Raw genomic sequence first — 144,179 nt, 5'->3', positions numbered from 1 at the left:
TTTTCCGAGAGTAAAGGGATAAATACCAACGCATCGGCCCGCATCCAGAGATGGACGCTCATGTTGTCCGCATACAACTACACCGTCCGCCACAGGCCAGGCACAGAAAACTGTGCCGATGCTCTCAGTAGGCTGCCATTGCCCACCACGGGGGTGGAAATGGCGCAGCCCCCATATCTAGCCATGGTTATAGAAGCATTTGAGAGTGAGCAATCACCCATCACTGCCCAGCAGATCAAAACCTGGACAAGCCAGGACCCCTTATTATCTCTAGTCAAGCAACTGGTGGCAGTTTCCCGAAATCATTAGCTTGTTGCACTTCTGTGGGGCAATCGAGTAGTGGTCCCCAAGAAGGGCAGAGACACCTTCATCAATGACCTCCACAATACCCACCCAGGCATCGTAATGATGAAAGCGATAGCTAGATCCCACGTGTGGTGGCCCGGTATCGATGCGGACTTAGAGTCCTGCGTTCACAGATGTAATACATGCTCGCAGTTAAGCAATGTACCCAGGGAGGCGCCGCTAAGTTCATGATCTTGGCCCTCCAAACCGTGGTCTAGGGTGCACGGGCCCGTTCTTGGGTAAAATGTTCCTTGTGGTTGTAGACGCGTACTCCAAGTGGATTGAACGTGAGATAATGTCGGCTAGCACATGATATTGGGGGTAATGTATTGACATGGATAGTGAACTGGTTGGCAATTCACGCCTCATACCATCTACACAGAGCTTCGACACGGCAAGCGAGCCCTAGGTGGGCAGAAGAAATGCTTCAAGGACACCCTCAAAGCCTCCTTGACAAAGTGCAACATCCCCACCAACTCCTGGGAATCCCTGGCCCAAGACCGCACAAAGTGGAGGAAGAGCATTTGTGAGGGCGCTGAGCACATCGAGTCCCATCGCCGAGAACAAGCAGAAACCAAGCATAGACAGCGGAAGGAGCGTACGTCAACCCAGGCTCCCCGACCACCCCTTCCTTCAACCACTGTCTGCCCTACCTGTGAGAGAGATTGTCAGTCCCGCATTGGACTCCTCAGTCACCTGAGAAATCACTTTTAGAGTGGAAGCAAGTCATCCTCGACTCCGAGGGACTGCCAATGATGGTGATGGTGAATTACATTTATATATTTGATCTGAATTTTACAAATCAAAACTATCTGTACAGAGTTTTGCACACTGGGAAAGGATATAAAGAGGTTGGACACTGAGACCAGCAGGCCCTGCATAATGGCTGGAAAATCCTTTGAACTCCACTGAGCTCTGTACCTGAGTGTGCGATTTCTCTCTATGTGGGCACAGCTCTGCAACAATGAAAATGTGTAAAATCTTATTGTATCTATTATTTGTATAGAAGCATAAATTGGTGCAAAATCACCACAATGTAAGAGGTATCAAGGCACTTCCATTAATAGTTATATTGGTGGCATTTGCAAAATTTATGTATAGTTTAATATTATGTTGACAACAGGATACATGTCTTTTAAGGGAGATTCTCATTGGGAGTTAGCGCCGGTAACGCCCCAGGCCGCTGTGCCGGCAATGACGACGTCATCATGCGGGTCGACCCGTTTCCGCCCCAGGGCGGAAATTCAGTATCGCTTCGTAAGGCTACCGTGGGCAATGTCTACACCAGCTTAGCGGGTCGTGAACTTGGCTTCAGTCCACTCGCAGGCATAAACTTAAAGGGGAGGCGCGGCACTGACATTTGTTAAAATGGCTGACTTACTGGTCGTGGCCTTGCCCTCTTCAAATCGCAGGGTCAATGACATGATGATGCAGTCCAGCAGTCTGCTTTTGTGCTGGGCTGCTGCCACATGTAATGGTGGCCCCTTCTCCCCAATGCAGAGCCTGCAACGTGCCCTCCCCTTTAACGGAAGAGATGGGCCCTGCGCTCCAGCCAGCGCTACATGCCTCTCCGCGTAGCACTGGAAAATTCCCGATGTTACCGCCCCAATCGTGCACTGCACTTCCTCTCAGGGGCGGTAACCCCAATTTAGCTGCCGGGGCGAGACTTCTGTGTCTGGTGCAGTAAATCCCACCTTGTGGCTGTTAACTGGGGCAGTACGCAATTTCTCTCCACCCCCCCCCACCCCCGTATTCTTTTCTCAAGTAAGTCCAATGGGAGTTATTCCTCTATGATCATGTTGTACAGTAAGTAGCAGGGGTGCGCAATGTTCTTTCAATAACTAAACATGTAGCTTTAGGCATTTTATTGTCATTCAATTTATTTCAGGATTTTGTGAGCGATTAGCTGACTTAATTATATTTTCACAATCTCCCAATAGTTATCCATGTAGCCTGTTATCTCTCTCAGACATCCTGGGCTCAGTGAATTAAGACAGAAGAAATGAATCACACAGTATGTGTGTAATGATGCTCTGAACAGTACAGTTCATCTGCATATTCATGAATTGCAATTCTTTCTTATTCAGATACACGGAGGTATTGTCACTAGATGTTGAACCTCATTATATCTGCATTCAATGATGGCCGTGGAATTCTGGTCGAAGGTTTCTTTCGGACAAACACCTCCAACCGAGAATTTTTAATGAATTTACCTGGTGGTCCCGGAGGTGCTTGCGATTGTGGTGGGGAGGTCTTCATTTCCCATCATCAGAGTGTGCTCCTGTCCTTGACGTTCAGACGCAGAAGGTGCAGTGTGACTGCACAACTAATCAGGTACAGTATTCTCATTAATAGCAATGAGAACTCCATATCTATGAGATCTCATTGCTATTAATGAGAAAAAACACACTAAACACAACATAAAAAATAAAAAACACACTTCACATAAGTTAATAAATTTGTTAGAAAAAAAAAATATTTTTCTGATTTAAAAAAAAAAGTTTTGTGATTAGGGTTTAAAATAAACTTACCTTAGTGGGCAGGGTTTTTACATGTGCTTCTAAATTTTATTTTTACAATTTTTTCATATGTTTTAAAACTTTGACGTTGGTAAAAAAAAATAGGCTATGCGCCTGCTTTTATCCGGCGCAAGAGTTTTAAGGACATTCGTTGGGCAAGAGTTGTCAAATACCACAGTCTTGCCCGTGCGAATGTCCATGCTGCCGAGATGTGTTGGATCTGTCAAGCCAAAACCTGACAGATCGGAAAAGCTGGTTTTTGGCACATGCGCATTGCGCGCCGAAAAGCGGCTTTTGTGATGCCTCCCCGGATCCGTACACACTCTGTATGGATCCGGGGAGGCCGGAATTTCAGGCCCGATAAGTATATAGTGGAAACCTAGTTAATACATGAAAGTGCAGTTTCGTAGCTAACTACTGCTCCTCTGCTTTTGCTACAATATATATCATGACTTTACAATTAGAAATGCATCATTTATTACCTTCTAATAGAATCCAATGTCCTCTGGTTGCTGACCTTTCTGTCACTGGAAGCAGTTTCTTCTGAATCTATCAAAACCGTTCAGGATTTTGAACACTCTATCAAATCTTCTCCTAACCTTCTCTACTGTAAGGGGAACAACCCCAGTCTCTCCAGCCTCTCCACATAACTGAAGTCTCCCGTTCCTAGTACCATTCTGGTAAATCTCCCCTGCATCCTCTATAAGGCCTTGAGGTGCCCAGGATTTAATACAATACTCCAGCTGCAGTCTAACCAATGATTTCTAAAGGTTTAGCATAACTTCCTTGCATTTTTACTTTATGCCTCTAATAATAAAGCCAAGGATCCCACACGCTTTTTTAACGGCCTTCTGAACTTGTCCTGCCACCTTCAAACTTTTCTGTAAATGCACCCTCAGGTCTCTCTGTTCATGCACGCCCTTTAAAATTGTGCCAATTAGTTTATATTATCTCTCCTCATTCTTCCTACCTTAATATATCACTTCACACTTCTCTGTGTTAAATTTCATCTGCCATGTGTCTGCCCATTTCACCAGTCTGTCTATTTACTTTTGAAGTCGGTTTCTTGCCTCCTCATTGTTTACTACATTTCCAAATGTCATACCAACTGCAAACTTTGAAATTATGCCCTGTGTACCCAAGTCCAGGTCATCAATCTATATCAAAAAAAGCAATGGTCCTAATTCCGATCCCTGGGGAACACCCTTTCCTCCAGCCTGAGAAACGATTGTTCACCACTACTCTCTGCTTTCTGTCCATTAATCAATTTTGTATCCACGCTGCCACTGCCCTTTTCATCCCATGGGCTTCAATTTAATAAAGGGTATATATCTGAAACATTCGCCTTTCTTTTCTCTTTTCAGATGCTAATGGAGCTGCTGTGAACTGCCTGCAGTTTTTGATTTTATTTCAGAGTTTCTGCATCTGTGTTATGTTTTCAAAAGATCATCATTCATAATCTCCTGTTTTTTCTTCCATTTCAAGACAATATTTAACTCACCCCCTTGTCTTTCTTGTCTTTGTCATGTACGCAGCCCTGTATTAGATGAGCTTTATGCAGCACAGCAGAATTTCAAAATCAGATAACAGACGTTAGCTGTTGTTTTTTGAATGTAATCAGCAGATTTGATATCTGGATCTTAACTTGCTATTCATTCCTCCTCTCTTTGTTTCCTTGGACAAGTCCTAACTTCTGATTGTCCCTATAAAAGTGGCTTCTTACCCTGACTGTGCCAGAATGATTAAGGGTTTCCTGAGAAACAGTCCTTTTTTCCAGATGCTGACTGTCCTGCTCCATATTTCCAGCATTTTCTGTTTTTCATCATTGGCAGTTTATTTTTATTTTTTCCTATTCTATATATTCATTGAATGAAAATAAAACACAGAAAATTACTTCTTAATATCATTAGAGGCATAGTCATAACCTGGTGATGATCAATTCTATTGTCAGCCCTATGCCTAGCAGCTCCTTCCTCAGCCCGATCATCACCTTGAAGGTGAATTCCTGTTTCCATTCAAGGCTCATTGCTTTCTGGCACTGAAGTGGAATAGCTGGGCTTGATAGCCACTCGATAGTGTGAGGATTGCTGGTGTTCTGTTAGACCTCGGTTCTACAGCTCTTCTTTTCACAGGTTGTTGATTTGGATCTCATTCCAAATTTTAAAAGAACTGATCTGAGAGAGATAATGAGAGATATTTGGAAAGATTAAAGAAAATAAATTAACAGCATAAATCAAAATCATTGCAATAGCAATTACACGCCTGTTAGTTTGACAATTAAAGTGAGAAAAATATTAGTGCATTATAAATTAAAATCATTCAAGTGTAACTAGCAAGAGTATTATTAAATGTAAGCCAGTATAGGCTTGTGAAGAATAGGACATTCCTAACAAAATGATTTGAATTCTTTGAGAGTGTAAGGAAGTGGATATTATGTGCCTTGAATTTGTGGAAGCAACAGGCATTGTTCCCAACAGGCGACTTAAAGCCAATGTACAAACTCATGAGGTTGAAAGACAAAGTTATACAATTTTTGTTGTACATGATTAATTATCCAGATAATGAGGAGGAACAAAAGCTACTTATCAATGGTAAGATTTGTAATTGGATGCTATGAGCAGCAAAGTTCATCCAGGTTCAGTCCACTGGTAACTGCTATACAGTGACCTTGGATGAAGATCTTATTTGGAGAATTCTAATTTTACAGCTGACAACAACTTGAATGGAAAAATTAGATATTCAATTCACAATAATATTATTCTAAGAATTCTTCATTGAACAACTGGACAGATAAATGACAAATGTATATAATACATGTAAGATAATGTATAGCAATGCTAGAAATAAGAATTAAAAAACAAAAAAATGAAAATGTTGGAAATCTGAAACAAAGATCAAAATATACACATGAAACATAGGGCCGTAATTTGCTGTGGCAGGTCATCTAACAGTGGGCTGTTAGTTAGACTTACCCTTGCACATTTAGATTTATACATTTTTACGTGGCAAGTTGCTGAAAGTGTGAGCTGATAGCATCACTGAGAAAAACTGGACATCTGGGAACTTCGTGAACAAGTCAAGCAACAGTGTATCTCCTTAAACAATCAGATTGAAGAATTGTGAAATTAATAACACAGGGGGCGGGATTTTCGTTTTTTGGCAACAACAGTAGTTTTACGCCAAACTTACCGTTTTTGCTGCACTACCATTTTTTGTCCGAACATTTGGCCTTTACATTGGTAAAGGAGGCGTTGTACGATGATTTGCGGCACAAATCGCGAGTTTTGGCAACTTTATTCCGGGACCGGGAGCGCTGTGAGAAAGGCCTTGGGAGGGGAGAAAAACAAAGAAATAAAATTCCAGAAAACATTCCAAAAACACTCAAAAAACATTTACATGATCATAGTGTATCGAATCGCTGAAAAAATATTTTAAAATAAAACCTCTAACTTAGTTTTTTTGCAGGTTTTCACACTTACCGCTGCTGACAGGGCTGCACAGACACATTTGACCTGTCGGTATTCTGGGTGCAGCATACGAATCGGGAGAGTGCCGAAAGTATGATGGTAATGCAATCCACAGCGTTGCACATCGGTGCACCTCTCCCTGGCGGTACTTGAAAGCGCCGCTGCAAAGAGGTACACGAGGGTCCCGCCGATTGGGTTTTCGCCGCGAAGGGTCAAATTGTGGCGAAAATCCTGTCGCAAACCTGGCAAAATTCCAGCCCCTTAAGGACTGAGAAGGAAGTGTAAATTAGAGTGGGTGCATTCAATGTCAATTCACATACTGAACGATTGGATTAAGAAAGAGAAAAAAAACAAGACAGAAAGGAAAAATTAGAAAAAGTTTTAATTTTAAATTTCTTAAATCTTCAACAACGCTTAATACCTAAAAGAATGAGACTCCACACTTGTAATAGCTAATTTTCAGTGCCAGAGAGGTTGTTTGGCACTAAATAATACTTAGCCCGTTGTTAAAAGGGTACTTAGACTGGAATAGACAAAACTTAATATTCTGTGCATTTCAATCGTGAGGCAGACAGCAAGATGGCATTTACACAAAGTTACTGGCAGAGCGGCACAACTCAGACAGCAATTTTGGGATTTTTGAGTTTAGCCATGCATCTGCCCCTCTCCTCAAGTTGCTGTACCAATTGTGCATAAATAATGGCGAGTGCCATTAGCCTCACTGTTAATTTGACAGCATATTATGGCCCATTAACTTGTCTGTTCTTTTCACAAATGTTGACTGTTATTGTTGCTAGAAATAGAACATTTGATGACACTGTACATTTGTTGTACTGATAGTCTATCAAAGACTTGACAGATCATTTTTAGAATATGGGGCTGATAATACAGTCTTGGTGTTGATGCCCTGATTTCTGGACTCTGTGTGAATCTGTGGTGGTATAAAATGTTCTCATGCTTCAATGCAAGGCCAGCTCTTTCACATAATATGGCAACACACCGAGTGCACAGTGCATGAAGCAAAGGGTCTGTTTTTGGAATTTGATGAGATGCACTCCCTGCAAGTACCATTCCCTGCTGGGAGTATTTCATCGCAGAATCACCCCTTTTGTTTATGAATTGAATCTAAAGCAAATACAGAAAAAAGGCGCCTTGAAATTCCACCATGAAATACAAACACTTCACAAGTTCATCTGAAAGGTAGTAATCTCAGGTTTGCTACCTGTGCCACGTGCTAGTAAGAGTGGGAATCGCAGGATAGCTCAGATGAATACATGGCTTGAGGAGTGGTGCAGAAGGGAGGGATTCAAATTCCTGGGACATTGGAACCAGTTCTGGGGGAAGTGGGACCAGTACAAACCGGACGGTCTGCACCTGGGCAGGACCGGAACCAATGTCCTAAGGGGAGTGTTTGCTAGTGCTGTTGGGGAGGGGTTAAACTAATATAGCAGGGGGATGGGAACCTATGCAGGGAGACAGAGGGAATTAAAATAGGGGCAGAAGCAAAAGATAGAAAGAAGAAAAGTAAAGCTGGTGGGCAGAGAAACCCAAGGCAAAAAACAAAAAGCGCCACATTACAGCAAAATTCTAAAGGGGCAAAGTGTGTTAAAAAGACAAGCCTGAAGGCTCTGTGCCTCAATGCGAGGAATATTCGTAATAAGGTGGACAAATTAACTGCGCAGATCGCTGTTAACGGATATGATGTAATTGGCATCACGGAGACATGGCTCCAGGGTGACCAAGGCGGGGAACTCAACATCCAGGGGTATTCAACATTCAGGAAGGATAGACAGAAAGGAAAAGGAGGTGGGGTAGCGTTGCTGGTTAAAGAGGAAATTAATGCAATACTAAGGAAGGACGTTAGCTTGGATGATGTGGAATCGGTATGGGTGGAGCTACGGAATACCAAAGGGCAGAAAACGCTCATGGGAACTGTGTACAGACCACCAAACAGTAGTAGTGACGTTGGGATCAGCATCAAACAAGAAGTTAGGGATGCGTGCAATAAAGCTACAGCAGTTATCATGGGCGACTTTAATCTACATATAGATTGGGCTAACCAAACTGGTAGCAATGCGGTGGAGGAGCATTTCCTGGAGTGTATTAGGGATGGTTTTCTAGGCCAATATATCGAGGAACCAACTAGAGGGCTGGCCATCCTAGACTGGGTGATGTGTAATGAGAAAGGACTAATTAGCAATCTTGTTGTGCGAGCCCCCTTGGGAAAGAGTGACCATAATATGGTAGAATTCTTTATTAAGATGGAGAGTGACACAGTTAATTCAGAAACTAGGGCCCTGAACTTAAGGAAAGGTAACTTCGATGGTATGAGACGTGAATTGGCTAGAATAGACTTGGCGAATGATACCTAAAGGATTGATGGTGGATAGGCAATGGCAAACATTTAAAGATCACATGGATGAACTTCAACAATTGTACATCCCTGTCTGCAGTAAAAATAAAACGGGGAAGGTGGCTCAACCATGGTTAACAAGGGAATATAAGAATAGTGTTAAATCCAAGGAAGAGGCATATGCATTGACCAGAAAAAGCAGCAAACCTGAGGACTGGGAGAATTTTATAATTCAGCAGAGGAGGACAAAGGGTTTAATTAGGAGGGGAAAATAGAGTATGAGAGGAAGCTTGTTGGGAACATAAAAACTGACTGCAAAAGCTTCTATAGATATGTGAAGAGAAAAAGATTAGTGAAGACAAATGTAGGTCCCTTGCAGTCAGATTCAGGTGAATTTATAATGGGGAACAAAGAAGTGGCAGACCAGTTAAACAAATGCTTTGGTTCTGTCTTCACGAAGGAAGACACAAATAACCTTTCGGAAATACTAGTGGACCGAGGGTCTAGTGAGAAGGAGAAACTGAAGGAAATCCTTATTAGGCGGGAAATTGTGTTAGGGAAATTGATGGGATTGAAGGCTAATTAATCCCCGGGGCCTGATAGTCTGCATCCCAGAGTACTTAAGGAAGTTGCCCTAGAAATAGTGGATGTATTGGTAATCATGTTCCAGCAGTCTATCGACTCTGGATCAATTCCTATGGACTAAAGGGTAGCTAATGTAACACCATTTTTTCAGAAAGGCGGGAGAGAAAAAATGGGTAATTATAGACTGGTTAGTCTATCTTGCGTGAGAAATCTTCTAGAATTTTTCGAGGATGTAACTGGTAGGGTGGACAAGGGAGAACCAGTGGATGTGGTGTATTTGGACTTTCAAAAGGCTTTTGACAAGGTCCCACACAAGAGATTGGTGTGCAAAATTAAAGCACATGGTATTGGGGGTAATGTACTGATGTGGATAGAGAACTGGTTGGCAGACAGGAAGCAGAGAGTCGGGATAAACAAATCCTTTTCAGAATGGCAGACAGTGACTAGTGGGGTACCACAGGGCTCAGTGCTGGAACCCCAGCTATTTACAATATACATTAATGATTTAGATGAAGGAATTGAGTGTAATATCTCCAAGTTTGCAGATGACACTAAGCTGGGTGGTGGTGTGAGCTGTGAGGAGGACGCTAAGAGGCTGCAGGGTGACTTGGACAGCAGGTGGTGTAACTGGCAGGATTTCTGGTGAGTGATGTCGTCCACCACCCCGTCTGATGACAGCAAGATGGGCTCAGCTTCACTTCTATCAGAATTCTTTGATTATTTATAAAAGAGGCATAGACCCAGTGACCTCAGTGTCCATCTTATGTCACTAAAGCATCTTCCAAGGCCCAGGAATTTTGGGGCCACAGTAACAACATTTGCTTGAACCCCAAATTATCTCAATTTGGCAACATTTGTCCATTCAGAAATAAACTGTAAATCGGCTAACAATTTACAGTTTTATGATGTTTTTGTCTTGATGGTGGGAAGCAATGGAAAATTTTCCACTCCTACAATTTTCATGGATATTCTATGCTGTGTTTCAGCATTCATTTCATTCCTTATTTTCTTGTTTTGTCTCTTGCTTGTTAAAATAGCAAAAGGGGCAATTTCATAGAAACATACAAACATAGAAAATAGGTGCAGGAGTAGGCCATTCGGCCCTTCGAGCCTGCAACACCATTCAATAAGATCATGGCTGATCATTATATCTTATATCCCCGTTAGCACATCTGGCAGTTTGTTTCGTCCGGGGAGGGGGGGGCGCTACCGCCTCCAGGGAAATTGCTTGGGAGTTTGCAGAGATACTGCCACGGTTAGCACCCCGGGCCACCACACAACCGGCGATGACATCATCGCGTGCGCAGTGACCCCTCACCGCCCCACAGTCTACGAGGCTGGCACGAGTGGATGTCAATGCCATCTGCTCTCAGGGCAGTGCTTAAAGGGGAGTGCGTCAGCGCCCCAGGCCGACATCTTTTATTGCCGGCTGACTCTCGGGTCGGCTCGATGATGGTGGCCCTAGCATGGTCCGGGCCACCATCGAGCAGCCTGGCACTCTGTCTTGGGTGTCAGGCTGCTGGCCCGGTCGCATGCTGCTCTGGTGGCCCAGTGGAGGCCATCAGAGGTCGTTCAGAGTGCGCAGCGGCCCTCCCCTTTAATTGAAAGGGAGGGTGGTTGAAACATGTCAGCCCTACGCAGAGCATCCGCATAGCGCTTGACTCCCCACCCCAGTAGACTCCCGGTTACCGCACCCAAAGGAAGTGGAGCGCTGGAGATTGCGTCCGCTTCCTTTCCGGGGCGGTAAGGACAATCCTGCGGTGGGAGCGGGACTTCTACATGGGTATTAAAAGTCCAGGCCCCAGAAGGTTACCGCCCCCAATTGGGGCACAGGGCTATTTCGTCCCCACTATGAAGCCAATCAAAGATATCAGATGCCTGCCTGGTTTCTGCCATAAAAACAGAATAATTAATGGTAATAAAGAAAAAATAATGGCATAGAGGCATATTCTGTTCTTCTGTATATGTGTGCCACCAATTTTGAAGGGAAAGTCAATCATGAACAATTCATATTTATAGAGCACTTTTAATGTAATTCAAATCCCATGGTGCTTCACAGAGTGGCATAAGGAATATGTCACCAGGAAAGGAGAAATTCAGAGAAGTGACCAAAAGCTTAGTCATAGAGATAGATTTTGAAAAGGTTTTCATCGAAGGTGAAAGAAGTGAAGAGGTATAGGAATAGAGTTGCATGGAGTAGGGCCCAGGCAGCTGGAGGCTATGCCACCAATAGTAAAATGAAGTGAATCGAAAAGCAGCAAGGGCAAGAGTCAGAGGACTGGAGAAGTTTTGAGATTCAAAGGCTGAAAGAAACACTGTTGGTGGCATCGCCCCATGCCAACCTCACTCCCATGGGGCAATTCCCCCCGTGGGGTGTAAAAAATTCAGCGCAGGCCAGTAAGTGGTCGGTGTGCCGCCAATGACATCATCGTCATATGCGCCGCCGCCCGCTGCCGAAACTACGTGGCGCAAAGCTGTTTTAACCACCGCCATCCCAGGGGCAATTCCGGACGGGTCGCTTCTGCCACCAGCCCCCGGGCAAAAGGTCCTTATTGGACCATTAGTGCCTCCTGGAGGTGCTAACGGTCCTTTCGGAAAGGGGCAATTTCGGCGCCTTTGCATTCTTGGACAGGTTTGTGTGCACCTTTGGAAGTGGCTTGGTGAGTTGTAATAAATGATGATTCATAAGGGTACCCTGCACACTGGTGATGTGTTAAAGGAATAGCTTGGGTATTGCAGGGATGATTTATGGAGCTGGTGTGGGATGATGCCAACCTGGAGCAACCTGCGGCAGCCAGGGTGCACAGCATCAAGTGAAGTAATGTGAGGCCATCCCTGGCCTCCCAGGCAGCAATGTGGTCAGGTGCTGATGTCCTGTGTCCTGTGCAGCATCAGGTGATTGCGACGAAGGTTGGTATTGGTGGTGATGCTGGCGTGTTTAGTGATGTTGGTGTTGGGGTTAATCGTGCTGGGATTGTGAGGATGAAGGTGAGATTTTTTCAAGGGTACCGATGCTGCTGGAGTAGATGGCGGGTGAGGTTGAGATGACATATGCAATCTGTCAATGGTGAGAGAGGTTGCTCCAAGGAAGTGACAGTTCCAAACTGCATACAGGTCAAAATTTTTTTCCAAATCCTGAAGGCTTCATCTTCTGACATTGGAAGTGAACAGCTGTGAAATAGTAGCTTTTATACCACTTCTGCAGGTGTCAACTATCCAAAGCAATAGTCACTGAGAACTCCACAAACTGACCTGGCGTGAAACCCGAAGGATTGCAAACTCGTTCAAAACTTGGTAAAATTGGAAGTGCCTGGGTAAAATCCTTTTAAATACCTTTAAATGACCTCTTAACAATCTTACTTGACCGGCCCACCGCTTGGTGTCGGATTTGCAATCCACAGGCAGACCCAACAGTTAAGAAACTGACACGGGGGCTGGTTCAGTGTGGACTTCCTCCCCGCTGTCAATCAGGGCCATTTTGACAGTGGGCCCTCCAAACACGCAGTCGCAGGGTTGGGTAGATTTCGGTCTATTTGTGAGGCTCCCACCTGTTTTTGCCAAGCGCTCTGGCTACCTGGATTGTGAGCCCCCAAAAAACTGGTGCAGGTGGGAACACAGTGATAAGTAAATGGTTCTGTTGCATGTGCTATTTTCTGGCTTGGGCTGCTAAGTAGCAAGTATAGATGCAATGTCCCAAATCCGGAACTCTGAAAGCTGGAATTGTCCGAAAACTGGACTTTTTACACATAGCTGATGGAGTCGTCCGGAATCCGGAATTATTGTCTGGAAACCGGACATTTTTGAGGCAAAACCCAAAATCCAGCATTTGGTTAAGAATTCCAGATTTCAGACAAGAAAATCAAGTCCTAAATCTGGAATCCTCGACCGAATCCGTGCCAGATTTTGGGTTTCACCAGATTTCGGACCTCGCCACTTGAAACCCGGCATGGATTTGGTTGAGGATTCCAGATTATTGATTTTCTTGTCTGAAATCCGGAAAAACTCAAAAACTGGAACGGGCTCAGTCCCGAGGATTCCGGATTTCAGACGTTGTACCTGTAATATTCATGCCACACAAGTGCCAGGCAAGGACCATCTCCAACAAGAGAGAGTCTAGCCACCACCCCTTGACATTCAATGGCATTACCATCACCGAATCCCCCACCATCAACATCCTGGGGGTCACCATTGACCAGAAAACTAACTGGACCAGCCACATAAATACTGTGCCTACAAGAGCGGGTCAGAGGCTGGGTATTCTGCGGCGACTGACTCCCCAAAGCCTTTCCTCCATCTACAAGGCACAAATCAGGAGTGTGATGGAATATTCTCCACTTGCCTGGGTGAGTGCAACTCCAACAACACTCTAGACGCTCAACACCATTCAGGACAAAGCAGCCCGCTTGATTGTCACCCCTTTAAACATTCACTTCCTCCACCACCAGTGCACCATGGCTGCAGTGTGTACCATCTACAAAATGCACTGCAACAACAAGTCAAGGCTTCTTCGACAGCACCTCCCCGGCATGTAAGCTCTACCACCTAGAAGGATAAGGGCAGCAGTCGCATGGGAACACCATCACCTTTAAGTTCCCCTCCAAGTCACACACCTGACTTGGAAATAAGTCTTTGTTCCTTCATCGTCGCTGGGTCAAAATCCTGGAACTCCCTCCCTAACAGCACTGTGGGAGTACCTTCACCTCACGGACGGCAGCAGTTCAAGAAGGCAGCTCACTACCACCTTCTCAAGCACAATTGGGATGGGCAATAAATGCCGGCCTTTCCAACGATGCCCACATCCTATGAATGTATTAAAAAAATGGTCTATGCAAGGAATGCACTTAGTGGGCCTAATTGCCATTTCTTATTCCATCCATTCTTATATTCTAATCTGATGAGGGAAGATTGAGCAAAGTTTCTCTTGGCCTTCTGAAGGTAATTGTGTCAGACTAAAAATTCACTTTTAAATTACCAGCACCTGTCTGTTGCTGATACAGGTACAACGTTCCAAATCCAGAATTCCGAAAATCAGAATTGTCCGAAAACTGGACATATTTTTTAGAAAAGCGCATTGCAGATGGAGTCGTCCGACGTGTGATCGCCTTGCCAAGTGACCGTCGACCCTGACCCACATGTGACCCGAGCCAACCCGTCCTGACCCACATGCTCTCCTCGACCAGGCCCGACCCGACCTGACTCAAGTGCTGTGGTGTTTTTTGTGATTTACAGGTATTGTGAATTCATGTTGTTTGCCATTGCAACCATGTCAAAAAGGCCAACAGATACCCCAATAGGTAATACAGGCAGTGCAAAAAGGAAACATAATTCATTGTCAATTGCCAATAAAGTGGAGTTACTGCAGTGATTAGATAGAGAAGACTGAGTGAGGAGAATGGTGTTGGAATCTCACCATTTATGATATAAAAAACCAGAAAGAACAAATCATGAAGTTTTATGCAGAAAGTTATGTTCAGTAAAAAATGAATAAGAGAAAACTATGCATAAGCCTAAAAGTGATAAGTTGGATTGAGTAATGATGGAGTGGTGGCGACAGAGGAGAAGTGAAAAGGGTCCTTTGCCTGGCCTAATGGTGATACAACAAGCCAAGATATTCCATGCAGAACTGGAGATTGAAATTCCGTGCGACTACTCTTCAGGTTGGCTAACCAAATTTAAAAGGCGTTATGGCATTAGGCAATTGAAAGTGTGTGGTGAAAAAGCTTCAGCAGATAATGAGGCAGCTGAAAGTTATATACATGAGCTTGTTAAACCAATTGCTGATGAAAACCTTTCGGCTTAGCAAATCTATAATGCCGATGAGACATCACTGTTTTGGCGCTACGTACTGAGAAATACATTAGCAACAGCAGAAGAATCACAGCCAGCAGGTGTAAAAGATGCAAAAGATAGATTGACTGTGCTCGCTGCTGCAAATGCTTATGGTCATCGGGAACAGCCAGCATCCAAGATGTTTCAAGGGCATGAGAATATTCCCAGTGCAATATTATGCTAATAAGGGAGCATGGGTAACTAGGGTAATTTTTCTGAACTGGTTTGAGAAGCATTTTGTTCCTGAAGTTCGTGTTCATTGTAGGGCAGCTAACCTTGATGAAAACTGCAAAATATTCTTGCTGGAAGACAATTGTTCAGCACATCCTGATGCTGAACTTTTAGTATAGGATAATGTCTGTGGAATCTGTTTACCTCCCATTGTAACATCACTGGTACAGCAAACGGACCAAGGAATTTTGAGATCAATGAAGTGTCTCTACAAAATGAATTCATGAGGCGTTTGCTTAGTGCTGTGAACAGAGACATGGGAATAACAGCGTTCTCAAAAGATTTCTCTGTGAAGGACACCATATGGGCAGCTGCGGATGCATGGATTGAGGTAACTAAAAACACCTTGACTAATGCTTGGCATAACCTATTGCCAGCAACTATGTTTAATGAAGATAATGATGATGATGCTGATGATGACTTTGAAGGTTTTCATGTGTCCAAGGAGAAGAAAATGATTTCTGAACTTTTAGGAAAAGCTAAAGGGCTGACTTGTGAAGCTGCGCTGACATTGAATGAAGACGATGTTACAGAAGTTTTAGACATAGACAATGATGCTCCCGTTGTGTATACAGTGACAGATGATGAAACTGTGGGCATGGTTTTGCATCCAGAGGAAAAGGATGAAAGCAGTGAGGATGACAATGCTGATGTTGATAATCAAGTGGAAAAAGTGTCCATTGACAAAGCTATCAATCTTTTTCATTCATTAATTAACGTCCTAGAGCAACGAAATTTCATGTGAAGAGGAAATAATGCAGGTGTATAAAATTTGGGAAAAATTAATCAAAGAAAAGCCCAAATTACTTAAACAATTAAAATTAGTCGATATGTTTAAGAGGGTATCGCAGCAGGGTGCCCAGGACCTACAGCCAACAACTACACCAGCAATTTCCACACTTGAAAATCATATTGCTGACCCATCTTCAACCCCAGACATCATGGCTGAGCTCTCTACCCCAACCTCCAGCCAATTCTAACCTGTATCTATTTCTGTGCAGCTTTCTTAGGAAGTAGATCAGAGGAAGAATATTATTCTTTATACCTTATCTGTATTCTGTTTCTTACTTGTACTCTGTTTACCAAATAAAAACCTTTATTTATTCTATTTCATGCTTTATGAGTACATTCCTTTCCATATTTTAAGCTTGGCTTGTGCTAAGCCGTTTTAATGTCCGACCTGAAATCTGGAAAAATACGAAAACCGGCATGGCTTCGACCCTCAAGTTGCTGGATTTGGGACGTCAGATTTTCTTCTCCGATATCCGGAAAAACCCAAATATTCGGCCCCGAGGTTGCTGGATTCGGGATGTCGGATTTCTTCTTCGAAATCTGGAAAAACCCGAAAATCGGTCCCGAGGTTGCCAGATTTGGGACGTTGGATTTTCTTCTCTGAAATCCAGAAAAAAACATAAACTGGCACGGCCTCAGTCCCGAGGTTGCTGGATTCGGGACGTTGTACCTGTACAAATATTGGAATCTTGGTGGTAATGTGACTCAAATATGTTGTTGCAGGACTCGGCATCGTTCACTAAGCAAGATTATCATTTTGTGGCCATGTCTACCATTGGAGAAACAAGACACCACCTTTTTGATAACATCATGAATTAAATTGGAATAAATGCAGCAGAGGAGGAGGTCCTCTTCCTTGTATATGGTCACTGTATCTCACAGCGAGTTGATCAGGATGTCTGGCGTGAGTTCTAGCATGAGGTGGCATACTATGTCAGTGCTAACAACATTCATGGAATTATAGAATCATAGAAAATTATGACACAGAAGGAGGCCATTCTGCCCATCGTGACCGTGTCGGTCGAAAAAGAGTTACTAAGCCTAATCCCACCTTTCAGCACTAGGTGCACAGTGCCTGAAAAAGTTTTGTGATTTCACCAGGTGTGCCAATGTAGGAAATTCTACCCAAACTCCACATATAAAATAGGTGCAGGAGTAGGCCATTTGGCCCAACTGGATCAATTGTGTAGACATGACCATTATTCTTGCACCCACACATTATCTTGAGAGAGTCGCACGTTTTCCCATTATGTTGCAGGGAAGACTACTGCACGTCCCTTTTCTGACATCCTGTAATTTTCCTCTTGACAGCTCCTTACACATACAAGAACAACATTATGGGCTCAATTTTCTCCGGTCATTTGCGCCGTTTTTTTGGCACGAGCCGTTTTTTCCAAGATTCCCCCTACGATCTGCGCCGGCGTAACTGACTTAGTTACGATTTTTCCAGACAAGTTTTTTTTTACATTATGGGGAGGGCATTCCCTCATGTCTGCGTCGGTTTTTTCAATTCTTTGCAGTTTGGCCAACATTTTTTTCTCTTAGGTTGTCGTATCTGGCCACTCCCGAAAAACCTTTTGGTGATTTAAGAAAACCAGCGCACATTCACAAATCTGCGCTGAAAGACGCCATTGTTTTTAAATCAAAGACTTTGGAGGGAGTCAAGAGCACTGTCAAAATCAATAATAAAGTTCAACTTTTTTTTAATCTGTCAACGTAGAAGTGTAAATTTGTTGGATTTCAGAAGTTTTCTTATTTTTTTACCCACTCACACCCCACCAGCGAATGTCTTGAAGCAGGGCTGGAGGGTCATAGGTTTGGTCGGCAGAATCGGCCCCGTGCCCGGACACAGCAGCTCGGGGTTCGGCTACAAAACAAGCTGTGCGAGGGAGGGGAGGGGGAGGAGAGAGAGAAAGCGAGGTGCTGATCGGAAGACTTGGAGCCCAGGGAGGGGGAGGGAGAGAGAGAAGTCACAAGACTCAAGGGGTGGGGGTGGGGGGGAGAGAGAGAGGAGAAGTCACAAGACCTTTGGGTGTGGTCCATCCATACAGACCTGGAGAGATACAACTGCAAATCTGTGCTGCATATTTCCTGCTTCTTTGAACTTCTTTCAAAGGTTAAATTTAAGTATGGGGGCAATACTGACAATGCCATACCTTGTGCAAGCTTTCTGCATCATGGTGCTACGTAGGAGACAATTGATTCAACTTCGTCGCATCAGGAACATCAGAGCCTGTAGGGTGCTGGGCAGGAGGCCTTAGCCCCACCTTGGGTATATCGAGACAGGTGTTCATACCTCCACCTGAATAATGCAGACTGTGTCAGAAGGCTGCGTTTCCTCAAAGAAGTTGTAACTGAGATCTGTGAGTTGGTCAAAGCAGACCTGCAACCTAGAAGCATCAGGAGGACTGTTTTGTCAGTTGATGTAAAGGTTACAGCTGCACTTTCATTCTATGCCTCCGGATCGTTTAAAGCTACAACTGGGGATGTGTGCGCCATCTCTCAACATGCAACACATGTCTCCGTTTGCCAGATCACTGCTGCGCATAGGAATGACTTCATAAAATTCCCCATGACCGCTCAAGCAATCCATGACAGGGCTGTGGGCTTCTCCAGGATTGCTGGCTTCCCCAAGGTACAGGGCTGCATTGATTGTACCCACCTCGCCTTGCGAGCACCTTTGAAGGATTCCAAGATGTACAGGAACAGAAAAGGCTTCCACTCCATTTATATGCAGCTCGTGTGTGACAACATGCATCATATCATGTCAGTGGATGCAAGATACCCTGGGAGCACCCATGATGCGTTCATCCTATGTGACAGCATTATATCGTCCATGTTTCAGCAGCAGCCAGAAGGGCACAGCTGGCTACTGGGAGACAAAGGGTACGGCCTCGTCACCTGGCTCATGACGCCCCTACAAGTAACCTGTACGGAAGCTGACCGTCAACACAACATGTTGCACATTACGACGCGCAGCATAATTGAGAGGACCATTGGTATATTGAAACAGCGTTTCCGATGCCTGGACCATTCCGGAGGCTACTTGCTCTACTCCCCTGAGATTGTCGGTCAGTTCACTGTTGTGTGCTGCATGCTGCATAACTTAGCCAGCATGAGGTAGCAGTACCTGGTAGTGGAAGACCCACCTGCGGTGAGAGTGGCTGATGATAATGATGTGGAAGATGCAGGTGATGACAGGAGGAGAAGGAGGACGGCAAGGATGAGGAAGCCATGCAAGTGCCTGAGGCCGGAGCACGAGGGCGGAGGAGGGCGGGCCATCGTGCTCCTTTAACGATTGCTCGAGCCTTGTGCCAGCAGTTTATCCGTGAACGTTTTACTGATGCCTGAAGGCTCAGCGACAAGTATTCCACATGGACATATTTACTGTTTGGAGCTGTTCCGTAATGTGATATTGTGTTAATGGAACATGATTCAGTTTTAATGTAAAATATATTTTATTCAAAAGTTTACAATGTACTTAACTTTAATAAAATTATTCTTGTATCAACTTTATTTTAATATCACTCTTTAAGATCACTTAAAAACGATAAGATCACTTATAAACTTGTAAATTTACATAACTTACAAAAAATTTAAATTTGAGATCAGTTACAAAAGTAACAACAACAACAACAACAACAACAGCAGCAAAGAAAGGCTGCACCCATCTCTCCTCCCCCTTATTCTCAGACCGCCCGCTGCACTTGGTCTAGGACACGCCACCACCCCTGCCCACAGACGGTGGCGCAGTGTTTCTGGGCTTGATACCAAACTTATTCTTTCTAACATCTCGGGTACTGCGCACTTCTTGAGGGTGGGGTGGCGTCAGCATCACGTGGCAAGTTGGAGGGCCCAAGCAAGTTGGAGGACCTGGCTTTGGGCTCTTCAGAGGCTGGTGTGGGGATTGGAGTGGGAGTGACAGTTGATTCTGTCAATGGGCGCGGGGTCTGGGCATGTTCCCTTATTGCAGCAGCTAACTCCAAAATGCTGTCCCTCATGTGCCCTGACAGTGTCTCAACGACCTGCAACCTTCCCTCCCTCATGGTCAGTGACGTGGTTTGTACTATCTCTGACATTCCCTCACTCATGGCCACTATTCCCTCACTGATGGTCCTGGCTATCGTTCCCATTTCTCGTGTCATAAGAACATAAGAATTAGGAACATGAGTTGGCCATACGGCCCCTCGAGCCTGCTCCGCCATTCAATAAGATCATGGCTGATCCGATCATGGACTCAGCTCCACTTCCCCGCCCGCTCCCCATAACCCCTTATCCCCTTATCGTTTAAGAAACTGTCTATTTCTGTCTTAAATTTATTCAATGTCCCAGCTTCCACAGCTCTCTGAGGCAGCGAATTCCACAGATTTACAACCCTCTGAGAGAAGAAATTTCTCCTTATCTTTGTTTTAAATGGGCAGCCCCTTATTCTAAGATCATACCCTCTAGTTCTAGTCTCCCCCATCAGTGGAAACATCCTCTCTGCATCCACCTTGTCAAGCCCCCTCATAATCTTATACATTTCGATAAGATCACCTCTCATTCTTCTGAATTCCAATGAGTAGAGGCCCAACCTACTCAACCTTTCCTCATAAGTCAACCCCCTCATCCCTGGAATCAACCTAGTGAACCTTCTCTGAACTGCCTCCAAAGCAAGTATATTCTTTCGTAAATATGGAAACCAAAACTGCATGCAGGATTCCAGGTGTGGCCTCACCAATACCTTATATAGCTGTAGCAAGACTTCCTTGCTTTTATAATCCATCCCCTTTCCAATAAACGCCAAGATACCATTGGCCTTCCTGATCACTTGCTGTACCTGCATACTTAAACTTTTGTGTTTCATGCACGAGTACCCCCGGGTCCTGCTGTACTGCAGCAGTTTGCAATCTTTCTCCATTGTCAATACTGTTACTTCTCCCGACAGTCCTGCTACCACTGATGGCGTCCAGGAATGATCAGGTAAGGTCAATGCTCTCCGCACTCAATGACATCATCTAAACCACATCTGTTAGGCCCTGCACCTCAGGAGAGCACGGTCGAGCTCTCCTTCCCCGCCTTCCCATGCATGTGGCTCGCACGCCAACAATGGGACCCACAGCCTGGGACAGTGGGGCCCTGGGTGTGCCTCGCTGCACCACACCACTGGGGCCTGCAACCTCGCAAGGTGTGAAACCATGGAATGTCCCACCAACACTCAAACCACTAGTCACGGAAGGGGCTGTCACTTCCATGAGCGGCACCTCCTCCAAAGTCAGTACAACAGTGGGAGCTTCATCCAGTTCCATCCCCTCCCCCTCACCCCCATGGATGGATTGGAAGATATTCTCCTCTTCAGGCTCGTCCGCATCTGAATCTTCTTCTGCATTGTCAGGGTTGGCCTCAAGTTCTGAAAAATATAACAGAACAGTCAAATGGTTAGCAGCAGAGGAGGGGGCAGGATGGGTGGCATGAGTAGGCTCACACATCGCACACCAGCAGGATTTGAAGGACCACGATGAAGTTGCAGGACTTACTCTCTCCCTTGCGTGTGGGCCCGATTTGTGCAGTACTGATTGCTTTTTTCCAGGCAGGACCCATCAAAGAGCAGCCACCTTATCTTCCAAGGGTGTCAGTGGGTGCAGATTACCCAGACCTCCTCCTGTTCGAGTTCTTTCCCTTTTATTATGTGCCACCTTCCTCTGCAAAGATGAAAATGCAACTTTTTAGAGAGGATGTCTTTCTGCTGGATGGATCATATACAGCTGGTCACATTTACAATTATAATTGCAATTCCATTGGAATAAATGAAAATATTAGTTACACTAACTAATTGACCAAGGTCCTGCCATTTCTTTTTACACTGGCCTCCAGATCTCGTGGTGGTCACCACTGCGCAATAACCTTCTGCAACTTGGTTCCAGCATTTCTTCATTTCTTTGGGTGGAACTTTTATGTGACCTCTGCTGGTGTCCAGCTCCTGCCATCTGTTCTTAATCACAGTAACTAGTGCCTCCACTTCTTCCGGTAAGAAATTCTTGGTCCTTGCACTGCGTTGCATCTTGTATTGCTGCAGCTGCGATTTTCCTAATGTTCTCACACAACACTCCTTCTCACACACACAAATGGCGGATTGCCAAATCCGAGCTGTACTGAGCATGCGCGTCCATTGGAATGACGTCAAAAACATAACTTTTTTTCCCACGCATGCGCAGAAGGTGTGACTTTGTTTTTCTGCGCAGGCAGCAGGCTCCATCCCCCGAGGTGACTGGACACACTGCGTGGCGTCAAATTCAAATTATACATCGGGGAAACGTTGGCAAAATCTTTGCCGCATTTCTAGCCTAGAAAAACGGGCGTAACTCTGGCAATACGCCAGAAAACGGGCTTGGGGAAAATTGAACCCTATGTCTGTTCCTGTAACCATACACACTATTTATCAGCCGACTGTCGACAAGTATCAGTGTCCATGTACATCATCCTACCAATATCAATAATTCAATTTCTTCTGCTTTTTTTATAGGCGGGCACAGCACGTGACTACAAGGGGAGAATCCGCACCGGAGGAAGACTCCAGTCCTAGACCTCTTGCATCTTTCAAGGGGTATCCTAAGATATCCAGAGGAGAGAGATGGAGGTAGCAAGGGATTGAGCAGTGGGATGTCTGCTCATAACTTAGGATTTCTGGTGCTCCAAGCCTACAGGAAGCAGGACATGTTAAGTAGAGTGATATGTTTAAGGTGGAGCGGAACATTTATTTTTGAATCTAACAACTCAATTCCACCTGTGTCTAATATTTAACAGGAAAAATTAAGATTCGCCCATTTGCAATTCTTTAGTGTCTGTCTTGTGTGCCCATGCACATATCCTTGTGCTCCTACAAAATGGTTCCTCAATGGCTACAGCTTGGGAGGTGAGATCACTTGTGAACACAAGTTATGGCCGTACTGGGTGACCTCAAACAGCTCTGGGGCTTGAGGGCTGAGCTGCAGACTACAGTATCTCAGTTTAGACCGGGGGCAGTGTGGTCCAGCTTCCTGCATGGCACTAACAAGGGCACAGTGGAGTGGGTGGCGGGGAAGCTGGCATGCTGTCCTCCTGAGGGAGGACATCAGGTGCCACTCCCATGGGGCCAAAGCCACTTTCCTGAGACTGCTGTACAGAATGTACAGGGGGTTCAGCCTCTTCTGGTCGTAGCTTCATGCCGCATGTTTTGATGATCTTCTCCTGCAAAAAAGAAGGGAGTGTGTTAGTGGCATCCTTGTGAGCAAATTCCTTCTAAGCTGTGCCGCTATCTGCTTCAAAGAAGAGCAGGGGAGTTATCCCTGGTGTCCTAGCCAATATTTATCATTCAACTAGCATCTGAAAAAAAACGGATTGCCTATCATTATCACATTGCTGATTGTGGGAGCTCATTGTGTGCAAATTGGCTGCCACATTTCCGACATTACAACAGTGACTGTACTTCAAAAAAGATACTCCATTGGCTAAAAAGTGCTTTTGGACATCCGGTAGTCATGAAAGGTGTTATATAAATGTACAACTTTATTTTTCTTCTTTATGTTAAGGGAACAATTCGAGAAAACTATAACCCAGGACTATGCAAACCTGCTTCCATATAGATCAGTGGCGATGCTGAAGGAGCACCCAGCATGAGGGACATGACAGGAGTTGACACAGATGAGTCAGTTATCACATCCAACCTAGCCAGCCTTCTCACTCAAATTACAAACTGTTTGCCAAAAAGTGGGCAGGATCAACCAGCCACCACTGCAGCATCAGACATGATGAAACTAGTCATCTCATGTCCCAGCACAAAGAGGTATAGGACCACCTGAAATCCTAGGGGCTCCCACTCACACCCAGCAAGCAGCCATTTCACTTGCTGCTCCTACAGTGGAAACACCAAGTCGGGGCACTAGGATAGATTTTGAATGACACACACCACACTATCAGCAAGGGAAGGCACCAGAGTCATCATGTAAAAAGGAAGAGAGTAGCAACCGTAAGCGTTGGTCCCCGAGAAGCTGAGACAGAATAAATTATATTGGGGAACAAGGAAATGGCAGAGGCTTTAGACAATTATTTTTTGTCTGTCTTCACAGTAGAAAACACAAAAAGTATACCAAAAATAGTGGGGAACCAAGGGGCTAATGAAATAAATATCAGTGGAGAAAAAGTACTTGAAAAACTAATGGGACTAAAAGCCAACAAATCCCCTGGACCTGACAGCCTACATCATTGTAAAGAGAGCGTGGGGTTTGGGTTCGAATCCACACTCCCCTTGGGTTCTATACGTGCGATTTATGAGGATGGGTGAGTAATGAGGCACCAGACACAGTGGATAAGAGTACAAAATGGCTAATGTTGTTTATTTAGAATAGCAAACACAAAGATAGAGGGCATAGGGTCATAAAATAGCAGTAATGGCTGAATCTCATTCAATAACCCGAAAAATCTTGCAACAGGGAAGGGGAAAACAAGAGGTTAAAACATCCCACTCACACACAACCACACCTCCCACTCCCACCCTTCCTATCAATTTCTATCCTAAATTGAGTCTGTGAGGGGGTTTGGGCTGTACTCACAATCCTATCAACTCCAGGGTTCTGGGGCGCCTATTTCAGCTCGGGGTCCCTTAGGTTGTTCGGTTTTCCTCCTCAATGTTGTGTCGGTTTCTTCTATCTGCCTCTCGGTTATCCTCAGACTACAGCTGTGAATCCAAGTTATTGAACCAGGTGTACAGGTCTGCACAGCTCTGCGTGCCCCAGCCTGATGCTTCGGGTATCAGCCAGCCATGATCTTGTTGAATGGCGGAGCAGGCTCGAGGGGCTAGATGGCCTACTCCTGTTCCTAATTCTTATGTTCTTATGGTCTATTCTCATCCTGTCCAGTGTGTTCAGGGCTAACAGCAGCACCTGCTGCCACTTACTAACCAGGAGGTTAGATCGTGGGGTTTTAGTCTCAACCAAAATCAAAGTTTGCAAAACTCTCTCAGCTCCTTTGCCCCCAGCAGCCAGCAGCCCTTTCAAGAACTGACCCCAAACTGTTTTTCCTACTGCTCCAGCTGCATTCCCCCTCCAGCAGCCAGCAGCCTTTTCTCCACACACTTTTTCCTACCTCTGTTCTCCCAGTTCTTCTCCCCCCACTTCTGCAAGTCTTTTCACACAACTGTTTTTCTCCACCTTTCTGCAAGTTTCTCCTCTCCACATCTCTCCTCCCCTGTGAACTCTGCCCACCACCGTTTTTCTCCACAACTGTTTTTCTGGTGGTTCTGTGTCCTATATTTGTATTCAATTCAGTTCTGGTCTTTTCGTGCTCAAACCCAGTGGGTGGTCCATTGTGTAAGTTTGGGCGGGGAGATAGCTTTGAATATCTAGTCAGAAGATGTCACAGGTACATGCAGCTGTGAGGACCAGGGTATTGTTATGGGGCACATTGGTGCCTGAAAGTCTGAAGGTCCTTTGTTATAGTCCTGGGAGTCAGTGGGCCATTCCTGCAGTGATTCATAGTTTTGATTCAGGGCTATTGTCAATTGTCCATATTAATGAGGTAGATGATGGCTCACATTCATAGTTTGATTTGGGGGGGGAAGTCATTTTCAAACTGGGCCGGGAAGTCCTTATTGGTTGAAGATTTCCCCGCTTCAGGCCCGACTCGACCCCTGATTGGCCTGCCAGAATGCACTTTTCCCCCATTGGCCAGTGCCTCTGTCTCGCTTGTGAGCCAGACTCCTCAATGTCTGTATCCACCTACACGTTTTCCCAGCCTGCTTTTACTTGGCCAAAAATGTTCATTTAGTGCATGGAATGATCCCATGTTAGTTTTCTTGTCCTTAGGGTTTTTCAAATGCGGCCGTGGATTTTCGACGCTTACACTCCACCATTAAAACACTCTGTCTCAAGATGTTTTCAGAATGTGAAGCAAAACCTTTTCTCTCTCACAGAGCAAATCTTCCCCAAATCTTACCTAAACCCACGATAAACATTAAAATAAACCAATGGTATTCATACATTTGGAATCAATACAATACTGAAAATATAAAATCTCAACCAATACCCTTCACCAAAATCATAATAGCACGTAATATCACACATCATAGTATTACACTGTTTTTTTTGTTGTTGTAGGGTGAAGTAATGTTTCTGGGATTTTGTACTGCTTTGAACAGATCTGTCAGGTTCTCTGGTAAAAAAGTGGAATGTGGTATCCGAAATGTGCTACATGATTGTCCATGCTATTAATCATTGATGCCCCGGTGTTGAAACCGGTAAAAACATCATTCCAGATCCCTCTTCTGTGTCTTTTCAGTTTAATGTTGTCTCTGGGTTGTAGACGGTACAGCAAAGTCTTATTCAAATAGCCAAAATCGAGCTCGTAGAATGTCCTGAACATTTCTCGAAGGAGAGCCTGGTAGAGGCGTTCTGTCTCTTTTGGGCACCACTCAGGTAGGTGCACCTCAGTAAGGTTTAGGATGACGGAGGCCATGGCGTAGTGGACCCCCTGGTATAGCAGCTTGTCTGTGGGAACCAAAACCGAACCGTTCTCTAGTCCCTGTGTAATGGTAGGGCATCTGTCCGTGTCAGTTGGTTCGTTCGGGGCTGTGGGCTGGGGCTGTCTGGGTTGTGCCCTTAACTCGGTGGCGTGGTTGGAGCTGGGGTGGCTTACTATGCAGGCGACCATGCTCCGGTCCCATTCCATCCCCTCCCCTTCATCCCGCCACTGTTGGGAGAATGCTATGGAGATGCCTGCCGGGCATATCTTCTCTGATCCCCACCTGCACACACACACTCCCAACTCCGCCTCCCACCATTTATCCCAACACACACTCAATCCCCCAGCCTGGGTGCCCGTGATGGTCCGATAGGTGCTGTTGTCCAGTCTCTCCCAATCTGCTGTCGGGTTTCCCATGTCCTTGCTCAGCTTCCTGAGCCACCACCACCTTCCCACCGGGATGTGCCCCTTACAGTTCAGGCGAACCCTCTTCCCAACCACTACCCTAATCTGGGATATGGTCACCTCAATGCTGGGGCAGGAGACTGATGCTTCCCCATACGTGACCCCAGGGTGGCTGGAGTATCTAGTGGAATTGGACCCCACCCACCCTGGTCACCTTCCCCTGTGGGTGATGGTCGGTGCCTGTCCCCTGAGAATCCAAAAATAATGGCTTCTTCAGTCTCTTCCCCGGTAGCCGATGCACATTCTGATGTAGGTGCACATGAGCCGGATTTTCCTCATCTACGGTTCCTCTTCTGAAAGACAAAATTTAATTTGGTTTAAAGACCCTGAGTCTCCTGGCTCATCCCTCCCCCATTTTCCCCTCTGTCTGCACCTCACAATTCCCTGCACGGTTTAAACTGTGCTTATTTTTGCTGTGGAAGTCAAGGCATTTCAACTAATTGGTCTAACCGCAAACCGCAACAAACCCTTAAAAAAAACCAACCTTACACAGAAGAGGAAGTGAGAAAAAAAAGTTCAGGCTCCCTATCCTATTGGCTCAAAAGCCTCACTGTTACACTCCCTATATTGCAGAGGCCACCTGAGCCCCACTACACTAGAGAAAACGTGAAAAAATATGTACACACCTACTGCTCTCCCTTTTAACCTGCTTGTCACCCTTCCCGGGTGGCTGTGCTAATCTCTGTGACGCTCCTTGGTTTTCCTTTTATCTGCGGGATGTAGGGGGGAGACCATCTCTCCTTTGGCCTCTTGGGCCGGACCGACCTCTGCGGCCCCTCTGTCTCCCCTGCCAAGACGTCCCCCAAGCTTCGGGTGGTGCTTACTGGGCTGGTACAGCCCCTCAGCCCCTCCAGGGATGGCTCACTGCCCTCGGGAGCAACGAAAATTACCCCGCAGGCTCCTCACTGCCAGGGACTCCCGTATCCTCTGGGGCCTTTGGGTTGTGCAAGAGTTCCATCCGAAACCACTCGCTGCTGATACTCTCACAGCGTTTCCTCAGTTCTTCGAGGGAGTTTCCTCTGTTCTTCTAGGGACCACTCCTTACTGGGACCCGCCACCACCACCTTCTCCCCTGCAGGCTCTGGGCTGTCCGCACCGAAGGCTAGGCTAGCCCCGACAGGCTCCTCACTGTCAGCGGCCCCTTCCTTCGGTACAACCCCTTCCCTGTCTGGAGACTCTCATTCTTCCAGGGACCACTCACTGCTGGGACCCGCCGACACTATCTCGCCTGCAGGCTCTGGGCTGTCCGCACCGAAGGCTAGGCTAGCCCCGACAGACTCCTCACTGTCAGCGGCTCCTGTCTCCGGTACAACCCCTTCCCTGTCAGGAGACCTTGGCTGCGGGGTCACGTCCAGTGACTGGCTGCCTGCCCTGCGGGGCCCTTTTCCCCTAGTATCTCTCGGGAAAGTAAAACAGGCTGCGAGGGACGGTGGCACCCTTGGCTGCGGAGTCCGAGCGGATCTCCTAATGGGTGGAGGTGAGTCCTCGTCCCATATGTAAGGTGGGAATCCCCTTTCCTGTGGGTCCCAAATCTGTGGGTAGTTTGTACCTGTGAAGCAACTCACTGCTCCTTGTGGTGGGATCGGTGGGGCTGCAGTGGTGGGCTGGGGGCCTGGGCTTCCCATCGGGATTATTCCTCCGGGCTGCCCTTTTCCACGAGGTTTTACCTTGTTGGCGTTAAACAGTTTACATTGGTTAATGTGAAACCATTAAACCCAGCAGGGCATCTTGACCGCGTATACCATGGGGTTTGCCTTGTCGACAATGCTGTAAGGCCCCATGTATAGTGGCTCAAAGACTCCCACCCTGGCAAAGTTGCGGACCATGACCTGGTTCTCCACCTGCCACTCGTGGTGTTTGCTCGGTTCCAGCAGCAATCGGTTGGTCTGATGCTGCTTCCCCATGTTCGTGGCCGCCTGCCAGTGAATCTGCTTGAGGTGCTCCAACAGACTCTTGGTAAAGCGGTCCCTATTCTCCTCAATTACCTGAGATTCTGTCAGGATCGGGGCAAGTACATGGGTGGGGGTTCGCATAGCTCTTCCAGTCATGAGCTCGTATGGGGAATACCCCATGCTTTTCGACTGGCTGGCCCGGATCCCCATCAAAACTAGGGGCAACCTCTTCACCCACCTCTGCGGGGAATCCCCAGTCTCCTTCCTGAGTTTTTCTTTCAAGGTTCTATTCATACGCTCCACTAGGCCCGAGGACTGGGGGTTGTAGACGATGTGCCACTTCCCCTCAATATCCAGCACCTTAAGGGTTGCCTGCATGACCTGTCCCATGAAGTGGCTCGCCCCGGTCGGACTCCACATACTGTGGAAGTCCCCACCTGGAGAACACCTTCCTAACCAATATCCTGGCGGTCCCCGCTGCTGTGGCTGTTCGGCAAGGGAAGGCTTCAACCCACTTTGTGAAAGTGTCCACCAAAACCAGGCAGTACCGGTACCCTCCCTTAACCACAGGTAGGGGCCCTACATAATCGATTTGTATCGATTGCCATGGTCCCTCTACCCTCCTTGCATGTCCTAGAGACACCTTTCTTTTCTGGGGATCTGGATTATTTGTTGCACAGACAAGACAGTTCGCACAAAATTCACGAGTGTCTTCCCGGAGATGGGGCCACCACCCGACCTGTTCCACCTTTTGCCAGGTGACCTCCGGTCCGGGGTGTCCAGCTCCAGGGCCTGCATGGGCCAGCTGAAGGAACTCCCTCTGGTGCTGATGGGACACTATCCACTGCTCTCCTTTAAACAACATCTTTTCCCGAACATGGATGCCTGTGCCTCCGTACGGTCCTTCAACCTTTTCTCCCGCAGTCAACTTGTCCATGACGGACTTGAGGACGGGATCTCGTGCCTGTACCTGCTGGAGATCCGGGGCCAAAGCCACCCCTGCGCTCCCTTGTGTCCCCTGTCTGCCCCGGATAGCTGCTATGGGGCCTGCCTCAAGTGGGTTCCACTTGGTTCCTGTTCGGGCTCTCTCTTTGGCCAGTTGATCTGCTTTTTGGCTCCCTGCAGCCCTGGGCTCATGTTTGTTATGGGCCTTTACTTTGCAAATGTCTGCCCCGGTCCCTATTGCCTGCATGATGTGCTGCAGTCGGAGTTTTATGGCCAGGGGCTTAACGTCTGCAGATGTATACCCGCGACGGGACCAGATGGCTAGGTACTCCGTGCAGGCATTGCAGGTGAACATACTATCTGAACAGAGGGTATAGGGCCGTGGGAATTCGTCGGGGTGGGTGACTACATGCATGACTGCCGACAGTTCAGCATGCTGGGTGCTCATGGTGTTTGGGAGCTTTATGGCCCTGACAATGCCTGCCTGGGGATCATAAATCCCGGACCCTGTGAGCCTTTCCCCCGCCACCACGGTTCTGGACCCGTCAACACAGATCTCCCGGCCATGGGGATGGATCCCTGCCCGGAGCCCTAAGTCCACGTCCCAGACCCCCTCAATGGAGCAACGGTGGGCTTTCCCAGGGTACAGCATGTTGGCTGCCAGTCGGGGCTCACACATCCCTTCTACTCTCAAATCCATCTGTGAGAGCAGGAGGGTCCAGCGAGCAATGCGTATGCTGCTCACTCTACCATCCTTAATTCTCCCATCCAGCAGCATCTGAGTGGGGGTGTGATGAGTGAGGAGTGTGATTGGGGACACTCCTGTAAACACCTGCGACCGATTCACAGCCCAGTCGGTGGCCAGCAGATGCCTTTCACAGTTTGAGTAACCGCTTTCAACCTCAGTGAGGACCCTGGAGGAGTAGACCACCGGCCTCAGCTGGCCGTGCCGCTGTTGCATCTGCACAGCACTTAAGCTATCCCCGCTGGCTGCTACCTCCAGGAAAAATTCCTTGCCCTCATCTACTGCTCCCAGGGCCGGAGCTTTCTGCAGGTCTCCCTTGAGGCGGGTAAAAGCTGCATCACAGTCCTCATCCCACTCCCACTCTCCGCCTTTGCGCAGGAGCCGGAGTAGGGGGGCTGCAATGGCTGCGTAATCCTCAATGAAGTCCCTGCAGTAACCGGTCAGACCCAGGAACGACCACACCCCTGAAACTGTAGTCGGAGCCTGTAGAGGAGTTCTCCTCTTAGCCTCATCAATGGCTCTCTCCCCTGCCCGCACAATCAGCCCCGGGAATTTTGACCTCTGTCTGGCCGATCTATGCCTTCTTAGGGTTTACTTTAAAACCCTCCTCGTGCAGCAGTCCCAACAGCTCTGCCAGCAGGGGGCCATGCTCTTACTCCGAATCGGAGAATAGCAGCAGGTCGTCCACACACTGGACCAGCTGTCTGGGTCTGCTGAGCTCTTTCAGGCAGTTGGCCATACACTGATGATAAATGCTCGGGCTGTTGTGGAAGCCCTGGGGAAGACATTTCCAGGTATACTGCTGTCCTTTGAATGTAAAGGCGAATTTGTACTGGTCCTCCCGCCGCAGCGGGATGGACCAGAACCCATTCGAGATGTCCAGCACCGTAAAGATGGCTGCGGACGCGGGGATGGCTGTGACTAGGTCGGCTACAGCCGCCACTGTGGGCGCACAGGCAGGATATTGTTATTGAGGACTCGGTAGTCCACTGTGGCCCTCCAAGAATTGTCCGGTTTCCTAACTGGCCAAAGTGGAGAGTTCACATGTGTGGCTGTTGGTCTCAACACTCCCTGCCTGACTAGAGATCCTAATGCTACCTCTAGGTCTGCCTCAGCCTCCCTGGGAAAATTATACTGCTTCTGGGGCTTAGACATGGGGGTCCCCATCTACTCTGACCTCGACCCCATTTACCCGTCCACAGTCGTGCTTATGACTGGCAAATGCCGCCAGGTTGGCCCGCACAAAAGCCTGATAGATCATCGGGGTGCCGTCTACCAGAGCGCCGAGGTCATATCGCTCCTTCGGCTTTACAGTGCAGAGGGAACCCTTCCCCTGCTTCCCCTGGATGACTGCTGTACCTTCCCCCTCTCCGGTGTCAGCTGTGTCCCACAGACACAGTTCCTCAGGTCGACTAGAATTTTCTGAATGCTGAAGAAATCTGCCCCTAGGATGCCTTTACCCACTCCAACCCATGGCAGAAGGACACACTTCCACATGGTGTGGAGCGTGCCTAATTTTATCTGCAGTGGTTTGGAGAAGAAGCCCTTGCATTCTTCTCCAGTGAAGCTGGTTAGACACTAGGGGATCCCACTGGATAGGGGTGAGGTGGTCGGGTCGTCTACATGAACCAGGGTGCACGAGGCCCCTGTGTCCAGCAGATACTCCCCCCGAACCCCCTCAACCCCCATCATGACACATGGTCTGCTCCACGCATCATAGGTGACCGGGCAGAGGTACACGGGTTCCTCGGGGTCTAGTCATTGGGAGGGTGTTGGTCTGGGCCTGAGGGACTTCTCCCCGGTCACGGCTGCGACCTTCCCAGTCTGGGTAAAGAGTGCCTGCAGAGCAGTAAGGAAACCCTCGAGTGGGGCGGCAGAGCTGGGCACAGCTGGTTTGGGAGGGCTTGCAGCCGCCGGGACTGGGGCTGAGGTTGGGGTCTGTGGACCTCTCTTTTCCTGCCTCGGATCCAGGCATTCCCTCCTCATGTGCCCTGTCTTCCCGCACCCGTAGCAAACCACCTCTCTGCCTGCCTGCCAATTGCTTTCTGGCCTCCACTCTCTCTTATCAGAGCCGGGTCGGATCTGACACACCTTCCCCTTGGTGGTTTCTCCCTCCCGATTCTGCCATTGCGAAAAGAGAGGGTCAGCTGCCTCAGCACCGTCTCCTCTGTGGCTTGGTGGTCTCTGAAATTGAACCACAGGTTGGCCTGGGCGCGCAACTCAGGTAGGCTGTTTGCCACCAGTGCACGCAGCCAGCGACCATGTCGGTGTGCATCCAGCTGGGTTCGGTCCAAATTCCCCCCACTGGCTTCCTCATACACTGGCCACAGTCGATCAGCGAATGCCTGAGGGGTCTCCCCGGGTCTCTGGACAGTGGCCTGTACCCGATCGAACGGACAGCCGTCGTTCAACCCCATGGCCTCCAGGATATACTCCTGGAGAGCGGCCACTGTTCGCTGATCTCTCTTACTCTCAGCAAAGAGAGAGCCTGACACAGGGCTGGGTCCAGTGAGAACAGGAGCAGTTTGCTCCATTCGGCATCATCGCAGTCATTTATGTCTCCTACCTGCTCTACTTCCATAAAGTGGACAGCGGGGGTCTCCTTTTCGGGTAAGTTGATTCACATGGGCCACCATCTGCCGCAGCTGGGTCGCACTGTGGGGAACCACGTACTGGTTCTGTAGGGGACCCTCAGCCTGACCCACTGTGGGTGGTCCGAATCTACTATACCTGATGGGGCACATTGGGGCTGGTCCCGGAGGTTTAGATTCCAGCATTTCACCCAGCCTCTCCTCCGGGATCCCCAATGGGACTGTGGGAGAGGGCCTGTAGGATTCTTCCTCCCTACAGCCTGTTTCACTATACTCCCACTTCCATACCTCGGCTGGGCTGATAAGACACACCACACCTTTACTGGGTGTCTTGCTTTCAGCCCAGCCAAGGACTTATGCCTCAGCTAGGGCCATAGTTTTGGTGTCGGGCCAGGTGGGGATTCGAGTCTCGGGCACTTCCAGAGCTTTTGCTCCGGCTAGAACAAGGGCTGCTTTGGCTTCAGCCAGAGCCAGGGTGAGCCGATCAATTTGTTCCTGAAAGGAACAATGATCCGCCTCTGCCCTGCTGGGGCACGCCTGAAGCGCAGCCTGTCGCTGGAGAGTCTTACCCTCCCCCAATTTTCCCTGGTTCTGAGCTTAGGCAAGTCCTCCTGCAATCCCCTGATGTGACCTTTTCCCTCAGTTACCTGGGACTGAAGGTACTCCCTGTGGTTGCGATAGCTTTCTCTATCTCTCTCTCTTTCCTGCCTCTCCCACTTTAAATCCTGATCCAGCTTTTCCCTTTCTTTGTTGGTTTTTACTAGCTCCTCTCTCTGCTCAGCTAACTCTGTCTGCAGGACGTCTACATGCCTGTCCAAAATCTGTATTTGTTTCTGAAAGCAAATCAGCCACACTGCCTTTTCCACTGATATTTTATGATCTTTACTCTGGGTCCACCTGGCGGCTGCGTTCTCGGGCCGTTCAGCCTCCAGCAGCGCCTGCACCCACTTCCTTGGGCATTTATCCTTGCTGTTACATACCTAGCAACCCTACCCTCCATTTTATACTCCTCCTCACCAAGACTGACCGTCTCTTCACCCTCACTCAACGCACGTCCCTTCGTGGTCGCCATTCTGTAAGGGGAGCTTGGGGTGTGGGTTCGAATCCACACTCCCCTTGGGTTCTGTACATGCGATTTATGAGGATGGGTGATTAATGAGGAACCAGACACAGTGGATAAGAGTACAAAATGCCTAATGTTGTTTATTTAGAATAGCAAACACAAAGATAGAGGGATAGAAAGAGGTCATAAAATAGCAGTAATGGCTAAATCTCATTCAACAACCCGAAAAATCTCACAACAGGGAAGGGGAAAACAAGAGGTTAAAACATCCCACTCACCCACAATCACACCTCCCACTCCCACCCTTCTGACCAATTTCTATCCTAAATTGAGTCTGTGAGGGGGTTTGGGCTATATTCACAATCCTATCAACTCCGGGGTTCTGGAGCAAGCTATCTTAGATCTGGTCCTGTGTAATGAGACAGGAAAAATAAACGATCTCCTAGTAAAAGATCTTCTCAGAATGAGTGATCACAGTATGGTTGAATATGTAATACAGATTGAGGGTGAGGAAATTGTGTCAGAAATGAGCGTACTATGCTTAAACAATGGGGACTACAGTGGGATGAGGGCAGAGTTGGCTAAAGTAGACTGGAAACACAAACTAAATGGTGGCACAATTGAGGAACAGTGGAGGACTTTTAAGGAGCTCTTTCATAGTGCGCAACAAAAATATATTCCAGTGAAAAAGAAGGGCGGTAAGAGAAGGGATAACCAGCCATGGATAACCAAGGAAATAAAGGAGAGTATCAAATCAAAGACCAATGCGTATAAGGTGGCCAAGGTTAGTGGGAAACTAGAGGATTGGGAAAATTTTAAATAACAGCAAAGAATAACTAAAAAAGCAATAAAGAAAGGAAAGATAGATTTCAAAGGTAAACTTGCGCAAAACATAAAAACAGATAGTAAAAGCTTTTACAGATATATAAAACGGAAAAGAGTGACTAAAGTAAATGTTGGTTCCTTAGAAGATGAGAAGGGAGATTTAATAATGGGAAATGTGGAAATGGCTGAGACCTTAAACAATTATTTTGCTTCGATCTTCACAGTGGAAGACACAAAAACCATGCCAAAAATTGCTGGTCACGGGAATGTGGGAAGGGAGGACCTTGAGACAATAACTATCACTAGGGGGGTAGTGCTGGACAGGCTAATGGGACTCAAGGTAGACAAGTCCCCTGGTCCTGATGAAATGCATCCCAGGGTATTAAAGGAGATGGTGGAAGTTATAGCAGATGCATTCGTTATAATCTACCAAAATTCTCTGGACTCTGGGGAGGTACCAGTGGATTGGAAAGCAGCTAATGTAATGCCTCTGTTTAAAAAAGGGGGCAGACAAAAGGCAGGTAACTATAGGCCGGTTAGTTTAATATCTGTAGTGGGGAAAATGCTTGGAACTATCATTAAGGAAGAAATAGCGGGACATCTAGATAGGAATAGTGCAATCAAGCAGACGCAGCATGGATTCATGAAGGGGAAATCATGTTTAAATAATTTACTGTAATTCTTTGAGGATATAACGAGCATGGTGGATAGAGGTGTACCGATGGATGTGGTGTATTTAGATTTCCAAAAGGCATTCGATAAGGTGCCACACAAAAGGTTACTGCAGAAGACAGAGGTACGTGGAGTCCACGGAAATGTATTAGCATGGATAGAGAATTGGCTGGCGAACAGAAAGCAGAGAGTCGGGATAAATGGGTCCTTTTCAGGTTGGAAATCGGTGGTTAGTGGTGTGCCACAGGGATCGGTGCTGGGACCACAACTGTTTACAATATACATAGATGACCTGGAAGAGGGGACAGAGTGTATTGTAACAAAATTTGCAGATGACACTAAGATTAGTGGGAAAGCGGTTTGTGTAGAGGACACAGAGAGGCTGCAAAGAGATTTGGATAGGTTAAGCGAATGGGCGAAGGTTTGGCAGATGGAATACAATGTCGGAAAGTGTGAGGTCATCCACCTTGGGAAAAAAAACAGTAAAAGGGAATATTATTTGAATAGGGAGAAATTACAACATGCTGAGAGGCAGAGGGACCTGGGGGTCCTTGTGCATGAATCCCAAAAAGAGAGTTTGCAGGTGCAGCAGGTAATCAGGAAGGCGAATGGAATGTTGGCCTTCATTGCAAGAGGGATGGAGTACAAAAGCAGGGAGGTCCTGCTGCAACTGTAAAGGGTATTGGTAAGGCCGCACCTGGAGTACTGCGTGCAGTTTTGGTCACCTTACTTAAGGAAGGATATACGTGCTTTGGAGGGGGTACAGAGACGATTCACTAGGCTGATTCCGGAGATGAGGGGGTTACCTTATGACGATAGATTGAGTAGACTGGGTCTTTACTCGTTGGAGTTCAGAAAGATGAGGGGTGATCTTATAGAAACATTTAAAATCATGAAAGGGATAGACAAGATAGAGGCAGAGAGGTTGTTTCCACTGGTAGAGGAGGCTAGAACTAGGGGGCACAGCCTCAAAATACGGAGGAGCCAATTTAAAACCGAGTTGAGAAGGAATTTCTTCTCCCAGAGGGTTGTGAATCTGTGGAATTCTCTGCCCAAGGAAGCAGTTGAGGCTAGCTCATTGAATGTATTCAAGTCACAGATAGATAGATTTTTAACCAATAAGGGAATTAAGGGTTACGGGGAGAGGGCGGGTAAGTGGAGCTGAGTCCACGGCCAGATCAGCCATGATCTTATTGAATGACGGAGCAGGCTCTAGGGGCTAGATGGCCTACTCCTGTTCCTAATTCTTATGTTCTTATAATTCTTATTTCAGCTCGGGGTCCCTCTGAGTTTTACGTTATTGTTCGGTTTTCCTCCTCGATGTTGCGACAGTTTCTTCTATCTGCCTCTCGGTTATCGTCAGACTACAGCTGTGAATTCAGGTTATTGAACCAGGTGTCCAGGTCTGCACAGCTCTGCCTGCCCCAGCCTGATGCTTCGGCTATTCTCACCCTGTCCAGTGTGTTCAGGGCTAACAGCAGCACCTGCTGCCACTTGTTAACCAGGAGGTTAGATAGTGGAGTTTTAGTCTCAACAAAACTCTATCAGCTCCTTTCCCCCCAGCAGCCAGCAGCCCTTTCAAGAACTGACCCCAAACTGTTTTTCCTACTGCTCCAGCTGCATTACCCCTCCAGAAGCCAGCAGCCTTTTCTCCACACACTTTTTCCAACCTCTGTTCTCCCAGTTCTTCTCCCCCCACTTCTGCAAGTCTTTTCACACAACTGTTTTTCTCCACATTTCTGCTAGTTTTTCCTCTCCACACCTTTCCTCCCCTGTGAACTCTGCCCACTACCGTTTTTCTCCACAACTGTTTTTCTGGTGGTTCTATATTTGTATTCAATTCAATTCTGGTCTTTGAGCGCTCAAACCCAGTGGGTGGTCCATTTTGTAAGTTTGGGTGGGGAGATAGCTTTAAATATTTAATCAGAAGATGTCACAGGTACATGCAGGTGTGAGGACCAGGGTATTGTTATGGGGCATATTGGTGCCTGAAAGTCTGTAGGTCCTTTGTTAAAGTCCTGGGAGTCATTGGGCCATTCCTGCAGTGATTCATAGTTTTGATTCAGGGCTATTGTCCATTGATTTGGGGGGGAAGTCATTTTCAAACTGGGCCGAGGAGTCCTTATTGGTTGAAGATGTCCCCGCTCCAGGCCCGACTCGACTCCTGATTGGCCTGCCAGATGGACTTTTCCCCCATTGGTTAGTGCCTCTGTCTCGCTTGTGAGCCAGACTCCACAATGTCTGTATCCACCCACACGTTTTCCCAGCCTGCTTTTACTTGGCCAAAAATGTTCATTTAGTGCATGGAATGATCCCATGTTAGTTTTCTTGTCCTTAGGGTTCTTCAAATGCGGCCGTGGATTTTCGACCCTTACACTCCCCCATTAAAACACTCTGTCTCAGGGTGTTTTCAGAATGTGAAGCAAAACCTTTTCCCTCTCACAGAGGCAATCTTCCCCAAATCTTACCTAAACCCACGATAAACATTAAAATATACCAATGGTATTCATACATTTGGAATCAATACAATACTGAAAATATAAAATCTCAACCAATACCCTTCACCAAAATCATAATAGCACGTAATATCACACATCATAGTATTACACTGGTTTTTTTGTTGTTGTAGGGTGAAGTAATGTTTCTGGGATTTTGTACTGCTTTGAACAGATCTGTCAGGTGCTCTGATAAAAAAGTGGAATGTGGTATCCGAAATGTGCTACATGATTGTCCATGCTATTAATCATTGATGCCCCGGTGTTGAAACCGGTAAAAACATCATTCCAGATCCCTCTTCTGTGTCTTTTCAGTTTAATGTTGTCTCTGGGTTGTAGACGGTACAGCAAAGTCTTATTCAAATAGCCAAAATTGAGCTCATAGAATGTCCTGAACATTTCTCGAAGGAGAGCCTGGTAGAGGCGTTCTGTCTCTTTTGGGCACCACTCAGGTAGCTGCACCTCAGTAAGGTTTAGGATGACGGAGGCCACGGCGTAGTGGACCCCCTGGTATAGCAGCTTGTCCGTGGGAACCAAAACCGAACCGTTCTCTGGCCCCTGGGTAATGGTAGGGCATCTGTCCGTGTCAGTTGGTTCGGTCGGGGCCATGGGCAGGGGCTGTTTGGGGTGTGCGCTTAACTCGGTGGCGTGGATGGAGCTGGGGTGGCTTACTATGCAGGCGACCATGCTCAGGTCCCATCCCATCCCTCCCCTTCATCCTGCCACTGTCGGGAGAACGCTATGGAGATGCCTGCCGGGCATATCTTCTCTGATCCCCACCTGCACACACACACTCCCAACTCCGCCTCCCACCATTTATCCCAACACACACTCACTCCCCCAGTCTGGATGCCCGTGATGGTCCGGTAGGTGCTGTTGTCCTGTCTCTCCCAATCTGCTGTCGGGTTTCCCTTGTCATTGCTCAGCTTCCTGAGCCACCACCACCTTCCCACCGGGATGTGCCCCTTACAGTTCAGGCAAAGCCACTTCCCAACCACTACCCTAACCCGGGATATGGTCACCTCAATGCTGGGGCAGGAGACTGATGCTTCCCCATACGTGACCCCAGGGTGGCTGGAGTATCTAGTGGAATTGGACCCCACCCACCCTGGTCACCTTCCCCTGTGGGTGATGGTCGGTGCCTGTCCCCTGAGAATCCAAAAATAATGGCTTCTTCAGTCTCTCCCCGGTAGCCGATGCACATTCTGATGTAGGTGCACATGAGCCGGATTTTCCTCATCTACGGTTCCTCTTCTGAAAGACAAAATCTCATTTGGTTTAAAGACCCTGAGCCTCCTGGCTCATCCCTCCCCCATTTTCCCCTCTGTCTGCACCTCACAATTCCCTGCACAGTTTAAACTGTCTGTGCTTATTTTTGCTGTGGAAGTCAAGGCATTTCAACTAATTGGTCTAACCGCAAACCGCAATAAACCCTTAAAAAAACAAACAACCTTACACAGAAGAGGAAGTGAGAAAAAAAAGTTCAGCCTCCTTATCCTATTGGCTCAAAAGCCTCACTGTTATACTCCCTATATTGCAGAGGCCACCTGAGCCCCACTACACTGGAGAAAACTTTATATATATATGTACACACCTTTTAACCTGCTTGCCACCCTTCCCGGGTGGCTGTGCCAAACTCTGGGACGCTCCTTGGTTTTCCTTTTATCCGGGGGAATGTAGCAGGGAGATCACCTCTCCTTTGGCCTCTTGGGCCGGACCGACCTCTGCGGCCCCTCTGTCTCCCCTGCCAAGGTGTCCCCCGAGCTTCGGGTGGTGCTTACTGGGCTGGTACAGCCCTTCAGCCCCTCCAGGGATGGCTCACTGCCCTCAGGAGCAACGAAAATTCCCCCGGCAGGCTCCTCACTGCCAGGGACTCCCGTATCCTCTGGGGCCTTTGGGTTGTACAAGGGTTCCACCCGAAACCACTCGCAGCTGATACTCTCACAGTGTTTCCTCTGTTCTTCTAGGGACCACTCCCTACTGGGACCCGCCACCACCCTCTCTCCTGCAGGCTCTGGGCTGTCCGCACCGAAGGCTAGGCTAGCCCTGACAGGCTCCTCACTGTCGGCAGCCCCTTCCTACGGTACAACCCCTTCCCCATCAGGAGACTCTCATTCTTCCAGGGACCATCACTGCTGGGACCCGCCACCACTATCTCGCCTGCAGGCTCTGGGCTGTCCGCACCGAAGGCTAGGCTAGCCCCGACAGACTCCTCACTGTCGGTGGCCCCTTCCTCCGGTACAACCCCTTCCCTGACTTTAGCTGCGGGGTCACGTCCAGTGACTAGCTGCCTGCCCTGCGGGGCCCTTTTCCCCTAGTATCTCTCGGGAAAGTAAAACAGGCTGCGAGGGACGGTGGCACCCTTGGCTGCGGAGTCCGAGCGGATCTCCTAATGGGTGGAGGTGAGTCCTCGTCCCATATGTAAGGTGGGAATCCCCCTTCCTGTGGGTCCGAAACCTGTGGGTAGTTTGTACCTGTGAAGCAACTCACTGCTCCTTGTGGTGGGATCGGTGGGGCTGCAGTGGTGGGCTGGGGGCCTGGGCTTCCCGTCGGGATTATCCCTCCGGGCTGCCCTTTCCCACGAGGTTTTGCCTTGTTGGGGTTAAACAGTTTACAATGGTTAATGTGAAACCATTTAACCCGGTGGGGCATCTTGACCGCGTATACCATGGGGCTTGCCTTGTCGACAATGCTGTAAGGCCCCATGTATAGTGGCTCAAAGACTCCCACCCTGGCAAAGTTGCAGACCATGACCTGGTTCCCCACCTGCCATTTGTGGTGTTTGCTTGGTTCCAACAGCAATCGGTTGGTCTGATGCTGCTTCCCCATGTTAGTGGCTGCCTGCCAGTGAATCTGCTTGAGGTGCTCCAACAGACTCTTGGTAAAGCGGTCCCTATTCACCTCAATTACCTGAGCTACCGTCAGGACCGGGGCAAGTACATGGGTGAGGGTTCGCATGGCTCTTCCAGTCATGAGCTCGTATGGGGAATACCCCATGCTTTTCGACTGGCTGGCCCGGATCCCCATCAAAACCAGCGGCAAAACTCTCTGCCCACCTCTGCGAGGAATCCCCAGTCTCCTTCCTGAGTTTTTCTTTCAAGGTCCTATTCATACGCTCCACTAGGCCCGAGGACTGGGGGTTGTAGGCGACGTGCCACTTCCCCTCAATCCCCAGCACCTTAAGGGTTGCCTGCGTGCCCGTACTGTGGAAGTCCCCACCTGGAGAACACCTCCCAAACCAATATCCTGGCGGTCCCCGCTGCTGTGGCTGTTCGGCAAGGGAAGGCTTCAACCCACTTTGTGAAAGTGTCCACCAAAACCAGGCAGTACCGGTACCCTCCCTTAACCACAGGTAGGGGCCCTATGTCATCGATTTGTGTCAATTGCCATGGTCCCTCTGCCCTCCTTGCCAGGTGACCTCCGGTCCGGGGTGTCCAGCTCCAGGGCCTGCGTGGGCCAGCTGAAGGAGCTCCCTCTGGTGCTGCTGGGGCACTATCCACTGCTTTCTTTAAACAACATCTTCTCCCTAACATGGATGCCTGTGGCTCCGTTCGGTCCTTCGACCTTTTCTCCCGCAGTCAGCTTGTCCATGACGGACTTGAGGACGGGATCTCGTGCCTGTACCTGCTGAAGGTCCGGGGCCAAAGCCACCCCTGCGCTCTCTTGTGTCCCCTATCTGCCCCGGATAGCTGCTATGGGGCCTGCCTCGAGCGGGTTACACTTGGTTCCCGTTCGGGCTCCCTCTTTGGCCAGTTGATCTGCCTTTTGGTTCCCTGCAGCCCTGGGCTCATGTTTGTTATGGGCCTTTACTTTGTGAATGCAAATGTCTGCCCCGGTCCCTATTGCCTGCATGATGTGCTACAGTCGGGGTTTTATGGCCAGGGGCTTACCGTCTGCAGATGTATACCCGCGATGGGACCAGATGGCTCGGTACTCCGTGCAGGCATTGCAGATGAACATACTATCTGAACAGATGGTATAGGGCCGTGGGAATACGTCGGGGTGGGTGACTACATACATGACTGCCGACAGTTCAGCATGCTGGGTGCTCATGGTGTTTGGGAGCTTTATGGCCCTGGCATTGCCTGCCTGGGGATCATAAATCTCGCACCCTGTGAGCCTTTCCCCCGCCACCTAGGTGCTGGACCCGTCAACACAGATCTCCCGGATGGATCCCCGCCCGGAGCCCTATGTCCACGTCCCAGACCCCCTTAACGGAGCAACAGTGGGCTTTCCCGGGGTACAGCATGTTGGCTGCCAGTCGGGACTCACACATCCCTTTTACTCTCAAATCCATCTGTGAGAGCAGAAGGGTCCAGCGAGCAATGCGTACACTGCTCACTGTCCCATCCTTAATTCTCCCATCCAGCAGCATCTAAATAGGGGTGTGATGACTGAGGAGGCTGATTGGGGACACTCCTGTTAACACCTACGACCGCTTCACAGCCCAGTCGGTGGCCAGCAGATGCCTTTCACAGTTTGAGTTACCACCCTCAACTTCAGTGAGGACCCTGGAGGAGTAGCCCACCTGCCTCAGCTGGCCGTGCCGCTGTTGCATCAGCACAGCACTTAAGCTATTCCCGCTGGCTGCGACTACCAGGAAAAATTCCTTGCCCTCATCTACCGCTCCCAGGGCTGGAGCTTTCTGCAGGTCTCCCTTGAGGCAGGTAAAAGCTGCATCACAGTCCTCATCCCACTCCCACTCCACGCCTTTGCGCAGGAGCCGGAGTAGGGGGGCTGCAATGGCTGCGTAATCCTCAATGAAGTCCCTGCAGTAACCGGTCAGACCCAGGAACGACCCTACCCCTGTAACTGTAGTTGGAGCCAGTAACTCCTGAACTGCCCTCCTCTTAGCCTCATCAATGGCTCTCTCCCCTGCCCGCACAATCAGCCCCGGGAATTTTAACCTCTGTCTGGCCGATCTATGCCTTCTTAGGGTTTAATTTAAAACCCTCCTCGTGCAGCAGTCCCAACAGTTCTGCCAGCAGGGGACCATGCTCTTACTCCAAATCGGAGAATAGCAGCAGGTCGTCCACATACTGGACCAGCTGTCTGGGTCTGCTGAGCTCTTTCAGGCAGTTGGCCATACACTGATGAAAAATGCTCGGGCTGTTGTGGAAGCCCTGGGGAAGACATTTCCAGGTATACTGCTGTCCTTTGAATGTAAAGGCGAATTTGTACTGGTCCTGCCGCCGCAGCGGGATGGACCAGAACCCATTCGAGATGTCCAGCACCGTAAAGATGGCTGCGGACGCGGGGATGGCTGTGACTCGGTCGGCTACAGCCGCTACTGTGGGCGCACAGGCAGAGATATTGTTATTGAGGACTCGGTAGTCCACTGTGGCCCTCCAAGAATTGTCCGGTTTCCTAACTGGCCAAAGTGGAGAGTTCACATGTGTGGCTATTGGTCTCAACACTCCCTGTCTGACTAGAGATCCCAATGCGACCTCTATGTCTGCCTCAGCCTCCCTGGGAAAATTATACTGCTTCTGGGGCTTAGACATGGGGGTCCCCATCTACTCTGACCTCGACCCCATTTACCCGTCCACAGTCGTGCTTATGCCTGGCAAATGCCTCCAGGTTGGCCCGCACAAAAGCCTGATAGATCATCGGGGTGCCGTCTACCAGAGCGCCGAGGTCATATCGCTCCTTCGGCTTAACAGTGCAGAGGGAACCCTTCCCCTGCTTCCCCTGGATGACTGCTGTACCTTCCCCCTCCCCGGTGTCAGCTGTTCCCCACAGACAGTGGTTCCTCAGGTTAACCAGAATTTTCTGGCTGCTGAGGAAATCTGCCCCGAGGATGTCTTTTCCCACTCCCTCCCACGGCAGAAGCACACTTCCACATGGTGTGGAGGGTGCCTAATTTTATCTGCAGTGGTTTGGAGAAGAAGCCCTCGCATTCTTCTCCAGTGAAGCTGGTTAGACACTAGGGGATCCCACTGGATAGGGGTGAGGTGGTCGGGTCGTCTACATGAACCAGGGTGCACGAGGCCCCTGTGTCCAGCAGATACTCCCCCCAGACCCCCTCAACCTCCATCATGACACGTGGTCTGTTCCACGCATCATAGGTGACCGGGCAGAGGTACACGGGATCCTCGGGGTCTAGTCATTGGGGGTGTGTTGGTCTGGGCCTGAGGGACTTCTTCCCCGGTCACGGCTGCGACCTTCCCAGTCTGGGTAAGGAGTGCCTGCAGAGCCGTGAGGAGACCCTCGAGTGGGGCGGCAGAGCTGGGCACAGCTGGTTTGGGAGGGCTTGCAGCCGCCGGGACTGGGGCTGAGGTTGGGGCCTGTGGACCTCTCTTTTCCTGCCTCGGATCCAGGCATTCCCTCCTCATGTGCCCTGTCTTCCCGCACCCGTAGCAAACCACCTCTCTGCCTGCCTGCCAATCCCTTCTTGCCTCCACTCTCTCTTATCAGAGCCGGGGCAGATCTCACACACCTTCCCCTTGCTAGGTTTCTGCCCCCCGATTCTGCCATTGTGAAAAGAGAGCCTGACACAGGGCTGGGTCCAGTGAGAACAGGAGCAGTTTGCTCCATTCGGCATCATCGCAGTCATTTATGTCTCCTACCTGCTCTACTTCCATAAAGTGGACAGCGGGGGTCTCCTTTTCGGGTCAGTTTATTCACATGGGCCACCATCTGCCACAGCTGGATCGCACTGTGGGGAACCACGTACTGGTTCTGTAGGGGACCCTCAGCCTGACCCACTGTGGGTGGTCCGAATCTACTCTGCCTGATGGAACACATTGGGGCTGGTCCCAGAGGTTTAGATTCCAGCATTTCACCCTGCCTCTCCTCCGGGATCCCCAATGGGGCTGTGGGAGAGGGCCTGTAGGATTCTTCCTCCCGACAGCCTGTTTCACTATGCTCCCCCTTCCGTACCTCGGCTGGGCTGATAAGGCACACCACTCCTTTACTGGGTGCCTTGCTTTCAGCCCAGCTAAGGGCTTTTGCCTCAGCTAGGGCCAGAGTTTTGGTGTCGGGCCAGGTGGGGATTCGAGTCTCGGGCACTTCCAGAGCTTTTGCTCCGGCTAGAACAAGGGCTGCTTTGGCTTCAGCCAGAGCCAGGGTGAGCCGATCGATTCGTTCCTGAAAGGAACAATAATCCGTCTCTGCCCTGCTGGGGCACGCCTGAAGCGCAGCCTGTCGCTGGAGAGTCTTACCCTCCCCCAACTTTCTCTGGTTCTGAGCCTGGGCAAGTTCCTCCTGCAGTCCCCTGATGTGACCTTTTCCCTCAGTTACCTGGGACTGAAGGTACTCCCTGTGGTTGCGATAGCTTTCTCTATCTCTCTCTCTTTCCTGCCTCTCCCACTTTAAATCCTGATCCAGCTTTTCCCTTTCTTTGTTGGTCTTTACTAGCTCCTCTCTCTGCTCAGCTAACTCTGTCTGCAGGATGTCTACCTGCCTGTCCAAAATCTGTATTTTTTTCTGAAAGCAAATCAGCCGCACTGCCTTTTCCACTGATTTTTTATGATCTTTACTCTGGGTCCACCTGGCTGCTGCGTCCTCAGGCCGTTCAGCCTCCAGCAGCGCCTGCACCCACTTCCTTGGGCATTTATCCTTGCTGTTACATACCTAGCAATCCTACCCTCCATTTTATACTCCTCCTCACCAAGACTGACCGTCTCTTCACCCTCACTCAACACACGTCCCTTCGTGGTCGCCATTATGTAAGGGGAGCTTGGGGTGTGGGTTCGAATCTACACTCCCCTTGGGTTCTGTACGTGCGATTTATGAGGATGGGTGAGTAACGAGGCACCAGACACAGTGGATAAGAGTACAAAATGGCTAATGTTGTTTATTTGGAATAGCAAACACAAAGATAGAGGAATAGGAAGAGGTCATAAAATAGCAGTAATGGCTAAATCTCATTCAACAAGCCGAAAAATCTCGCAACAGGGAAGGGGAAAACAAAAGGTTAAAATATCCCACTCACATACAACCACACCTCCCACTCCCACCCTTCCTACCAATTCCTATCCTAAATTGAGTCTGTGAAGGGGTTTGGGCTGTACTCACAATCCTATCAACTCCGGGGCTCTGGGGGGCACTTATTTCAGCTCGGGGTCCCTCTGGGGTGGGTTTTACGTTATTGTTCGGTTTTCCTCCTCGATGTTACGACGGTTTCTTCTATCTGTCTCTCGGTTATTGTCAGACTACAGCTGTGAATCCAGGTTATTGAACCAGGTGTCCAGGTCTGCACAGCTCTGCGTGCCCCAGCCTGATGCTTCGGCTATTCTCACCCTGTCCAGTGTGTTCAGGGCTAACAGCAGCACCTGCTGCCACTTACTAACCAGGATGTTAGATCGTGGGGTTTTAGTCTCAACCAAAATCAAAGTTTGCAAAACTCTCTCAGCTTCTTTCCCACCAGCAGCCAGCAGCTGTTTTTCCTACTGCTCCAGCTGCATTACCCCTCCAGAAGCCAGCAGCCTTTTCTCCACACACTTTTCCAACCTCTGTTCTCCCAGTTCTTCTCCCCCCACTTCTGCAAGTCTTTTCACACAACTGTTTTTCTCCACCTTTCTGCAAGTTTTTCCTCTCCACACCTTTCCTCCCCTGTGAACTCTGCCCACCACCGTTTTTCTCCACAACTGTTTTTCTGGTGGTTCTATATTTGTATTCAATTCAGTTCTGGTCTTTGAGCGCTCAAACCCAGTGGGTGGTCCATTGTGTAAGTTTGGGCGGGGAGATAGCTTTGAATATTTAATCAGAAGATGTCACAGGTACATGCAGGTGTGAGGACCAGGGTATTGTTATGGGGCATATTGGTGCCTGAAAGTCTGTAGGTCCTTTGTTAAAGTCCTGGGAGTCATTGGGCCATTCCTGCAGTGATTCATAGTTTTGATTCAGGGCTATTGTCCATTGATTTTGGGGGAAAGTCATTTTCAAATGGGCCGGGGAGTCCTTATTGGTTGAAGATTTCCCCGCTCCAGGCCCGACTCGACCCCTGATTGGCCTGCCAGAATGCACTTTTCCCCCATTGGTCAGTGCCTCTGTCTCGCTTGTGAGCCAGACTTCACAATGTCTGTATCCGCCCACACGTTTTCCCAGCCTGCTTTTACTTGGCCAAAATTGTTCATTTAGTGTATGGAATGATCCCATGTTAGTTTTCTTGTCCTTAGGGTGTTTCAAATGCAGCCGTGGATTCTCGACCCTTACATCATAGTGTTCCAAAATAGGTGGCTGCAGAGATAGTGGATGCATTGGTTGTGATCTTCCAAAATTCCATAGATTCAGGAAAGATCCTAGCAGATTGGAAGGTGTCAAATGTAACCCAGCTATTCTGGAAAGGAGGGAGAGAGAAAACTGAAAACTACAGGCCAGTTAGTCTGACATCTGTCATCAGGAAAATGCTGGAATCCGTTATTAAGGAAGTGGTAACAGGGCACTTAGAAAATCATAATATGATTAGGCAGAGTCAATATGATTTTATGAAAGGGAAATTGTGTTTTAAAAGTTTATTAGAGTTTTTGAAGATGTAACTAGCAGGGTAGCTAAAGGGGAACCAGTGGATGTAGTATATATTTGGATTTCCAAAAGGCATTCGATAAGGTGCCACATAAAAGGTTGTTCAGCAAGGTAGGGCACATGGGTTTGGGGGTAAGGTATTCGCATGGATAAAGGATTGGTTAACAGACAGAAAACGAGAGTAGGGATAAACGGGTCATTTTTAGATGAAAGGATCAGTGGGACTTGGCTATTTACAATCTATATTAATGACTTAGATGAAGGCACTGAGTGTAATGTATCCATGTTTGCTGATGATACAAAGCTAGGTGGGAAAGTAAGATGTGAGGAGGACACAAGGAGCCTGCAAAGGGATAAGACAAGTTGAGTGAGTGGACAATAAGGTGGCAGATAGAGTATAATGTGGGGAAATGTGAGGTTACTCATTTTGATAATAAGAATAGAAAAACATAATATTTTTTAAATGGTGAGAAACTATTAAATGTGTTGTTCAGAGAGATTTGGGTATCCTAGTACAAGAAAAACAGAGAGTTAGCATGCAGACACACCAAGCAATTAGGAAGGCAAATGGCATGTTGGCTTTATTGCTCGAGGGTTGGAGTATAAGTGTAAGGAAGTCTTGCTTCAATTGTACAGGGCTTGGTGAGACCACACCTGGAGTATTGTGCACAGTTTTAGTCTCCTTATCTGAGAAATGACATAATTGCCTTAGAGGCAGTGCAACAAAGGTTCACTCGATTGATCTTTGGGATGAGAGGATTGTCCTATAAGGAGACATTGACTAGATTGGGACTATATTCTCTGGAGTTTAGAAGAATGAGAGGTGATCTTATTAAACAGATAAGATTCCGAGGGGGCTTGACAGGGTTGATGCTGACAGGATGTGGGGGAATCTAGAGCTAGGGGGCTTAATTTCAGGATAAGGGGTCAGCTTTTTAAGACAGAGATGAGGAAGAATTTCTTCACTCAGAGGGTTGTGAATCTTTGGAATTCTTTGCCCAAAATTGTTGGTCAGTCATTGAGTATATTCAGGGCTGAGATGGATAGATTTCTGGACTCCAGAAGAATTAAGGGATATGGGGATAAGGCAGGAAAGTGGAGTTGAGGTCAAAGATCAGCCATTCCCTGCCGCAGAGAGTTGTTGATGCCAGTTCATTGGGTATATTCAAGAAGGAGTTAGATATGGCCCTTACGGTTAAGGGGATCAAAGGGTATGGAGAGAAAGCAGGAAAGGGGTACTGAGGGAATGATCAGCCATGATCTTATTGAATGGTGGTGCAGGTTCGAAGGGTCGAATGGCCTACTCCTGCACCTATTTTCTATGTTCCTATGTTTCTATGATCTTATTGAATGATGGAGCAGACTCAAGGGGTCATATGGCTTATGCCTGCTCCTAATTCTTATGCTCTTATGACCCGTCTTTTGCCTCCACAGATCTGACTGACCTGCTATGCATTTCCAGCTCTTTCTCTTTTTCATTCATAATAAGTGGTTTGCATAATTCACAGGTGCTGCAAGTGGAAAAGGTTTCACTACTTTTATTTCTCCAACATTACCGTATTCGGCAATATCAAGTGTCAGCCATAGCACTGTAGCACCAGCTTTCTGGCCATTTTTATGAACAATACTTTGAATTCTCAAATCTAAAACCTCCAAGAAAGAACTGTATTGTTTGGCAAGCTTGTGGGAGTGACACTGAGGTGCATTCATATGCAAATATACATTCACACTGATAGGCTGGGTGGAAAGGAACCCAGGCCGATTGATGTCATCACCATCTAAAATGATGATGATGACATCATCATTACCCCGCGAGGTAACTCAGAGACACTATGCCTTTGCATTATTAAAGCACAGTTACAACCGAAACTGATGCAAGGCAGGAAATGGCTGGACCATTGTCTTCCAGGAGATAAGTCAGATAAGCAAGATCGATTTGAGATCGAAACCCATTACCTGCTAATAGAAACATAGAAACATAGAAAATAGGTGCAGGAGTAGGCCATTCGGCCCTTCGAGCCTGCACCGCCATTCAATGAGTTCATGGCTGAACATGCAACTTCAGTACCCCATTCCTGCTTTCTCACCATACCCCTTGATCCCCTTTGTAGTAAGGACTACATCTAACTAATTTTTGAATATATTTAGTGAATTGGCCTCAACAACTTTCTGTGGTAGAGAATTCCACAGGTTCACCACTCTCTGGGTGAAGAAATTTCTCCTCATCTCAGGCTTACCCCTTATCCTTAGACTGTGACCCCTGGTTCTGGACTTCCCCAATAGTGGGAACATTCTTCCTGCATCTAACCTGTCTAAACCCATCAGAATTTTAAACGTTTCTATGAGAACCTCTCTCATTCTTCTATGGGGGCCATCAGCTCAGGAAACAGCTCAGGAAACAGCTCAGGAAAAAACTCAAGTTTGAAGCTCTCTTCACTTCAACGAAACACCGCTAGAAGCTGAGTGCTGCTCTTCAACCCTCACCAACGGACCACGACTCAAACTGAAACTTGGATCCTGCATCGGCAGTACTGAACCAGGAGCGAGACGTACAGGAAGAAGCTGCAAGCAAAACAACGGGCAATCAGGGTGAACATATTGCCTGCGCCTACACATCCGCAAGACCACTTAGCTGTGTGAGGGGATAATTGTAAGTCCCGACCAAACCCAAGGGGTTTAGTGCTGGGAAGAGTCCTGTGTTTGTTTATTTCATGGGAGGGTTCTTTTATTAAGCCGTGGTAACTTAGCATGGCAGGGCTTATTGGATAAGCCAGGGTTGTACTGTTTTGCATTGTTTATGAGTGGTGTTGTTAATCTTATTAAACACAATATGGCTGAGCCCGAAAAATGTGCGTCCATATAATCCCTATCGTCCAGAACTTGTAGTAGGAGGTGTGTTTTCGGTTCACCTGAGAAAACCACCTACAGCACCCTTGCCTCTGACTCAGAAGTTTGTGGGTTAAAGTACAACACTAGAGACATGTGCACAAAAATCTAAACTGACAATCCAGTAAACTACTGAGAGTGCTGCACTGTTGGAAATGACGTCTTTCACATGACACGTTAAACTGAGGCCCCGATTGCTCTCTCAGGTGGACGTAAAAGATCCCATGGCACTATTTCGAACAAGAGTAGAGGAGTTATCCCCGGTGTCCTCGACAATATTTATCCCTCAATCAAAATCACTAAAACAGATGCTGTTTCTGGGAGCTTGGTGTGCACAAATTGGCTGCCACTTCAAAAGTTGTTCATTAGCTGTAAAGTGCTTTGGGACATTCTAAGAGTGTGAAAGACATTACATAAATGCAAATCTTTCTTTCTCCAGCGTGATTATTGGACTTACTTTAGATTTTTAAAAAGCAATTTTATCGATCATCAATAACTGCGGAATAATTGCAAAACACATTTTTTCTCCAATAAATATTTTTACAGAAATGTTTTGCTTTCATACAGAGGTTTTAAGCCATTGGGGGTTTTCCATTTTGTGCAAGTAGTCTCCCTAAAGCAATATCAAATGCTGAACACAAAAATGTAATGCAGTCACGTAATAATTAATTACTAGTTTTGTTTCCTGCAGTTACCTATGCACTGTGGGAGAATATTGCTCCTGAACCATCTGTATTACTTCTGAGCCTCACATATATCATTTTGCAGTGGAAGAATAGTTTAATTGATTTTGGTTGGTGTGGAGACAGAATGCTGGCTGCCAATGTCGATTGTAAATCTAGATCTACAACATCAGATATGATGAAAGATGTTCAGGGAACTATTAGATTGGAATCAAAGAAAGGAGAGCTTTAGGGTCAATTTTCACTTCCATCGCCTGGCATTAATGGGGCAGGAATGGCCTCAAAATGGGGTCGGTAGCCTTTTCGAAGAAGAGATCGGCAATATTTTGAAACTGGGCTCTCGCTGGGCGCCCAGAGCCGGAGTGGCCCAGATTATTTTTCAGTATGCTAATGTTTATATGCAAATCGGGGCTCTGGTTACTAATTTAAATCGGAATTCGATGGAGCATGTTGCATGTGCATTCTGATCAGTTTCACAGGCAATGGAGCCGAAGAGGCCAAGTTTAGAATTATTTATGTGGGGCCTGGAGGAGCAGGGGTAATCCTCCGAGCCTCACAACAATAATATGGGCCCTCCCGGCCCAGGAACCCCACCCTTCGTGATCGCGACCCTCTTCCTGCACTTAGTGTGCTGGCGGTTGTGGATGCCTGATATTGGGAGGCCTCAATCCAGCGATCTGCATTGGGATGCCCATTTGGTGGCTTTTGTTGGCTTGATGTTAATGAGGCTGATCACCATGGGTACAAGTGATCAGGCATTGCATTCTGCCAGTCGGTCACCCAGCAATCAAATTCAATCCCATTTGCTGTCACTTTCACGTGCCCCTAAGTTCCTTAATGAATCTCGCTCTCTGGTAGATTTCATACTTTGATCCAAATTGACAGTTTTGTTTATGGTTTTTAATCCTAAGTTCCTTTTTCTGGTTCAGTCACACGAATCCTTCTAGAAACCAGGTAGATTAAACTTTAGGACAGTGATTCTGCTCACCACCATTATTTGTGGCATCATATAATGGATCAGCAGATCTCAGTTTAGATTGTATATTCCCAACGCAGAGGAGATTTTTTTCTCATTTTCAATCAGTGAGTTAAAAATATTCTCGACTTGCAGTGCTAAAAACAACATAGGGAAACATTATAATAATGAATTTTCACTCTTTTCGATAACTGTGTTACTCAGCCTCACTCACTACCTTTGATCAATAAGGTAGGATGGCACTCACTTGATAACAGAATGTGAACCTAAAAGACCGCAATTAAATGCACAAAGTAATATGACTTGCCAGCATTAGTTTTTCTGTTGTTAGGACCATAATGGAGCACAAATGACCAGAAGTGTCACACAGATTCTTGTCAGATGTATATTGGGTTCAGGAAGCTTTTGTCGAAAACAGGTGGGAATTTCACTGTAATCCATTAATATGCTGACTGGGATGTCCTTTTGACATCAATGCAATTTCCGGTCTCAAATGCTGTAAATGCAGTCTCTGTAACTATTGTCCAGATAAAACAGATGCTCCATTCTGTGTTGGAAACATGAGTCAATTAAAAGCACAGATGGCAGATAGAATCAATGATTTTGTGGGCTGTTTTTGAAGTGTTTTGCAGGTATTTTTGACAATGGCCCAGAAATTCCAGCCTCCCCAGGTCTGTACGGAGTGTGTACGAACCTGGGAAGGCATCGCAAAAGCCGGTTTTCAGCGTACAATGCGCATGCACTGAAAACCGGCTTTTCCGATCTGTCAAGCTGGAGCTTGACAGATCCTCCGTATCGTGGGAGCGAGGACATTTGCAAGGGCAAGATTGCAATATTTATCCATATCTTGCCCAGCAAATGTCCCCAAAACTGTTGCGCATGATAAAAGCAGGTGCATAGCCTACTTTTACAGGCGTAAGAGTTTCAAAACACACTTAAATCATAAAAAATAAAATGTTAAAACATTTTATTTTTAAAAACCCTGCCCACTATGTTAAATTTACTTTAAACCATAATTTAATAACTTTTTAAAAACTCATATTTATTAACTTTAATTTCAATTAATTTTAATTATGTTTGGTGTGTTTTTTATTTTTTATTTGGTGTTATTGTGTTTGTTTTTTTCCCCTCAATTAATAGTAATGAGAACCCATAGATACGGAGTTCCCATTACTATTAATTGAGAATACTTTACCTGATTGGTTGAGCAGTCATACATGGCTGCATCTTCTGCGTGGGAACCTGGAGGACGGGAGTGCGCTTTGCAGCACGGGAAGAGAAGGCCTCCCCAATGGAATTCCATGCTCCTCCGGGACCACCAGGTACTCTCAGAAAAATTCTCTGGTTGGAGGCGTTCATCCAAAGGAAGCCTCCGACCAGAATTTAGGTCCAATTTTCCCACTTGGTTACTGAAAAGGTTATACACCAATGGTTGGAGATTAACAATTTTTTCTTTGGCCCACAGAAATCAAGAAACTCTTGATTGCAAAGGTTACGAACCCAGCAACATTCTGTCTGTAATGCTGAAGACATGTGCTCCAGAACTAGCCGTGGCTGCAGCCAAGCTGTTTCAGTACAGTTAAAATATTGCCATCTATGCAACAATGTAGAAAATTGCTCATGAATGTCAACATAAAGCTAGCCTCACCAATTTCCACTCTATCAGCCTACTCCCAGCCATTCACAAAGTAATGGAAGGAATCATCAACTATGCTATCAGGTTGCACTCACTCATCAATAACCTGCTCAATGATTGATTACCTGCTCAATGATGTTAAGTTCGGATTTCACCATAACCACTCGACTCCAGACCTCATTAAAAATGTGGTTCAAACATGAATGCAAGAGCTGAATTCCGGAGGTGAGGTGAGAGTGACTGGGGCTGAAATTCAAGTCCGCCCGAAACGGGGCACACCTACTGCTCTTTGGCCGCCATTACCGTCGCAATGATTGTGGCGGAAATTCAACAATTTTTACAAAAAAATGGCGCCCAGAGGTATTGGCCACCAGTAATCGGCACTTTGCAGCGGTGTAGGTGGGGAGCTTGGAGCAGAGTTTGTACAGGAAAATTCAACTTCTGCTGATTTGGGCTTAACGAGCCAGCTGGGCCCTGAGGAGGGAAGGCGTTGGAGTGAAGGCCATGGCTGCTGGACCTGTGGCGAGGAGGGCAACCCGTTTTTCCGATGCAGAACTTGAGACACTGATGCAGGCTGTGGAGGGAAGGAGGCGAGTGTTGTGCCCTGACACAGGCAGACCGACTTGCGAGCTCTTCACCAATGCCTGGAAAGAGACAGCTGTGGAGGTGTCCGGGACCTCCATTCATGACCGGTCTGCCACACAGTGCCGAAAAAGAATGAACAACATCATCCGTCTGATGAAAGTGAGTACCTTTTGCACCAACTGCTGACCATCCATCTGCGAGCCTGTCCTTCATCCTTCTCTTATTTCCCACCTTCACTATATAGTCACTGAAGCAGCATTTCACTGTTGAGGCCTGTATATATGTGTATGTTCTCACAATGGAGGCTCCCTTTCATGTTACAGTTACAGCTGCATGTCAGGGACACACACTTGTGCACTCATTTCTGAGGTCTCATGACACTACGACTCAGCAACCATTCTTTGTTTTGCAGGCCAAGGTTGTGCACAACCAATGGAGCAAAGGAGAACTGATGGAGGTGAGCCTGATATTCAGATCCTGACACCTCGAGAAGAGAAAGTCCACATGCTAGTTTACAGGCATGCTGCTTTCCCTGTGGCCTCCGGTACTGCCGATCCCCCTGCGGAAAGCATGGGTAAGTGAGGCCCTCCTTTAATGCTAACTCTCCCTGAAATCGCCAGCGCCTACTGTACCTTTCCTTCTGAAAGTATGCTAGTTGCAGCCTCCATGCGTCAATCCCCTATCTCCCCCTTAATGATTTAGATGAAGGAATTGAATGTAATATCTCCAAGTTTGCAGATGACACTAAGCTGGGTGGGAGTGTGAGCTGTGAGGAGGATGCTAAGAGGCTGCAGGGTGACTTGGACAGATTAGGTGAGTGGGCAAATGCATGGCAGCTGCAGTATAATGTAGATAAATGTGAGGTTATCCACTTTGGTGGCAAAAACAGGAAGGCAGAATATTATCTGAATGGTGACAGATTAGGAAAAGGGGAGGTGCAATGAGACCGTGGTGTCATGGTACATCAGTCATTGAAAGTTGGTAGGCAGGTACAGCAGGTGGTGAAGAAGGCAACTGGCATGTTGGCCTTCATATCGAGAGGATTTGAGTATAGGAGCAGGGAGGTCTTACTGCAGTTGTACAGGGCCTTGGTGAGGCCACACCTTGAATATTGTGTACAGTTTTGGTCTCCTAATCTGAGGAAGGACATTCTTGCTATTGAGGGTGTTGAGTCCTTAACTCTTAAACATAATCACACGAGGCACGTACTGCAGACACAGTCACTCTGTGACCTTCACCTTTATTATCGGGATGAAGGAGTGCTGGCCCTGCGAGGGACCTCCCCTTATATACCTGAATCTCCAGGTAAGGAGTGTCTCCCACAAGTATACCCCCTGTGGTCAAGGTTTGCATTTCTAGTAAGTATGTACAGTATGTAGTGGTTACATGAGGGTTACAATTGTATAAGGTTTACAGTAGTATGCTGGTTACATACATGACAGAGGGAGTGCAGCAAAGGTTCACCAGACTGATTCCCGGGATGGCAGGACTGACAAATGAAGAAAGACTGGATCGACTAGGCTTATAGTCAATGGAATTTAGAAGAATGAGAGCGGAACTCATAGAAACATATAAAATTCTGATGGGATTGGACAGGTTAGATGCAGGAAAAATGTTCCCGATGTTGGGGAAGTCCAGAACCAGGGGTCACAGTCTAAGGATAAGGGGTAAGCCATTTAGGACCGAGATGAGGAGAAACTTCTTCACTCAGAGAATTGTGGAATTCTCTACCACAGAAAATTGTTGAGGCCAGTTCGTTAGATATATTCATAAGGGAGTTAGATGTGGCCCTTACGGCTAAAGGGATCAAGGGGTATGGAAAGAAAGCAGGAATGGGGTACTGAAGTTGCATGATCAGCCATGATCATATTGAATTGTGGTGCAGGCTCGACGGGCCGAAAGGTCTACTCCTGCACCTCTTTTCTATGTTTCTATGTTTCTATCCCTTGTGCCATTTATGCTTGCAGATGAGTGAGCGAGTTACCGCCAACGAGAGGATTCTAGTGCTGCTGCGAGTGGGAGGGCAATGCAGGAGGCCATCCTTGAAAGTAGTGGCAGCCAATGCCAGGGAGAGGATGACATGGAGAGTAGGAGGCGAGGCCTGGACGACAGCCTTCAGGGCATTGAAAGCCATGGAGATCCTGATACCCTGGAGGACATTGGGTGCTCAAGTCTCGGTGAGACCCTGGAGCCCCCTCCATCTGTTGGCACCAACTCAGATGAGGCAGAGGACGAGGGAGACACTGCTGGCAGTACCGCATCACTGCTTCCACTCACACGCGCCAGCTCATATACTGGGAGTACGTGGTCGGATTTAGTAAAGATAGCAGAGGGGTCTACAGTGGGTGTTGCACTGGGGACTATCGGGCTGCAGCATGGTGATGGGGAGAGGGAACCTCGGGTGCCATCTCTCCGGGGGGGGGGGCAAATCCGCACTGGGATTCTGCTGAGGAGGACTCAGATGAGCCCATCGATGTTGGGGCTCATAAGAACATAAGAACATAAAAAATAGAAGCAGGAGTAGGCCATATGGCCCCTCGAGCCTGCTCCGCCATTTAATACGATCATGGCTGATCCGATCATGGACTCAGGTCCACTTCCCTGCCCGCTCCCCATATCCCCTTATTCCCTATCGTTTAAGAAACTGTCGATTTCTGTTTTAAATGTATTCAATGTCCCAGCTTCCACAGCTCTCTGAGGCAGCGAATTCCACAGATTTACAACCCTCTAAGAGAAGAAATTTCTCCTCATCTCAGTTTTAAATGAGCGGCCCCTTATTCTAAGATTATGCCCTCAAGTTCTAATCTCCCCTATCAGTGGAAACATCCTCTCTGCATCCACCTTGTCAAGCTCCCTCATAATCTTATATGTTTCTATAAAATCACCTGTCATTCTTCTGAATTCCAATGAGTAGAGGCCCAACCTACTCAACCTTTCCTCATAAGTCAACCCCCTCATCTCCTGAATCAACCTAGTGAACCTTCTCTGAACTGCCTCCAAAGCAAGTATATCGTTTTGTAAATATGGAAACCAAAACTGCATGCAATATTCCAGGTGTGGCCTCACCAATACCTTGTATAGCTGTAGCAAGACGTCCCTGCTTTTATACTCCACCCCCTTTGCAATAAAGGCCAAGATTACATTGGCCTTCCTGATCATTTACTGTACCTGCATACTATTCTTTTGTGTTTCATGCACAAGTACCTCTAGGTCTCGCTGTACTGCAGTACTTTGCAATCTTCCTCCATTTAAATAATAACTTTCTCTTTGATTTTTTTTCTGCCTAAGTGCATGACCTCACATTTTCCAACATTATACTCGATTTGCCAAATTTTTGCCCACTCACTTAGCCTGTCTATGTCCTTTTGCAGATATCTTGTGTCCTCACACATTGCTTTTCCTCCCATATTTGTATTGTCAGCAAACTTGGCTACATTACACTCGGTCCCTTCTTCCAAGTTGTTAAATATAGATTGTAAATAGTTGGGGTCCCAGCACTGATCCCTGCGGCACTCCACTAGATACTGATTGCCAAACCGAGAATGCACCATTTATCCCGACTCTCTCAGTTAGCCAATCCTCTATCCATGCTAATATATTAACCCCAACCCCATGAACTTTTATCTTTTGCAGTAACCTTTTATGTGGCTCCTTGTCAAATGCCTTCTGGAAGTCCAAATACACCACATCCACTGGTTCCTCTTTATCCACCCTGTTTGTTACATCCTCAAAGAATTCCAGCAAATTTGTCAAACATGACTTCCCCTTCATAAATCTGCCTGACCGAATTTTGCTTTTCCAAATGTCCTGCTACTGTTTCTTTAATAATGGACTCCAACATTTTGCCAATCACAAATTTTAGGCTAACTGGTCTATAGTTTCCTACTTCTTTAATAATGGACTCCCGTGTGGTGGCTGGTGTGGTGGCTGGTGTGAAACGGTCACTACACGTTAAAAAAATTCACACACACACAGGCATCTTCCACCCCCTCAATTGGAGTTCAGAACTGGAACATCGTTGAAACACCTGTGAACTCGTGACAGCAAGTCATCCTCACTCGAGGGACCACCTATGATGATGATAATGGACTCCAACATTTTCCCAACCACAGATGTTAGGCTAACTGGTCTTATGAAAGAAGAGTGGAGGCTTTGCATTCCCAGATGTTGGGGGCGGTGGCAAAAGTGTGGAGTGTGGAGGCGTCCGCCTCCCGCATTGTGGACAGCTCTGCGCACTCCATGGAGCTCATCATTGCCAGTGTGCAGACGATGGTGGACTCCCAGAGAGACCGTGCGGACCCAGCTGTGATGCCGCAACTCTTTGGTGATGTGGCAGCTGCCATTGCAGCACAGTCGCAAGTGAACAAGCATTGGACAGGATGGCCACGGCACTGGAATCTCAGAATGCTCATGCACTCTGGGCAACAGGCCATGAAGCGTTTAAGTGCTGTTGTCTCTGGTGGCTTTGAGACTGTGGCTGCTCTTATGCTGGATGCTACCCAACACCCCAACACCTCAGTGTTGCCTTCATAGCTGGGTCCACCACGGGCCACGGGGACCTTCCGGTGTGGCGCCACAGCACTGACCTGAGCTCCCTCAGATTGGTGGTGGTAGTAATGTGCCGCCCCCGGGGAGTGGTCCAGGCTCCTCGGACCAGGATCCTGATGATGTGCTCTCTCAGGATCACAACATTCCTGACCCCAGACCTGACACTCCGTGACTCGCCCGAGCCAAGGCCGACTGACCCCTCCAAGGCGGGTGCTGCCTAGTCTTCAGCCGGTCCTTCCAGGGCCAGAGCTGGTCGAGGGCAGCCTAGAAAGAAATCTGTAGCTTCCACACAGGAAACACAGCAGCCTTCCCAGACCCATGAGGCACCACAGGGGAGACACTGTGGCATAGTAGCAGGGTAGGTTTGCGTAAAAGGGGTTATAAGGAAATGTACAGGGGTAAGAAGTAATGTATTAGTTTTTTGCACTGTTGTTTATTATGTAATAAATCTTTATTTTGTCTTCCTTTATCTGCGCAGGTATATAATTTGACGATAGACAATGATGTATGAAGGGACTCATGGAAAAGCAAAGCTGAAGGGTCACGTGGGCATTAAATCATCTGAAATGAGCGGCAATGAGAGAGGTCTGCACTTCTCTTGCAGGGTTGGGATGGCGACGCCGCCTCCTGGTTGGCTGGCGACGTGCATCCTGGTCCTCCTGGTCCTCCTCCTCCTGTGCCTCCTCCTCCTGCTGCTGCGCCTCCTCCTGAGGTGCTACTGCTGGATTAACCTCCAATGGCTGCCTCCGCATGATTGCCAGATTGTGAAGCATGCAGCAGATGACTATGAAGATGGAGGCCCATTCAGGCGAGTACTGCAATACTCCACCAGAGCGGTCCAGGCAACGGATCCTCTGTTTGAGGATCCGGATGCAATGCTCAATTATGCATCTAGTGGTGGAATGAGAGTCGTTGTAAGCATGTCCGCCCTCAGTCCTGGGGTTCCGAAGGGGAGTCAGCAGCCAAATGGACAGGGGATATCCCTTATCCTCAAGCAGCCATCTACAATTCTGGTTTGGGCCCGAGAAGACGGCGGGCACAGTGCTCTGGCGCAGGATGAAGGCATCATGGCTGCTGCCTGAATACCGGGCATCGACTGCCACGATCCTGCGCTGGTGGCCGCACACCAGCTGGACATTCAGGGAGTGGAATCCCTTTCTGTTCATAAACATCTCTATGTGGATTTGTGGCGCCTTCAGTCCGACATGTGTGCAGTCGATGGCTCCCTGCACCCTGGGGAACCCCGTAATCCAAACAAATCCGGCCTGCCACTCCACCTGCCTCTGACTGGTCATCGGGAACAAAATGTGTTGCAGTTTTCTCCTGTACAGAGCATCTGTGAGTTCACGGATGGAGCGATGGGTGGAGAACTGAGATATTAGAAATGTCTGCCGTTGCAGACTGGAAAGAGCCAGTTGTGTAGAAGTTTAGTGCAATGTTCACTTTTTTTTCAATGCTGAGAGCTATCCTCAGCCTTGTTTGATGCTGCAGATCTGGCCACAGGAGGTTGCACAGCTCCCTTAGGATGTCCTTCCTGAATCAGAGCCTTCGCGGACATTGTTCATTTGGGAGCTCCAAGAAGGAAAACTGTTGGTGGTACACCCCTTGCACGGTAGGGCTACTTTCCCCCAGGTCTGTGCTGGGCCCCTCTGATGGCAGGTGATCGATTGCCTTCTTCCTCATCCTCTTGATGCTCCTCAGCCTCTGCAGGCTGAAGCTAGCAAGCCGCTAGCTCCTCGTCCACTATCTGGAGCAGGGGGTCAGCGTACCTGACCCTCCTCCTGACGCCAGCTCCTTCCTGGCCAACCTCTCTGCCTTGAAGTCTGCGGTCATCTCCAGGCCATCCTCCATGTTGGGCAGCCATGGCTGGTGCCTCTGGACCCATGCAGACAGCGTCGCCTTCTCCTGCATGCCTCCCTGCCTCGCACAATGTAGACAAGACGTTCTCCTGCTAACATTGAGTCTGCAGGCTCAACCTCTGAGACCTCTGTGGACTACAGAATGAGGCCCCCAGGCCACCAGTAATCACTGCCGATGTCAAAAGGGCAAGTGTTAAACTTTTCAAAAGTCTGCAGAAGTTTTTGCAAATCCCAACAATATTTTACAACTACGAGAAATTTCAGTTAAAAAAAATCCCGATCCCACCAAAACTCCTTTTTACTCCGCTGGCAATCTCGAGCAGCCCGGCACAGTGCTCCAACACAAAAAGCTGTCGGAGGCACCGTCAGGCAGCAGGTTGGTTTTTTTTATGGTGAATTTCGCTTCCGGGGCAGAGCTCTGATTGCGTCATTACGGCTGCATCCGCACTACCATGGCGGTAGCGGGGGAGCGGGACGGAAGTGAGCACCGCTGCAAAAATGGTGGAGCTAAATTTCGCAGGTAGCGGCCATTGGACTGAAAGTCGGCGGCCGCTCGACTCCACCGCCTGGCCGCTGCTTTCCAGCGGTAAGCGGCCTTTTTGAGAAGCTGAATTTCGGCCCCACTGTGTCTTGATATCTGTACCTAATGTGGCACCAAGTTGTTCTAGTAAAAGTGAAGTCAATGGGAATCACGGGGAAAACTCTCCACTGGCTGGAGTCATACCAGGCAGAAAGAAAGATGGTTGTGGTTGTTGGAGACCAATCAACTCAGTCCCAGGACATCGCTGCAGGAGTTCCTCAGAGCAGTGTCCTAGGACCAACTATCTTCAGCTGCTTCATCAATGACCTTGTCTCCATCTTAAGGTCAGAAGTGGGGTTGTTTGCTGATGATTGCACAGTGCTCAGTTCCATTTGCAACTCCTCAGATAATGAAGCAGTCCATGCCCGAATGCAGCAAGCCCTGGACAACTTCCAGGTTGAAAAATACCACATACTAGGCTTGTTAGCAAAATTGAAGCCCATGGGATAAAAGGGGCATTATCAGCATGGATACAAAATTGGCTAAGGGATAGAAAATAGAGAGTTGTGATGAATGGCTGTTTTTTGGACTGGAGGGAAGTACACAGAGGCGTTCCCCAAGGTTCAGTACTGGGACCACTGCTGTTTTTTATATACATTAATGGACTTGGGGGTACATGCCAAAATTTCAAAATTTGCAGATGACACAAAACTTAGATGTGTAGTAAACAGTGAGGAAGATAATAATAAACTTGAAGAAGATATAGGGCTAGACTTTCCACTTTTGTGTAAATCGGCTAAAAATGGGCGTTATTTCCAGCGTGTGCGGTAAATGTGGGTTTTCAGATCGCCGGATTGGGTGTTACCGCGAGCGATCTGAAATGGTCATTAGCGTTAAATTTCTCTGACCTTCTGCCGTAAAGTGTCACCGTCCTTAGCAATGGCATGGCAACACTAGTTTCCCGCGTTTCAGGAGATCATGGTCATCATTACATGTGCATAAGAGGAAGCAGAGAGAGAGAAAGCAGAGAGGTGGTGAAGGCGTGTGTGGGTGTGGTGTGTGTGCTTGTTTGGCTGTTTTGGGAGGTAGGAGGGAGAATTTCAACCTTAACACACAATCATGAGCAAAAAGTTAGCTGTTACCAGCGAGATATTTTCGCTAATTTGGTGCCTACAATAGAGTGAATGGAGGAGGCGACACAGCACGCTGTGGAGATTAACGCTGGCGAGTGCAATGAGCTGGGAGAGGAACAATTGGGAGGATGAAAGAGAGCGAGGAGGTTCTCAGATAAGGCAAATGCCTCCCTCATGCAGGAGGTCGAGTCACGCTGGGGTGAATTGACATTGGAAGCCCACCCCAAAGGCTTACCAGAAGATATGGGCCGAGATAGCCGAGGTGGTCTCGTCGGCGACCAACGAGGTGTGTGAGGGCACCCAGTGCTGCAAGCGATGGAACGACCTTGTCGGATCCGCAAGAGTAAGTATTACATTTATTTACATGTACTTATATATTTATATAATTTGATTTGTAAGTGTAATGAATGATGAAAATCGAATGTGAGGTTGTTCACTTTTACTGGGAATGTTGTACTCAAAGCCTGCGTTCACGGTATACGACTTTAGGTAAATAATGATAATTATCATAATAATCATGATTACATCTGTCGATTATGTATTGTATCAGTCTCTGTGACAGTACCCTGCAATGATCTCATGCTATGTCGTCCTGTTGTTACCTTTTACAGAAGAAGGTTTCAAAGAATAGGGCCAAGCAGAGCAAACGAGTGGGGAGGCCACCAGTCATCATCGACATCACCGATATCGAGGAGCGGGTGCTGGCACTAGTGGGAACCCACCCCCGGTCGGCCACGCAAGCAGCTGCAGAACCTGAAGTGATGTCACGTGAGTTAAATATACACCATTGCGTGATGTAAAGTCAATAGATGCCACACCCACTCATATCCGACCAATAATACATGATAGATGATTGCTAAAAGTGTTCTCTAAATAATGCTGGCCTCATGTGAATCATTGCAGTGCAGTATGTGTTGATGGTCATGAAATGTGATGTCTGTGATGATTTTGATAGTGGTGGTGCTTTTGTCATGCATGTGCTGTGTGTAGCGCTGGAATCACCTTGTGACCCTAGCACCTCCTTCTCCTCTAATAACCTAATTTGTGTTTTGCAGTTCAGCTAGCAGCGTGTTCCCAGGTAAGATCACTGAGCCCAGAAGCTGAGGGCACGGGGCCAGACTCGCTGCACGATCCTCCATCTGGTGCTGAGGAGCACCGATTCTCGCCCGTCGATCTGCTGGGTCCTTTCTCAACGGATGGCAGTGCGGACTTTGAGGAGCCTGCATCGCCAGGCTCCATAACGCATTCAACCCCAAGGCCATCTAGTGCTCCTGCAGTAATTCACACTTCACTGCAGGGCACCCCAGGTGTCTCCAGGATGGCACTGATCCCGCGGAGGTTTTCTAGACACGGCAGGTCTGCTCCACGAGCAGCAGATCAGAGCGGCGACATGGTAGACTTGTCCAGGAGGACTGTTGACAAAGGTCCTCCAGACATTGGGGGGCATATCCCGACAGCTGGCCAGCATGTCCGGCATTATGACGGAGTATATTCCGTGGATGGAGGAGGCCCTGGAGGCGATAGCCAGGAACACTGGTGGCAGAGGCCTCCCAGTGGTCCCAGAGCGCGGCACTGCACCCCAAGGTGCACCTCCATTGCCAACGACACATGCGAGCCAAGAGGAACATCTTGCTTCTGGCTCGGAGAAGATTGCCACCTCGGGACCCTCTTCTCCCGTATCTGCGCAACTACCGGCTCTGCCTTCATCCCCCCCAATGATGCAGCGCCTGAGGAGCACCTCGGCTAGGCAGCGTGGAGTCAGGAGGGGACGGGGCAGAGGTGGGGAGAAGAAGTGGGGGGAAGGAAAGTGAGGTGCATGTCCGCAGGTGATTGCTGTGTAATATTTCCATCTTGGTGTATCAAATTTGTTGTAAGGTCTGGGGTACGAGAGGAGAAGGCCACCTTGTTGGTTTGCATTTGTGTTCTGTGTTGCTGGAAATGTTGACCATTTAATTGATGTCAATGTTATAAATGTGTTGTGGGGTGGGGTGTTTTTGACAGTTATACTTATGATTTCAGACAAATGGTCAGATTAAATGTTTTTTATTTAACTTAACCTTGTTGAGCATTGTCTCAGATAGCTGCACTGTTACACACTGGTGATTTCTTAACATGAAAGGGTATAATTAAACTTAACTTGAATCAATTTAAACTTTAACTGGCACCAAGGTAATGCCCACCATTGATGTCTGAACTACACACACAGCAATGTGTCAGCTTTGTCAATAACAGCAACGTTCTTTCAGGCAAAGCGCTCATTTATGAGCTGCTGACGTAAGAGTCTTGCAGCTATGTAGCCACCACGGGCCCTTTCCTGTGGTCTGTAAGGGGGCATGGGCATGGTTGCATAGTCAGCCTGATTGTCTGGTCCATGGTCAGCATCCACCTCCTTGTCATCCTCTTCCTCTCTCTCCTGAGGTGGACCATCAGTCCCTTCTGGTAATTCTTGCCCCCTCCTGATAGCCAGTTGTGCAGCATGGAGCACATGACCACGAATTGAGCTACCTGATCAGGGTGGTATTGGAGCTCCCCTCCTGAGTGGTCCAGGCATCTAAAGCGCTGCTTAAGCACACCAATGGTTTCCTGGACCACATTGCGTGTGGCTCTGTGGCTCTCGTTGTATCGCTTCTTGGCCTCGGTGTGGGTGTCACGCAGGGGTGTCATCAGCCAGGTGGCGAGGCCATATCCTTTGTCACCAATCTTCCAGCATCGACCATGTGGCTGACTCATAAACATGTCAGATACAGCGCTCTCATGCAGGATGTGAGCATCATGGATGCTGCACGGAAATTTGGCATGCACTGCCATAATTATCTGGTTGTGGTTGACAATGAGTTGCACCTTCAGGGAGTGAAATCCTTAACCTTTGCATCCTGAGAAGGTGCCCGTATGGCGATGTGCGTACAGTCTATTGCTCCCTGCACCTTGGGGAAGTTAGCAATTCAGTAGACTCTTAGAGCCCTCTCAGTCTGAGCCTCCATGGTCATAGGGAAGCTGATAAAGTCCATCCTACGTGCGTACAGGGCTTCTGTGACCTGTCTAATACAGCAATGTGTAGCATGCTGAGATATAGCGCAACTGTCACCAGCGGAGGCCTGAAAGCAACCGGACGCGTAGAATGAAAGTGCCGCGGTGACCTTGACCTCGATGGACAGTGCGGTCCTGATGGTGCTGGCAGGCTGCAGATCTGACCCTGATGAGCTGGCATATCTCACTGATAACCTCTGTGGAAGTGCAGTCTCCGAAGGCAGGTGTGCTTGGATAAGTTGAGGTAAGACCACTTCTCCCTGTAAGTGCGGGGAGTGTATGGTCTTGTCCTCCTCATCACTCTGGCATGTCTTAGATTGGGCATATAATGATGTCCAATATATCTTCTGCCATCTGTACTCTGCAGCATCTGCGTTGTCATCAAGACAGGCTGAGAAATGGCTAGCCCCATTCCAATAACTATCAGTACATAAGAAATAAATGTCCCCACTAAGACACCAAAAGTAAATTGTAATCATCCATAGTATGAAAAGATGTTTGGTCAAATGTTCACGTCAACTTAAAAGACCTCCAGAGTACATCCAAACTCCCCCAAAGTTGAAGCAGAGCAGCCTTTTAAATGATGCGACCTGTGATTTAGAAAATGGCTTCCATACCGCTGTGATTAGTTCAGGTTAGTTCAACTTTTTCACAGTGGTTTTTTCGGCAAGCGATATTGTCGGCGAGATGTGTGCGAGGTGCCGAAAGTAAGGATGGGCGATTTTATAGGTGTTAGTTTCGGCAAATGTGATCTTTATGACAAAAAACAGTGGCCGGGCGGTATTATTAAATCTCCACGTTAATTACGTGCCGAAAGTAATGCTGGATGATATTATGGATGTATTCTGATCTTTCCGCCCCCCAAAAATGGGCGGGCGGTATTATTTTTTATCGCCGTTACGTACATGCCGAAAGTAACGCTCGGCAATAAATGACCGAGAAATGAACATTACTTTCCATTTTGTGGCTAAATGGGCGATATATGGGCATTACACTCATTTCAACATTAAAATGGATGTTATATGCATGCATGCAAAAATAATGGAAAATCTAGCTCTATAGACTGGCTGATGGAATGGGCGAACACATGGCAGATGAAATTCAATGCAGAGAAAAGTGAGGTGATGTATTTTGGTAGGAAGAATGAAGAGAAACCATACACACTAAATGGTACAATTCTAAAGGGGGTGCAAGAACAGAGAGAACCTGTAGTTCCTGTGCACAAATCTCACAAGGTGGCAGGACAGATTAACAAAACAGTTAATAAAGCATATGGGATCCTGGGTTTTATAAACAGAGGTATAGAGTACAAAAGCCAGGAAGTTATGCTTTACCTATATAAGACAATAGTTCGGTCCTAGTTGGCACCACACTTAAGGAAGGATATGAATGTTTTGGAGAGGGTACAGAAGAGACTTACTAGAATGGTTCCAGGAAGCAATATGGTGGAGGAGGATTTCCTGGAGTGCATAAGGGATGGTTTTCTAGACCAATATGTCGAGGAACCAACTAGCGGGGAGGCCATCTTAGACTGGGTATTGTGTAATGAGAGAGGATTAATTAGCAATCTCGTTGTGCAAGGCCCCTTGGGGAAGAGTGACCATAATATGGTGGAATTCTACATTAGAATGGAGAATGAAACAGTTAATTCAGAGACCATGGTCCAGAACTTAAAGAAGGATAACTTTGAAGGTATGAGGCGTGAATTGGCTAGGATAGATTGGCGAATGATACTTAAGGGGTTGACTGTGGATGGGCAATGGCAGACATTTAGAGACCGCATGGATGAACTACAACAATTATACATCCCTGTCTGCTGTAAAAATAAAAAAGGGAAGGTGGCTCAACCGTGGCTATCAAGGGAAATCAGGGATCGTATTAAAGCCAAGGAAGTGGCATACAAATTGGCCAGAAATAGCAGTGAACCCGGGGACTGGGAGAAATTTAGAACTCAGCAGAGGAGGACAAAGGGTTTGATTAGGGCAGGGAAAATAGAGTACGAGAGGAAGCTTGCAGGGAACATTAAGACGGACTGCAAAAGTTTCTATGGATATGTAAAGAGAAAAAGGTTAGTAAAGACAAACGTAGGTCCCCTGCAGTCAGAATCAGGAGAAGTCATAACGGGGAACAAAGAAATAGCAGACCAATTGAACAAGTACTTTGGTTCGGTATTCACTAAGGAGGACACAAACAACCTTCCGATATAAAAGGGGTCAGAGGGTCTAGTAAGAAGGAGGAACGGAGGGAAATCCTTATTAGTCGGGAAATTGTGTTGGGAAAATTGATGGGATTGAAGGCCGATAAATCCCCAGGGCCTGATGGACTGCATCCCAGAGTACTTAAGAAGGTGACCTTGGAAATAGCGGATGCATTAACAGTCATTTTCCAACATTCCATAGACTCTGGATCAGTTCCTATGGAGTGGAGGATAGCCAATGTAACCCCACTTTTTAAAAAAGGAGGGAGAGAGAAAACAGGGAATTATAGACATCAGTAGTGGGTAAAATGATGGAATCAATTATTAAGGATGTCATAGCAGCGCATTTGGAAAGTGGTGACATGATAGGTCCAAGTCAGCATGGATTTGTGAAAGGGAAATCATGCTTGACAAATCTTCTGGAATTTTTTGAGGATGTTTCCAGTAGAGTGGACAAGGGAGAACCAGTAGATGCGGTGTATTTGGACTTTCAGAAGGCTTTCGACAAGGTCCCACACAAGAGATTAATGTGCAAAGTTAAAGCACATGGGATTGGGGGTAGTGTGCTGACGTGGATTGAGAACTGGTTGTCAGACAGGAAGCAAAGAGTAGGAGTAAATGGGTACTTTTCAGAATGGCAGGCAGTGACTAGTGGGGTACCGCAAGGTTCTGTGCTGGGGTCCCAGTTGTTTACATTGTACATTAATGATTTAGACGAGGGAATTAAATGTAGTATCTCAAAATTTGCGGATGACACTAAGTTTGGTGGCAGTGTGAGCTGCGAGGAGGATGCTATGAGGCTGCAGAGTGACTTAGATAGGTTAGGTGAGTGGGTAAATGAATGGCAGATGAAGTATAATGTTGATAAATGTGAGGTTATCCACTTTGGTGGTAAAATCAGAGAGACAGACTATTATCTGAATGGTGACAGATTAAGAAAAGGGGAGGTGCAACGAGACCTGGGTGTCATGGTACATCAGTCATTGAAGGTTGGCATGCAGGTACAGCAGGCGGTTAAGAAAACAAATGACATGTTGGCCTTCATAGCGAGGGGATTTGAGTACAGGGGCAGGGAGGTGTTACTACAGTTGTAAAGGGCCTTGGTGAGGCCACACCTGGAGTATTGTGTACAGTTTTGGTCTCCTAACTTGAGGAAGGACACTCTTGCTATTGAGGGAGTGCAGCGAAGGTTCACCAGACTGATTCCCGGGATGGCGGGACTGACATATCAAGAAAGATTGGATCAACTGAGCTTGTATTCACTGGAGTTCAGAAGAATGAGAGGGGATCTCATAGAAACGTTTAAAATTCTGATGGGTTTAGACAGGTTAGATGCAGGAAGAATGTTCCCAATGTTGGGGAAGTCCAGAACTATGGGTCACAGTCTAAGGATAAGGAGTAAGCCATTTAGGACCGAGATGAGGAGAAACTTCTTCACCCAGAGAGTGGTGAACCTGTGGAATTCTCTACAACAGAAAGTTGTTGAGGCCAATTCACTAAATATGTCCAAAAAGGAGTTAGATGTAGTCCTTACTACTAGGGGGATCAAGGGGTATGGTGAGAAAGCAGGAATGGGGTACTGAAGTTGCATGTTCAGCCATGAACTCACTGAATGGCGATGCAGGCTCGAAGGGCTGAATGGCCTACTCCTGCACCTATTTTCTATGTTTCTATGTTTGTATGAATGACAGAATACAGTTACATGGATAGACTAGAGAATCTGTGTTTGTTCTCCTTGGGGTAGAGAAACGAAGCGGAGATTTAATATAGATGTTCAAAAGCATGAAGGGTTTAGAGAAACTGTTTGCAATAGTTGAAGGGTCGATAATGAGATGGCAAGATTTAAGGTGATTGACAAAAGAACCAGAGGCGACACGAGGAAAAATGTTTTATGCAACGAGTGGTTAGGATTTGGAATGCATTGCCTGATAATCTGGTGGATAGGTAGTCAATAATAGCGTTCAAAAGGGAATCGGATAAATATTTGAAGGATAAAAGTTTGCAGGGATATGCGGAAAGAGCAAGGGAGTGGGATAAACCAGATTGCTCTTCAAAAGAGCTGGCACAAACCCGATAGGGCGAATGGCCTCCTTCAATGCTAAACTATTCTATGATTCTATACCAGGTCTGAATCTCGTTCAATTCAATCCTGCAGCAGGTTGAAATTTTGCACTCATAAAACAACAAGCTCCCAGTGACAGGCATTTTTCAGGCTGGGAGCTTGCTGATAATAACATCATTAAGCTAACCCAGAAGCTTGGTGAGGGAAGGAATGAGGGAGAAATCTCCATACCTGCACGCTGGTGCATACCATTACTACACCACCTGCCTGCCTAGTTTATCACTGGACATCAAAACCTATAGTACTTTGTAAAATGTGTTTGACAAGATCTAAGATGTCAACGTCAACCATTTGGAAAGTGAATTTATTTAAAGTTGCAGCTATTTTTCACCACGTGCAAGTCTGAAGCACAATCTGACACCTCCAGCAATTGCACGATGTATCTGAGCAGAGGCTTAGGAGATGTCAGACCCTGACTGTTCAGCATTCAGATGATGATCTCAGTGGTCTATTTTTTATTAGTGTTTTGGATGTTTCGGGCTCTATCACAATCATAGTAACAAAAGTTTAGGACCCTGCGGAACTCCTATTACTATGATACTTTACCTGATTGGCTGCTCAGAGCCATGTGACTCCATCTGTAGGTCTGCGCACGCGTCGATGTGCACGAGCTGCGACTGGCAGTCAGGAGAGGCCTCAGCATCGGAAAGTCGAACGTGGGCAGCAGCTTAAGGTAGGTGCGTATTTTTTCACCAAAATGCCAACGGGGTGGCCAAAATGGAATTTCAGGGCCAATTTTTTCATTGTTTGCTGAAAATGTCTGGAGCAGACCGAGGTCTCTGGGCAACAATGGCCAGGAGAGAAAACTCATCCCAGGCGATTGGCAAGATTGTTCAATAATGGAAAACCACTTAGCACAAAATCGGGTGCAAGCAGAAACGCATCAACGGCAATTTACGCCATTACCTGGATGAGATAGCCCAGAAAGGCGCAAAACCAAACAAAGAACTACCATTAAGTCCCAGACCAAGTGGAAGCAGAAGCCATCAGGAGCCAACAACAGAATACATAAACATAAGATCTGGGATGATGGGCCATTCAGACAATTACCCCAGACAAAGGAAATTCTCTATTTTGGCAGGAAGAAGCCTGGGCTAGATTTTACACTTTTGTGCAGATCGCCCAAAAATGGGTGTTATTTCTGGCATGGGCAATAAAAACGGGTTTTCAGATCGCTGGCTTGTCGCCCATTCTCAAAGCCACTAATCTCCATTTTTTAAACTGGGCATTACCATGAGCGATATGAAATGGATGGTAGTGTTAAATATCTCTGACCTTCTGCCGTAAAGTGTCGCCGTCCTTAGCAACGGCATAGCAATGCTCGATTCCCGCAATTCAGGAGATCAAGGGTCATCATGACATGCACAGAAGAGGAGACAGATAGAGAGGGAGCTGAGAGGGAGTGAAGGCATGTGTGGGTGTGGCGTGGCTGCTTTGGGAGGAAGGAGAGAGAGTTTAGAGCTTTAAGCAAATTGTGAAAAGAAAATTAGCTGTTACCAGCCAGATATTTGGCTGAAAATGGTGCCTATAATGGAGGCAGAGGAGGAGGTGACACAGCACGCTGTGGAGACTGACGCTGTCGAGAGCAGTGAGCTGGGAGAGGAGCACATTGGAGGCACAAAAGAGCGAGGAGGTTGTCGGACGTGGCAAATGCCTCCCTCTTGCAGGAGGTCGAGTTACGCTGGGGTGATTTGACCCAGGGAGGGCGTGGGAAGCCCACCCTAAAGGCCTACCAGAATATATGGGCCGAGATAGCAGAGGTGGTTTCGTCGGTGACCAACGAGGTCCATGAGGGCAACCAATGCCGCAAACAATGGAACAACCTTATTGGATCCGCAAGTGTAAGCATTACATTTATTTACATGTACTTATGTATTTATATCATTTAATTTGTAAGAGTCATGAGTGACTGTCATCAGATGTGAGATCTTGCACTTTTTACCAGGAATGTTGTGCTCAAAGCCTGCGGTCACGGTATACGTCTTCAGGTAAAGATTGATAATTATCATAATAATCATGATTACATCTGTCAGTTATGTGTTGTATCAGTCTCTGTGACAGTACCTAGCAATGATATCACGCAATGATCTCATTCCATGTCATCCTGTCACCTTTTACAGAAGAAGCTATCGACGATGAGGTCCGTGCAGAGGCGAACGGGTGAGGTGCCACCAGTCCCCAGTGACATCACCGAGATGGAGGAGCGGGTGCTCGCACTCGTGGGGAAGCACCCCCGGATAGTCACGCAAGCATCTGTAGACCTTGAAGTGATGTCACGTGAGTAAAGTTTACACCATTGCGTGATGTAAAGTCAAAAGATGCCACACCTACTCATATCCGAACAATTATATATAATAGATGATTTCTAAAATTGTCCTATAATTAATGTTGGCCTAATGAAAATCATTGCAATGCAGAATGTGTTGATGGTCATGAAATGTGATGTCTGTGATCATTTTGATAGCGGTGGTGCTTTTGTTGTGCATATGCTGTGTGTAGCGCTGGACTCACCTTGTGACCCTAGCAGCCCCTTCTCCTCTAATAACCTAATTTGTGTTTTGCAGCTCAGCCAGCAGCGCGGCCCCAGGTGCTGAGGAGCTCCGATTCTCACCTGTCAATCCGCTGGGACTGTTCTCTATGGATGAGAGTGCGAACTTCAAGGAACCTACATCACCACGCTCCAAAAGCCATTCCACCCCAAGGCCATCGAGTGCTCTTCCGGCCATTCCTGCCTCCACTCTTGAGGGGCCCAAGCAGCTCATCACAGGGCACCCCATTTGTCCCCAGGACAGTGCCGACCCCACGGAGGTTTCGTGGATGCAGCAGGTTTGTTCCACAAGCGCCACATGAGAGCGGAGAGATGGTAGAGTTGTCCAGGAGGACTGTAGACATTGGTGATCAGATCCTCGATGCATTGAGCTGATCACCAATGTCTACAGCTGGCCACCATGACTGAGTACGTTCCGCGGATAGCGGAGGCCCTGGAGGCGATAGCCAGGAACACTGCTGGCACAGGCCTCCCAGTGGTCCCGAAGAGGGGCACTCCACCCCTAGGTTCCGCACCACCACTGACAATGACAGATGAGAGGCAGGACCAAGATCCTGCTTCTGGATCCGAGAATGTACCCACCTCAGCATCCCCGACTCCTGTACCCGTGAAGCCACTGGCTTCATCCCCCGCAATGAGGCACCGCCTGAGGAGCTCTTCGACCAGGTAGCATGGAGTGAATAGGGGAAGGGGTAGAGGTAGGCAGAAGAAAGGGAACGGGGGAAAGAAAGTAAGGTGCATGTCTACAGGTGATGGCTGTGCTCTTTCTCCATCTGGGTGTATGCAATTTGTTGTAATGTATGGGGGGAGGGGGCCACCCTCCTGCTTTACATTTGTATTCTGTGTTGCTGGACATGTTGACCATTTGATTGATGTCAATGGTCGAAAAAGTGGGATGGGGATGGGGTGTCTTTGGCCATGATACTTATGATTTCAGATCAACGGCCATATAAAATATTTTTTATTCAACATAACCTTGTTGCGCATTGTCTCAGATAGCTGGACCGTTACACACTGGTGATTCCATAACATTAAAGGGTTAAATAAAACTTAACTTGTATCAACTTAAACTTTAACTGGCACTAAGGTGATGCCCACCATTGATGTCTGAGCTGCACACACACAGCAGTGTGTTAGCGTTGTCACTCACAGCAACATTCTTTCAGGCATATCGTCCAATTATGAGCTCCTGACGTAAGAGTCTTGCAGCTATGTAGCCACCACGGGTCCTTTCCTGCGGTCTGGAGGGGGGCGTGGACATGGTTGCATAGTCAGCCTGATTGTCTGGCCCTCGCACAGCATCCAGCCCCTCGTCCTCCTCTTCCTCTCTCTCCTGAGGTGGACCATCAGTCCCTTCTGGCAATTCTTGTCCCTTCCTGATAGCCAGGTTGTGCAGTATGGAGCACACGACCACGAATTTAGCTACTTGCTCAGGGTTGTATTGTAGCTCCCCTCCTGAGTGCTCCAGGCATCTAAAACGCTGCTTAAGCACAGTTATTGTTTTCTGGACCACATTGCGTGTGTCTCTGTGGCTCTGATTGTATTACTTCTCGGCCTCAGTGTGGGTGTCACGCAGTGGGGTCATCAGCCAGGTGGCTAGGCCATATTGCTTGTCATCAAGCATCCAGCATTGTCCTTGTGGCTGACTGGTAAACATGTCAGAGACAACGCTCTCATGCAGGATGTGAGCCCCATATGGACCTTCATGGAGTGAAATCCTTTTCTGTTACGAAAAGGTTCTGGTCTTGAGAAGGTGCCCGCATGGCGATGTTAGTGCACTATATTGCTCCCTGCAACCTGGGGAACTTAGCAATGTGGTAGAATGCTCCAGCTCTGTCAGTCTGAGCCTCCGTGGTCATGGGGAAGCTGATAAAGTCCATCCTACATGCATATAGGGCCTCCGTGACCTGTCTAATGCAGCGATGAGTGGCATGGTGAGACAGAGGGGAAATCTCGACCGCAGAGGCCCGAAAGGAACCGGATGCATAGAAAGACAGTGCTGTGGTGACCTTGAACTTGACCGACACTGATGTCCCGATGGCAGGCTGCATATCTGCCCTGATGAGCTCGCATATTTTATTGATCACCACCTTGTGGAAGCGCAGTCTCCGAAGGCAGATGTGCTCGGACACATCGAGGTAAGACCTCTTCTCCCTGTAAGTGCGGGATGTGTATTGTCTGGACCTCCTCCTCATTCTGGCATGTCTTAAATTGGGTACATAATGATGTGCATTAGACGTTGAGCCATTTGCACTCTGCAGCATCTGCGAATTAATCGATGCAGGCTGAGAAATGGCTGGCCCCATTCCAATGAAAGTATAATAGCGATTGACCAGAAGCAATAATTTCCTCACTAAAATACACCTACAGTAAAACCCAATCATCCAGAGTCTGAAAAGATGTCTGTTCAGATGGTCGCTTCACCTGAGAAGAACTTCAGAGTCAATCCAAACTCCCCAGAAGTTGAAGCAGCCTTTTCAATGAAGCGACCTGTGATTTTAAAAATGGTGCCCACACCACTGTGATTAGTTCAGAACAGTTCCACGTTTTCAGAGCGGTGTTTTGGGCTAACGATATTGTGGCGAGATGTGTGCGACGTGGTGAAAGTGACGTTGGGCGATCTCCTGGGCGTTAGTTTCGGCAAATGTGATCTTTACGACAAAATAAAGTGGTCGGTTGGTATTATTGCATCTCGGCGTTAATTATGTGCGGGAGGTAACACTGGGTTGTTTTATGGCCGTTGGTTTTGCCCATTCTGATGATTCCGCCCCAAAAAAGTGGGCGGGCGATATTATTTTTTTCCCGGCGTTACGTATATGGGGAAAGTAACGCTCGATGATAAGTGTCTGAAAAATGGGCATCAGTTTCCATTTTGTGGCTAAATGGGTGATATCTGGTCATTATACCTCATCTCAGCGGATGTTAAGTGGGCGTTATGCATGCAAAAAAAGTGTAAAATCTAGCCCATGTACTGTAACTTATAAGAAAAAGCAGTTTGCTGCCATTTCTCTTCGCTTCAACAACTGTGCACTCTGTCTGGGACAGAGAGGAAACCCACCCATGAGGGACCAAGAGTCTCACTACTCTACCTTCGGAAGGGCCCTTGAGACCAGGACCTGAATGCTGCAACAGTGGCACGGATTCAGAAGAGAACGTTTTCCCCAAGGAAGAAGCAGCGAGTAAGCCAACGAATAATCTGGGTGAGCATTATCCAAGCCACGCACCATTAAGACCACTGAATCTATTGTGAGAGGGTGTCGTGTGTCCCAAACCAAGCCTTAGTGGGGAGCTGCTGCATATGATTATTGTATGTGTAAGGTGGGATTTGTTGGATGAATCCAGTTATACCCTATATATTACCGTAGTGTTTTCTTAGTCGTCTTAATTTGCGATAGGGGCCTGTTAGGACTGGCCAGTTTTTGTACTGTTGTACTGTTTTGTTTATGCCATCAGGAGTTACTTTTACTTCTGTGTGTGTGTGTGTGTGTGTGTGTGTGTGTGTGTGAGTGTGTGTGGAACCAAATATAGTATTGTACGGTTGAGGCTGTAAGACCTGTCTCTGGCTCAGTTTCTGTTCCCCCAAATAATTCCCGTGTCTAGAACCATAGGCTGGGGTGATTCAAAACCACCAAGGCAAACCACGTACACTATAAATGACAAAGTTAAGATACTTTACTGCTGGTTAAGTTAGTCTGTTTATTTAGATACACAATATAATTTGGTGATGAGGATGAATCAAATTAATCTCTCTAGCCCCCGCCCCACCTTTCTTCTCCACACCCGGGGACCCTCCAATCCCATGGCCGAGATGGATAAAAAGTTTTTCTATGTACATCACGGCGAGTGGGCTCGACAGCGACAACGTAATACCAGCTCGTTGCCGTGCAATACTTACCACTGCCTCGGCACCGAAGGCCAACTCATCTTTGGCCAAATTGAAGACACAGATTCCTACAGCAAAGCGGTAAGTGTCCTAGATAAATATTTTGGGCCAAAGAAAAGTATCATGATGGAGAGATAAAATTTTCGTCAAAGGGGGCAAAGGAACGGTGAATCAATCAAACAGTATATCATTTAATTAACTGAACTGACCACTAGGTGTAACTTTGGACTCACAGAGGAAATGATCAGGGATCAAATTATTGAGAAAACAACAATCACCTGCATTCAGGAACAAATGGAGGATGACAAATTGACATTGAATAAAGCAGCTAATTTGGCCATCCAAATCGAATCAGCGCTTTCCAGTTCAAAAGCAATCAGATCCCTTGCTCCCCCTGTGCAGCAGACTTCAGCTACAGCCCATGTGCAAGGCATTCATCCAAAGCAGAAATCATAGCAGAGACCCAGTACTAGTAATAAGCCACCCACTAGGGCGTAACATTGGAGAACTTTTCCTTTCATGTCGCAAAGGGATGAAGCCTCATGGGTGTTGACCTTTTTGACAAGCTTGGGTTCAAAGTTGACACCCAACCGGCACACCTGTGTACAAGGTGGACTTTGACAGTATTCCCATCTGCCTCCTCATTGACTTTGGAGCTAAAGTCTCCATATTGAGCAAGGCTGTGTACAAAATCCACTTCACGCACCGTTAACTGCAGCGCGCAACTTCCACTCTACATGTGTACTCCGACTGCAAAATTGAGGTACTTGGGGTCATATCTATCCCGATATATTACAAGGATGTAACATCGGAGAAATTTTCCTTTCATGTCGCGAAGGGATGAAGCCTCATGGGTGTTGACCTTTTTGACAAGCTTGGGTTCAAAGTTGACGCCCAAGGTGTACAAGGTGGACTTTGACAAGCAGTATCCCTCAATCTTCACAAGGTTTGGAATGACAACAAAATTCTGCCATCATTCTGTCAATCTGGTGACGCAGCGACTTCGCCGTTTCCCATTCATGGTTCACGACCAAGTATCCGCAAAATTAATGTGACTCGAATCTCAGGGAATCATTGAGAGCATCGACTCCTCACCCTGGGTCTCAAACTTAGTCATTGCTTGCCGTAAAAATGGGGAGATCCGCCTATGCATCAACCTGAAAGAGGCAACAAGGCCATCATCCCCGACAAGTATCCTCTTCCTACCATCGACGAACTGTCTTCAGAATTCCATGGTTCAAAAGGTTTTACGAAACTCGACATGCGCTGCAGTTACCTGCAAATACCCCTAGAGGAGGACAGCAAACTCTCATGGCATTCACGACGCATGATGGTCTTTAGCAGTATCGACGCATGCCCTACAGACTAACATCTGCACCAAGTGCATTTCAGAAGATTGTCACTACTATGTTAGGAGGCATAGAGGGAGCCCTCAATCTGCTTGACGATATCATCGTTCATGGACGGACAATGGAAGAACATGACCAGCGACTTCACGCAGTTATGGCTAGGCTTGCTACATATAACATTACACTTAATGCTGATAAGTGTACATTTGCTGTTGGAGAAATACATTTTCTGGGCTACAGAGTCACAGCTCAAGGTGTCAAGCCGATGTTTGACAACAGTGATGCGATCCAGCGACAGCAGGAGGCTACCAACATCAAAGAACTTTCATCATTCCTCGGCACTTGCAACTTCTATCTGAAGTTTATCCCACACTATGCACACATTGCCGAACCACTTCGCAAGTTGCTGTGCAAGGACATCCCATGGGAATGGACAGATTCCCAGGTTCAGGCATTTACCACGCTTAAAGAGAAAATCATATCCCCCTCCTATCCTCGTGTACTTTGATCCGAATGCCACTACGTATATCACCACGGATGCATCAGGCACCGCCATGGGTGCTGTGCTCTCGCAATGGATTGACGGCCTGTAACCCCCAGAAGTGTTCGTGCCTTGCACGCTCTCATCTGCAGAACGTAAAAACTCTACAGGGGAACGCAAAGCACTCACTTGCATGTACGCAAGTGAACACTGGCACATCTACCTCTGGCAGGAAATTTAACCTCCTTACGGATCGCCAAGCACAAACTAAGCTACTCACTACAACTGGATCTGGGCACAGACCACTACAAAGTAGCCGATGGTCAGATCGCCTTCATCAGTATAACTTTGATGTACAGTACATCACTGGCAGTCGGAACCACGTAGTTGAGATGCTCAGCTGCTCGACACCTGTTTCAGACTCTGGTGCTGACTTGTTCACAGATGATGACACATATGTCACGTTGATCATCACTCAATCCATCATAAACCTTGTCTCCTGCGATGAACTCAAAAAACTGAATCACAGAGTGATGCTATGCTCCAGCACATGTACCACTCCCTCCAGACTGAGTGGCCGAAGCAAATTCCAGAGGAGCTGAAAACCTTCCATTTGGAATGATGGTTGCTTAGCTCATGGTGATAGAGCAGTAATTCCAAGTCGCTTCAACAGCGCGTTCTCTCATTGGCACACAATGGACACTCTGGCATTGTCCACATGAAGCAACTCAGTATAGTGGCCTAGGATTGACACTCGCATCGAGGAGTTTGTCTCACACTGCGAAGCATGCAGTCTGAGCGAAAAGGCCACAAACATCCGACCAGCGCCAATGAAGCCCATTCCATGGCCACAAAGACCATGGCAACAACTTCAATTGGATATCTTCGGTCCAGTTGAAGCAGCTCCACAACACTAGCATTTCCTTGTTGTCGTACATGACCTGCATTCCAAATTGCCAGAAATTGCTACAACATGTTCAATGACCTCATCAACGATCGTCACTATTCTGCAGCGTATGTTCACGAAGTGGGGCCTCCCAGAGATTATAATCACTGACAATGGACCATGTCCAACCAGTTCGCGGGTTTCCTCACTCGTCATGCTATTGGAGGTGTTGAGCTATTTAACCGCATCATCAAAGAGGATTTGAAAGCCAACCTTGCAGCAGGCCAAACATTCGACAAAGCGGTTCAAACTATTCTCCGCACATATCGTTCAACAAAACACTCGCTAATAGGGAAGCCATCCGCTGAGCTCATGATTCGGCAGAATCTTCGCTGGCTACTGGACATTCTCAAACCTCCAGCCAAACCTAACGCGAAGATAAGCACACTCGCATCCCAGATTTCGGAACGCCAACGAAAAGCGAAGTCGTACAGTGACACAAAACAATGCGCTCAAAGACCCAAACTGAAGAATGGAGATTGGGTCAGAGTTAAGCGCCCAAACCGGAGTCATAAGCTCGCATCTTCACTTTCATCACCAAAACGAATCGGGCGAAAGTTCAGCCCTCACACCTATGAGCTCAATGATGAAACTCAATGGAATGCTCGTAGACTGATCACAACTCATAGGCCAACAGACCAGCAGGATGGGACATAGGCACCGTTCTGTTTCCCAACTGAAAACCTCGATCAAACACCGCAAGCTCCACGCCAGTCTCAGCATATCAAAACACGGCCTGGCTATCTCAAGGACTTTGTTCATAGTCTGTGTTTTCAGAAGTGGTGAAATATGTTGTGTTCATACTCTATTTGTTTGTTACAGGACACTGGACAGGCATTAGGACTCTACAGGAGCTAGTCACACACTGCTGTAAACATGCTGGTTCATGCTGGTTTTGGGACACCATTTTGGGAGTTGCTATAAAGGACACAGTTAAGTTACTTTACTCCTGATTCAGTTAGTCTGTTTATGTATGTACACATCACCCCAAACAAGAAATAGTCTTGAACATGACTTCTAAATGAAACTTAGAGGCTCAAATAAAGAGCATTTTTTTTGACAGAAGGCCAGTTGAAAGTAATGAGTCACTATGGACCCAAGTTTCGGATCCCTGGTAGAACGGCACACCTCAGAGAGGCCCGCCTAATTTCTAGAACTGAAAAAGCACCAAATACTTACCTCATGATTCTTCGATATCTGTAGGCCCGTTTACAGCTCAGCGCAGCGCAGCAGGAGCTGCTGGGGGCGGAGCTATAGCCCTGCACCAAAAAGAGTGCTGGCAGCTGCGCGCGTGTGGAGTGGAGGATGCGCATGTGTGCAGTAGCTCTTGGCCCTCCCAGCACGTCCTGTCTCCGGGCGATCCTATCCCTGGCTGAAGGGATGTCGCCGCTACCCTGGCCCTCTTCAGCGGTGGGGTCAGCCCGACCAGCTCTTCGGAGGGCTCCTGGTGCTGCAGCAGGTGAGTACAAATTTTTAATTTTTTAATTTTTTTTGATTGATTGCTTTATTGGATGATTTATTGATTTATTCATCATTTATTATTGATGACGACTCTTTATTGGTAAAAGTGAAGTGTTTAATGCTTTGTAAAATCCCCTAACTTCCGTCTAACTTCCCTTCCCCCCATCTCTCGCTACCTACGCCTAATTTATAAAGTGCAGGCAAGGTTTTTCTGAGCGTACAAAAATCGACACTTACTCCATTCTAAGTTAGTTTGGAGTAACTTTTCGCTGCCTAAACTTGCAAAACAGGTGTAAGTGGCTGGTAATGCCCCCTTTTGAAAAAGAAACTGTACTAAAACGAATCTATTCTAACTAACTAGAACTGGAGCAAACTAAATGCCGAGAATTGCGATTTCTAAGATACTCCATTCTAAACTAGTTGCTCCAAAAAAATAGGAGCAACTTGAGCCAAAACTTGGGCCCATATAACAGTATAATGAAACACATCAATTAACCTTTAAGATCCCAGCATCAGCCTTCCTCAATTACTGTTCTAAGTTATGCCTATTTTATAGCAGAATAACGAATTATAGGACGTAACTTGAAGGATGCAACAAAAAAACAACAGATCCTCTTTAACTCCAAATTTTGCTCCCACAGCTAAATCTGGCATGTGTATATCCTGCCAAACCACTGGCATTTTAGGGTAATGGTAGTTTAGAAAATAATGTTTGTTTTTACATTTTGTTGCTGCATGCAAGTGGTTATGACTCATCATAATTCATTTATTTATATATTTAAATATTTAATTCTACAATCCGTATAGCAGCAGGTGCATTACTTTGAAACAGCCAAATTGTTGCAGCATTATAATACATTGTGACATGGCTGGAGAGGCTCTGTTTCAAATTACAGCCCCTTTTGATCCTTGCATAGAATTTAAAGCGCAAAAGCAGGTCATTCTCCCTGCTGAGAGATGCTGGTATTTCTACACGAGCCTCCTCCCATTCTAATTACCTCATCCCACCCTGCCCCTCTAACCCTCTATTCCCTTCTCCGTCATGTAGGCATCAAGTCTCCCCTTAAATGTGTCAGTGCTATCTCACATTATCACTACTTCCTTTGTAATATATTATTCCTGAATTCTCTATTTGATCGGTCAGTGGCTTTCTTATATTTATGCAGCCTTGTTCTGGACTCACCGACATGTGGAAATTATTTCTGCACATCCGCCCGGTCGAACCCCTTCATAATTTTAAATATTCTATCAAGACTCTTCTTAATTTTGTCTTTCGCAGAGAAAAGAGTGCCAGCACATATATTTCCCATCGCTTATAGCGAGCGCATTCATGCAAACGCAATTTGCCCGCTCTACGCATTGGCCAGTGTAATCTGACGGCAGAGATGCTGGAGGTGGTGGGCAATGTAACGTAGGACCTTGCAACCTTTGTGACACTTGCCATTGCAGCATGGGTGCAATTTCTGGTACAACAGCGACTGGATGCATGTGCTGTAGCTAAACTATCAATGAATTAATTTGTTTCATTTAAGGCATTAAAGTGCTCTCATGCAGTGAACAAACTTGAATCTTTCCATGTGTGAAAGTTCTTCGGAGTGGAATCTATATTCCTGATTTAGGATCAGCTTAATTTCAACTAATTTTTGAGCACTTGCAGATATAAATGTCATAACTTAGAGAAATGTAACAAAAAATAGCCTGCTGTTACCAGAGGTCTATATTTAGCATTTAGCATTCAAATCTGACAGATTGTAAACATAAATTTATTGGAAAGATAAAATAGTTCTTTCTTTAATTAGGCTCATTATTAATTTTTTTTCATCACAATTCAATATGCTTGTTTTGCATTCAGTGCACCTTAATGAGATGTGAACTAGTGAGTTGTTTCAGCTTGAAATAAATGGAGCACTTAAGACACTATGGGGAAGAATTTGGCCTCTTTTGAGCCTCCCGTTAACGCCTCTGTGGGCTGATAATGGGGTGCTAATGGCTTTCTAACCATGCACGGCGAAAGTATCGACGCCCGCGATCTTCCGTGGCAGGTTACCGCTGGCGGTAAACCTTAACGCCATGATCTTCCGTCCACTGGAATTGGGTAGCGCCCGGCGATACTTTTGTGCTCCCGCAAAAATTAGCGACCCAAACTGGCCGCTACGGTAATTTTTAGCCCTATAATTGACGCTAATGCAAATAGATAATGGTTATCGATTTTTGACTCATATAAATGACTGCCTATTTGAAACATGGATGTTGAGCAACAGCTGGTGTCACTGTGGTGCATCCATGAGGCTGAGAGCTACGAGGATAGCATGATTCAACAGGTGGTCACCCCACAGCGTAAGAGTGTACAGGTAGAGAGGGAATTGGTGATGGCCAGACAGACAAGGAGCACTAGGAAAGTGCAGTAGTCCCCTGAGTGCACCTCACTCTCTAACCGGTACTGGAGAGGGTGATAATTCCTCTGTGGAGTACAGCCAGAACCATGGATGGTTCATCTGTACGAGGGGGTGGTGGGGAGGAGGAAGATCGGAATAACAATAGTGATAGTAGATTCAATAGTTAGGGGAACAGATAAGCATTTCCTTGGCCACAAATGTGAATCCAGGATGGTATGTTGCCTCCCTGGTGCCAGGGTCAAGGATCACACTGAGCGACTGCAGAATATTCTGAAGGACAAGGGTAAACAGCCAGAGTTCATGGTCCGTATCGATATCAACAACATAGTAGAAAGAGGTTGAGGGCCTGCAGGCAGATTTTAGGGAGCTAGGAAAGAAATTAAAAAGCAGGACCTCAAAGGTAATATTCTCTGGATTACTCCCGGTCGCACGAGCTAGTGAGTATATAAATAGGAAGATAGAGCAGATGAATGCATGGCTGGAGAGATGGTACAGGAGGGAGGGCTTTTGATTCCTGGGACATTGAAATCTGTTCTGGGGGAGGTGGGACCCGGATAGGTTGGATGGGTTGCACCTCAACAGACCCGGGACCAATATCCTCGTGAGGGGATTTGCTACTGCTGTTGGGGAGAGTTTAAGCTAATTTTGTCGAGGGATGGGCACCAGGATGTAGCATTAGAAAGGAGAAACAAGGTGCACAAAGGATTGGGAGAGACAGATAGAACTATAATAAGAAATAGAAACATAGAAACATAGAAAATAGTTGTAGGAATAGGCCATTCGACCATTCGAGCCTGCACCACCATTCAATATGATCAGGGCTAATCTCTTGTGTGGGACCTTGTCGAAAGCCTTCTGAAAGTCCAAATATACCACATCAACTGGTTCTCCCTTGTCCACTCTACTGGAAACATCCTCAAAAAACTCTAGAAGATTTGTCAAGCATGATTTCCCTTTCATAAATCCATGCTGACTTGGACTGATCCTGTCACTGCTTTCCAAAAGCGCAGCGATTACATCTTTAATAATTGATTCCAGCATTTTCCCCACTACCGATGTCAGGCTAACCGGTCTATAATTCCCTGTTTTCTCTCTCTCTCCTTTTTTAGAAAGTGAGGTTACATTAGCTACCCTCCAATCCACAGGAACTAATCCAGAGTTCATGGAATTTTGGAAAATGACCACCAATGCATCTACTATTTCTAGGGCCACTTCCTTAAGTACCATGGGATGAAGACTATCAGGCCCTGCGGATTTATCGGCCTTCAATCCCATCAATTTCCCTAACACCATTTCCTGACTAATAAGGATTCCTCTCCGTTCTCTCCCTCAGTTCCTCCTTCTCGCTAAACCCTCGGTCCCCTAGTATTTTCGGTAGATTATTCGTGTTTTCCTGAGTGAAGACAGAACCAAAGTATTTGTTCAATTGGTCTGCCATATCCTTGTTCCCCATTCTGAATTCACCTGATTCTGACTGCAAGGGAACGACATTAGTCTTCACTAATCTTTTTCTCTTCACATATCTATAGAAGCTTTTGCAGTCAGTTTTCATGTTCCCTGCAAGCTTACTCTCATACTCTATTTCCCCCCTCCTAATTAAACCCTTAGTCCTCCACTGCTGAATTCTAAATTTCTCCCAGTCCTCAGGTTTGCTGCTTTTTCTGGCCAATGGATTTAACACTATCCCTAATTTCCCTTGTTAGCCACGGTTGAGCCACCTTCCCCGTTTGATTTTTACGCCAGACAGGGATGTACAATTGTTGTAGTTCATCCATGTGATATTTAAATGTCTGCCATTGCCTATCTACTGTCAACTCTTTAAGTATCATTCGCCAGTCTATCCTAGCTAATTCACGTCTTATACCATCGAAGTTGCCTTTCTTTAAGTTCAGAACCCTAGTCTCTGAATTAACTGTGTCACTCTCCATCTTAATAAGGAATTCTACCATATTATGTTCACTCTTCCCCAAGGGGCCTGGCATGACAAGATTGCTAATTAATCCTCTCTCATTACACAAGGATGGCCTACTCTCTAGTTGGTTCCTCGACGTATTGGTCTAGAAAACCGTCCCTTATACACTCCAGGAAATCCTCCTCCACTGTATTGCTACCAATTTGATTAACCGAATCTATATGTAGATTAAAGTCACCCATGATAACTGCTGTACCTTTATTGCATGCATCCCTAATTTTCTGTTTGATGCCACCCCCAACCTCACTACTACTTTTGGGTGGTCTGTACACAACTCCCACTAACGTTTTCTGCCCTTTGGTGTTTTGCAGCTCTAACCATATAGATTTCACATCATCCAAGCTAATGTCCTTCCTTATTATTGTGTTAATCTCCTCTTTAACCAGTAACGCTACCCCACCTCTCTTTCCTTTCTGTCTATCCTTCCTGAATATTGAATACCCCTGGATGTTGAGTTCCCAGCTTTGGTTACCCTGGCACCATAATCCCAATTACATCATATCCGTTAACAGCTATCTACGCAGTTAATTCATCCACCTTATTACGAATGCTCCTCGCATTGAGACTCAGAGCCTTCAGACTTGTTTTTTTAACACTCTTTGTCCTTTTAGAATTATGTTGTAATGTGGCCCTTTTTGATTTTTGCCCTTGATTTCTCTGCCCTCCACTGTTACTTTTCTCCTACCAACCTTTTGCTACTGCCCCCTTTTTACTTCCCTCTGCCTCCCTACATAGATTCCCATCCCCCTGCCATATTAGTTTAAACCCTCCCCAACTGTACTAGCAAACACTCCGCCTAGGACATCGGTTCCGGTCCTGCCCAGGTGCAGACCATCTGGTTTGTGCTGGTCCCACCTCCCCCAGAACTGGTTCCAATGTCCCAGGAATTTGAATCCCTCCGCCTTGCACCATTCCTCAAGCCACGTATTCATCTGAACTATCATGCTATTCCTGCTCTGACTAGCATGTGGCAGTACGGTATCAATTCGGGTCAGACGAAGAGAGAATACAAGAAGGTATAAGATAGGTTTCCAGTGCATGTGTGTAAGCACACAAAGCATGGTAAATATGGTTAATGAGCTGCAGGTGCAAATAGCCACATGGGAATATGATGTGTCAATAATGAAGAACTGGCTCAAAAAAGGACAGGATTGGGTACTAAATATTCCTGACTATAAGATGTTCAGGAAAGATAGGGAAGGAAAGAAAAGAGGTGGGGTGGTAGTATTGATTAAGGTGAATATTACAGAGCTGGAGAAGGAGGATGTCCTGGAGGGATCAAGCACCTCTATTTGTTTAGAGTTAAGAAACAATAGCGGTGGCATTACACTATAGGTGTATTCTATAGGCCACCAACTAACGCGAGGAATACAGAGGAGCAAATTTGCAAGGAAATTACAGAGATGAACAAGAACTATAGATTAGTTATAATGCGGGACTTCAACTATCCTAATATAGACTGGGATAGTATGATGTCTGTACTGTACTTACGAATGACTCCACGAGGCAATGTGTTGTACTCAAACTGTAGTGACCTTGGTCCTTTATTCGTAACTCCAGAGTGAGGCAGCCACATGGTGGCTCCCCTTTTATACAGCCCCTGCACCAGGGCAGGAAACCCCGGTCGCCACCAGTTGCACCCTCTAGTGGTGCCAGCATGTATATACAGTACATCAGGTAAACAAGTCTCCATCTTATGTAACTATACAGTGACTACACAGAGAGTATATCTATAGTCTGCATATATATCACTCTCCCCCAAATCCTTTGTTCCAATTACCTTTGTACTATGTGCTCTGGCTTTGCTCTCCCCAGAGCTAAATGCCAATAGCTCTTGCATCTTGGCTGTGCTTTGGCTTGGCTCTCTCCCTGTTAACCCCCAAGTCCTTTTGCCACAACGCTGGGTAGTGGTTACCAGTTTGGATGGTTCGATGATGCGGAGGAGGTTCCAGAGAGTTCTGGGTGTGATCCATGTGTGTGTCCATGGTTACATACATCAATTTCCCCCCATCCCCACAGCGAGGTCATGCAGCTGGCCCGTTACATTAACATACAGATCAGACTCAGTGCAAGTACAAATTAAGGAAGAAGAAACATTTTTACAGTTTGTATCGTGACACCTTGGTTCAGTGACTTAAATTCGTTACGTTTTACGGTCATGCACCAGGATTGGGTAGAGTGCATTTATGGTTCAGTCATGGTCAGTACTGAGATAGCAATACAGGTATGCGAGGATGCTGGTTCCAGAGCAACCGGACGGGTTCCTATTCGTCTGATGGGGTGTGCTTGGTTCACTCACCTTCCCAGGAATCAGGGCCTTTGCCATTGCCGAGTGGTGGGTAGAGCCACAGATGTGTGTGGCCTCCCTGTCCTCCTTTGAGGGCTGCAGAATATTCTGCCTGCTTTCTAACGGTGTTGGGAACTTGGCTGTTCCAGGTCCCATTTGGGGAACTCGTTGGTTCTGACCTTTCGCTCCTGGACATAGCCGAGGTAGCGACTGGGTCTGGGGGCTACGCCATCTCCACCCAGGTGGTGGGCAACAGTGGCCGACTATGCGTATTGCCGCTGTTTTCGTTTCCAGGTCCGTGGCAAATAGTGCCATCAAGTGCCTGCAGCGTGGGATAGACCTGGGGCAGGGTATCAGTATCAGTGCCTTCACCTTCCTGAGGTCGTTGGCCTATAACTTGAGGGGACACCTGGGGCAGGGTATCAGGATCAGTGCCTTCACCCTCCTGAATTCGCTCACTTGCTACTTTTGGGGACGCTCTATTCCCGACATCTCGCAAGATATTGTTCTTTACATTCTTAATCAGTTTGTTACATTGATTGCCATGCATACAATGTCTCTTTAAGTTCAGTTGGTTGCAGGTCTCTTTTAATAGAACCCTGCCAAGCCAAGCTGTACCTCGCTGCAGCAGGGACGCCATCTTGCCTCTGTCCTCGAGGTCAACTGCCTTGATCCATCCCTCGCGCGATTCTGCCACAAAAGCTGGAAGAGTGCCTGTGAATTCGATCTTCCTCCCCAGGAGTCCTGCCACTGGAGCCGGGAAGGTACTTTTAGGTTGTTCCGGTCGGATCATTGACACGCAGTCATGATGGATGGTCTCTGCCTCAGGTGCTGCGCTGGTCTGTTCTCTGGTGCCTGGCCCAAGCAAAGGTGAGGTTTTGATCTGCCTCTGAGCATGGGGGACAATGATTGCTTGAGTGAAGAGGTCTTCCCATTTCCACTGGATCTTCCCCATCCACCTTCTTCCGAGTAGCGTTGGATCATCACCTGCAACTTGTGCACCACGCCATTATGGATTACACTTACTTCTGCACTACCAAGGACTGGGATCAGCTCCTTGGTGCAGAAACATAGAAACATAGAAAATAGTTGCAGGAGTAGGCCATTCAGCCTTCGAGTCTGCACCACCATTCAATAAGATCATGGCTGATCATTCAACTCAGTACCCCTTTCCTGCTTTCTCTCCATACCCCTTCATCCCTTTAGCCATAACGGCCACATCTAAGTCCCTCTTGAATATATCCAACAAACAGGCATCAACAACTCTCTGCGGCAGGGAATTCCACAGGTTAACAACTCTCTGAGTGAAGAAGTTTCTCCTCATCTCAGTCCTAAATGGCTTACCGCTTATCATTAGACTGTGTCCCCTGGTTCTGGACTTCCCCAACATCAGGAACATTCTTCCTGTATCTAACCTGTCCAGTCCCGTCAGAATTTTATATTTTTCTATGAGATCCCCTCTCATCCTTCTAAACTCCAGTGAATAAAGGCCCAGTCGATCCAGTCTCTCCTCATATGTCAGTCCTGCCATCCCGGGAATCAGTCTGATGAACCTTCACTGCACTCCCTCAATAGCAAGAATGTCCTTCCTCAGATTAGGAGACCAAAACTGAACACAATATTCTAGGTGAGGCCTCACCAAGGCCCTGTACAACTGCAGTAAGACCTCTCTGCTCCTATACACAAAACCCCTAGCTATGAAGGCCAACATACCACTTGCCTTCTTCGCCACCTGCTGTACCTGCATGCCAACTTTCAATGACTGATGTACCATGATGCCCAGATCTCGCTGCACCTCCCCTTTTCCTAATCTGCCGCCATTCAGATAATATTCTGCATTCATGTTTTTTCCCCCAAAGTGGATAACCTCATATTTATCCACATTATACTGCATCTGCCATGCATTTGCCCACTCACCTAACCTGTCCAAGTCACCGTGCAGCTTCTTAGCATCCTCCTCACAGCTCACACCACCACCCAGTTTAGTGTCATCTGCAAACTTGGAGATATTACACTCAGTTCCTTCAACTAAATCATTAATGTATGTTGTAAATAGCTGGGGTCCCAGCACTGAGACCTGTGGGACCCCATTAGTCACTGCCTGCCATTCTGAAAAGGACCTGTTTATCCCAACTCTCTGCTTCCTGTCTGCCAACCAGTTCTCTATCCACGTCAGTACATTACCCCCAATACCATGTGCTTTAATTTTGCACACTAATCTCTTGTGTGGGACCTTGCCAAAAGCCTTTTGAAAGTTCAAATACACCACATTCACTGGCTCTCCCTGTCTACTCTACAAGTTACGATTGTGTTCCTAACACAGATGAGGCTGCACACAGGTAGGTTAAAGTAACAGTGACCTCAGTCTTTAGTAAGACACTCCAGGGTGAGGAACAGGCCTCAGGGACCGGCTTATATGCAGTGCTCCCAAGGGATGCTGGGATCCCTTGGGACTTCAGGGGATGAGCTCCCTGGTGGCGGAACATGGGAGTGCATGCTTTGCAGATGCACAACATCACTCCCCGCCAAAGTCAAAGTGAAAACTATTCACAAGCTGAGGTAGTCGGGAGCCTTTCTTTCCCTGGTGGACCGCCTCGGTACAAATGTCTGTTCTGGTGTGTTGGCTGTGCCCTCGCAGGGCAGGCATGTTGTTGGCTCTGCAGCGCTGTTAAGTGAGTCTGGCCATGCTGGGCTGTTGGGTGTGATGGGTTTGATTTCCTGGTCCGGCGTGGTGTCGTTGATCCTTTGGGTGTGTGTTGTGGGCTCGAAAAAGGTGGTGTCTGCTGTGGGTTGTTCAGAGCAGTCTTTGAATCGCAGCCTCATTTGGTCCAGGTGCTTTCTGCAAATTTGTCCATTGTCTTGTTTGACTACAAACACCCTATTCCCTTCTTTAGCTATCACAGTGCCTGCGATCCACTTGGGACTACGTCCATAGTTTAGCACATATGCAGGATCATTCAGATCAATTTCCCGTGACACAGTGGCGCGACCATCGTTTACATTTTGTTGCTGCCGCCTGCTCTCTACCTCATCATGCAGGTTGGGGTGAACCAGCAAGAGTCTGGTTTTAAGTGTCCTTTTCACGAGTAGCTCAGCCGGGGCCACCCCTGTGAGCGAGTGGGGTCTCGTGCGGTAGCTGAGCAGTATTCGGGACAGGCGGGTTTGGAGTGAGCCTTCTGTGACTCGTTTAAGGCTCTGTTTGATGGTTTGTACTGCCCGCTCTGCCTGCCCATTGGAGGCTGGTTTAAATGGGGTGACATGTTTGATCCTATTGCGGGTCATGAATTCTTTAAATTTGGCACTGGTGAAACATGGCCCGTTATCACTGACCAGTATGTCAGACAGGCCGTGGGTGGCAAACATGGCCCTCAGGCTTTCAATGCTGGCAGTGGTGGTGCTTCCCGACATCATTTCACGTTCAATCCATTTTGAAAAAGCATCCACCACCATCAGGAACATTTTACTGACAAACGGGCCCGCATAGTCGACATGGATCCTCGACCATGGTCTGGAGGGCCAGGACCACAAACTTAGTGGTGCCTCTCTGGGCGCGTTGCTCAACTGAGCACATATGCTGCATTGCCGTACACAAGACTCTAAGTCAGAGTTGGTACTGGGCCACCACACATGGGATCTGGCTATCGCTTTCATCATTACTATACCCGGGTGTGTGCTGTGGAGATCCGAGATGAATGACTCCCTGCCTTTTTTTGGTAGCAGTACGCGGTTACCCCACAACAGGCAGTCTGCCTGAATGGACAGCTCGTCCTTTCGCGGCTGGAACGGCTTGATTGGCACTTGCATTTCTACGTGGATGCTGGCCCAGCTCCCATGCAGTACACAGTTTTTTACTAGGGACAGTAGAGGATCTTGACTGGTCCAAGTCCTAATCTGGAGGGCCGTGACAGGTGATTTATCATTTTCAAACACTTGCATGACCATCAACAAGTCTGCGGGCTGCGCCATTTCCACCCCCGTGCTGGGCAATGGTAGGCGATTGAGAGCATCTGCACAGTTCTCGGTGCCTGGCCTGTGGCGGATGGTATAGTTATACGCTGATAGCGTGAGTGCCCACCTTTTATATGCGGACTGAGGCATTAGTACTTATCCCCTTGTTTTCAGCAAACAGGGCTGTGCGGGGCTTGTGATCGGTTTCTAGCTCAAACATGAGGCCAAACAGGTACTGATACATTTTCTTTACCCCGAACACACACGCTAATGCCTCTTTCTCAATCATGCTGTAGGCCCTCTTGGCCTTAGACCAGCTCCAGGAAGCAAAGGCGACAGCTTGCAACTTCCCCGCAACGTTAGCTTGTTGTAATATACACCCGACTCCATACGACGTCGCGTCACATGCTAGCACAAGTCTTTTACACGGGTTATACAATACAAGCAGCTTGTTGGAGCACAAAATGTTTCTGGCTTTCTCAAAAACAATTACTTGCTTTTTTTCCCCATACCCAGTTCTCACCTATGCGCAATAACACATGTAGGGGCTCTAAAAGGGTGCTTAACCCCGGTAGGAAGTTACCAAAATAGTTGAGGAGTCCCAGGAACGACCGCAGCTCCATGACGCTCTGTAGTCTGAGCACGTTCTTGATAGCCTCTGTCTTGGTGTCTGTGAGCTGAATGCCATCCGCCGTGATCTTTCTCCCCAAAAACTCTACTTCTGTTGCCATGAAGACGCATTTAGACCTCTTCAGCTGCAGCTCTACCCGATCCAGTCATTGGAGGACCTCCTCCAGGTTTTCTAGGTGCTCGGCAGTGTCCCAACCTGTGACCAATATGTCGTCCTGAAAGACCACCGTGTGTGGTACCAACTTGAGTAGGCTCTCCATGTTTCTCTGGAAGATCGCTGCAGCCGACCGAATTCCAAATGGGCATCTGTTGTATATGAACAGTCCCTTGTGCGTTTTAATGCAGGTGAAGCCCTTCGAAGACTTCTCCAGCTCCTGCGTCATGTAGGCCAAAGTCAGATTGAGCTTGGTGAACGTCTTTCCTCCTGTCAGCGTCGCAAATAGGTCGTCTGCCTTAGGTAGCGGGCATTGGTCCTGTAGCGAGAAACGATTAATAGTTACTTTGTAATCGCTGCAAATCCTGACCGTGCCATCACATTTGAATACTGGAACAATCGGGCTGGCCCACTCGCTGAATTTCACTGGGGAGATGATGCTCTCATGTTGCAGCCTGTCCAGCTCGATTTCCACTCTCTCCCTCATCATGTGAGGTACTGCTCGTGCCTTGTGGTGAATGGGTCGTGCTTTTGGGACCAAGTGGATCAGCACCTACACCCCAGAAAAGTTTCCAATGCCTGGCTCAAAAAGGGAAGGAAATTTGTTAAGAACCTGGGTACATGAGACCTCATCGACATGTGATAGCACTCGGATGTCATCCCAGTTCCAGCGGATTTTGCCTAGCCAACTCCTTCCAAGCAGTGTGGGGCCATCGCCCAGGACAATCCAGAGTGGCAGTTCATGCACCATGCCCTCATATGTGACCTTGACCATGGCGCTGCCCAGGACAGTGATAACCTCTTTGGTGTACGTTCTCAGTTTCGTGTGGATGGGGCTCAGGGCTGGCCTGAATGCCTTGTTGCACCACAGTCTCTCAAATATCTTTTTACTCATGATGGATTGGCTAGCACCAGTGTCCAGTTCCATGGCTATGGGTAAGCCATTCAATTTTACATTTAGCATTATAGGTGCACATTTCGTCGAAAATGTGTGCACCCCATGTACTTCAGCATCTGCTTCCTCTCTCTGAGGTTTGAAATTGCTTTGATCCACCATGGACCGATCTTCCTCTGCCATGTGGTGGTTAGCAGGTTTTGCAGAGCTTGCAGCTCATCTGTAAACTCGTTGGAGGTGCCCCATTGTTCCACAGCTCTTGCAAACATATCCTTTGAAGCGACATGAATAGGCTGAATGGAAGCCTCCACAACGCCAACAAGGTGTGAACTGCCTTGCATTCATCCTTTGTTGCGGACTCTGAGTCATCTGGGTCACCTGAGGCCTGCTGGCAGTTGCAGACTCGTGAGCTCTGCCCTGTACATTTCTGCTCACAAACACAGTTCCAGTTAATTTATGAACATTGCTAGCATTTGTGTGCTGAGAGATTTGTTTGGTGTTATCACTGGTGGACATAAACGCCTGTGCTATCGCAATGGCCTTACTGAGGATCGGTGTCTCTACAGTCAAAAGTTTTCGTAGGATGGTCTCATGGCCAATGCCCAGTACAAAAGTCTCTGAGCATTTGCTCCAGGTAGCCATCAAACTCACATTCTCCTGCAAGTCGCCTTAGCTCAGCGACGTAGCTCGCCACTTCCTGACCTTCAGATTGCTGGCACGTGTAGAACCGATACCTCGCCATCAGCACGCTCTTCCTCGGGTTAAGATGCTCCCGAACCAGTCTACACAGCTCCTCATATAACTTATCTGTGGGTTTTACCGGAGCCAGAAGATTCTTCATCAGGCTATAGGTCAGTGCCCCGCAGACTGTGAGGAGGACCGCTTTCCTTTTTGCAGCGCTTCCTTCTCCATCCAGCTCATTGGCTAGAAAGTACTGGTCTAGCCGTTCGACATAGGCTTCCCATTCCTCACCCTCCGAGAACTTCTCCAGGATGCCCATAGTTTTCTGCATCTTTGCGTTGGATTCGTATTCTCGTCGCCAGTTATTGTGTTCCTAACACAGATGAAGCTGCAAACAGGGAGGTTAAAATAACAGTGACCTCAGTCTTTAATAAAACACTCCAGAATGTGGAACAGGCCTTACGGGCCGGCTTAGATACAGTGCTCCAAAGGGATGCTGGGATCCCTTGGGACTTCAAAGGATGAGATCCCTGGTGGCGGAACATGGGAGTGCATGCTTTACAGATACACAACAGTTACATCCTCAAAAAATTCCAGAAGATTTATCAAGCATGATTTCCCTTTCATAAATCCATGTTGACTTGGACCGATCCTGTCACTGCTTTCCAAATACGCTGTTATTTCATCTTTAATAATTGATTCCAACATTTTCCCCACTACTAATGTCAGGCTAACCGGCCTATAATTACCAATTTTACATTAGCTAACCTCCAGTCCATAGGAACTGATCCAGAGTCGATAGACTGTTGGAAAATGATCACCAATGCATCCACTATTTCTAGGGCCACTTCCTTAAATACTCTGGGATGCAGACTATCAGGCCGCTGGGATTTATCGGCCTTCAATCCCATCAATTTCCCTAACACAATTTCCCGCCTAATAAGGATATCCTTCAATTCCTCCTCACTAGACCCTCGGTCCCCTAGTACTTCCGGAAGCTTATTTGTGTCTTCCTTCGTGAAGACAGAACCAAAGTATTTTTTCAACTGGTCTGCCATTTCTTTGTTCCCCATTACAAATTCACCTGAATCTGACTGCAATGGACCTACGTTTGTCTTCACTAATCTTTTTCTCTTCACATATCTATAGAAGCTTTTGCAGTCAGTTTTTATGTTCCCGGCAAGCTTCTTCTCATACTCTATTTTCCCCTTCCTAATTAAACCCTTTTCCTCCTCTGCTGAATTCTAAATTTCTCCCAGTCCTCAGGTTTGCTGCTTTTTCTGGCCAATTTATATGCCTCTTCCTTGGATTTAACACTTTCCTTAATTTCCCTTGTTAGCCACGGTTGAGCCACCTACCCCGTTTTATTTTTACTCCAGACAGGGATGTACAATTGTTGAAGTTCATCCATGTGATCTTTAAATGTTTGCCATTGCCTATCCACCGTCAAGCCTCTAAGCATCATTTGCCAGTCTATTCTAGTCAATTCACGTCTCAAACCATCGAAGTTACCTTTCCTTAAGTTCAGGACCATAGTCTCTGAATTAACTGTGTCACTCTCCATCTTAATAAGGAATTCTACCATATTATGGTTACTCTTCCCCATCACCCAGTCTAGGATGACAGCCCTCTAGTTGGTTCCTCGAAATATTGGTCGAGAAAACCATCCCTAATACACTATACACTCCAGGAAATCCTCCTCCTTTGTATTGCTACCAGTTTAGTTAGCCCAATCCATATGTAGATTAAAGTCGCCCATGATAACTGCTGTACCTTTATTGCACTCATCCCTAATTTCTTGTTTGATGCTGTCCCCAACCTCACTACTACTGTTTGGTGGTCTGTACACAACTCCCACTAACGTTTTCTGCCCTTTGGTATTCCGCAGCTCCACCCATACAGATTCCACATCATCTAAGCTAATGTCCTTTCTTACTATTGCGTTAATTTCCTCTTTAGTGTACGGGGTACACACCTTCACCACGAAATGTCCACCGATCATGTTAAAAGTTGAACTGAACGGAATTCCAGCATCCATGGAACTGGACACGGGTGCGAGTCAGTCTATAATGAGCAAAAAGGCCTTCAACAGGCTGTGGAGCAACAAGGCACACAGGTCCAAGCTTAGTCCCATTCACACCAAGCTAAGAACTTACATCAAAGAGCTGATCCCTGTTATTGGCAGCGCAGAAGTAAAAGTCTCCTATGATGGAGCAGTGGATGAACTTCCACTATGGATTGTGCCAGGGGATGGCCCCACACTATTCGGCAGAAGCTGGCTGGGAAAAATCCTCTGGAACTGGGACGACATCCGAGCGCTTTCGTCCGTCAACAACGCCTCATGTGCCCAGGTTCTGAGCAGATACCCGTCGTTGTTTGAACCAGGCATTGGAAGTTTCTTGGGGGTGAAGATGCAAATCCACTTGGTTCCTTGTACACGACCCATCCATCACAAGGCACAGGTAGTACCATATATGATGCGAGAGAAAGTGGAAATTGAGCTGGATAGGTTGCAGTGAGAAAGCATCATCGCGCCGGTGGATTTCAACGAATGCGCCAGTCCGATTGTTCTGGTTCTCAAAGGCGACGGCACGGTCAGAATTTGTGGAAGTAACGATTAACCGTTTTTCGCTACAGGACGAGTACCCGCTACCCAAGACCGATTTGCGACCCTGGCTGGAGGAAAGACATTCACCAAGTTGGGCCTGACCTCGGCCTACATGATGCAGGAGCTGGAGAAATCTTCGAAAGACCTCACCTGCATCAACACGCACAAAGGTCTGTTCATCTATAACAGATACCTGTTTGGAATTCGTTCGACCGCGGCAATTTTCCAATGGAACATGGAGAGGCTGCTAAAGTCGGTTCCACGCACCTGGTTTTCCAGGATGACATACTGGTCACAGGTCGGGACACCATCGAACACTTGAAGAATCTGGAAGAGATTCTAAGTCGGCTAGATCGCGTGGGGCTCAGGTTGAAACGCTCGAAGTATATTTTCCTGGCGTCAGAGGTCGAGTTCTTAGGAAGAAGAAGCGCGACAGATGACATCAGACCCACCGATGCCAAGACGGAAGCTATCAAGAACGCGCCGAAACCACAGAATGTGACGGAGCTGCGGTCGTTCCCGGGATTCCTCAACTATTTTGGTAATTTCCTACCTGGGTTAAGCACCTTGCTAGAACCCCTACATGCGTTGTTACTGTGCAAGGGAGACGACTGGGTATCGGGGAAATCACAAGAGGTTGCTTTTGAGAAAGCCAGAAATCTGTTATGTTCCAACAAACTGCTTGTTCTGTATAACCCATGTCAACGACTAGTGCTAGCTTGCGATGCGTCGTCATACAGGGTCGGATGATTTTACAACAGGCTAACGAATCGGGAACATTGCAACAACGCCTTTGCGTCCAGGAATCTGTCCAAGGCCGAAAGAGCTTACAGCATGATTGAAAAAGAAGCTCCGGCGTGCATTTACTTGGTGAACAAAATGCACCAGTATCTGTTTGGTCTCAAGTTTGAGCTAGAAACTGACCATAAGCCGCTCATATCGCTATTCTCAGAGAGCAAAGGGATTAACACCAATGCTTCTGCCCGAATCCAAAGGTGGGCGCTCACGCTGTTGGCATGCAACTATGTAATCTGCCACAGACCAGGCACAGACAACTGCGCTGATGCTCTCAGTCGGCTACCATTGCCCACCACCGGGGTGGAAATGGCACAGCCTGCAGACTTGCTCTTGGTGATGGATGCGTTCGAAAACGAAAAGTCACCCGTTGCGGCCCAGCAGATCAGGACCTGGTAAAAAAAACTGTGTCCTCCATGGGAGCTGGTCCAGCATCCCAGCGGAGGTGTAGGAAGAGATCAAGCCGTTCCAGAGGCGCAAAGACGGAATGTCCATACAGGCGGACTGTCTTTCGTGGTGTGATCGCGTGGTTTTGCCGAAGAAAGGCAGGGAAATGTTCATACGCGACCTACACAGCACCCATCCAGGCATAGTAATGATGAAAACCATAGCCAGATCCCATGTATGGTGGCCCGGCATCAAATGAGATTTAGAGTCATGCGTGCGCCAAACAACACTTGATCTCAACTGAGCAATGCACCCAGAGAGGCACTGCTAAGTTTGTGGTCGTAGCCCTCCAAACCGTGGGCTAGGATCCCTGCTAATTTTTTGCGGGCCCATTTTTAGGCAAAAGGTTCTTGGTGGTTGTGGATGCTTATTCAAAATGGATTGAATGTGTAATTATGTCTGTAAGCATGTCCACCACCACCATCGAAAGCCTACGAGCCATGTTTGCCACACACGGCCTGCCGGATGTCCTTGTCAGTGACAATGGGCCATGTTTCACCAGTGCTGAATTCAAGGAATTCATGACCCACAATGCGATCAAGCACATCACATCTGCCCCGTTCAAGCCCGCATCCAATGGCCAGGCAGAACGGGCAGTTCAAACCATTAGGCAAAACTTGAAGTGTGTATCAGAAGGCTCCCTGCAGACCCGATTGTCCCGAGTCCTGCTCAGCTACCACACCAGACCTCACTCTCTCACCTGGGTTCTTCCAGCCGAGCTGCTCATGAAAAGGGCGCTCAAGACAAGGCTCTCTCTTGTCCACCCTGATCTCCATGATCATGTCGAGGGCAGGCAGCATCAACAAAGCATGTACCATGATCGCACAAATTGTCATGCGATATTGAAATCAATGATCCTGTATTTGTACTCAACTATGGGCATGGTCTCAAATGGCTTGCTGGCACAGTCATAGCCAAAGAAGGGAGTAGGGTGTTTCAGGTCAAATTGGCCAATGGACGAACGTGCTGAAAGCATTTGGACCAAACCAAATTGCGATTCACAAACAGCTATGAGCCATCCGAAGAGGACACCACCAACTTCGACTCTCCAACACACACACAAGTTGCAACCGACATCACAGTTGACCACAAAGCCAAACTCACCACACCCAGTAGCCCAGTAAGACCAGTTGCCCAGTAGCCCAGCAAAGAACCAACCAACTCACCCAAACTTGCATTTGTACCGAGACGATCGACAATGGAGCGAAATGCCCAGATCGTCTCATCCTGTAAATAAGTGTACTAGTGACTTTGGGAGGTAGTGATGTTATGTATGTAACCCTTGGCAACCTGTATCACATCACCACCAGAGGGCCTACCTGTTGGAGTCACAGGGGTTCCCAGCATTCCTTGGGAGCATTGTATATAAGCAGGCCTCCCATGCTGTACCAGCACTCTGGAGTTTAATTAAAGGAGTTAAGTTCACACTTACTCATTGCATACAGTACTCAGTTGTATCCTTTATTATGAGCGTAACAGTTACAGGAACACCCTCAAAGCCTCCCTGAAAAAGTGCAACATCCCCACTGACTCCTGGGAGTCCCTGGCCAAAGACCGCCCTAAGTGGAGGAAGTGTATCCAGGAGGACACTGAGCATCTCGAGTCTCATCGCCGAGAGCATGCAGAAATCAAGCGCAGGCAGCGGAAAGAGCGTGCAGCGAACCAGTCCCAACTCCCCTTTCCTTCAACGACTATCTGTTCCACCTGTGGTTCACGTATTGGACTGTTGAGCTACTTAAGGACTCATTTTAAGAGTGGAAGCAAGTCTTCCTCGATTCCGAGGGACTGCTTATGATGATGATGATGATATGGGTAGTGCAGTCCTCCTCCCGTTTCTCGGCTGTAGGTCTGCCCTGATAAGTTGGCAGATCTCTGTGATCACCTCCTTCCAAAAGCGCTGCCTGCAAATGCAGTCTGCCTCACTCAGGTGCAGGTATGAGTGCCTCTCACTGTACACCCGATGTGGGTAAGGCCTCCTCGCTATCATTCTGCGAGCTCTCTAGTACTGACATATTGTTGTCTTATTAATCTTCTCCTTTGCATAGCCATGATGCAAACTGCTTTTACTAAAGAAGGCATTGTTAGTATTGCCCCCATTGTTTTTTCGAAGTTGCAAATGAAATAAAACTACTCACAGAAAGCACTCACACCTTCCCTCTCCCAAAAGGTTGACGCGATAGTCCATGGACCATACCCTGGCCCTCCCACTGCCCCCGGTGCCGTTCCTATCCCGAGCCAAATGGCCCCCCAGCCCCCGATGCCACTGCTATCCTGGGCCGAAAGGCCCCCCGCCCCCGGTGCCGCGTCTTCAGCTCCACTAAAACAATGGCATCTGCTCTGTGCCGATTTTCTTAAGTGTAGGTAAGGTTTTTCAGAAACATAGAAACAGAGAAAATAGGTGCAGGAGTAGGCCATTCAGCCCTTCAAGCCTGCACCACCATTCAATTAGTTCATGGCTGAACATGCAACTTCAGTACCCCATTCCTGCTTTCTCGCCATACCCCTTGATCCCCCTAGTAGTAATGACTTCATCTAACTCCTTTTTGAATATATTTAGTGAATTAGCCTCAACAACTTTCTGTGGTAGTGAATTCCACAGGTTCACCACTCTCTGGGTGAAGAAGTTTCTCCTCATCTCGGTCCTAAATGGCTTACCCCTTATCCTTAGACTGTGACCCCTAGTTCTGGACTTCGCCAACATTGGGAACATTCTTCCTGCATCTAACCTGTCTAAGCCCGTTAGAATTTTAAACGTTTCTATGAGATCCCCTCTCATTCTTCTGAACTCCAGTGAATACAAGCCCAGTTGATCCAGTCTTTCTTGATATGTCAGTCCCGCCATCCCGGGAATCAGTCTAGTGAACCTTCGCTGCACTCCCTCAATAGCAAGAATGTCCTTCCTCAAGTTAGGAGACCAAAACTGTACACAATACTCCAGGTGTGGCCTCACCAAGGCCCTGTACAACTGTAGCAACACCTCCCTGCCCCTGTACTCAAATCCCCTCGCTATGAAGGCCAACATGCCATTTGCTTTCTTAACCACCTGCTGTACCTGCATGCCAACCTTCAATGACTGATGTACCATGGCACCCAGGTCTCGTTGCACCTCCCCTTTTCCTAATCTGTCACCATTCAGATAATAGTCTGTCTCTCTGTTTTTACCACCAAAGTGGATAACCTCACATTTATCCACATTATAATTCATCTGCCATGCATTTGCCCATTCACCTAACCTATCCAAGTCACTCTGCAGCCTCATAGCATCCTCCTCACAGCTCACACTGCCACCCAACTTAGTGTCATCCGCAAATCTGGAGATACTACATTTAATCCCCCTGTCCAAATCATTAATGTACAACGTAAACAGCTGGGGTCCCAGCACAGAACCTTGCGGTACCCCACTAGTCACTGCCTGCCATTCTGAAAAGTACCCATTTACTCCTACTCTTTGCTTCCTGTCTGACAACCAGTTCTCAATCCATGTCAGCACACTACCCCCAATCCCCTGCTTTAACTTTGCACATTAATCTCTTGTGTGGGACCTTGTCGAAAGCCTTCTGAAAGTCCAAATACACCACATCAACTGGTTTTCCCTTGTCCACTCTACTGGAAACATCTTCAAAAAATTCCAGAAGATTTGTCAAGCATGATTTCCCTTTCACAAATCCATGCTGACTTGGACCTATCATGTCACCTCTTTCCAAATGCGCTGCTATGGCATCCTTAATAATTGATTCCATCATTTTACCCACTACTGATGTCAGGCTGACCGGTCTATAATTCTCTCTCCCTCCTTTTTTAAAAAGTGGGGTTACATTGGCTACCCTCCACTCCATAGGAACTGATCCAGAGTCTATGGAATGTTGGAAAATGACTTTCAATGCATCCACTATTTCCAAGGCCAGCTCCTTAAGTACTCTGGGATGCAGTCCATCAGGCCCTGGGGATTTATCGGCCTTCAATCCCATCAATTTCCCCAACACAATTTCCCGACTGATAAGGATTTCCCTCAGTTCCTCCTTCTTATTAGACCCTCTGACCCCTTTTATATCCGAAAGGTTGTTTGTGTCCTCCTTAGTGAATACTGAACCAAAGTACTTGTTCAATTGGTCTGCCATTTCTTTGTTTCCTATTATGACTTCCCCTGATTCTGACTGCAGGGGACCTACGTTTGTCTTTACTAACCTTTTTCTCAGAACACTGCACTGCGCTATTTTTGAAAAAATCCTACTTGGCCAAACTTGCTTAAATGGCCAGAAATGACGCACATGGCAGGCTCCGCCCCCAGTGACATCAAAAAATTGGGAACTAAAAAAATCGGACGTAAGTACTTTAGGATGGCGCAGAAAGTTTGGCGAAACTTGCAGATTTTAGTCTGCTCAAAATAAAACAGCATAGGCCAAAAATACTGTGCAGAATGGTGCCAAAAATTCAGCCCATAGCTAGATAGACTGGAGAAGCTGGGGTTGTTCTCCTTTGAGTAGAGAAGGTTGAGAGGTGGTTTGATAGAGGTGGTCAAATCACGAGGGACCTAGACAGAGTAGATAGAGAGAAACTGTTCCCATTGGCGAAAGGGTCGAGAACCAGAGAACACAGATTTAAGATGATTGGCAGAAGAACCAAAGGTGACATGAGGAAAAACATTTTAATGCAGTGAGTGGTTAGGATCTGAATTGTACTGCCATGAGTGTGATGGAGGCAGATTCAACCGTGGCTTTCAAAATAGAATACCTGAAGGAAAAAAAAGTTGCAGGGCTGTGGTGAAAGGACGGGACTAGCTGAAATACCCTTGCATGGACTTGATGGGCCGAATTATCTCTTCTGTGCTGTAACCATTCTATGATTCTATGATTCCACAATTATAAGTGGTGAGGACTGTAGTTGCATCTTCTTAATTCTTAATTCTGGTAACTTCTTTCTAAATCTTTTCTGCACTTTCTCTAGTGCTTCAATATCCAAGCCAGGGTTGCAATGAGTGAAGGACCTATATCCCTTAGCAGAGAGGTCACTAACCAGGGGGCATAGATTTAAAGTAATTGGTAGAAGGATTAGAGGGGAGTTGAGGAGAAATGTTTTCACTCGAAAGGTGGTGGGGGTCTGCTGGGAGCAGCGCGTGCTGCTGCAGGAGGGAAATAGCTGTAAAGAGAACGACTGGATTTTACATCACCCAAATCCAGGTCGCTGATTGGAGTGCGGGCAAGTACAGCTGGAGCAGCGAGGTCGGGGTGAAGGAGCGGCGATGTTGGGGCGAAGAAGCGATGAGGTCGGGGCAGAGGAGCCGCGAGGGATGTGATCAGAGGCTTGAGTTTGGGACCCAGAAGAGGTGAAGGCCCAGGGGCAGCACAGGCCAGCCCAATATGTGTTCGCGCTAGGTCCGTGCAGCAGAGCTGGTCTCCAGTCGTCTTGGTTAATCCTTGCCACTAGACCAAGACCTAGCTCTGTCAAGCACGTGTGGTGGCTGATGTGCAACAGCCACCGCACATTAAAAAAATCCACGCACAGGCATCTTCCACCCTTGAAGATATAGTTCTGAACCTGGAATATTAGGTCCTTCCTTTCTTGATTTGTCTCTTCCTTGTTAAAATAGCAAATTTCATAGAAACATAGAAACATAGAAAATAGTTGCAGGAGTAGGCCATTCGGCCCTTCGAGCCTGCACCACCATTCAATAAGATCATGGCTGATCATTCCCTCAGTACCCCTTTCCTGCTTTCTCTCCATACCCCTTGATCCCTTTAGCCATAAGGGCCATATCTAACTCCCTCTTGAATATATCTAACGAACTGGCATCAACAACTCTCTGCGGTAGAGAATTCCACAGGTTAACAACTCTCACCCTCACCCTAGTGCAATCATACCAACTAACAACACACAAGGGTAGCCACTTGAGTGTTTTATCCAATGATCATGTAAAGTTTCTGTTAATGTGGTGTCAAACATTGAAAGCTTTATTTTCAACACTTTGCGTTCTTGGACAGATCTGTGTGCATCTTTGGAAGTGGCTTAGTGAGTTGCAGTGAATGGTGAGACATGACAGTACCCCTGCAAGGGTAGTGAGTATGAAAGGAATGGCTTGGACATTGTAGGTATGATTTATGGTGTTAGTGTGGGGTGATGCCAAATTGGCGCATCATGTGGCAGCCATATGGTGGTAAAGCACCAAGTGAAGTAAATCTGGCCATGGTGAGGCTATCCCTGGTGTTACGGGCAGCAATGTGGTCTGGCTCTGCCCTGTGAAGCATCAGTTGATTGCGGAGAAGATTGGTTTTGTTGTTGGTGCTGATGGTGTTGAAGCTGATAGTGGTGGGATACTGAGGACCAAGGGCACTCATGTTGGTGGAATTGATGGCAGGTGAAGTAGAGATGACAGAAGTAATCTATCAATGATGAAAGAGGTAATGAGGTCAGACTGGATGGAAACTTGTGTAAAGACTTGCAGCATGGCAAATCTTTTGTGGAAATGCAGTGAGGATGAGCTTGTTGCCGAGTGAAGATATCTCTGTAAGGTGAGAGGTTTTACTGTACATTTGAAGCTGTAAACCAACCAGTGATTTAATGGTCACTGAGCTCCCACCTCAGCTTGACAGACATAGGCGAGCTGTCAAATGCAAAAGGTAAATTGAAAAAATTCTTAAGTGGCTCTAAACAAGCCACTAATGACCTGAATTGGGTCTCCCACTGCTGTGTGTCGGGTCTGTTCAGCATTGAAAGATATAACATTAGGAAAAGTGCTTTGAAATAACTGGAGGTTGTGAAAGGCTGTATAAAAATGCAAGTTCTTCTTCATCTGCTTCAGGAATCTGTTAATGAGTAAGTTCACATGGATGTGCACGTTGTAGACAAACAACCTCTTGGATATGAAGGAAGATGATTGCTGGCAAATCGTTCAGGCTGGATCACTGTTATATTTGAGTACAGGGGCAGGGAGGTCTTGCTACAGTTGTACAGGGCCTTGGTGAGGCCCCACCTGGAGTATTGTGTACAGTTTTGGTCTCCTAACTTGAGGAAGGACATTCTTGCTATTGAGGGAGTGCAGCGAAGGTTCACCAGACTGATTCCCGGGATGGCGGGACTGACCTATCAAGAAAGACTGGATCAACTGGGCTTGTATTCACTGGAGTTCAGAAGAATGAGAGGGGACCTCATAGAAACGTTTAAAATTCTGATGGGTTCAGACAGGTTAGATGCAGGAAGAATGTTCCCAATGTTGGGGAAGTTCAGAACCAGGGGTCACAGTCTAAGGATAAGGGGTAAGCCATTTAGGATCGAGATGAGGAGAAACTTCTTCGCCCAGAGAGTGGTGAACCTGTGGAATTCACTACCACAAAAAGTTGTTGAGGCCAATTCACTAAATATATTCAAAAAGGAGTTAGATGAAGTCCTTACTACTAGGGGGATCAAGGGGTATGGCGAGAAAGCAGCAATGGGGTACTGAAGTTGCATGTTCAGCCATGAACTCATTGAATGGCGGTGCATGCTAGAAGTGCCGAATGGCCTACTCCTGCACCAATTTTCTATGTTTCTATGGCCCCAAGTTTCCACACGCGGCAAAACAGGCGCCCCTCCGAGCTGGGCGCCCGTTTTTCGCGCCAAAAACAGCGCCTGAAAAAAAACGCGCTATTCTCGAGTGCTTTGCAGCTCGATGTCAGCTTGGCGCGGCGCCCAGGGGACGGATCCTACCACTCGCGCCGATTTTGTAAGTAGGAGGGGGCGGGTACCATTTAAATGAGTTTTTTTCGTTCCGGCAACCCTGCGCGTGCGCGTTGGAGCGTTTGCGCACGCGCAGTGTGAAGGAAACATTGGCACTCGACCATTTTTGTAGTTCTTTGTAGCTGTTTAATTTTTTAACATTTTTTAATACAACCACATTGCCCTTCCATGATCAGCACTGAGGCTTCTTGCAGCAGTGAGAAGGCTGCAGGAAGCCTCAGAAGTTGAGGCAGCCGTTTCCCGACGGGCCCGACCGACGGCAGGTAGGCCTCCCCCCCTGCCGCCGTCGGGAACGGTTCAGTCAGGTCCTTACTGCCTCCCCCCCTCGCTGTCGGGAACGGGTCGGTCGGGCCCTTACTGCCTCCCCCCCCTCGCCGTCGGGAACGGGTCGGTCGGGCCCTTACTGCCTCCCCCCCCGCCGTCGGGAACGGGTCGGTCGGGCCCTTACTGCCTCCCCCCTTCGCTGTCGGGAACGGGTCGGTCGGGCCCTTACTGCCTCCCCCCCCGCCGTCGGGAATGGGTCGGTCAGGTCCTTACTGCCTCCCCCCCCGCCGTCGGGAATGGGTCGGTCAGGTCCTTACTGCCTCCCCCCCCCGCCGTCGGGAATGGTTCGGTCGGGCCCTTACTGCCTCCCCCCCTCGCTGTCGGGAACGGGTCGGTCGGTCCCTTACTGCCTCCCCCCCTCGCTGTCGGGAACGGGTCGGTCGGGCCCTTACTGCCTCCCCCCCGCCGTCGGGAATGGGTCGGTCGGGCTGCCTCAATTTGTGAGGCTTCCTGCAGCCTTCTCCCTCACTGAAAGGCCTGCCTGAAGCACTTTCACACAGGTAGGAACATGGTTTATTTAATCTTTTCTTTGCTTATAAATTTTTATTCAGGTTGGAATTATTTGTATAATATTTGTCTAAGTATAACTAAAGATTTATTGTAGAATTTAATGACTTCCCTTCCCCCCCCCCACCGCCCCCCCCCCCACCTCGTTCCCGACGCTTAATTTGTAACCTGCGCCTGATTCTTTAATGTGCAGACAAGGTTTTTTCAGGCCTACAAAAATCTTCACTTGCTCCATTCTAAGTTAGTTTGGAGTACGTTTTCACTGTGGAAACTTTCAAATCAGGCGTCAGTGGCTGGACACGCCCCCTTTTGAAAAAAAAATGCTGTTCAAAAGTGAAACTGTTCTACATGACTAGAACTGCAGAAAACTTAAATGTGGAGAATTGCGATTTCTAAGATACTCCGTTCTCCACCAGTTGCTCCTAAAAATCAGGAGCAAATCATGTGGAAACTTGGGGCCTATGTTTCTATTTCTTACTGTGCTTCAGTGTTGATTTTGTTGTGGCAGCATTTCTGTTGCCCCCGCCATTTTGAGGCTATGTTGATGGAGGTAACAGAGTGGATTCGGCGGTGGTCAGTCCAGCAGTCATCAGCTCCTGTCATGGCGTGAGAGATGCGGACGTCATTGCAGTCCCTCGCTCAGACGATGACGAAGTCTAACAGATGCCAATGCCTGGAGCAAGGGTGTTGCCAGTGGTCTTGTCTTTCTGACGAAACAAGGTGTTGGTTATGACAAGACCATGTTCTGAGCATTTTGTTAGGAGGAGGATAGCATTGGAGTTGGTTTTTCCTACCTCTTCCCTGCCAAATTAAACATCAGTAAGACAAAGTTTCTCTACCAACCTGCCCCTTACACACAGAACTGCTCCCCGATTATCAAGATCCACGATGAGACCTTGGACAATGTGGACCACTTCCCATACCTTGGGAGCCTACTATCAGCAAGGACAGACATCGATGACAAAGTCCAACACTGCATTCAGTGTGTTGTACAGCCTTCGGTCGCCTGAGGAAAAGAGTGTTCGAAGACCAGAATCTCAAACCCGGCAGCAAGCTCATGGTCTCCAGAGCAGTAGTGATACCCACATTCCTATATGCTTCAGAGACATGGACTATGTACAGTAGGCACCTCAAAGCACTGGAGAAGTACCACCAACATAAGCGTTCTCTCTCAGGCCAACATCCCCAGCATTGAGGCATTGACCACGCTCGATGAGCTTCGATGGGCGGGCCATATCGTCCCCATGCCTGATACTAGACTGCCAAAACAAGCCCTCTACTCCGAGCTACGTCATGGCAGATGAGCCACAGGAGGGCACAGAAAATTCTCCAAGGACGCCCTCAAGGCCTCCTTGAAAAAATGTTACATCCCCACCAACTCTTGGTATCCCCGGCCCAAGACTGCTCAAAGTGGAGGAGAAGCATCTTCGAGTCTCTTCGCTAGGAGCACGCAGAAGCCAAGTAAAAACAGCGGAAGGAGAGTATGACAAATCAAGCACCCAATCCACCCCCGTCAACTCCAACAACCATCTGCCCCACCTATGACAGAGACTGTAGACCCTGCATTGGTCTCATCAGTCACCTTAGAACTCATTTTAGTATGGAAACAAGTCATCCTCAGCCTAAAAAGAAGAATTCTTAGAACTTATTCCTCAAGCTTATTAATATTTTAATTGATGTTGCCTATCATAGGTTTCACAAAGTTCAATTAGTATGGTCCTAGTAAGGACTACTAAAGTAAGTGCCTATTCAACTGAGGAATGTCTAAAATCCTCACTTAAGTTCCAGCAGAATAGTTGGATGGGAGAGAGAAAACAGGGAATTATAGACCGGTCAGCCTGACATCGGTACTGGGTAAAATGATGGAATCAATTATTAAGGATGCCATAGCAGCGCATTTGGAAAGAGGTGACATGATAGATCCAAGTCAGCATGGATTTGTGAAAGGGAAATCATGCTTGACAAATCGTCTGGAATTTTTTGAGGATGTTTCCAGTAGAGTGGACAAGGGAGAACCAGTTGAGGTGGTGTATTTGGACTTTCAGAAGGCTTTCGACAAGGTCACACAAGAGATTAATGTGCAAAGTTAAAGCACATGGGATTGGGGGTAGTGTGCTGACGTGGATTGCGAAATGGTTGTCAAATAGGAAGCAAAGAGTAGGAGTAAATGGGTACTTTTCAGAATGGCAGGCAGTGCCGAGTGGGGTATAGCAAGGTTCCGTGCTGGGGCCCCAGGTGTTTACACTGTATATTAATGATTTAGACGAGGGGATTAAATGTAGTATCTCCAAATTTGCGGATGACACTAAGTTCGGTGGCAGTGTGAGCTGCGAGGAGGATGCTATGAGGCTGCAGAGTGACTTGGATAGGTTAGGTGAGTGGACAATTGCATGGCAGATGAAGTATAATGTGGATAAATGTGAGGTTATCCACTTTGGTTGTAAAAACAGAGAGACAGACTATTATCTGAATGGTGACAGATTAGGAAAAGGGGAGGTGCAACAAGACCTGGGTGTCATGGTACATCAGTCATTGAAGGTTGGCATGCAGGTACAGCAGGCAGTTAAGAAAACAAATGGCATGTTGGCCTTCATAGCGAGGGGATTTGAGTACAGGGGCAGGGAGGTGTTACTACAGTTGTACAGGGCCTTGGTGAGGCCACACCTGGAGTATTGTGTACAGTTTTGGTCTCCTAACTTGAGGAAGGACATTCTTGCTATTGAGGGAGTGCAGCGAAGGTTCACCAGACTGATTCCTGGGATGGCGGGACTGACATATCAAGGAAGACTGGATCAACTGGGCTTGTATTCACTGGAGTTCAGAAGAATGAGAGGGGATCTCATAGAAACGTTTAAAATTCTGACGGGTTTAGACAGGTCAGATGCAGGAAGAATGTTCCCAATTTTGGCGAAGTCCAGAACCAGGGGTCACAGCCTAAGGATAAGGGATAAGCCATTTAGGACCGAGATGAGGAGAAACTTCTTCACCCAGAGAGTGGTGAACCTGTGGAATTCACTACCACAGAAAGTTGTTGAGGCTAATTCACTAAATATATTCAAAAAGGAGTTAGATGAAGTCATTACTAGGGGGATCAAGGGGTATGGCGAGAAAGCAGGAATGGGGTACTGAAGTTGCATGTTCAGCCATGAACTCATTGAATGGCGGTGCAGGCTTGAAGGGCCGAATAGCCTACTCCTGCACCTATTTTCTATGTTTCTATGTTTCTGTGGTGTATTATTTCAAATTGTCCAAAGTAAACAAATAGGTTTGTAAAGGAAACAAACATTATTCAAAGATTATTAAATGTCATCCATGAAACCAGGTCTTGATGACCAATGGATTTGGCGGGGGAATGGGAACCTATGCAGGGAGGCAGAGAGAAGTAAAAAGGAGGCAGAAGCAGAAGGTAGGAAGGTGAAAAGCAAGAGTGGGGAGCAGAGAAATCAAGGGCAAAAATCAAAAAGGGCCACATTACAACAATATTCTAAAAGGAAAAAGAGTGTTAAAAGAAACAAGCCTGAAGGCTCTGAGTCTCAATGAGAGGAGCATTGGTAATAAGGTGGACAAATTAACTACGCAGATAGCTGATAATGAATATGGTGTAATTGGGATTATGGAGACATAGCTCCAGCGTAACCAAGGCTGGGAACTCAACATCCAGGGATATTCAATATTCAGGAAGGATAGACAGGAAAGAAAAGGAGGTGGGGTAGCGTTAATGGTTAAAGAGGAGGTTAATGCAATAGAAAGGAAGGACATTAGCTTGAATGATGTGGAATCTATATGGGTAGAGCTGTGAAACACCAAAGGGCAGAAAATGTTAGCGGGAGTTGTGTACAGACCACTAAATAGTAGTAGGGAGGTTGGGGATGGCATCAAACAGGAAATTAAGGACGTGTGCAATAATGGTACAGCAGTTATCATGGGTGACTTTAATCTACATATTGATTGGGCTAACCAAACTGGTAGCAATACTGTGGAGGAGGATTTCCTGGAGTGTATAAGGGATGGTTTTCTAGACCAATATGTTGAGGAACCAATTAAAGAGCAGGCCATCCTAGACTGTATCTTGTTTTACAAGAGAGGATTAATTAGCAATCTGATAGTTCGTGGCCCCTTGGGGAAGAGTGACCATAATATGGTAGAATTCTTCATTACGATGGAGAGCGACACAGTTAATTCAGAGACTAGGGTCCTGAACTTAAAGAAAGGAAACTTCGATGGTATGAGACGTGATTTGGCTAGGATAGACTGGCGAATGATACTTGAAGGGTTGACGGTGGATAGGCAATGGCAGACATTTAAACATCACATGGATGAGTTACAACTATTTTACATTCCTATCTGGCGTCAAAATAAAACAGGAATGGTGGCTCAACTGTGGCTAACAAGGGAAATTAGGGATAGTGTTAAATCCAAGGAAGACGCAGAAAAATTGGCCAGAAAAAGCAGCAAACCTGAGGACTGGGAAAAATTTAGAATTTAACAGAGGAGGACTAAAGGTTTAAGTACGAGGGGGAAAATAGATTATGAGAGTAAGCTTGCAGGGAACATAAAAACTGACTGCGAAAGCTTCTATAGATATATGGAGAGAAAAAGATTAGTGAAGACAAACGTAGGTCCCTTGCAGTCAGAATCAGGTGAATTTATAAGGGGAACAAGGAAATGGCAGCCCAATTGAACAAATACTTTGGTTCTGTCTTCACTAAGGAAGACACGAATAACCTCCCGAAAATAAGAAGGAACCGAGGGTCTAGCGAGAAGGAGGAACTGAGGGAAATCCTTATTAGTCAGGAAATGGTGTTCGGGAAACTGATGGGACTGAAGGCCGATAAATCCCCAGGGTCTGATAGTCTGCATCCCAGAGTACTTAAGGAAGTGGCCCAAGAAATAGTAGATGCATTGGTGGTCATTTTCCAACATTCCATGGACTCTGGATCAGTTCCTATGGATTGGAGGGTAGCTAATTTAACACCACTTTTTAAAAAAGGAGGGAGAGAGAAAACAGGGAATTATAGACCGGTTAACCTGACATTGGTGGTAGGGAAAATGCTGGAATCAATTATTAAAGATGTAATAGCAGCGCATTTGGAAAGCAGTGACAGGATCAGACCAAGTCATCATGGATTTATAAAAGGGAAATCATGCTTGACAAATCTTCTAGAATTTTTTGAGGATGTAACTAGTAGAGTGAACAAGGGAGAACCAGTGGATATGGTTTATTTGGACTTTCAAAAGGCTTTTGACAAGGTCCCACACAAGAGATTAGTGTGTAAAATTAAGGCTCATGGGATTGGGGGTAATGTATTGACGTGGATAGAGAACTGGTTGGCAGACAGGAAGCAAAGAGTGGGAATAAACGGGTCCTTTTCAGAATGGCAGACAGTGACTGTGGGGTGCCACAAGGTTCAGTGCTGGGACCCCAGCTATTTACAATATACATTAACGATTTAGACAAAGGAATTGAATGTAATATCTCCAAGTTTGCAGATGACACTAAGCTGGGTGGCGGTGTGAGCTATGAGGAGGATGCTAAGAGGCTGCAGGGTGACGTGGACAGGTTAGGTGAATGGGCAAATGCATGGCAGATGCAGTATAATGTGGATAAATGTGAGGTTATCCACTTTGGTGGCAAAAACAGGAAGGATAATTATTATCTGAATGGTGACAGATTAGTGAAAGGGGAGGTGCAACGAGACCTGGATGTCATGGTACATCAGTCAACTGAAGGTAGGCATGCAGGTACAGCAGGCAGTAAAGAAAGCAAATTGCATGCTGGCCTTCATAGCGAGAGGATTTGCGTATCGGAGCAGGGAGGTCTTACTGCAGTTGTACAGGGCCTTGGTGAGACCACACCTTGAGTATTGTGTGCAGTTTTGGTCTCCTAATCTGAGGAAGGACGTGCTTACTATTGAGGGAGTGCAGCGAAAGTTCACCAGACTAATTCCCGGGATGGCAGGACTGACATATGCAAAAAGACGGGGTCGGCTAGGCGTATACTCACTGGAATTTCCAAGAATGAGAGGGGATCTCATAGAAACATAAAATTATGACGGGACTGGATAGGTTACATAGAAACATAGAAACATAGAAAATAGGTGCAGGAGTAGGCCATTCGGACATTCTAGCCTGCACTGCCATTCAATGAGTTCATGGCTGAACATGCAACTTCAGTACCCCATTCCTGCTTTCTCACCATACCCCTTGATTCCCCTAGTAGTAAGGACTTCATCTAACTCCTTTTTGAATATATTTAATGAATTGGCCTCAACAACTTTCTGTGGTAGAGAATTCCACAGGTTCACCACTCTCTGGGTGAAGAAATTCCTCCTCATCTCGGTCCTAAATGGCTTCCTCCTTATCCTTAGACTGTGTCCCCTGGTTCTGGACTTCCCCAACATTGGGAACATTCTTCCTGCATCTAACCTGTCTAACCCCGTCAGAATTTTAAACGTTTCTATGAGGTCCCCTCTCATTCTTCTGAACTCCAGTGAATACAAGCCCAGTTGATCCAGTCTTTCTTGATAGGTCAGTCCCGCCATCCCGGGAATCAGTCTGGTGAACCTTCGCTGCACTCCCTCAATAGCAAGAATGTCCTTCCTCAGGTTAGGAGACCAAAACTGTACACAATACTCCAGGTGTGGCCTCACCAAGGCCCTGTACAACTGTAGCAACACCTCCCTGCCCCTGTACTCAAATCCCCTCGCTATGAAGGCCAACATGCCATTTGCTTTCTTAACCGCCTGCTGTACCTGCATGCCAACCTTCAATGACTGATGTACCATGACACCCAGGTCTCGTTGCACCTCCCCTTTTCCTAATCTGTCACCATTCAGATAATAGTCTGTCTCTCTGTTTTTACCACCAAAGTGGATAACCTCACATTTATCCACATTATACTTCATCTGCCATGCATTTGCCCACTCACCTAACCTATCCAAGTCACTCTGCAGCCTCATAGCATTCTCCTCGCAGCTCACACTGCCACCCAACTTAGTGTCATCCGCAAATTTGGAGATACTACATTTAATCCCCTCGTCTAAATCATTAATATACAGTGTAAACAGCTGGGGCCCCAGCACAGAACCTTGTGGTACCCCACTAGTCACTGCCTGCCATTCTGAAAAGTCCCCATTTACTCCTACTCTTTGCTTCCTGTCTGACAACCAGTACTCAATCTATGTCAGCACACTACCCCCAATCCCATGTGCTTTAACTTTGCACATTAATCTCTTATGTGGAACCTTGTCGAAAGCCTTCTGAAAGTCCAAATATACCACATCAACTGGTTCTCCCTTGTCCACTCGACTGGAAACATCCTCAAAAAATTCCAGAAGATTTGTCAAGCATGATTTCCCTTTCACAAATCCATGCTGACTTGGACCTATCATATCACCTCTGTCCAAATGCACTGCTATGACAACCTTAATAATTGATTCCATCATTTTACCCACTACCGATGTCAGGCTGACCGGTCTATAATTCCGTTATCTCTCTCCCTCCTTTTTTAAAAAGTGGGGTTACATTGGCTACCCTCCACTCCATAGGAACTGATCCAGAGTCAATGGAATGTTGGAAAATGACTGTCAATGCATCCACTATTTCCAAGGCCACCTCCTTAAGTACTCTGGGATGCAGTCCATCAGGCCCTGGGGATTTATCGGCCTTCAATCCCATCAATTTCCCCAACACAATTTCCCGACGAATAAGGATTTCCCTCAGTTCCTCCTCCTTACTAGACCCTCCGACCCCTTTTATATCCGGAAGGTTGTTTGTGTCCTCCTCAGTGAATACCAAACCAAAGTACTTGTTCAATTGGTCCGCCATTTCTTTGTTCCCCGTTATGACTTCCCTTGATTCTGACTGCAGGGGACCTACGTTTGTCTTTACTAACCTTTTTCTCTTTACATATCTATAGAAACTTTTGTAATCCGTTTTAATGTTCCCTGCAAGCTTCTTCTTGTACTCTATTTTCCCTGCCCTAATCAAACCCTTTGTCCTCCTCTGCTGAGTTCTAAATTTCTCCCAGTCCCCGGGTTCGCTGCTATTTCTGGCCAATTTGTATGCCACTTCCTTGGCTTTAATACTATCCCTGATTTCCCTTGATAGCCACGGTTGAGCCACCTTCCCTTTTTTATTTTTACGCCAGACAGGAATGTACAATTGTTGTAGTTCATCCATGCGGTCTCTAAATGTCTGCCATTGCCCATCCACAGTCAACCCCTTCAGTATCATTCGCCAATCTATCCTAGCCAATTCACGCCTCATACCTTCAAAGTTACCCTTCTTTAAGTTCTGAACCATGGTCTCTGAATTAATTGTTTCATTCTCCATCCTAATGCAGAATTCCACCATATTATTGTCACTCTTCCCCAAGGGGTCTCGCACAACGAGATTGCTAATTAATCCTCTCTCATTACACAACACCCAGTCTAAGATGGCCTCCCCCCTAGTTGGTTCCTCGACATATTGGTCTAAAAAACCATCCCTTATGCACTCCAGGAAATCCTCCTCCACCGTATTGCTTCCAGTTTGGTTAACCCAATCTATGTGCATATTAAAGTCACTCATTATAACTGCTGCACCTTTATTGCACGCACCCCTAATTTCATGTTTGATGCCCTCCCCAACATCACTACTACTGTTTGGAGGTCTGTACACAACTCCCACTAACGTTTTTTGTCCTTTGGTATTCTGCAGCTCTACCCATATAGATTCCACATCATCCAAGCTAATGTCCTTCCGAACTATTGCCTTAATTTCCTCCTTAACCAGCAATGCTACCCCACCTCCTTTTCCTTTTATTTTATCTTTCCTGAATTTTGAATACCCCTGGATGTTGAGTTCCCAGCCCTGATCATCCTGGAGCCACGTCTCCGTAATCCCAATCACATCATATTTGTTAACATCTATTTGCACAGTTAATTCATCCCCCTTATTGCGGATACTCCTTGCATTAAGACACAAAGCCTTCAGGCTTGTTTTTTTAACACCCTTTGTCCTTTTAGAATTTTGCTGTACAGTGGCCCTTTTTGTTCTTTGCCTTGGGTTTCTCTGCCCTCCACTTTTCCTCATCTCCTTTCTGTCTTTTGCTTTTGCCTCCTTTTTGTTTCCCTCTGTCTCCCTGCATTGGTTCCCATCCCCCTGCCATATTAGTTTAAATCCTCCCCAACAGCACTAGCAAACACTCCCCCTAGGACATTGGTTCCGGTCCTGCCCAGGTGCAGACCGTCCGGTTTGTACTGGTCCCACCTCCGCCAGAACCGGTTCCAATGCCCCAGGAATTTGAATCCCTCCCTGCTGCACCACTGCTCAAGCCACGTATTCATCTGCACTATCCTGCGATTCCTACTCTGACTATCACGTGGCACTGGTAGCAATCCCGAGATTACTACTTTTGAGGTCCTACTTTTTAATTTAGCTCCTAGCTCCTTAAATTCGTTTCGTAGGACCTCATCCCTTTTTTTACCTATGTCGTTGGTACCAATGTGCACCACGACAACTGGCTGATCTCCCTCCCTTTTTAGAATGTCCTGCACCCGCTCCGAGACAGCCTTGACCCTTGCACCAGGGAGGCAACATACATCCTGGAGTCTCGGTTGCGGCCGCAGAAACGCCTATCTATTCCCTTTACAATTGAATCCCCTATCACTATTGCTCTCCCACTCTTTTTCCTGCCCTCCTGTGCAACAGAGCCAGCCACGGTGCCATGAACTTGGCTGCTGCTGCCCTCCCCTGATGAGTCATCCCCCTCAACAGTACCCAAAGCAGTGTATCTGTTTTGCAGGGGGATGACCACAGGGGACTCCTGCACTACCTTCCTTGCACTACTCTTCCTGCTGGTCTTCCATTCCCTAGATGGCTGTGGACCCTTCTCCTGCGGTAAGACCAACTCGCTACACGTGATACTCACGTCATTCTCAGCATCGTGGATGCTCCAGAGTGAATCCACCCTCAGCTCCAACTCCGCAACGCGGACCGTCAGGAGCTGGAGGTGGATACACTTCCTGCAGATATATTCGTCAGGGACACTGGTGTCGTCCCTGAGTTCCCACATGGTACAGGAGGAGCATAACACCCGACCGAGCTCTCCTCCCATGACTTAACCCTTAGATACACTTAAATTGGCAACAACAATGTTAAAAGTTACTCACTGTTATAGAAGAGAAAAAGAAAAGAGAAAAAGAGAAAAACTACTCACCAATCACCAGCCAATCACTTACCCTCTTGGCTGTGACATCACCTTTTGATTTCTTTCTACTTCTTTTTTGCCTTCGCTCCCCGCTGTAGCTGCACAGGTACGCCTCTCACTGCCGCTGGGCCTTTATCGGCCTCACCAACCATGCAGGAAGAATGTTCCTGATGTTGGGGAAGCCCAGAACCAGGGGTCACAGTCTAAGGATAATGGGTAAGCCATATAGGACTGAGATGAGAAGAAACTTTTTCATCCAGAGAGTTGTTACCCTGTGGAATTCTCTACCACAGTAAGTTGTTGAGTCCAGTTTGTTGGATATATTCAAGAGGGAGTTAGATATGGCCCTTACGGCTAAAGGGATCAGGGGGTATGGAGAGAAGGCGGGAGTTCGGTACTGAAGTTGCATGATCAGCCATGATCATATTGAATGGTGGTGCAGCCTCGAAGGGCCGAATGGCCTGCTCCTGCATCTATTTTCTATGTTTATGTTTCAATGATCTGGAAATTTGACTTTGGCATGAACTTTAACAGTCGCATTGGGATTCTGTATGACAAACCCTTTGTTTCCCTTTTCTCAAAAAGATTTATTTATTTTCGATTCGATAGCTAATGAAGTACAAGGTAGGATTAGCCTTGGTCCCCCCTTTTCTTTGCGTCGGCAATTGTTTGCTGACATTGAATATCAAAATCTGAGTGTGAGCAGAAAATTATACCATAGGCTCAACTTTAGCCTGGAGCATGAATCGGGCAGGAAGGTAGTAAGGCAAACACTAAACTGCCCTGACTCTGTCAGTGTGAGGCCCGGGTTCTTCTAACTCCAAGGCCTCATCTGCCAGCCAGCTGCCTGCTGAAAAGGTCAGAAAGTGGGAGTTAGCTGGTGGAAACGGAATTTCAGGTGGCAGTAAGCCGAAAAACTATTGGCAGCAACAAGGTACATTTTAGGGAGAGGGCTTCTGGAGGTCTCTCATTTGGGAAAAAAAGCAAAAGAACTTACCTGTTTTGGCCCCTATGCCCTTGGGGCCCTTTCCCACTATCTTCCCTGGTGGGAAAGGCTCAATGGATTCCCCACTCAGATCAGCAGTTAAATTTGCAGTCAGGGACTAATAACATAATCACAGAATTAACAGCATATTTAGAAAAGAACCCCTGTTGGCTTCACATGGGCATCCCTGGCGCTTGCTCAGAAGAGCAGATTAAAATTCAACACTGCAGGATCGGTGTGGGACCTTGGCGGGTAGGTCACCTGACTGATTTTAATTGCCTTTTCGCCTGGTTTCCACAATGACACAAATTTCACATCTTAAGACATTCAAAATCAGTAATGAAAAGGTCAGATTTTTAAATATATATTTGAATGCATATTTAATTATAACAAAATGTAAACATTAGTGTTGGTATTTAGAGAGATTTCCTGTGCTTAACCCTTGAATGGAGCATAGTTTGATGATTCCCAGCCAGTCATAGTAATTTGATGGTTTTTTCTCTATGTAAGAGTCTCTTGATTGATGTTACATGAAGAGACAGAATAGGAACAGTTCTTGCAAATAAATTAGCAGAGATATATTCAACATGGCAAAGAAAAATTCCAAGAGGTTGGTGGAAAAAATGATTTTAAGGGAGTCACATATACATTCGAAACATAAGAGGGAAACTATCAGGACTCTGAGACTTTTATGTATTATGAAATTATGTGAGCTATACAATTATTATGGCAAGTGGTTTGGCATTGCTTGACATTCAGTGATAAATTCCTTGAACCTCTACAGTTGCCCTGTGATTTTCTGCCTGAGTATTACAATTATGCATAAAAGTTCCTGGAGGCAGTGAAAAAGTTAATTTCTGAGCAGATCTGACGATAATAAATCTTTTAACACAACAAATGATTTGCTGCAACAATGATCTAATGTGAAACTTAACAGGAAGCAATGAATGAACCATCTTGTGCTGTTTCATTCTGTGCTGTACATGGAGAAGAGTGAACTAGTACAACAGTTGATGGGAAAATTTTAGTGTGTAGTGTGCGTAGAAAAAATATATATTGTCAAACATTAAAAATTTGTTGGATTCAATGGCAGAGAATTTGGCCTCTTTTGCACCACCTGTTTGCGCCTCTGGTGCCAACAGCTTACCGACGCCCGCGAACTTGCATGGCGGGTTAGCGCTGGTGCTAAAACTTACCGCCTCAATCGCCTGCACCCTGGAGATTGTGACATCATCCAGTGCACACCGCCCATTATTGCCCCGGATCTTAAATTCGCTTCCGCACCCTGCAGCATCACTGGGTGTCAACAATGGCAGCTGCAGGAGGTGTTGTGACCACGGCAGGTCGATTGGGGAGTGGTAATAAAAGGCAATGTTGGTCAGGCAGGCCAAAATTTTATTATCATCCCAGTGTGCTGTTTTTTGAATTTTTTCCATCCCATGATTGATCAGCCCTGCAAGCTCTTAGATTGCTTGGGGCTGCTCTTCGGAGATCACAGGTGCCATCACCGACCATTCGCAGCCTTACCTTGAAATGACCACAGCATTGGCCCTTCCCTTTAAGGGAGGGAAGGAGCTTGTGAATCCAGCAGCGCTACACGGAACATTGTGCATTGCTCTGCCGCTACCGCCCACTTTGCTCCGTTTAGCATCTAAGTGAAATGGTAGTGTAAAGTCCTTACACAATACCACAAATGCACACGAGGCACATTTTATGGACAAGGTCACTCCATGACCTGAACCTTTATTCACAGGACCAAGAAGTGATGACCCTGCATGGGACCTCCCTTTATATACCTGAATGACCAGGTGAGGAGTGTCTCCCACAAGTTCACCCCCTGTGGTCAAGGTGTGCATTTCTTATGTATATACAGTATTGCAGTGTTGTTACATAAAGGTTACATACATGACATCACCTCCCCCTCAACATCTTATTGGGATCATAGGTTAAGTCTCTCAGATGGCCTGCGCTCTCTTGTGGAGCGCCGCAGTTGTGGCTCTGGTTGTTGATCCTTGGTATGTGTGTCTGTCACCTGTAGTGATTCCGGCCTGTCCGGGCTGACCGAAGCGACTGTACATGTTGCTGAATGTTCTTGTTGCTCGTTCACTGGTGGTGATGTGAATACCATCTCATGATCTTCCTCAGGTTCCTCAGTGTCCATGCTGAACCTTTTTTTTACTTGGTCCAGATGCTTGCGGCATATCTGCCCATTGTTAAGTTTAACCACTATGACCCTATTCCCCTCTTTGTCGATTACAGTACCCTCAAGCCATTTGGGCCCCAAAGCGTGATTGAGAACAAATACGGGGTCATCAATTTCTATACATCTCCCACTTGAATTTCGGTCATGGTACTCGTTTTGGGACTGACGCTTGTCCTCAACTATGTCGGACAGGACTGGATGAATGAGGCACAGCAGAGTTTTGAGAGTTCATTTCATGAGTAGCTCCGCGAGCGGGATCCCCGTGAGCGAGTGCGGTCGGGACCTATAGGCCAGCAGGAGGCGCGATAGACGGCATTGAAGGGAGGGTCCTTGAATCCGGACCATGCCTTGCTTTATGATTTGGACCGCACGTTCCGCCTGGCCATTGGAGGCCGGCTTGAACGGTGCTGTCCTGACATGGTTAATGCCATTACCCGACATGAACTCCTGGAATTCGTAGCTTGTGAAACATGGGCCATTATTGCTAACAAGGATGTCCGGCAAGCTGTGGGTCACAAAGACCGCGCGCAGACTCTCCACGGTGGGGGATGTCATGCACGAATTCAAAATGATGCACTCGATCCATTTCAAGTACGCATCAACCACAATGAGAAACATTTTTCCCATGAACGGGCCCGCGAAGTCTACGTGAATACGTGACCATGACCTCGTGGGCCAAGGCCACGGGCTGAGCGGGGCCTCCCTGGGGGCATTACCTAGCTGGGCATACATCGTGCACCTGCGAACACAGTGTTCCAGGTCTGAATCAATTCCCGGCCACCACACATGTGACCGGGCAATGGCCTTTATCAGCACGATGCCTGGGTGCTCGCTGTGGAATTCCCTGATGAATGCTTCCCTGCCCCTCTGGGGCATGGCTACCTGGCTGCCCATAGTAGGCAGTCGGCTTGGATGGAGAGCTCATCCATCCGTCTGTGAAATAGTCTGACCTCCTCAGGGCATGCTCCGTGTGCGGGCGCCCAATCCCCAGTCAGGACACATTTCTTAATCAAGGATAGGTGGGGATCTCTGTTGGTTCAGATTTTGATCTGGTGGGCTGTGATGGGGGAGCCTGCGCTGTCAAAGGCATTGACAGCCATGACCATCTCAGCGCTTTGCTCAGCTGCCCCGTCAGCGCAATTTTCAGGGCCGGGCCAGTGCCGTATGGTGCAGTCATACGCAGCGAGCGTGAGAGCCCATTGCTGTATGCGAGCTGAAGCATTGGCATTGACAGCCTTGCTGTCTGACAGCAGGGATGTTAATGGCTTGTGGTCCGTTTCTAATTTGAACCTCCTGCCAAAAAGGTACTGATGCATCTTTTTCACCCCATAGACACATGCGAATGCTTCCTTCTCAACCATCCCATATCCCCTTTCTGCTTGGGAGAGTGACCTGGAGACATAAGCCATAGGTTGAAGTTGGCCCTCAGCATTACACTGCTGCAACACGCACCCAACCCCATAGGACGATGCATCACATGTCAGAACCAATTCCTTACAGGGGTTGTACAGGGTCAACAACTTATTTGAACAAAGTCGGTTCCGCGCTCGATTGAAAGCCTGTTCCTGACAGTCCCCCCAAAACCAGTCGCAACCCTTACGCAGGAACACATGTAGCGGCTCCAACAATGTGCTTAAGTTTGGCAGAAAGTTCCCGAAATAGTTCAATAGTCCCAGAAATGAACGCAACTCCGATGTGTTGCCGGGCCTGGCACTCGTCGAATCACCTCCGTTTTGGATTTGGTAGGTCTGCAGCAACCCTCCTGCCCAGAAACTCAACCTCAGGAGCCAAAAACATACACTTAGACTTCTTGAGTCACAGGCCTACCCAATCCAGTTGGCGTAGCACCTCCTCCAGGTTGTGGAGGTGTTCCTCAGTGTCACGACTAGTGATGAGGATGTCGTCCTGAAATACGTTTGTTCCAGGAATGGATTTGAGCAGGCTTTCCATATTTCTTTGAAAAATCGCGGCCACTGATCGAATGCCAAACGGACATCTGTTGTAAACACACAGTCCCTTATGCGTGGTGATGGTGGTCAGTTGTTTAGATTCGTCGGCCAGTTCTTGGATCATGTAGGCTGAAGTGAGGTCCAACTTGGTGAACTGCTTGCCACCTGCCAGCATGGCAAAAAGGTCCTCCACTCTCGGGAGCGGGTATTGGTTTGTAGGGACACCCGGTTGATAGTGACCTTGTAGTCGCCACAGATCCTGACCGAGCCATCCGCTTTTACGACGGGAATGATGGGGCTCGCCCAGTTGCTGAATTCAACGGGTGAGATGATGCCCTCTCTCAGCAACAGGTCCAACTCGCTCTCAATTTTCTCCTGCATCACATACGGCACCGCTCTGGCTTTGTGGTGCACTCGTCTGGCGTCCAGGGTGATGCGTATTACTACTTTGGTACCTTTGAACATCCCGACGCCAGGTTGAAATAGTGACTCAAATTGTTGTAGGACCTGTGAGCATGAACTTCGCTCCACAGATGACATGGTGTGCACATCCCCCCATTTCCAGTTCACCTCAGCTAAACAGCTCCTCCCCAACAGTGCGGGACCATTGCCCGGAACAATCCAGAGCGGCAGCCGGTTCACCAACCCATTGTGTGTGACTGCCAACATTGCACTGCCGAGCACTGGAATGATTTATTTGGTGTACATCCGTAATTGTGTCTCAATGCGTTCTAGTTTGGATCTGCTGGCTTTGAGTGGCCACAGCTTTCCGAATTGTTGAACACTCATGAGTGACTGGCTGGCCCCCGTGTCCAGCTCGATATATACAGGGATGCCGTTTAATAGGACTTTCATCATCATAGCTGGCGTTTTGGTATATGAGCTGTGAATGTTTGCCACATGAACCCTTCAGCGTCCATTAATTTGCCCCAAGCGTCATCCTGCCTCTCAGACCCCTCATCTGGTTCATCCGCCTCGTATATTAGCCTGGTTACAGGCTTTCTGCACATTCTGTCTAAATGGCCACTGAGGTTACAATTTCTGCAGACGAACTGTTGAAACCTGCAAGTCCTGGCAGCATGTCTGCCCCCACACCTCCAGCATGAACTGAGATTCCCATTGTTGTGAACAAAAGAGCCATTACAAGGCATTCCTCACTGATTGTCCTTTTGACTGCTCTTGAGCACCCTGTTCGTGGGTGTCAATGGCCCCATCCTGGGCCGCATTGTCCACTGGGAGGGCGTAAATGTCCGTTCAGCCTGCCATTGTCTCTGTTGGAGACTTACTCTTGGGTCTATTGCTGCCTGGGATGTGTCGAACTGCCCTTGCCTGCCTGCGGGACTCTGTGTCGCGTTTATGATATTGATTCCCTGGAGGCAGAATTGCGCACGTATATTATCTTGGTTTTCTCCTCCCCCGCCATAAAAGTCTGAGCCATCAATGCCGCCGCTTCCAAAGTCAAGCCCTTGGTTTCAATTAGCTTTCGGAAAATCCCAGCATGACCGATGCCCTCAATAAAGAAATCCCTTAGTATCTCCCCCCTGCAGGCGTCTGTGAACTTACAGAGGCTGGCCAAGCGCCGGAGGTCCGCAACGAAATCCGGTATGCTCTGTCCTTCCCGACGTCGGTGGGTATAGAATCTGTGTCGGGCCATGTGTACGCTGCTCGCTGGTTTTGAGGTGCTCACCGATTAGTTTGCTGAGCTCTTCAAAGGTTTTGTCCGCCAGCTTCTCGGGTGCTAGCAGGTCTTTCATATGTGCGTAAGTCTTAGGTCCACAGCTGGTCAGCAGATGAGCCCTTCGCTTGTCGGCCGCTGCGTCTCCCAGCCAGTCCTTCATGACAAAACTTTGTTGAAGCCTCTCAATGAAATCGTCCCAGTCCTCACCAACACAGTACCGTTCATCTGTGCTGCCGGTGGCTATTCTCGTGGTTGATTCCCGTTTCTCGTCGCCAATGTAAAGTCCTTACACAATACCACAAATGCACACGAGGCACATTCTATGGACAAGGTCACTCCATGACCTGAACCTTTATTCACAGGACCAAGAAGTGATGACCCTGCGTGGGACCTGCCTTTATATACCTGGTTGACCAGCTGAGGAGTGACTCCCACAAGTTCACCCCCTGTGGTCAAGGTGTGCATTTCTTACGTATTTACAGTATTGCAGTGTTGTTACATAAAAGTTACATACATGACAGGTAGCGCTTGATTTAGCGCTCCACTTCCCTCCATAGAGCACTAAACCAGAAGTTCGGTTTGGATTCAATTGTGTACCGCCCGGCAATGCAAAAGTTATTGCCCCGCAATTTCTAGCCCTATTTCTTCATTGGCCATGATAAACAAATTATTTAATCCTATAGTTCCTGCCAGAATGTTAAATCCAACACTAACTTCAGTAAGTTCTGAGATAATTGTGAACAGATTGAATCCATTATACAACCTATTAGGTTGCATTTCATTATAACCTAATGCCCTTATGCCATTATTTTCTAAAAGACCTAACTGGGGCCAGATGTTCCACAGTGTGCTGTCAGAACACAAAAATATCATTAAAAATGTAAGTCTTATAAATATGCATGAATGAGAAAAAAGATCGAACAATCAATCATGCCACAGTAGGGGCCAGACTGAAGGAATATAAGAAATTTGTTTAAATTTCAGTTTTAATTAGGCTTTTTCACTACGTAGGCTGTCATTTCAGAGGAACAATAAATAATCTAATAAGATTACCCTTTTCTGTCACGATTTGTTTTAAATCAGCAGATATGAATCAGGATGTATTACTCCTAATATCATTTACTGATATTACTGATATTACTGATACAGCATGCACTGTTGGTGCTGACCCATCACAACATCCCTCCCCTTCAATTAAAGGAGAGGGCTGCTGCGAGCTCTGCAGATACTTTAGTGGCACCCACTGGGCCACCAGGGAGGATTTCAGCCGGGCTAGCGGCCTGGTACCCAAGAGGGGGATGCCGGGCTGTCTGTTAGTGGCCCAGCTGAACCCGTGGCCACCATTGTCAGGCCGACTTCAGAGTCAGCCGTCAATTAAAATAAAATGGTGGCCGTGGCAGAGCGCCCTCCCATTTAAGGGCGGATACGCCGCCCCCAGCCACAAGAAGCTTCCTGCCGGGGAAAGCTGTCGGGTGCATCAACCGGCAGCCAATCCGCTCCCACGGGACAATTTCCCGTGAGGCAATTTCCTATGCGGATGACATTCCAAGTTTGCGGATGACACTAAACTGGGTGGCGGTGTGAGCTGTGAGGAGGACGCTAAGAGGCTGCAGGGTGACATGGACAGGTTAGGTGAGTGGGCAAATGCATGGCAGATGCAGTATAATGTGGATAAATGTGACGTTATACATTTTGGAAGCAAAAACACGAAGGCAGAATATTATCTGAATGGTGGCAGATTAGGAAAAGGGGAGGTGCAATGAGACCAGGGTGTCATGGTTCATCAGTCACTGAAAGTGGGCATGCAGGTACAGCAGGTGGTGAAGAAGGAAATGGTATGTTGGCCATTATAGCTAGGGGATTTGAGTATAGGAGCAGGGAGGTCTTACTGCAGTTGTACAGGGCCTTAGTGAGGCCTCACCTGGAATATTGTGTTCAGTTTTGGTCTCCTAATCTGAGGAAGGACGTTCTTGCTATTGAGGGAGTGCAGTGAAGGTTCACCAGACTGATTCCAGGGATGGCTGGACTGTCATATGAGGAGAGACTGGATCAACTGGGCCTTTATTCACTGGAGTTTAGAAGGATGAGAGGGGATCTCATAGAAACGTACAAGATTCTGATGGGACTGGACAGGTTAGAGGCAGGAAGAATGTTCCCGATGTTGGGGAAGTCCAGAACCAGGGGACAAAGTCTTAGGATAAGGGGTAGGCCATTTAGGACTGAGATGAGGAGAAACTTCTTCACTCAGAGAGTTATTAAACTGTGGAACTCCCTGCCGCAGAGCGTTGTTGATGCCAGTTCATTGGATATATTCAAGAGGGAGTTAGATATGGCCCTTACGGCTAAGGGGATCAAGGGGTATGGAGAGAAAGTAGGAATGGGGTATTGAGGGAATGATCATCCATGATCTTATTGAATGGCGGTGCAGGCTCGAAGGGCCGTATGGCCTACTCCTGCACCTATTTTCTATGTTTCTATGAAACTATAACATTCCCAACAACTCAAACCACAGTAGCTATAGAGTATCAGTTTATTTTTAATTTACAGTCAGATCATATGTTTTGATCCTGAAGGCTCATTATGTATATAAATTGAGTGATATTTCAAAACTTGAAAACCTAATTAGTTAAATAAAATACAATAGGGATGGCAGGGAAGATGATGTGTTCCAGCTGTAGCATGTGGGAGCTGGTGGGAGCAACCATATCTGCAGTAAGTGTTGGCTGCTCGTGGAACTTTGGCTCAGAGTTGATGAATTGGAGTCTGAGCTCTGGATGCATCAGAGAGGAAGAAAGTTACCTGGACACTTTGCTCCAGGAGGCAGTCACATTCCTTAGGTTAAGTACTTCAGATTTGGTCCGTGATCAGAGACAGGAGGGTGTGGCTACAAGTGAGGCAGGTATGGGGATCTAGAAGGCAGAATGTAGCATTGCAGGAGCCTCAGCCCTTGCACTTGTCCAACAAGTACGAGGTTCTTGCAGTTCTTGTGGACAAGAGCAGGGACTGCAAGGAAGATGAACAAACTGACCACAGCACCGTGGTACAGGGGGCCATTCTAGTTGGTGGAGTTAAAAGGAATACAGTAGTGATAGGGTACAGTGTAGTTAGGGGGATAGGTAATATTCTCTGCAGCCGAGAGCGTGAGTCCCGAAGGCTGTGTTGCCTGCCAGGGTTAAGGACATCTCCTCTGGCCTGGTGAGGAACTTGGAGTGAGAGGGCCAAGATCCAGTTGTCGTATTCCATGTAGGCACCAACGACATAGGTAGGACAAACAAAGAGGTTCTGCTGAGGGAGTATGAGCAGCTAGGGGCTAAATTAAAAAGCAGAACCACAAAGGTAATTGTTGTGTCCTTGGATGCTTTGATAATGACTCCACGAGGCAATGTGTTGTACTTGAACTGTAGTGACCATAGTCCTTTATTGATAACTCTAGAGTAAGGATCACACCTGGTGGCCTGCCTTTTATACTAGGCCAGGCACACCTGTACAGGTAACTTATAAGTTTCCCACTGCTGTGCCCTCTGGTGGCACACCTTGTAATAGCACAAACAATAGCCATGTAGGATACATGACATCACTCTCCCCCAAGCCTTTAGTGCAAATCGCCTCTGCATTGACTGTGCTCTGGGAGTAGCTCTATCTGGTTGACCCTTGGCAGGTCTTTTCAATCTTGGGTGAGTGGTTGGTGTTTCGTTGGCAGTAGAGTGCTGGTGGTTGCTGTTTGTGTGAGTCCCTGACCACTCCATTCTCCTCCCCCCCGACATATAGATTATGCCGGAGGCTCATTGCATTCATATACATTCAAGTCCAGAAAAACAAGTTCGCATTACATTTGTGGTTCAGTTGTGAGACAAGTACGTTAGACTGGTGAGATACATTATCGATACGTACTGGGGATCGGTAACCGGTGCGTAAGGATAAGATAGTTCCAGAACTGCTGGATGGTGTCCAGGCAGTCTGGTGGCAGCGCGGTGACCAGTGCTGGCAGTGGGAACCGGGTTGGCTCAATTTGCCTGCTCTTGGGGCTGTTGCCATTGCTTCTAGTGTTGGGCAGATTCACAGATGCCTGTGCCCTCCCTGTCCTTTCTTTGCACCCTGGGTCGCTGCTGCTCCCTGAGGAGCTGTTGTCAAGCAGTGCACAGGGAACTGCTGACTCACTAGCCTGGGCGTTGTTTGGTTTGGGATCCAGGCTGGTCTCGGTCCCCTTTGGGAAAACTGTTGTGGGTGACCCTTCATTCCCGGGTATGGCCTTGGTGGCGATGGGATCTGGGGGCTGTGCCTTAGCACAGTTTGCTCTTTCAGGCTTGTGGCGGTTGGTACCATCGGGTGCCTGAGAGGCGGAGCTGATCAGGGGCAGGGTATCGATACCGGTGCCGTTGCCCTCCTGAGATCGCTTGCTCTGCAGCTCATGTGTATTGGCTGCGTGTGGCCATACTCCATGGTGCATAACTCTGGTCCCAGGGATGCAGGCTACAGCGATGGGTAGCTCGCTGGGCCTGTGTGCTCCCAATGGGTGTTTGCCCACTGCATTGGCTGTGTGCAGTTGAAATCCTTCATCGCACAACGTTTCATTACTTATTGTGAATACCCTGTAGCTTTGATTGCGATTGCGCGATGTTTTCTTGCTTATTGCATGCACACAAGTCTGATCATCAGTTATACATTTTATCTCTAACTCACAGTTGCAATTACAATGCTTGAGTGTGTGGAACTGTCCCTTTAAGTGTGGTGGGTTGCAGGCCTCCTTTAAGAGAGCCTTGCTATCTTTACCCTAATCCTCTTCTCCGTTTGGTGCCACGTGTTGCTCCATCAGCGCTGCACCTCGTGGTCTGGCCGCCGCCATCTTTTTCTTCAGCGCATCACCTCGTGGTTCAGGTGCCATCTTTCCTCCATCCACGATGTCGACTGCAGTGATCCTCTTCTCCCCGGGTTCTGCCTCCGAAGCTGGGAAGTCGACTCTGGATCCGATTTTCTTTCTCCAGAGTCCTGCCACTGAAGCCTGGAAGTGCATTCGGGTGGTCTCAGCTGGATCATCTCCATGCAGTTGTGCTGGACGGTCTGTGCCTCAGGTGCAGTGCTGGTCTGCTCTCTGGTGCTGGATCCAACCTCAGGTGAGGGCTTGCTTTGCCTCTGAGCACAGAAGCCGTCGATCGCTGGAGGGAAGATCCAATGGATCTTCTCCATTCACCTTCTTCCGAGTAGTGTTGGTCCATCACCTGCAACAATCCACAGAGGTAACTTGTGCACCGCAACATCATGGAGTACCTTAACATCCGCACTACCAACAACTGGGATAAGTTCATCATTGTATGTGCACAGCTGTGCCTGAACCGGGACCAATTTGGGTCGTTCTGCTTGATTGTCCCATAGCCTCTCAAAGGCTTCTTGATTCATTACTGACTGGCTCACCCCTGTGTCCACTTCCATGAAGACTGGAACACCATTTATCTCGACTTCCATCCTCAACGGGGAACACTCAGTGGTGCAGGTAAACATGCTATATACCTCATCGTGGAGCTGAGCTGCCTCTCTGCCTATCGTTTCATAATCCGCACTGGACTCATGGCCATCTGCAGACTCTTCATCGACACAGTGAGTCATATTTCTCTTACACATTCGCTAGAGGTGGCCCTTTGTGCTGCAGCCTTTGCATACATAGTCTTTAAAATGGCACTGGTGAGCCCTGTGATTCCCTCCACAACGCCAGCATTGAGCCACTCGATTAGCCCCCCTTGGCGGACTCTGAGCTAAGGGACTCAGGGGCCTGTTCTCTCTTCCCTGAGAAGGTTCGCGTTCTACAGTCCAGCCTCTAAAAGGCGCCACTCTGTGCACATTACCTGCCGTGTTTGAGTCCTGAGGGTGAGTCATCTGCCTAGAACCACAAGTCGAGGTCATGAATGCCTGGCTCACGGAGATGGCCTTCTGCAGTGCAACTGTAGTATCCGCAGGCAGTAGCTTATGAAGAAGGCCCTCATGGCCTATTCCAATGACAAAAATGTCCCGCAGCACTTCGGTGAGGTGGTCAGCAAAATCATACGGTGTTGCCAGCCTCCTGAGGTCTGCAGTGTATTTCGCGATTTCCTAACCTTCGGGCCGTCAGTGGGTGTAAAACCGATGTCTGGCTGTGAGGATGCTCTCCTTGGGCTTGCGTTGCTCATGGATCAGTGTTACGAGCTCCTCGTACATCTTGGTCATTGTCTTCACTGGTGCCAGCAAGTCCCAGATGAGGCCATAGACGGTGGGCCCACAACTGGTTAGCAGGATAGCTCTGCGCTTATCAGCCAGTGTGGCTGGATTGTCTCCTGCCAGGTCGTTTGCTGTGAAGAAATGGTCGCGCCTCTCCACAAAGGTGTCCCAATCATCACCATCGGCGAACTGCTGCAACGTACCAAGGGTAGCCATTTTCACGTGAAAGTCCATAATCTTGTCGCCAATTGTTGTGTCTTTGGGTGCTCTGATAATGACTCCACGAGGCAATGTGTTATACTTGAACTGTAGTGACCTTAGTCCTTTGTTGATAACTCCAGAGTGAGGACCACACCTGGTGGCCTGCCTTTTATACTAGGCCAAGCACATCTGTACAGGTAACCTACAAGTCTCCCACTGCTGTGTCCTCTGGTGGCACACTTTGTGATAGTACAAACAGTAGCCATGTAGGATACATGACAGTAATAATCTTTGGATTACTACCCGAGCCACAAGCAAATTGGCATTGGATCAATAAGATCAGAGAGTTGAACGCGTGGCTCAAAGATTGGTGTGGGAGAAATGGGTTTTAATTCATGGGGCACTGGCACCAGTACTGAGGAAAGAGGGAGCTGTTTTGATGGGATGGGCTTCACTTGAACTGTGCTGGGGGCAGTGTCCTGGCAAATTGAATAACTAGGGCTGTAGATAGGGATTTAAACTAAATAGTGGGGTGGGGGGGGGGGAGAGTTTGAGTGAGGGGAAATTTAGAAAGTTAAAGAGGAAGGACCAGGCAATAGTGCAGGGTAGCGATAGGGGTAATGATAGCTAAAGTCTGACAGGAAGGGACAGAGCTTACAAACATAGGAGTGCACCAGCAAATAGCGTCAGAGTAGGGAAAAATGGCAAAAAGGACTAAATTAAAGGCTCTTTATCTGAATGCACACAGCATTTGAAACAAGATAGATGAATTAGAAACATAGAAACATAGAAAATAGGTGCAGGAGTAGGCCATTCGGCCCTTCGAGCCTGCACCACCATTCAATGAGTTCATGGCTAAAAATGCAACTTCAGTACCCCATTCCTGCTTTCTCGCCATACCCCTTGATCCCCCTAGTAATAAGGACTACATCTAACTCCTTTTTGAATATATTTAGTGAATTGGCTTCAACAACTTTCTGTGGTAGAGAATTCCACAGGTTCACCACTCTCTGGGTGAAGAAGTTTCTCCTCATCTCAGTCCTAAATGGCTTACCCCTTATCCTGAGACTGTGACCCCTGGTTCTGGACTTCCCCAACATTGGGAACATTCTTCCTGCATCTAACCTGTCTAAACCCGTCAGAATTTTAAACGTTTCTATGAGATCCCCTCTCATTCTTCTAAACTCCAGTGAATACAAGCCCAGTTGATCCAATCTTTCTTGATATGTCAGTCCCGCCATTCCGGGAATCAGTCTGGTGAACCTTCGCTGCACTCCCTCAATAGCAAGAATGTCCTTCCTCAAGTTAGGAGACCAAAACTGTACACAATACTCCAGGTGTGGCCTCACCAAGGCCCTGTACAACTGTAGTAACACCTTCCTGCCCCTGTACTCAAATCCCCTCGCTATGAAGGCCAACATGCCATTTGCATTCTTAACCGCCTGCTGTACCTGCATGCCAACCTTCAATGACTGATGTACCATGACACCCAGGTCTCGTTGCACCTCCCCTTTTCCTAATCTGTCACCATTCAGATAATAGTCTGTCTCTCTGGTTTTACCACCAAAGTGGATAACTTCACATTTATCCACATTATACTCCATCTGCCATGCATTTGCCCACTCACCTAACCTATCCCAATCACTCTGCAGCCTCAGTGCATCCTCCTCACAGCTCACACTGCCACCCAACTTAGTGTCATCCGCAAATTTGGAGATACTACATTTAATTCCCTCGTCTAAATCATTAATGTACAATGTAAACAGCTGGGGCCCCAGCACAGAACCTTGCGGTACCCCACTAGTCACTGCCTGCCATTCTGAAAAGTATCCATTTATTCCTACTCTTTGCTTCCTGTCTGCCAACCAGTTCTCAATCCACGTCAGCACACTACCCCCAATCCCACGTGCTTTAACTTTGCACATTAATCTCTTGTGTGGGACCTTGTCGAAAGCCTTCTGAAAGTCCAAATACACCACATCAACTGGTTCTCCCTTGTCCACTTTACTGGAAACATCCTCAAAAAATTCCAGAAGATTTGTCAAGCATGATTTCCCTTTCACAAATCCATGCTGACTTGGACCTATTGTCACCTCTTTCCAAATGCGCTGCTATGACATCCTTAATAATTGATTCCATCATTTTACCCACTACCGATGTCAGGCTGACCGGTCTATAATTCCCTGTTTTCTCTCTCCCTCCTTTTTTACATTGGCTACCCTCCACTCCATAGGAACTGATCCAGAGTCTATGGAATGTTGGAAAATGACTGTCAATGCATCCGCTATTTCCAAGGCCACCTCCTTAAGTACTCTGGGATGCAGACCATCAGGCCCTGGGGATTTATCGGCCTTCAATCCCATCAATTTCCCCAACACAATTTCCCAACTAATAAGGATTTCCCTCAGTTCTTCCTTCTTACTAGACCCTCTGACCTCTTTTATATCCGGAAGGCACAATTGATGGCATAAATAAAAATAAATGGATAAGATCTGATAGCCATTGCAGAGACATGGTTGCAAGGTGACCAAGGCTGAGAACTAAATATTCAGGGGTACTTGACATTTCGGAAGGATAGACGGAAAGGAAAAGGAGGTGGGGTAGCTCACTTAATAAAGGATGAGATCAGTGCAGTAGTGAGAAATGATATTGGCTTAGAAGATCAAAATGTAAAATCAGTTTGGGTGGAGATAAGAAATAGTCTACAGGCTCCCCAACAGTAGCTACACTGTAGGACAGAGTATAAATCAGTAAATAATAGGAGCTTGTAAGAGAGGTACTGCAATAATGGTGAGAAATTTTAATCTTCATATAGATTGGACAAATCATATTGGCAAAGGTAGCCTTGAGGATGAGTGCATAGAGTGTATTCGGGACAGTTTCTTCGAACAATACGTTGTGGAACCAACCACGGAACAGGCTATTTTATATCTGGTAATGTGTAATGAGATATTATTAATTAATGATCTCATAATAAAGGATCCTCGAGGGAAGAGTGATCATAACATGATAGAATTTCACATTCTGTTTGAGGGTGAGAAACTTGGGTCTGAAACTAGTGTATTAAACCTAAATAAAGGCAATTACAAAGGGTATGAAGATAGACTAAAGTGGACTGGGGACATAGATTAAAAGGTAAGATGGTAAATAAGCAGTGGTAGACATTTAAGGAGATGTTTCATAATTTTCAACAAGGATATATTACATTGAGAAAGAAAGACTCTACTAGAAAGATGAATCATCCATGGCTAACTTAGCAACTTAAGAATGGTATCAAATTGAAAGAAAAGGCATATAATGTTGCAAAGATTAGTGGCAGGCCAGAAGATTGGGAAAATGATAGAAACCAGCAAGGATGGCTAAAAAAATAATAAAGAGGGAGAAAATAGGGTTGGATTTTTAGCTTTGGTGATTTTGGAGCAGTAATGGCGGTGGGGTAGTAAATTTGTGCCCGGGAGCAGTTTGCGCCTCAATAATTAAAATTGGGCCTGAATCAGTGGGTGCAGCTCTTAGGGAAGTGTTGTACACCTCTCTTGGGCGCTAGCATGGGAAAATCCTGAGCTAAAGAGCCGGGCCTGGAGCGCTCCAAGAGACGCTTGGGGAGAAATAAAAAATAAAAATAAACCAACAAAAGCATTCCCAAAATATTGCCCATGCCACCACAACATAAATCGCAAATAACATTAAAAAGAATAAACAATCACACTTACCTTAGGAGTCCATTACATATCTCTCTGCAATTGTTATCGTTGGACCGCCTGATTTCCCAGGCGTTCACTGTGGGGCACGCTTCGGGACGTCTGAGTCGCGCTGAAGTCAAAACTTGCACCAGTGTCGCAACCAGGGGTGTTGCATACGGGTGTCACTCTTCCGGGCGGTGCTGCTCCACGCCTCCACAAAACTGGACCCGAGGATCCCTGCAGGGCGCTGGAGACTGACTACCTGCCCAGGAGACCTCACCGCTGCCATTGCCACCACTCCTGGCAAAAAACAGAGTGCAGAAGACCCAAAAATCTACACCCATGAGAGTAAACTAGCAAGAAATATAAAAACAGACAGTAAATACTTCTACAAGTATATAAAAAGGAAGAGAATAGCTAATGTAAATGTTGGTCCCTTAGAGGATGAGACTGGGGAATTAATAATGGGAAACAGAGAAATGGCAGAGACTTTGAACAAATATTTTGTATCTGTCTTCAAGGTAGAAGACACTAAAAGCATTCCAATAATAGTAGAAAATCAGGCGGCATAATAGAGGGAGGTAATTAAAACAATCATTATCACTAGAGAACAAGTCCTAGGCAAATTGATGGGAGTAAAGGCTGACAAGTCCCTTGGATCTGATGGCTTGCATCGTAGGGTCTTAAAAAAAGTGGCTGCAGAGATAGTGGATGCATTGGTTGAAATCTATCAAAATTCCTTGGATTCTGGAAAGGTCCCATGTAGATTGGAAAACTGCAAATGTAACGTCCCTATTCAAGAAAGTGGGTAGACAGAAAGCAGGAAACTATAGGCCAGTTAGCCAAACATCTGTCATTGGGAAAATACTGGAATCAATTATTAAGGGTATAGTAGCAGGACATTTAGAAAATGATAATACAATCAAGCAGAGTCAACAAATTGACAAATTTATTAGAGTTCTTTGAGGATGTAATGGTCAAGGTGGATAAAGGGGAAACAATAAATGTACTGTATTTGAATTTCCAAAAGGCATTCGATAAGATGCAACATAAAAGGTTACTATACAAGCTAAGAGCTCATGGTGTTGGGGGTATTGGGCCGAAAATTGCGGTTGGAGGACTCCTTATATGAATGCCCCAACCCGAAAAAAATCTACAAAACTACCTGTTGGTCCTGGAGGAACTTAAGGTTCTGGTCTGAGGCCTTTATTTGCTGAGCAGAACATGGGAAGATGTCTTTCACATACAAACGCATTTGTTGGAATCACATGGGTCTGGACCACCAATCACTGTGCAGTATTCTCATTGCTAAAAATGGGTACTCGGTATGTACAAGCTGCCATTACATAAATGAAAATAACCCATTAAACAAGAAACACAGCGCAATAAGTTTATAAAAAAAACTCACATATTTAAAATTAATTGAAATAAAATGTAATTAAGAGCAAGATTTTACACTTCTGTGCAGATCGCCCCAAAATGGGTGCTATTTCCGGCGTGGGTGGTAAAAATGGGTTTTCAGATTGTCGGCATGTCACCCATTCTCAAAGCCCCTTGTCTCTATTTTTGTAATTGGGCGTTACAGCGAGCGATATGAAATGGGCGGTAGCGTTAAATCTCTCTGACCTTCTGCTATGAAGTGTCGCCATCCTTAGCAATGGCATGGCAACACTCGATTCCCGTGATTCAGGAGGTCAAGTGTCATCATGACAAGCACAGAAGAGGAGACAGAGAGAGGGAGCTGTGAGGGAGTGAAGGCATATGTGGGTATGATGTGGCAGCTTTGGGAGGAATGAGGGAGAGATTATAGCTTTAGAGCAAATTGGGAAAAAAATTAGCTGTTACCAGCCAGTTATTTGCCCGAATTTGGTACTTATACTGGAGGGAGAGGAGGAGGCGAAACAGCAAGCTGTGGAGACTGACGCTGGTGAGAGCAGTGAGCTGGGAGATGAACACATTGGAGGGCGCAAAAGAGCAAGGAGGTTCTCGGATGAGGCAAATGCCTCCCTCCTACAGGAGGTCAAGTTATGCTGGGGGGATTTGACCCAGGGAGGGCGTGGGAAGCCCACCACAAAAGCCTACCAGAAGATATGAGGCGAGATAGCAGAGGTGGTCTCGTCGGCGACCAACGAGAAGTGTGAGGTCAACCAATGCTGCAAACGATGGAACGACCTTAGCGGATCTGCAAGAGTAAGTAGTACATTTATTTAAATGTACTTATGTATTTATATAATTTGATTTGTAAGAGTCATGAGTGACTATCATCAGATGTGAGGTCTTTCACTTTTACCGGGAATGTTGTGCTCAAAGCCTGCGGTCACGGTGTATGTCTTTAGGTAAAGAATGATAATTATCATAATAATCATGATTACATCTGTCGGTTATGTGTTGTATCAGTCTCTGTGACAGTACCTAGTAATGATATCACGCAATGATCTCATGCCATGTCATCTGTTACCATTTACAGAAGGAGCTATCAACGATGAGGTCTGTGCAGAGGTGAACGGGTAGGGGGCCACCAGTCCCCAGTGACATCACTGAGATGGAGGAGCGGGTGCTCACACTCGTGGGGAAGCACCCCCGGATGGCCACACAAGCATCTGCAGACCCTGAAGTGATGTCACGTGAGTAAAGTTTACACCATTGCATGATGTAAAGTCAATAGATGCCATACCCACTCATATCCGAAAAATAGTATATGATAGATGATTTCTAAAATTGTCCTATAAATAATGTTGGCCTAATGAAAATCATTGCAATGCAGAATGTGTTGATGGTCATGGAATGTGATGTCTGTGATGATTTTGATCGTGGAGGTGCTTTTGTCGTGCATATGCTATGTGTAGCGCTGGAATCACCTTGTGACCCTAGCACCCCCTTCTCCTCTAATAACCTCATTTGTGTTTTGCAGCTTAGCCAGCAGCGTGTCCCAAGACAAGACCACAGAGGCCTGAAGGTGGGGGCGCAGGGCCAGACTCGCCAGATGATCCTACATCTGGTGCTGCGAATGTCCGATTCTCGCCCGTCAATCCGCTGGATCTGTTCTCTATGGATGAGAGCGTGGACATCGATGAACCTACATCACCACACTCCAGAAGCAATTCCCCTCCAAGGCCGGCCATCTAGTGCTCCTCCAGCCATTCCTGCCTCCACTCTGGAGGTACTGGCCCCAAGCACCTCACTTGAGGACACCCCATTTGTCCCCAGGACGGCACCAACCCCGCGAAGGTTGCGTGGATGCGGCAGGTCTGGTCCATGAGTGCCACATGAGAGCAGAGAGAAGGTACAGTTGTCCAAGAGGACTGTAGACATTGGTGACCAGATCCTCGATGCATTGGCGGGCATATCCCGACAGCTGGCCACCGTGACTGAGTATGTTCCGCAGATGGCGGAGGCCCTGAAGACAATAGCCAGGAACACTGCTGGCACAGGCCTCCCAGTGTTCCCGGAGCGCGGCACTCCACCCCAAGGTTCCGCACCACCAATGCCAACAACACATGAGAGGCAGGACCAAGATCCTGCTTCTGGATCCGAGAATGTTCCCACCTCGGCACACCCCGCTACCATACCCGTGCAACCACCGCCTCTGCCTTCATCCGCCCCCAATGAGGAGCTCTTCGGCCAGGCGGCATGGAGCGAGGAGGGGAAGGGGTAGAAGTGGGGAGAAGAAGAGGAGGGGGGAAGGAAAGTGAGATGCATATCCACAGGTGATGGCTGTGTTATATCTCCACCGCAGCGTATGTAATTTGTTGTAATGTATAGGGGCAGGCGAACCACTCTCCTGCTTTGCATTTGTGTTCTGTGTTGCTGGACATGTTGACCATATGATTGATGTCAATGGTCGAAAAAGTGGGGTAGGATTGTTGTGTATCTGTAAAGCATGCACTCCAATGTTCCGCCACCAGGGACCATGAAGTCCCAAGGGATCCCAGCAACCTTTGGGAGAATTGTATATAAGCTGGCCTGTTCCTCACTCTGGAGTGTCTTAATAAAGACTGAGATCACTGTTATTTTAACCTCCCTGTGTGCAGTTTCATCTGTGTTAGGAGCACAAACACAACAACTGGCGACGAGTATACAAATCCAAAGCAAAGATGCAGCAAACTGTGGGCACCCTGGAGAAATTCTCGGAGGGTGAGGACTGGGAAGCCTATGCCGAATGGCTAGACCAGTACTTTGTAGCCAATGAGCTGGACGGAGAAGGAAGCGCTGCAAAAAAGAGAGCGGTCCTCCTCATGGTCTGCAGGGCACCGACCTACAGCCTCATGAAGAATCTTCTGGCTCAGGTGAAACCCACAGATAAGTCGTATGAGAAGCTGTGTACACTGGTTCGGGAGCATCTTAACCCGAGGAAGAGCGTGCTGATGGCAAGGTATCGGTTCTACACATGCCAGCGATCTGAAGGTCAGGAAGTGGCAGGCTACGTCGTCGAGCTAAGGCGACTTGCAGGACATTCTGAGTTTGATGGCTACCTGGAGCAAATGTTCAAAGATTTTTTTGTACTGGGCATTGGCCACGAGACCATCCTACGAAAACATTTGACTGTAGAGACACCGACCCTCAGTAAGGCCATTGCGATAGCACAGGTGTTTATGTCCACCAGTGATAACACCAAACAAATCTCTCAGCATACAAGCGCTAGCAATGTTCATAAATTAACTGGAACTGTGTTTGCGAGCAGAAATGTACAGGGCAGAAACCCCAAGTTTGCAACAGCTAGCAGGCCTCAGGTGACCAGATGAATCAGAGTCTGCAACAAAGGATAAATGCAAGGCAATTCACACCTTGTTGGCAATGTGGACGCTTCCATTCAGCATTTTCATGCTGCTTCAAAGGGTATGTTTACAAGAGCTGTGGAACAATGGGGCAGCTCCATCGAGCTTGCAGACGAGCTGCAAGCTCTGCAAAACCTGCTAACCACCACGTGGCAGAGGAAGATCGGTCCATGGTGGATCAAAGCAATTTCGAGCCTCAGAGAGAGGAGGGAGATGCTTAAGTACATGGGGTGCACACATTTTCGACGAAATGTCCACCTATAATGCTAAATGTAAAATTGAATGGCTTACCCGTAGCCATGGAACTGGACACTGGCGCTAGCCAATCCATTATGAGTAAAAAGATGTTTGAGAGACTGTGGTGCAACAAGGCACTCAGACCAGCCCTGAGCCCCATCCACACGAAACTGAGAACGTACACCAAAGAGCTCATCACTGTCCTGGGCAGCACTATGGTCAAGGTCACTTACGAGGGCACGGTGCACGAACTGCCACTTTGGATTGTCCCATGCGATGGCCCCACATTGCTTGGAAGGAGCTGGCTGGGCAAAATCCACTGGAACTGGGATGACATCCGAGCGCTATCACATGTCAATGAAGCCTCATGTACCCAGGTTCTCAACAAATTTCCTTCCCTTTTTGAGCCAGGCATTGGAAACTTTTCTGGGGCGAAGGTACGGATCCACTTTGTGCCAGGCACAACCCATTCACCACAAGGCGGGAGCAGTACCTCACATAATGAGGGAGAGAGTGGAAATCAAGCTGGACAGGCTGCAACGCGAGGGCATCATCTCCCCAATGGAATTCAGCGAGTGGGCCAGCCCGATTGTTCCAGTACTCAAAAGTGATGGCACGGTCAGGATTTGCGGCGATTATAAAGTAACTATTAATCGTTTCTCGCGACAGGACCAATACCCGCTACCTAAGACAGATGACCTATTTGCGACGCTGGCAGGAGGCAAGACGTTCACCAAGCTCACCCTGACTTCGGCCTACATGACGCAGGAGCTGAAGGAGTCTTTGAAGGGCCTCACCTGCATCAACACGCACAAGGGACTGTTCATCTACAACAGATGCCCATTTGGAATTCGGTCCGCTGCAGCGATCTTCCAGAGAAACATGGAGAGCCTACTCAAGTCGGTACCATGCATGGTGGTTTTCAGGACGACATATTGGTCACGGGTCGGGACACCGTCGAGCACCTACAAAACCTGGAGGAGGTCCTCCAGCGACTGGATCACGGAGGGCTGCGACTGAAGAGGTTGAAATGCGTCTTCATAGCAATAGAAGGGGAGAAAGATCGCAGCGGACGGCATACGGCCCACAGACGCCAAGACAGAGGCTATCAGGAACGCGCTCAGGCCACAGAATGTCACGGAGCTGCGGTTGTTCCTGGGACGCCTCAACTATTTTGGTAACTTCCTACCGGGGTTAAGCACCCTTTTAGAGCCCCTACATGTGTTATTGCGTAAAGGTGAGAACTGAGTATGGGGAAAAAAACAAGCAATTGCTTTTGAGAAAGCCAGAAACATTTTATGCTCCAACAAGCTGCTTGTATTGTACAACCCATTTAAAAGACATGTGCTAGCATGTGATGCGTCCTCGTATGGAGCCGGGTGTGTATTACAACAAGCTAACGTTGCGGGGAAGTTGCAATCTGTCTCCTATGCCTCCAGGAGCTTGTCTAAAGCCGAGAGGGCCTACAGCATGATTGAGAAAGAGGCATTAGCGTGTGTGTTTGGGGTAAAGAAAATGCATTAGTAACTGTTTGGCCTCAAATTTAAGCTGGAAACCGATCACAAGCCCCTCATATCCCTGTTCGCTGAAAACAAGGGAATAAATACTAATGCCTCAGTCCGCATACAAAGATGGGCACTCGCGCTATCAGCGTATAACTATACCATCCCCCACAGGCCAGGCACCGAGAACTGTGCGGATGCTCTCAGTCGGCTACCATTGCCCACCACGGGGGTGGAAATGGCGCAGCCTGCAAACTTGTTGATGGCGGCGCAGCCCACACACTTGTTGATGGTCATGGAAGCGTTTGAAAATGATAAATCACCTGTCACGGCCCACCAGATTTGGACTTGGACCAGTCAAGATCCTCTGCTGTCCCTAGTAAAAAAATGTTTACTACATGGGAGCTGGGCCAGCATCCCCGTTGAAATGCAAATACCAATCAAGCCATTCCAGTGGCGAAAGGACGAGCTGTCCATTCAGGCAGACTGCCTGTTGTGCGGTAACCGTGTAGTACTACCCAAAAAGGACAGGGAGACGTTCATCTCGGATCTCCACAGCACACACCCGGGTATAGTAATGATGAAAGCGATAGCCAGATCCCACGTGTGGTGGCCCGGTATCGTCTCAGACTTCGAGTCCTGTGTACGGCAATGCAGCATATGTGCTCATTTGAGCAACACGCCGAGAGAGGCACCACTAAGTTTGTGGTCCTGGCCCTCCAGGCCATGGTCAACGATCCATGTCGACTATGCGGGCCCGTTTCTCGGTGAAATGTTCCTCGTGGTGGTGGATGCTTTTTCAAAATGGATTGAATGTGAAATAATATCGAGAAGCACCGCCACTGCCACCGTTGAAAGCCTGAGGGCCAAGTTTTCCATCCATGGCCTGCCTGACATACTGGTCAGTGACAACGGGCCATGTTTCACCAGTGCCGAATTTAAAGAATTCATGACCCGCAATGGGATCAAACATGTCACCTTGGCCCCGTTTAAACCAGCCTCCATTGGGCAGGCAGAGCGGGTAGTACAAACCATCAAACAGAGCCTTAAACGAGTCACAGAAGGCTCACTCCAAACCCGCCTGTCCCGAGTACTGCTCAGCTACCACACAAGACCCCACTCGCTCAGAGGAGTGTCCCCAGCTGAGCTACTCATGAAAAGGACACTTAAAACCAGACTCTCGCTGGTTCACCCCAACCTACATGATCAGGTGGAGAGCAGGCAGCAGCAACAAAATGTAAATGATGGTCATAGAAACATAGAAACATCGAAAATAGGTGCAGGAGTAGGCCATTCGGACATTCTAGCCTGCACCACCATTCAATGAGTTCATGGCTGAACATGCAACTTCAGTACCCCCTTTCTGCTTTCTCACCATACCCCTTGATCCCCCTAGTAGTAAGGACTTCATCTCATCCCTTTTGAATATATTTAGTGAATTGGCCTCAACAACTTTCTGTGGCAGAGAATTCCACAGGTTCACCACTCTCTGGGTGAAGAAGTTTCTCCTCATCTCGGTCCTAAATGGCTTACCCCTTATCCTTAGACTGTGACCCCTGGTTCTGGACTTCCCCAACATTGGGAACATTCTTCCTGCATCTAACCTGTCTAAACCCGTCAGAATTTTAAACATTTCTATGAGGTCCCCTCTCATTCTTCTGAACTCCAGTGAATACAAGCCCAGTTGATCCAGTCTTTCTTGATATGTCAGTCCCGCCATCCCGGGAATCAGTCTGGTGAACCTTCGCTGCACTCCCTCAATAGCAAGAATGTCCTTCCTCAAGTTAGGAGACCAAAACTGTACACAATACTCCAGGTGTGGCCTCACAAAGGCCCTGTACAACTGTAGCAACACCTCCCTGCCCCTGTACTCAAAATCCCCTCGCTATGAAGGCCAACATGCCATTTGCTTTCTTAACCGCCTGCTGTACCTGCATGCCAATCTTCAATTACTGATGTACCATGACACCCAGGTCTCGTTGCACCTCCCCTTTTCCTAATCTGTCACCATTCAGATAATAGTCTGTCTCTCTGTTTTTACCACCAAAGTGGATAACTTCACATTTATCCACATTATACTTCATCTGCCATGCATTTGCCCACTCACCTAACCTATCCAAGTCACTCTGCAGCCTCATAGCATCCTCCTCGCAGCTCACACTGCCACCCAACTTAGTGTCATCCGCAAATTTGGAGATACTACATTTAATCCCCTCGTCTAAATCATTAATGTACAGTGTAAACAGCTGGGGCTCCAGCACAGAACCTTGTGGTACCCCACTAGTCACTGCCTGCCATTCTGAAAAGTACCCATTTACTCCTACTCTTTGCTTCCTGTCTGACACCCAGTTCTCAATCCACGTCAGCACACTACTCCCAATCCCATGTGCTTTAACTTTGCACATTAATCTCTTGTGTGGGACCTTGTCGAAAGCCTTCTGAAAGTCCAAATATACCACATCAACTGGTTCTCCCTTGTCCACTCGACTGGAAACATCCTCAAAAAATTCCAGAAGATTTGTCAAGCATGATTTCCCTTTCACAAATCCATGCTGACTTTCCAAATGCGCTGCTATGACATCCTTAATAATTGATTCCATCATTTTACCCATGACTGAGGTCAGGCTGACCGGTCTATAATTCCCTGTTTTCTCTCTCCCTCCTTTTTTAAAAAGTGGGGTAACATTAGCTACCCTCCACTTGATAGGAACTGATCCAGAGTCAATGGAATGTTGGAAAATGACTGTCAATGCATCCGCTATTTCCAAGGCCACCTCCTTAAGTACTCTGGGATAGAGTCCATCAGGCCCTGGGGATTTATCGGCCTTCAATCCCATCAATTTCCCCAACACAATTTCCCGACTAATAAAGATTTCCCTCAGTTCCTCCTCCTTACTAGACCCTCTGACCCCTTTTATATCCGGAAGGTTTTTTGTGTTCTCGTTAGTGAATACCGAACCAAAGTACTTGTTCAATTGGTCTGCCATTTCTTTGTTCCCCGTTATGGCTTCCCCTGATTCTGAATGCAGGGGACCTACGTTTGTCTTTACTAACCTTTTTCTCTTTACATATCTATAGAAACTTTTGCAATCCGTCTTAATGTTCCCTGCAAGTTTCTTCTCGTACTCTATTTTCCCTGCCCTAATCAAACCCTTTGTCCTCCTCTGCTGAGTTCTAAATTTCTCCCAGTCCCCGGGTTCGCTGCTATTTCTGGCCAATTTGTATGCCACTTCCTTGGCTTTAATACTATCCCTGATTTCCCTTGATAGCCACAGTTGAGCCACCTTCCCTTTTTTATTTTTACGCCAGACAGGAATGTACAATTGTTGTAGTTCATCCATGCGGTTTCTAAATGTCTGCCATTGCCCATCCACAGTCAACCCCTTAAGTATCATTCGCCAATCTATCCTAGCCAATTCACGCCTCATACCTTCAAAGTTACCTTCTTTAAGTTCTGGACCATGGTCTCTGAATTAACTGTTTCATTCTCCATCCTAATGCAGAATTCCACCATATTATGGTCACTCTTCCCCAAGGGGCCTCACACAACGAGATTGCTAATTAATCCTCTCTCATTACACAACACCCAGTCTAAGATGGCCTCCCCCCTAGTTGGTTCCTTGACATATTGGTCTAGAAAACCATCCCTTATGCACTCTAGGAAATCCTCCTCCACCGTATTGCTTCCAGTTTGGTTAGCCCAATCTATGTGCATATTAAAGTCACCCATTATAGCTGTTGCACCTTTATTGCATGCACGCCTAATTTCCTGTTTGATGCCCTCCCGAACATCACTACTACTGTTTGGAGGTCTGTACACAACTCCCACTAACGTTTTTGGCTCTTTGGTGTCCTGCAGCTCTACCCATACAGATTCCACATCATCCAAGCTAATGTCTTTCCTAACTGTTGCATTAATCTCCTCTTTAACCAGCAATGCTACCCCACCTCCTTTTCCTTTTATTCTATCCTTCCTGAATGTTGAATACCCCTGGATGTTGAGTTCCCAGCCCTGATCATCCTGGAGCCACGTCCCCGTAATCCCAATCACGTCATATTTGTTAACATCTATTTTCACAGTTAATTCATCCAACTTATTACGGATACTCTTTGCATTAAGACACAAAGCCTTCAGGCTTGTTTTTTTAACACCCTTTGTCCTTTTAGAAGTTTGCTGTACAGTGGCCCTTTTTGTTCTTTTTCTTGGGTTTCTCTGCCCTCCACTTTTCCTTATCTCCTTTCCGTCTTTTGCTTTTGTCTCCTTTTTGTTTCCCTCTGTCTCCCTGCATTGGTTCCCATCCCCCTGTCATATTAGTTTAACTCCTCCCCAACAGCACTAGCAAACACTCCCCCGAGGACATTGGTTCTGGTCCTGCCCAGGTGCAGACCATCCGGTTTGTACTGATCCCACCTCCCCCAGAACCGGTTCCAATGCCCCAGGAATTTGAATCCCTTCCTGCTGACCACTGCTCATGACACATATTCATCTGCGCTATCCTGCGATTCCTACTCTGACTAGCACGTGACACTGGTAGTAATCCCGAGATTACTACTTTTTAGGTCCTACTTTTTCATTCAGCTCCGAGCTCCTTAAATTCATTTCGTAGGACCTCATCCCTTTTTTTACCTATGTCATTGGTAC

This window comes from Pristiophorus japonicus, chromosome 1, assembly GCF_044704955.1.
Source record: "Pristiophorus japonicus isolate sPriJap1 chromosome 1, sPriJap1.hap1, whole genome shotgun sequence".
NCBI classification, from domain to species: domain Eukaryota; kingdom Metazoa; phylum Chordata; class Chondrichthyes; family Pristiophoridae; genus Pristiophorus; species Pristiophorus japonicus.
Note: the sequence above shows the minus strand (reverse complement) of the source record.